At 41.4% G+C, this 121,576-nt stretch overlaps 4 protein-coding genes across 18 annotated transcripts; 3 read left to right on the forward strand and 1 right to left on the reverse strand.

Annotated features, from left to right (window-relative positions):
- The first annotated feature begins 28,991 nt into the window (after window positions 1-28,991).
- Window positions 28,992-67,609, forward strand: ACSL1 (acyl-CoA synthetase long chain family member 1). Its single transcript, XM_030493134.1, has 21 exons — window positions 28,992-29,123; window positions 38,578-38,805; window positions 43,861-43,975; window positions 44,398-44,462; window positions 45,750-45,851; window positions 48,843-48,942; window positions 49,104-49,282; window positions 52,011-52,043; window positions 52,196-52,247; window positions 53,022-53,095; window positions 54,082-54,159; window positions 56,445-56,579; window positions 58,215-58,349; window positions 59,102-59,197; window positions 60,190-60,262; window positions 60,952-61,040; window positions 64,319-64,435; window positions 64,791-64,934; window positions 65,505-65,606; window positions 65,683-65,754; window positions 65,963-67,609. The coding sequence occupies exons 2-21, from the start codon at window positions 38,611-38,613 to the stop codon at window positions 66,101-66,103; spliced, it is 2,097 nt and encodes a 698-aa protein (XP_030348994.1). The 5' UTR covers window positions 28,992-29,123; window positions 38,578-38,610; the 3' UTR covers window positions 66,104-67,609.
- Window positions 67,610-68,226: 617 nt separating this feature from the next.
- Window positions 68,227-80,399, forward strand: CENPU (centromere protein U). Of its 7 annotated transcripts, none has more exons than XM_030493140.1 (12): window positions 68,227-68,354; window positions 68,721-68,859; window positions 69,819-69,933; window positions 71,260-71,365; window positions 72,209-72,299; window positions 73,385-73,457; window positions 74,484-74,601; window positions 74,992-75,070; window positions 75,978-76,025; window positions 77,843-77,904; window positions 79,155-79,311; window positions 79,943-80,399. In XM_030493140.1, the coding sequence occupies exons 2-12, from the start codon at window positions 68,809-68,811 to the stop codon at window positions 80,078-80,080; spliced, it is 1,038 nt and encodes a 345-aa protein (XP_030349000.1). In that variant the 5' UTR covers window positions 68,227-68,354; window positions 68,721-68,808; the 3' UTR covers window positions 80,081-80,399. The 7 variants fall into 7 exon arrangements, 6 of the variants coding, with proteins under 6 accessions (XP_030349000.1, XP_030349004.1, XP_030348999.1 ...); XM_030493144.1 differs by having other exon boundaries at window positions 73,412-73,457; XM_030493139.1 differs by having other exon boundaries at window positions 68,241-68,553.
- PRIMPOL (primase and DNA directed polymerase) lies at window positions 80,277-96,833 on the reverse strand. Of its 4 annotated transcripts, none has more exons than XM_030493135.1 (13): window positions 96,749-96,833; window positions 92,744-92,928; window positions 91,602-91,693; window positions 90,496-90,637; window positions 88,858-89,005; window positions 87,140-87,433; window positions 85,341-85,503; window positions 84,086-84,183; window positions 83,596-83,682; window positions 83,401-83,509; window positions 82,223-82,305; window positions 82,094-82,140; window positions 80,277-81,072 (listed from the first exon to the last, which is right to left on the reverse strand). In XM_030493135.1, the coding sequence occupies exons 2-13, from the start codon at window positions 92,921-92,923 to the stop codon at window positions 80,785-80,787; spliced, it is 1,731 nt and encodes a 576-aa protein (XP_030348995.1). In that variant the 5' UTR covers window positions 92,924-92,928; window positions 96,749-96,833; the 3' UTR covers window positions 80,277-80,784. The 4 variants fall into 4 exon arrangements, with proteins under 4 accessions (XP_030348995.1, XP_030348996.1, XP_030348998.1 ...); XM_030493136.1 differs by lacking the exon at window positions 96,749-96,833 and adding an exon at window positions 94,086-94,103; XM_030493138.1 differs by lacking the exon at window positions 82,094-82,140.
- On the forward strand, window positions 96,812-109,148 carry CASP3 (caspase 3). 6 transcript variants are annotated; one of them, XM_030493147.1, is made up of 8 exons: window positions 96,821-96,898; window positions 99,887-100,021; window positions 101,080-101,175; window positions 103,398-103,522; window positions 104,002-104,130; window positions 106,106-106,281; window positions 106,754-106,871; window positions 107,729-109,148. In XM_030493147.1, exons 3-8 carry the CDS (start codon window positions 101,099-101,101, stop codon window positions 107,953-107,955), a joined length of 852 nt encoding a protein of 283 aa, XP_030349007.1. In that variant the 5' UTR covers window positions 96,821-96,898; window positions 99,887-100,021; window positions 101,080-101,098; the 3' UTR covers window positions 107,956-109,148. The 6 variants fall into 6 exon arrangements, with proteins under 6 accessions (XP_030349011.1, XP_030349007.1, XP_030349010.1 ...); XM_030493146.1 differs by having other exon boundaries at window positions 96,878-96,940; XM_030493149.1 differs by lacking the exon at window positions 96,821-96,898 and adding an exon at window positions 97,667-98,119 and having other exon boundaries at window positions 99,894-100,021.
- Window positions 109,149-121,576: the final 12,428 nt, after the last annotated feature.

The raw sequence follows: 121,576 nt of genomic DNA on the forward strand, positions 1-121,576 counted from the left end.
CCTTCCCCTTCTCTTTCCCAACCTCTCTTGAGATGAAATCTGATTTAATAAGATGGTGTCTGCTAATACATAACAGCTCATAACAGCTGAATTCCTTTGTGTGAATACTCTGCTATTGGTTTATGATGTGATGCCAGCCTAAGTATTCTTAAACACTTCTAGAAATAGCCACACAGATTTACAGATTTATCAAATGAAACTGATTTGGAAGCTATTTTAGTCTAATCATTTTGATTTCTTTGTGCAGACAAACTTTCAGTTTTCATGCAGCGACACGTCTGTTTGCACACACTATGTCAAAATGCTTTGAGAGTGGTAGGTACAAACACATGTAAGCATAAAACTAATGTCACATTCAATCAACCACAAAGCCAATAAATAAATCAGGAAAGGTGATCCCTTTTGAAGACCAGAGTAAATACATGGTGTTTCTGTGCACTCTGATAACAGTTTATTGGAGCACTTAGGTAGTACCAGCACAGTGGTCTTCAAAGGAGAACTTGTTTTGTTACTCAGTTTTGGAGAAGCGGAAAACTGAGTGTCTTGGTCAGGAGTCCTGAGATAACCCTAGGTCTCATGGTCATATCCAAATTTCTGTCACTTTATAGTATGCTAAACTAGTTGGTAGTATCTAAATCTGGCATTAGATGCAAGCAAAGTTAGCAGTTGCCCAAGGGTAGACAGACATGGGCAAAAAGAATGGAAAAAGAATGTCCTGAAGAAGGAGTTGTCGGGGGACACAACACACCAAGTTCTTTTCCCTTGTCTTTTCTCTCCAGGTCAGCAGCACCATATATGTATACTTTGCAGGTGATGAGAAGGAGAACAAGAATAGGCTGTATACTGTGGGCATTTATGCATGCAAAGAGCTGAACTAGACCTCTAACTGTTCCTGGAATCAGGAAGCTCACTTAGCTTTATTACTGTGAGCCTCTCTGAGGCAGCAGTGTCTGTCAGAGCCCTTCTGGCCCTGCTGTTCAGTTGAATTTTGACCCCTCCAAAGGGAAGAGCGAAACATGCCATTGTGCTTCATCCTCAGAGCAAGCACAGTTCAGCTTTGCCTAGACTGCTGAGAAATGCTGAGCACCCAGGACTAAACCATGTGTGATTGGTATAACAGGGTTGCCAGAGCAAAGTCAAATCTCTGCCTATACGTAAGAAGAGAAACTGTTGGACTTGCAACACTGGACTGCAGCACTGTACTTAGGGGTAATAGTTAGACTACAGACTTAAGCAGGCAGAAAATCTATGACTCAGGCAACCTTGGTTAGTGGAGCTCAGAGGACTTAAATTATCCGTTGAAGCATTGCCTTTGGGAACATTTGTAATGGCTTATTCTGCACATTTCAAAAGACAGGCAAAGCACTTAAATGGAGTATTTGTTTTCTGAGGATATTCAGGATCAAAAAGAAGTCATAAAGCAATAAAATAACTTAATAAACAAAGTATTCCTAGCAGGTATGCAACATAATATAGAAGCATATCACCCTATGTAACATAAAAGTTGTCAATAACTGGTCATCCTCAGAAGTTCGCAAAAGAAGGAATCCCTCTCAACACAAATATTTTCAGGACAATGTAAACAGGTTTCAGGACTGCAGCAGGTCAATTTTCCTTACTACTCTGAGAATGTTATAACAACATGCCCAAGATGCAAAAGTTCATGGCCTTGGAAGTGGTCCATGCCTCATTTTACCTACCATTAGTTGATCAGTGCCACCTATTGATAAATCTCTGCCACCCTAAAGCAGAGTGGTTCAGGAGAGCCAGGTATGCCATGCTAGCTGAGCTCTACTAAAGTACAAAGTGGTGTGGCCACCCCACCCTTTTTACACACTGTCCTGGGGCTGATGGCAGAAAGATTTGACGAGCTGGATGAAGTATAGTATAGGATGTGTATGCATAAAATCCATGGATTCTGATGATTCTGTAGCAAGAGAGAGTGGCTTATAGATTAAATATATAGCCAAATGAGAAGTGTGCTGGAGGGTTCCACCAAGAAGTCTTCTCAAAGCCTGTTAGATGTTCTCGATGAGATCACGGCTTGCTGTAGGTGAGAGTTCCCTGCCCAGGCAGCAGGGGAGGGAGTGCTGAGTGTCTTCGGGTCATAGAGGTGTAGCTTGCTCGTTGTTCAACATAAGCCTCTTCTGGAGCTACAGGAGCTGTCTTGTCCTTTCTGCAGACTCTCTTCCTCCTGATGGCTGAAAGGGCAATGTGAGATCAAGCACCTCACGGCTGTGAGTCAAGCTAGATAGACTGTGCCTCCCATAGCTTGACAAGGAGATGCTCGGTGGCTGTGAATTAACTACATGTGGGGTCGTAATGAATTCTCTTCAGTTCTCAAAGCCATGAGGGGCTGTGTGACTGCTTCAGTATTTCTGTAGTAGCTGCAAGCTGGGTAAAACTGTGATTATGAAATTGCCTATAGGTTGCTAAGTGTAGACATAGCACAGACAAAAGGCTTCAAAGCAATGCCTAAATGTCTCTCAGACATGCTTAACCTTGAGTGAATAAAACCCCTGCCACATTCCTTGCCATATGTGTGTATGACAATTTTCATGCTCTCCCAAGCTTGGAACAAAAATAACTTGGAGACAAATGGTCTCTATGTGATAATTTGAAATTATTTTCTCTACACCTGTTGGTCTAAAAGCTGTATTTCAATAATATAAATTATATCAAGTAATCTATTAATGAAGTGAATTTTCTAGAACAAGTGGCTATTCCAACACTTGTGGGGAGGTGGGGAAGGAGTGGCTTACTTGGAATTTAAAGTTAAAATCCAGTTTAAGTTGGTGGTTCTATAGGAGGGAGAAAGGAAGAAAGGGCAAGACTAGGTGTGAGACAGGCTTGCTCACATTTGGATCACAAATCAGACAGCAGTTTTGGAGTCCTGGTGGCAGTGCCCTGTGTCGGTGATCATGGCTTTCCATGGTGATATTGGGAAGGCATGCACACCGGTTCAGCACAGCTCAGGCACACTAATGCCACTGTGCCAGTAATAGCAGCGCACAGATCAGCTAAGGACATGCAGCTGCGTTTCCATTCAACGCACTAGAGCAGCTGACACAGAGTTCACGGCATCCGGGCCCTCTGATGCCAGTGTGAAAGAGGAGAGGACAGTACCTGAGCTAGCCCAAAGCCTGCCACTGCAGTGTTAGCTTGTCACAGCTTCGTACAGATATTTGACTTAGCAAACCTTAGGCTGCCACCATCTGATGCAAGGTAATTTTTGATTCAATAGCAGGAGTTGTGAAACTAGATTTATTGTTGGGAAACCACAACAATATCCATATCATCTAATATCTAGGGTGGTGACAAGCTGGTGTTATGAAAACCTTTTGAACACTTTGTATGGAAACAAAGATGGGATCAGTGCAGAGCAAGTGTTCACTGAACTGCTGGGGCAGCTTCTCCACTGCATCTAGTCCTTGCTGAGCACAAAGGGTGGATGCCCAGCTACGTGCAGGCCTGGGTAGGGATGGAGGGCACTCCTTGGGTGTCTCAAGTGAAGCAAAGCTGGCCAAACACTGCTTCAGGGAGCGTTTCACAGCTGTGCAGGCTCTGCTTTTCAATTGCCTGTGATTTCCAGGATTAGACCCTGGACTGTGTTCTTGCTGACTTCAGTGTGAGAGCATGACTGCAATAATTCACCAGCAGCAGTAGCCTGGAGAGTTCCCTGTATTACAGTCACAAGAGGAGTACAGTCATATACGTCATCCGCATTTTAAATATGTATCTGTGCTGTACCGACTGTAGAGAAACCGAGGTGTCAGATAAGAGTATGCGATGATTGAAATGCAACTGCAGATCAAGGTTGCAGTGCAGGCAGACAGACAAAAAGCAGGTAGAGCCTTTTGTAACACCTGAACTTACTTTGTCTTTAGGAGCCAGCAGTTTTGAATTACATCTAATACCGGCAAATCACTTACTTTAAATGACAGTCATCTCTATGGCCTGTATTATGTGAATGAAGCATAGCTCACTCAAATGGCAAATCAGCAGTGTGATTTTGAATTAAATACTGAGCAATTTTATGGAAAATAAAGTCCAAGAGCATGTAAGAGGCACAGAGCATGTATGGTGTGTGGGGTGTGCTTGTATGCATGGGCATGCCTGTGCTGGGGATGGAGAGGGGAGCAAGGAGCAGGGAGGGGCAGGCTTGATTGGATGTGAATAATGGGCTTGATTTCCAAGCTTTTCATCACGAAGCCTCTTCCAGACTGAAAACTTTCCCGTTCTTCCTGTCTAAAAGCAGATTTCATGGCAAAACAATTCCAAGACTTTGGCTGTCATCCAAACATACTTGGAGCTGTAGTATTTTAGCTGATCAGCAGACTCCTTTAATTTTTCTGTCATGCAGCCAAGATCTTGCTGTAGAAAGATAATCCCCAGTTCAGCTTTACCATCTGAAATTACTTCTCCTTAGGAAAGAGTGCTGTAGGAAAAATAGTGTTTGGCCTTACTGAATCTGTGATTTCTGTAGACTGCTAACTGATATTAAAGAAACATCAGTGTGATTTATATATATATATCACATATATGTAATATATGTCTCAGTGTGATTTATATATATATATCAGCTATATATATACGTCTCTTCCATAACAGGAGTTTAACAGACTGATAATAAGTTTTGCGTAAAAGTAGCAGGTGGCTGATATTTACATGAATTTCTGTAGGCAGCAGACAGGGAGATTCTTCTTTATAAAGAGTCAAATAACTTTTAAAAACTCTTATTTATTAAACTGGATATTATTATGCACTTTTATTGTAATCAATAATAACGTGGGCTTGTGGGAAGAAAAGTCATGTGATGGCAGGCCATGTGAAATGAAGCTGCAAACTGTACTGCTGCTACTTCACTTTTTGGTCTAGTCTGCATGTGTCTTGAATAATTTTCTATTTAAGGGCAGGATCCAGAAACCCTGATTCATAAAAGTAACCTGATTGCAGGCAACAGGATTGCTTCCTGTAAACTGTGTTGTCTGCAACGGCAGGATGTTCATACCCTGAAATTACAGCAGTTAAGTTGAATGGTAATGCATTAGAAAGTACGTTTTGTATTTATTCTGCTCTGTTTAATTTCTTTTTGGATTAATTGAGCTCAGCTTTCTTGTTCTTCATCACTAAAAGCTGGGGAGGAGGCTGTGGTGAGCACAGCCTTGCAGGGCTGAGTAGTGGGGGCTGCATCTATACATTGTACGAACTTAGACCAGAAGAGTTGGTTCTGCTGCTACACTCTGATGGTGCTGGGCAGATGCTCCATGCTTGCAGTGAAAACAGAAGATTTCCAATCTTTTTCTTTTCTTTTTTTGGATGTGTGGTGGCAGGAGGGGAGCTCATGTCACTAAAATGAACAATAGTATAAAAAGATTTTAAGTCACTTTATGCATTACTGTTTCTGGATGTGGATTCTACCCCCTCCTCTAACTACGCTGCTCAGAATTACAGTTAGGTTTTTGTGTCTGTTTTGCTCACTGATTATTCTGCAAGGCCTTGGGCTTTGATTGTCAATGCATGTTGTTTCCAGAAAGAAATAATAATTGAACAATTGCAGTGGTCTGGATTACAGGCATCTACATTAGCTTGTGTTGACAACTACTTTATTATGTAAGTTCCTATATAGTGTCTGTCCATTTCAAGGGCTGGCTGTGGGGACACTGCTTTGCTTTCAATGGGGTGGCATTATATTCTGCAAAGCAGTGAAGTTGAAATGCGTCCGTCTCCAAAATTCCTTTGGGCTATCCGTTTTAGTATGCTTGCAGTAATGTCTCCTGATCAATTGTACTAAAATGGCCTTATCAATGACATTCAGGAGATACAGCTTATTATTCTTCCTTTTTATTTTCTTTTCCCATCTGGCCACAACGGTGTCATATTCAAAACAGGATTGCTGGCTTTCCAGTGACAACAAGCTTCCCACTGTGCACGCTTAACTGGGTGAAGTTTCTGTGCTCACTTTTAACCAGCGTTGTTACTTTGCAGATTCGTGTAAACAGCGAATGTCAAGTATATGAGGAAATGCCAGCAGCTGCACTGTGGTAACTCAGAGGGGTTTTTACCATCTCCTGAAGGATACAGATTTTCAATTCATGATCTTCTCTTTATTCATTAGGTAGTTTGAGTGTTTTTAGAAAAATAGTATTTCTGTTCACACTGAACATGACTGCTATTCTGCTTGTGAGAAAACCAGCTCAGGAAGCAGTGCTGTGTGTATAAACTGAGTTTACATTTACTTACTTTTACTTCACATCCTGTGAGGCTGCATTTGGCTTCCTTCCCACTTTCCTGCCTACCCTCCCCCCATATTTGCCAGGTAAATCTCAAATCTGACATGTTTTTCCCAGAATGCTGTTGCTCCTGTGATAATCTCTGATGTTCTTCCTGTGTGCAGCCTAATAACGCCTCAATCCTGTTCCAGCAGTGGGACAACTGTCAAGGGAGTGCCACCTAAAAGTCTGGAGAACCTCTTATCATGGAAGTGATGCCCAAGTTTTTATCCAAACCTTGCATCTAGGAGTCCTTTTACTACTGTTTTCACCTGGGCTTTATATGGTCTTTACTACATCTTCTTGCAGCACCGTTATTTTTAGTGGGTCATTAAAGGAAAGTGATACTGCTTATTTAACGCTGCCTCCTTCTGTAATTTACTCTTCCTGAAATTCCAGAAGGCCTTCATGCTGACGAGGAGGTTTGTCTATAGTGGATCACTGTAGGATGGAGGCTTTGCCCTGGAAAGAGACTAATTTGAACAAGTTTCCGATATATCTCAGAGTGTTTAAATGAGCTTAAATTCACTTTAAAGAATAAAAATAAAAAATTCAGCATCAGTGACACCCCCACCCCAAATTTAACAGAAAAAATGATTTATGAAAGGACAAAAAATAAATGTCACCACTGGAACTCCAGATTTCTATTCATCAGTTTGAGGGGAGAGTAATTGCTGGAGCTCAGTGCCGTTATCCTGGGGTTTTGTGGTCACAAGGGGGAATCTGAGTCTGAACTCCAAAATTCGCATCTCACCACTCAATTATTGTTAACTCCAGAGAGTTGTGCTGTATTTATGCCAGTGTGTCTGACAGATCCCAACACCAGTTCTTATTTTTACAACTTGAAGGCGGCCCTAGTCTCTTCCTCTGCAGCATGCAAACAGAAAGCAGAAAAGAGAGTCGCTCTCCTCCTCAGATAAACTCTGACCCAATTCAGGCTAATCCTGGGAAGGTTAAGCGCCATCGAAAGCTACTGGGGAGCTTTGAGAGGAAGAGGACACAGAAGAGCTTTGTGTAACAGTCCAACGTAAGTGAAAGCTTAGTCATGTATTAGCTCAGCATTGATGACATGAGCCACTCTACATCCAGCCTTAGCTTCATTCTTTCAGATATTTTATTGTTACGGAGGTTTTGGGGTTTTTTTTGATGCAGAAAGATAAAAGATGAAAAATCAACTTCAACACATATTTCTGCTTAAAGTAATAAAAAATCCCCAGAGCATAAAATCCTGTCCCACCAGCAGCTTTTGCCTGAGCATGGATGTTGTAGACTTTTTTCTTGACAGAAGGGAGAATCTTTTTTGCTTCCTTTTGTGAAAATTGCTGTACAGAGGTGAATGAGCACGTTTTGTGCTCTGGCTGCAATTATACTGTGGGAATCCTGAAAGGTTATGGAGGGCACAAAGGTCTGATATCATTTCAAAGTATCATTTCAGAAATAAGAGACCTCAATGCTGATGTATTAGTAGGGAAAGCCCAAGGGTTAAGTTCATGACTTTGACATGTGTTTGAACATGAGACTTGCTGGCTTTGATGCTGAGTTGACAGTGTGATTCTAGTGATTCAAGGGGTGTGCCTACATCATTTCTAAGAATGTCTGCAAGAAAAGAAATTCAGGAGTTTGGCAAGCTGTGGGCAACAAAAGAGTTAAAAAAATAGTCAGTGCTCTGGTTGCAAAAGGAAGACTAGTTTTTATTGACCTCTATTGCAAGAATCTTAGATATCAAATACATTTTATACAATGAAAAAAATTAAAGCTAACAGTCACAAAGTAAACTAGAGTACTGACATTATTCTGCTTTGAAGATTGTTTTATAACTTTTATTGGTTTTTAAGAAAAATGCTTGATATTGGGAAATGTGTAAAAGAAATATGTACTGAGCATGGGTGGGTGGGTGGCGGTTGTGTTGTTTTTTTCTTTTTGGGTTTTTTTTTGTAGCTAGTACTCAAGGAGTTACTTTAGCACTAAAGGGAATTACAAAAATACCAGCTGCACCAGTCCCTCCTGAGTGAAGCAGCACAGCCAAGTCTGGGGAAGGAGGGTCTTGCCAGGGCACTTACTAACCACCATGGACATGGCAAGATTCCTTATTTTTCTGGGTGAAACAAACCATGCCAGCTCTTTCAAGTGTCATTGTGTTGACACCAGGGACCCTTGCCAAACTGTGTTGATATGGGATTTTATCTTTTGCCACCTTTCCCTGAATTCCATCAGGGGAGTTTTGCAACATAGACCTGATCTGTTTAAAATAGAAGTAAATATCCTTCTTTTTCAGGCTTACTCTCTAATGTTTAGGCATTAGAGTAACAGAGAACAAATACATACTTTTATCTTGCTACTTTTCGTTGGAGTTTTAGTAGTAGGCATGTAGGCAGAAACATTCTGGGGTTTTGCTCTTATTCTTGTTGCTCATTTTGCTGTGTGGGCAAATCAGTGCACTTCTCTTTGCCCTTCTTTCTCAATCTGTGAAATGGAGATAACACAGCTCTGAGATTTGGGATGGCTGGGCAGTGCCATTGCAGGCTAAATCCCAGGGCAGTTTCAGAAACCTAAAGGAATCAGCATCACTGTGGCTTAGTTGGGAACAGTCCTAGTTTGGTCTGGGTATGTGTCAGCAGAAAAATTGAGCTCAGGAGGGTATGTCTGAAACTGCGACTTTTCTACTGGTTTATAATGCCGTGAAATACATGCGAGGAAATATATGCATTGTTAAAGGAGATGTGTTTTTGGTGTAATCAGAGATGTGTCTTGTGGCTGGCTCTGTGGTAGCTGTAGATCTGGAAGGAAATTAGGAAATGTGGTTGTGAAAGAAAAGATGTTGACCAGAGCACTAGGGGACAAGTACTCTCTTTTCCATAGGAAAACAGGAATTGACTGCTTTCTGTAATGATTGGAAATAAGATATATTCAACTTCAAAGGGAGTTCTTGAAAGGCTGGCTCAGTTATGCCAATCTCCCCTCAGTCACACTCCAGCTTACCCTCTGGGGAGTCCTGTAAAGTTGTCCATGGTTTGTTTATAGCCCCACCACCTCCTGACTAAGACTTCAGAGGAGATGCTGGAAAGATAGCTGTACCTGCAGGCAGCACCTGCACTGTGGGAAATTGTCTTTCTGTCAGAGTGGAGGCTTTTAAGCTTCCATACTATTGCTCTCATTCCTCTCTGCTTTGAGGGGAACAGAGGGTATCTGAACAACTCTTTGGGTTTATATGTGAATTGTATTGTTTTTCAAGAAAATGGCAGCAAAAAGAGATCAGACAAAATCTCTGCAGAAGAGTTTTAACACACTTGTAACGCTTACGTCTAATCTGAAATGTTACCTGAAAAGTAAAATCTCAGAGAGCATTTATCGGAGTGATAGGAGACTGGTTTCCTCACAAGTACTTGTTTTTAGCTCTCCGTTCCCCGTGCAAGCCCTGCGAAGACTCCGTGCCAGAGCTTTGGCTGCATACCTGATGGTCAGTGTAGCTGGTATACTCTCAGTTTCTTACTGAATGGTGCTTGGGGTAGGAAGTGGTTATCAGAGAATCGATGCATACAAGGAATGAAATTATATCTGAAAATTGTCTCTTTTTTTAAGAGTTTTAAGAGTAAGTTTTTTTAAGTTTTTTAAGAGTAAGTTTTAAGCCATTCTGATTTGCAGGCTCCCATTGACCACAGTTGGCTGGCTGCACAGCCCCCAGGAAGTTTCTTAATATACCAGAAACTTGTGCTGACACAGAAGGGGTCAGGGCTTCCTCTTCTCTCTTACTGCATGACATGCGTAAGAGGCTGATGATCCATTGCACCATGCAATGGAAGCAGATGGCTTCTCCTGTTAGCTGCTGCCTCAAAGTTGTCTCCAGAAGTTAGTCCCAGAGTTACTACCTGGTTGCACCTCTCTGCAGATGAGAACTTGCCTTGATGCAGGGCAGTGTGGGCTAGAGCCTGTCTTTGTCTCTCTCAAAAGGGAGGAGGGGAGGTGTAACCTCAGTGCTGACGCAGAAGGGGTCAGGGCTTCCTCTTCTCTCTTACTGCATGACATGCGTAAGAGGCTGATGATCCATTGCACCATGCAATGGAAGCAGATGGCTTCTCCTGTTAGCTGCTGCCTCAAAGTTGTCTCCAGAAGTTAGTCCCAGAGTTACTACGTGGTTGCACCTCTCTGCAGATGAGAACTTGCCTTGATGCAGGGCAGTGTGGGCTAGAGCCTGTCTTTGTCTCTCTCAAAAGGGAGGAGGGGAGGTGTAACCTCATGGAATGTAAGCCCTAGCACAAAGGAGAACTGGGCTGAGGGAGCACGCTGCAAGGAGCATCACACCAGTGCTCCCACTGTGGCTTCTCCCCATGATGTCCTCAGGGCTCTGATTGCAATGTGCTTGGTCCCTGAAAAGTGGAGGCCAGAGCTGCTGCTGCTGAAGTGCATCACATTGATGCCACCCCCGCTCCCACAAGTTTGTTGGTCAGATTCTGATCTGAAGTGGGAGTGGAATTAGGTTTCTTTTTCTTGAGTGTTTACTCTCCCTGCTCTATGTGCAGACTGCTGCTTAGGGCAGGGGAAAAAAGGGTGATGGCAAGTTTGTGGGTTGTCTTCTTGAAGCTGGGGTGTGTAAACCGTGCTGATACTATGCTTGGGAGAAGGGCTGGGCATGGGAAGAGAGGTTAGGGTATGTGCTGAGGTTAGACGACTGGAGTTTTAGAGGGAGACCAGGCAGGAAAACTATTGCCAGGAGAGAGAAATGGGAATAAAGGTCAAGGAAGAGGGAATCCTTGCCCAGAGAGGGAGACCGGAACAGGGGGCCCTTGGTGTAGAAATTAAATTTGTGATCACTGATCCAACATGGCACGTGGGAGTAAGGGAGCAAAAAACTCTGTGCTGACAGAGAGCCTGCTTGGAAAGATGCCTGCAGGCTCAACAGCCAGGTGGTTTGTGCTCACAGGCATGGTGGGGCTGGGGGAAAAGCAGCTATCTGCTGCTGTCTGACCATTGGCCAAACTACATACTTCAAACAAATAGCAACTTAGGTTAGTGACCAAGTTTTATAGCCTAGATTTGTGCAAGAGTCAGGTACTACCCCATCACCAAATTCTTGATTTCTGCATAGGGTGTTATTTTTGTTCCTGTTTCAGAACTGTGATCAATACTTTAAGATACAGAGTCTGTGCACTTGTTTTTTAGGTGTGTCCAAACTTTTCTGGCCTAAGTGCAGTGCATAGGTGTCTTTTGCTTCTCGCTCTGTTTGTCCTTTCCTGATAGCATTGAAAGCTTTCACCCTTCCTCCTGCACTTATGTAAATTAGCCGAGTTTATCTGAGTGCTTGAAGCCTAGTCATGGCACTTTGAACTCTGGATTGCTGTAGCATAACTTAACCTAGTCAGACCCCAGACCCTGGCCTTGCACTACAGCAGCTCTTTGAAGTAAAAGGAGCTCCTCTTTAAAGGCAGCTGCAGTATTAGAATATCTTTGTACCGGAGAGGGCAGCTCAGGACTCCTTGTTTCTTTGACATGTCCTTGAACAAACATGCCAGTGCGTGGATAAACCTGAACAAATACTAATTTTCTTGGACTTTCACAGGGAGCACGGGTGAATGCATGGCTCAAGCCCTTGCTATGTCAGACTACTCCAGCATGAGGTGCTTTCCAGCAGCATTGCTGGAAAGTGGAAAGCTATGAGTGATGGTGAATGCAGAACTCAGCTGCTCTAAGGAGGTGTCAGCTCTATAAACAAGCCTTTCAGTGCTTCAGCCAGGAATGGGAGGGAATAGGCCACCTGCAGACAATTTAACCCTAAGCACTTCTCCTCTTCCCAGTTCATTAAAATACAACATAATTGAACTGACCCTAGAGTAGACTTTTTACCCAGAAGAGAGGGCAGGTGCCAGGGGTTCAGTGGACTTTTACCACTATTGTTGAATTTATGCAGAAGATGGTCTGGTTTTGATGGCTGTGATCAGTAGTGCAGAAACGTCAGAGAGGGCTGTCTTTGGCTGTGGTGGGTTTAGAGTTGGGGGCTAGATCTCTGATGTAGTCCTTATCACTATGTGCACATGTGTTAAGGAGAAAGGAAGCAAAAGGTATGTAATTACCAGAGTTACAGTTAAAGATGGAAAATAATTTCCAACCCATCATGTCTAAGCTTTGCAGGTTTCCAACTATGCTGTCTGTAGACATCACAACTATGTGGTGTGAATGTGAGTGGGTAACCATACAAATGAAGCATTGGCAATCCACACTGAATAAGCTGATAAAGCTAATCCAGGGGAGTTGGAGCTTCTTGAATACCTTCTTTCAGCATATCACTATAGCTACCATTTTGTTTGGGTAGTCACGGAGTTTTTACTCCTAGCTGGGCTAGTCAGGAGGTAAGAGACAGGCAACTGCATAGAGCCATGGTAGGTCAGAGTTGTGGTTGCTACCTATGAAGACTAAGGGCTTCCCTGGAGATGTCGTTACAACTATCTTCACTGTTCTGCTCACCTCTCCTGTTGTGCTTTGACTAATTGTGTGTGACGGACCATGTCAGAGCTCTTACAACACTGTTCCCTGGCTCTGTGGATATTCCCTCTTGGGTTTCATGGTTTTGCAGTGCTGTCTCCCCAAGGGATACTGATCAAGTGGCCTGCCACTATTGAAATTAGCTGAAAATTGGCCTTGCTTTTTATCTTGCCCATCTCACCCAAGCCCCAAGTGCTTTTCTTCCTGTGTGCCTGAGATTTTTGTTTTGTTTAAAGTGATAAAGCCTTCATAATAAAATCCAGGCTTGCATTTTAACCTGGTAGGGCCTACCATAGAAAGGAGGTCCTAAGTAACTGTTAAGATCATTGATAGCTTGCTTAAAACTGTCAGTATAGCCCTTCCTATCAGTCAGAAGGTACCTTAGGCCATCTGATTCAGGTCCAGCCTAAGCACTCTATTACTCACTCCTGTCTCACTGAGGGTTTATTACTGACACTTGTAAAGTGCTTTGATGGTAAACGATGTAGATGTTTGAGATACAGATCTCAATATTATAGTCAGAATTCATCACCTATATGTAGATGCTTTGTATTAGTTATTTCCTGATGAAAATGGAAGTGCATTTCCTGGAAAATGGCAGCATAACTAGTAGGGGAGTAGAAAGGAGTAAGGAAGCTTGCCAAGAAGCAACTTGTGGTGAGTCCAGGGGTTGTTGAGCCTCACGGTGTATAATGGAAGCTGATGCTGGTTTTGCATGTCCAACTGAACATGACCTTCCACAAACAGATGTGAAGAACGTAAGGTAGCAAAATATAAATATTCAGATAGGCTAATATTATAGCATTTCCATCAAAATAACACTCAGATGCTTGTTCTTTTGACAGGTGATGTGTGCAAGCAGCATGGCATGCTTATGCATATATGAGGTTTCAAAACTTAAGTTGCTCTGTAAGCGAAGCTAGGTAGGGGATTAGGGAAGAGTGGCCTGTTATGGCAAAGGATCAGTGTGATTTCATATGTCTTTGGAGGCCTGGGGATGATTGAGCTTCACGCCAGTCTCAAATCATTATGTAGAAGAGAGGATTGCTGGAAAGAACAATTATTGATCCTAATTTCTTCCAGAAATTAGAGGTTAAAGGAGAAGTTTTGCCTGTCTTTACGCGAATGAAGCTTGCAAGCTTTTTGAGAAGAAAACTGCATGGTTTCTTGAAGGAATTGGGGAGGAGTCAAATGCACTGACCTACAATATTTGGCATTTGGCTAGCCCTGAAGGCACTGCAGCATGTGGGATGCTGCAGAGGGCAGACAGTGTTATTCACATCTGTTTGTGGAAGGCCATGTTCGGTTGCATATGCAAAACCAGCATCAGCTTCCATTATATGCTGTGAGGCTCGACAATCCTCACATGGTGCAGCAAAATAAAGAAAACATAGATATAAACTGAGTAAAAAAAACACCCAAATGAGTAAGTGCTACAGAGACATCTGCACTAGTGCTCTCAGTGGTACAAGACAATTAGATAACTGGCAAGATTAGCCTAGAGCTGACACTCCACTTAAATGGACAAATGAATCTAGATGGCTTTGAATAGCTGATTATAGATCAAGCATGACCTGAGAAACACAACGAGCACAGCTCCCTCTCTGCAGTCACTAGGACACTCAGCCTTTGGTGGCCATTTATCAACTTGTCACAGCAGAACACGGCACAGCGCAGCTCTTCAGACAGTCCCTGTACCCCAGACTGTGCTTCAGCTTTATTTCCCTGCAATACAGCAGATCCAAGACTCCTCATAGCAGGCTGCGCAGAACGCAGCATGGATTACCTGCAAGGGAACAGCTGCAAATAAGCAATGACCAAAGACTTGCCTTCACTTTGAGTTCCAATCCAGTGCCACTGTGCAACTGTGGAGGGCTGTTCATGATCATTTGTCTGTGCCGGAGAGAAAAGCAGAGGTGTCTCCAACTCCAGATCTTTTTATTCTGTCTAGGATTTGGATTACCCAGCAGTTCATGTGTCAACTCAACCTTGTTACCTACAGGGTAACTAAGATTCTCTACAGGGAGCCTCAGATAAATGTTTTAAAAACTGGATCTTTCAACTTGGTCCACAATTTACCAATGTGATATGCAACCTGTGTAAGACTGATCATTTCTAATGCTATAGAATAAAAGTTGATGCCAAGACTGGCCTGCTGTCCTGGTGTGGCAGATGTGGAATAAATGTGCTGGGGTAGCAGTGTAGCAGAGGAAAGGGCTCCTCCTGGAAAATGCTATTGTGGTGTGACAACAGCATCCACACTGTCAATGCACTGGAACAAAAAACAAGTTAGGAAGTAATGATTAAGGTATTACAAGAAATTTTCATCAAGTAATGTGTTTACCCTGACTATATCTTCTTCCTGTCCACAATTCAGAAATTTTGCTGTTGCTATTGACTTTACCTGGAAAACACTCTGAATATTATCAGGGCAAGCAGCCTGTTGAAATTTAGGATGGATATACCATTAGATGCCTGGTGCTTTAGTTATGATGTTAAAATACTGATAAGGTGTGTAGTCACTACATCCTATACTTATTTACAAGCCCATTCAGTCAGGGTAAGATACCGACTGCATGCTTCTCAGTTGTGCAGAGATCTTTTGACTAAGCATTTCTCCATAATCCTTATGAATTTAATTTGCACTATGTACTTTCAGGTGCTGTACATATAAATGAGAATATTCCCTATTTTGTCAGTCACATGACATATCTGGATATTGGTTGAGCACTTTCCATTCAATCCAAGTATTCTTGTTGCTTGTGAAATTTGTAGCAAGTCTAATATTATTAAATACATGTAGTTTTCTGGATAAGTCTACTTAAAATGGATGCACACAAACTGTGGATGAATTAAATCAGATAAAGGAAACTGAAAGTCTACAAGATAGCATCATGTTGAAAATGAATGTTTCATAACCACCCTGAAATATAGCATATGAGGTCTAGACTTATTTCTAATACTTGGAAACAGGAAAGAGAATTACTAATGCTGACTAACCTATCCCAAACAAGTGTTTTTTTATAACCTGAAGGACTGAAATAAAATCCATTGCTTTGCTTGCTTTGGAAAAGAATCAGTTTTTCTGCATGGAAGGAAGCAAGGCAAAAATGTGGCTCCTGGGGAAGAAAGGGGAATTTAACAGGGCTGCAAATCCCCCGTGGTTCTCCCTACTGAGCACATCTTCTCGCTCTTGGCTTTCTTCCCACTTTGCAACTAAAAAAGGATCCTAATACAAGGTTTTATTAAAAAAACCCCACACTTTCCCCTGAGAAGCTGGAACACTTCTGTGCCAGAGAGTTGCTGAAAAAAGGAGCAAGTGAACATTTTACAGAGCAAGGGTGTCTGAGAAGGAACAAACTCTTTCTGGGTTTTGTTGTTTGGGGTTTTATTTTAATTTATTAAGGAATTAGGTCTGGATTTGGAGTTGCTGGTTGAAAGAGGAAACATTAAGCAAATTGGAGCTGACCTTTTTATCAGACCTGACCATATGAAAAGCCAGGGGAATCTTGTCCTGAATTTCAGTGGAAGTAGGGCTGAGTCAGACTAACCTGAGAGCCCCTCAGCACCTAAAGTTAACTTGTTTCTGTTGGACTGGGATTCATTTGTAAGAATTTCAATGCACAAAAATAATTATACAAATCTTAAAATTGGACTGTTATCTGAAAGATACAAGTAGCTTCCTATGAGTTTGAAACAGTATTTTTGACCTTTCACTTTGAATTTGTTTCATGTTTTTAGTTCTTAATGATAATTAAGATAATTACTTTTACAGCTGTGGTCTCAAATGAGTAAAAACCAAGACTCTCCCTCCAAAAACTACCTGCTTCCCAATATTTAGACTGCTCTTTCTCTAACCAGAGGTGCTCTGCAAGTCCAGTTTGGTGAGGAGGCCCTTTTGTGTTTGCATGTCCTGCAGAAAAGTTCCTTCTTGGCAGGAGGGTGCTGCTGCTCTGCCAATGCATTACATGCTCTATCAGTGTAAAAGCTCAGTAATGGTTCTTTCTTGAGAATTATTTTTGATATCATGATGAGTTTGGATACTTGAAGTTTTCAAATTGTCAGAGACACTTTGGTCAGACCCATTTGTTTTCATACTGTAAAACTCTGTGGGAATCATTTATGGATGCTGAAGGGAATTTTTTACTTGCTGGAGAACTTTCATTTTAATACATGCTCATTCTTAAGTTCTATGTGCATTTAAAATCTGATTGTACCAAGGGTAGATACAAGTGTGGAAAACCAGTGCTATCCTCCTGTAGATAAAAACTCACTAAACAGCAATAGATCTTATAGACAGTACACTGCACCTGCTGTGAATTATTAATATCCTAATCTAGATTCTGTTGAAGCTAAAGGAAAGTTTTTCTTCAACTCCTAAAGAAGTTGAAGGAGGCTATTAGCTGTCCTCAGTGTTCACATGTGGCCTGTGTGCATATGTAATCACACTAAAGGACTGCTAAAAATTGAGTGCTGGCTTATTAGTTACTGTAGTGATAAGGAGACTATGGCTGTATATGCCCTGTTTGGGTCGGTTGAAAAAGGTTGAAGAGGATGTCTGCATTCCCCCTCCCCCTGCTTTGTATTTCCATTCCACAGTTCTTATCAAATTAACCCATCAGAAATGTCCTCGTGGTTCGCACCCTATGCTACAGTAGGCGATAACAAATTTCAGGAAACACCTGTTGCCATGCTTTAGAGTTGGGTAGATTTTCCTGAAGTTTAGGATGATGTAGTTTTTACTTTGTGTCCTGAATGACTGCATGATGCTCCTGAATGCTGATGCATTCTAGGTAAGCTCAGACCTCCTTCTCATGAGAGGGAAATCTTCTGCACAGTGCAAAGCCATGCCCTCCACCACTTTCTGGGGATGTGATAAAGGTTTTTTCATCCCTGTGAAAGCAAGATCTCTGATAACTCAGCCTAGTTTGTAATTGGCTGCTCCAGGGTTTATAGCCTGGGCTTTTAAAAGGGTTTTTTTTCCGTGCTTTGTGGGGTAGATAACGGTTGAGAGGAAGTTGCATTTGACAAGCCTTTGAAGGCAAAAAGAGAATATTGAGTGTACTGAACGAAAATGAATGAACTCATAGTTTTACAAAGCTGCAGCACTTACCACCGACAGTTCAAGATGAGCCCGTGCTTAGTAAGAAGGATGTGCTACAGGATGCACCTGGTGGAACGCTGCTTTCTTTCCAAAAAGGGTACAGGACATGGGGGTCATACATGCTCATCCCCAGGGTGCCCTGCAGCCCCAGCTGAGGAGATCATGGCCCAGCTGAAGGCAGAGCGGAGCACTGCCGTTACAGAGGATAAAGCTATTTCCAATGAGGGGAAAAATATTATCCCATTTTCTGGAAAGGTTGCCAGGTTTTGGATTATTTTTTTCCCCTTTATTTTTTGTTAACAGCTAAGTTTCAATTTCTAAATTTTCTAATTTGTTCCCAGCTAATCTATAAATTGTTACCTAAAGATTACCTGTGCTTCATATTGCCTGTTAAGGTGTGTTAGTCGAAGAGAGCAGAGGGAAGTTTGCATTTGCACTCTTATCATATGAAAGGGCTTACACAAGCTGCACATTTGTAACTTTTTAATACCAAACTCTGAAGGGAATGTCATGGTTTAAGCCCAGCTGGCAACTAAGTACCACACAGCTGAACTTTTTACCACATTTGAGATTTGCTAAGCAATTGTGAAGCTTTTTGTTTCGCTCTTAAGACACCATGGGTTTAGTGAAAAGAGCAGCACCTGCATTTAACCTTCTAGGTGGGCAGTTAATAACCTAAGCACAAAAACAAGTAAGCAAAACCTTATTTCTCTGGGTTTATTAGTCAATTTTCAGTTTCTCATTAATTCAGTCAAGCCAAACTGCTATCTATCTGTTGCATTCCTCGATGATTTGTGCCAAATCGTAAGTTTCAACCCTTGGTAATTTCAGCTAGAAGTCTATTTTAATCTTGCTTTAAAAAAACAAAATGGACTCAGTGTTCCACACGAATCCCCCTGGGTCCTCATTCTTCATGGTCATCTCAGAAAAAACCTGCCCTAAATGTGTGGGGTCTTGAAGCTTTGTCAGCAAGTCCTTGTATAATGCAGACTACACGTGTAACTACAGCAGTACCTGCCGCCACACAGGTGAGATGGGAAAGCGAGCGCAGTCTCTGCTCCCTGGCTCAAGGACTCCTTCCTGACCTTTGGGTGAGCATTGCCACATGTTGCCCTTTTCACACAGAAGCAGCCCCTCCAGGAGAAGCCAGCACAGCCCAGGAGGGCAGGGAAGCACCTGCCAGAGCAGTCTGCTGTAGAGTACACAATATCCGTGTGACCAGCACCAGAGCCCTGGGCTTCACACGTTGTCACCGACGCTAAGAGCCCCTGTCTGCTGGCCTTGCGAGGGTCTGCATCATGACCAGACAGCCCAGGCAGTGCTGTCTGCTATTGCAGGGAGGGTGGGTTAAAACCGCTCTTTCAAATTGATCGGTTGTATGATTTCTCTTTAAATGTCTTTGTAATATTGATTAACTTCAAAATACAAATAATGAATGGGGGAGTCAAATAGGAAAAGAGACTGTAAAATATTTATATATCTTGAAGTAAAATAATTCCTTTTAGTTTAGCTAGTCTAAACTGAAATTTGGCCAAAATCAGGACATCAAGTTAAATAGTTTTTATTTAACATTAAACTTGAAGTTTAAGTCTAAACTTAAGAACACTGCTGTTTTTACCAGTTGTATCGATCTATTGATTTCTTAGCTTCTAACTCTGCTTCTCTCGACAGTGAGGAAGAATATACATATGCTGCTGTCATGGTTTAACCCCAGCTAGCAACTAAGTACCAGACATCTGCTCACTCCCTCCCTGCCAGTGAGATGGGGAGGAGAATCAAAAAAAAGTTAAAACCCATGGGTTGAGAGGAGAACAGTTTAATAATTTAAATAAAGTTAATAATAGTAATGCTAATGAAAATGGAGAAGGAGAAAACAAGAAGAGAGAGAGGAATAAAATCCAAGACAGACAAGTGATGCACAATACAATTGCCCACCACCTGCTGACCAATAACCAGCCCGACCCAAGCAGCAATCTGGGCCTTCTGGGTGACTCCCCCCAGTTTATATACTGGTCATGACGTGCTGTGGTATGGAATACCCCTTTGGCTAGTTTGGGTCAGGTGTCCTGTCTCTCCTTCCTCCCGGCTTCCTGTGCCCCTGCTCACTGGCAGAGCATGAGAGACTGAAAAGTCCTTGATTGGGTAAGTGCTACTTAGCAACAACTAAAACATCGGTGTGTTATCAGTGTTGTTCTTAGACTAAAGCTGAAACACAGCACTGCACCAGCTACTAGGAAGAAAATCAACTCCATCCCAGCTGAAACCAGGACAGCTGCCATGCTTTTTGCCCTGTGGAAAAAAAAGTCATTATGTAAATAGTGACCCAACCTCCAGGGTGTTTTGCCTGTATATCAAAATTCAGGCTGCTCACTTGTTTTTGAAGGTGCTATGGTTTTGTTTAGAACAGGTCCTAGCCACTGAGAAGCAATGATTGTACCGGGTTGTTTGGTGGCATCCGGGACTCACTAGCCCATTCTGGAGGCTCTAGTTCTGTTGATATCCTTAGTTGATATCTTGAGTTTGAAAGAGGCAAGGTCCATCATCCTTACTGATGTTTATAACAAAATCAGGTATCGTAAAGGCAATGAAAAACATACTATGGTGAGAACCTGGTTAGGATTTCGAGGTGCTCATGTGTCGCTCACATGTTGCTCACGTTAGAACTGGCCGGTGTTTGTCTGCCTGGTCTGCTGGCAGGCTGTGCAGTACCTGCAGCCAGGGAAACCTGTCTCTGTAACATCCTGTAAGCGCCATCATACTTCGTGTACTTTATAGATTTCAAATTTGTGGTAGCGATTAAGAGACTCAGATCTCTTAACCTGGTAGAGATTGAAGCCTCAGAAATACGTAAGAGATGTAGTCATAAAGTTTGTATCACACAGAGGTTAAACAACGTTGGAATAGGTTCTGCCAGTGTTCCACTGTTTCATAGAAGAAAATATAAGGAAGGAACTTAATGCAGTTATTTTTGAGATAGAGAGAATTAGAGGGTTTTGTGTCTAGTAAAAGTTTGTTGCTGATAGATATTTCTAGACAGAGATTTTGGAAAATCAGTTTTCTGAAGTACCAATATGTTGGTGTCCATGAATGTTACATAAAAATAAAGCTAGGCACTTCAAATAATAATTATTAAGCAGTTTGTCACATGAGGTAGTACTCAAATATTCCTCCAGGCCCATCTCTATATTAGAAATTGGAATTTCATTACCAGGATGCATAGTAAAAGATATCCTTCCAAAGATAAATGCCTACCCATCACTTTAAACAGCTGACTTTAAACTAGGCGACTCTAAACTAGCTGATTCTAGGAGGTTTGCATCTTAAAATATAAGAAAAGAAAGTAGAGAATACACTTGAACCATTAAAATATCCCTAGGCATGTTCATGAGCCCCTTTTCAAAGTGTCGTCTTTCCACTGAGTCACTCCTCAATAGTGACCACTGATGTGCCACTTCCTGTCCTTTGTAGGGCAGGAGAAAAGAAGCAACCTCAAGCAACGTCCGCATGTGCCTCTGGGCAAGAGCTTGAACACCGGCTAGGGAAGGGCAGTGTAAGGACAAATGCACTCCTGTATGGGGGAGAGGCTCCTGCATCCTGTGCCATGGATCCCCCTGCTCCAGCTGGGCTGCAGTGCTGTGTGAGGCAATGCAGGGCGGCACTGATGGCAGGCCACGGCTTGAGGCAGGGAAGATTGGGGGTATAATAAATAAGGTCTCCACGGTGGGCAGTAGGGGTGGTAGGTGTCATGAGTATGGCAGTGGGACAGGCTAGACAAGCACCAGGTCAGAAGCAATGGCTTGACCAGCTTGTGCTGTTCAGGAATGGGATAGGGAAACTGCATGTCCAAGAACTACTCATTGTCCCAACTCTAAAGCTTACTTGGGTCCGTGCACGATGGCAGAGCACATGCCGGCCGGTGCTCACAGGCAGGGAAACAGTGCCAATACCTTGTAGCTATTTTGTGTAGACAACTGGATATATGCTCAACATGTACTTTGATCAGTGGTAGTTCCTGATGACACAGACATGGGCAAACGATGCTTATTTTCCACTTATTAACACTGTTTTACCAAGGAGAGGCATATTAAGCCTGTTTTTCACGTTTATTTCCTATAAATGCAAGTTTGCATAGGAAGGTTTGTTATTCACAAGCCAAACCTATTTGTTTCCTTTGCAGCAACAACTCGGTGAATCACTGCCATCCATGGCAGTGCGGAGGTTGGAATTGTTTCCACCCGTTTCCAGAGACAATACAGATGATTTATGATGAAGGGCCTTGACAAGTCGTTCTTTTAATCCCTGGATTGGCTTTTATCCCAAATGAAGATGTAGTTTTCTGACGTACCTTGTTGTGGAATACCTTAATGGGGTGTATGCTGGCCATGCTGATCTTATCCACATCCTACAAGCCTTTTATTAAAAATATTCCCAGGGCTCGTCTTCCCAATAACGTTAACCTGTGTGTTGGCTCTATCTAGCTCTCGCCCTGTCTAAATACAGCCTTGCACCAAAGCGTGGAGGAGTGTGCAACCTCCATTTTGTAGCCAAGAAGGAGCATTAACTAAAGCCTGAGCTACTCCTAGCTCAGCTGCCAGCCTGAGCTTCCTGCACTTAGTCCCTCTTTCCCACAGGAGCCAAGCACTGGAGTAGGGCTTGCCATTCATGGGAATCATAAGGTTTTTCCACAAGACTCTGCTTCAGCATCTTTTAGTGCTTGGTGATTTACATTGATGGACCCTGTGGATTTTCTCCCTCTGTTGAAGCTAGGTATATGATAACCTCCAAGGCCTGCTCACCCATCATCTTGAACTGGCATCTGCAGGCTCAACATTGTTTGGCATGTGACGGGCTCGAGCAGAAGAGATGTGAGGCCACCCTTTCAAAAGCAGAGCTCTGTTTACACACATGGTTTAAGCGTTGCGACATAGGTGTTATACGAAAATGCAAATGACAGATTTGATGTACCTGTTCCAGTATGCAGACATGTTTCATAAGAAATAAGGTTTGTTGAGGCTTTTTTGAACTAGGCACTAATTTAAAATCAGGGCATCAAAATCACTATGTACAACCTCTTTGCCTTTTGGAAAGGCCTTGGTTCTCAGTAATTCTTTCTGTGTTCCCTTTCTGATCCCTGTAGGCACTAACACTGAGTTGGAGGAGCCCAAACAAATCCTTGCAGTGGTGGAGCATGATTTTTAGCTGTCAGGTTTGGGGAGGTGAGTAGGCTTAACTTGAGATATCCTTTAGAAGCAGATGTTCCTTGCCATGGCATCTGGCCTGCTCCAGGGGCTGAACTTGTGCTTGTGCACCAGTACTTCCTAGAAATACTTGCAAGTTGTGGGTATGTGAAGATGTGAATTTGGAGGTCATTGCTGGTGAGGGGCATTCAATATAATACAGTCTGGCACTACTCAGCACTCTGCTGTTCAGTTTTGTGTTAAAGGTGTGCTGGTGAACTGTAAACTCTACCAAATACAACAACTTACTCCCTTTGTCAGCCAGAAAAGACCGTATTCCAGCAGAATGTTCCAGCAGAAGAGATGGTATTTTATTTTTTCGACACAGATACTTTGTTTTTTAGTTGGAGTTTAAACATAATAAATATTTAACTTCTGAGCTTTCTTGCTCTAATGATTTCTGTGTAATATTTTACTTAATATTCAGTTAAGCAGATGGAACATTGTTGTCGGTTCATGTGTTTCTGTAGTATAGCTTTAGATATTGCAGCTTCTATCTCAAGTAGATGTTAGAAGTAAAGCATGTAAACTTTATCTTTTCTGTGTAATGCCTTTGACCCTCAAAAAGATAAACATACAGAGGAACAGTGATTGGGGAAAATATTTTACAAGAGGAAAAGTGAAGTTGGCTTGTTTGTATTCCTCTGGCAGAAACAACCAGCAGAATATCCTTCTTACGTCTGTGGTTTTACTGAAATAACTCTCAAATTTGAAATGCTTTATGTTGATTGTTTGGATGAAGCAAGTAGTAAACTTGCTAGTAAACTTGTATAGCTTGGAGGAGAGAGTGGGGGAAACGCAGCCTGTGAACCAAAGTTCAGAGAAAGAAAAATGACTGGAAGGAAAAGAACTGGCTTAAGCACAATTTAATCTGTTGCCATTTTATGCTGGCTTTTCCCGTTCCATGTCATTACACAGGTACCTTGCCATTTGAGGAAATAACACTTTTGTTAGCCTGACACAAGCAAGCTGAATCAGTTACAGCCAGGTTGTTTTCATTTCACTAGACAGAATACTATTTCCATAGAACTTCTCTCCTTCCTATCTTCTGGGGTTCAAACTGACACCCCAGTGCTGTGGGAAGAGCAGTTCCTATGTGCTGAGTGTGAACTAAACAGGGACTTGTCAGTTCATACAGCTGCTGGCCATCAGAAGATCCCAAACAATAAACTGCATATTTACCCTTAAGGGGGTAGGAGCAGGAGAAGGAGAAATATTTGATAAACAGACAGCAACAGAAAGTGGAAGGAATAGCAGGAATAGCTGAAAAATCCTTCCTGTATTTAAAAAAACCCCACAAAATCTTCAAAACCCAATGAAGTCATTACATGTTTAAAAACATGTAGTTGCTTTTCAAGTTGGCTTTGTTTCTATTTTGAAACAAAAAATATTTTGTTTCTATTTCTTCTGAAAAATACCTCTATGTATTTGTGTATCGATGTGTGTATATATATGTACCATGTCTCTTTTCCGGTATGCAATAGAAGTTTTGCAATTTTTTCTTTTCTGTGTTTTTAAACAGAGGATTTTGTAAACATTTTATTTTGCTGGTTAGGTATCTCGATGTTCAGAAGGCCTGTATTTCATGGAACTTACTACATTCATGACTTCCTTATTTCTGTCTTTCTAAGCTGGAGAACTATTTAAGGTAACATCATGAGTGTGAACAAGCCATGGTTTAGGCTGGCTCTGCGCAGACCTTTTTTCAGAGCCCTGCCAGCACAGCTCATTCATGACATCAGTATGAGTTTGCGTTATTCGTGTGTAGGGAAGACAGATGACTGTGGTCTTCAGGAATCTCTCCAAATATATTTTTCTCTCTGACTTAGGACAGAGTTTCTTGCTTCTGCTCAGCTCTTAGTTTTGGGATATTTTTTGTTGTGCCCAATATGATGTGCTGTTTCTTAAGTAAAAATATACCTGTATAATAACATAGTCCTAGAAAAAAATGGCATAGAAATAATCAGATTCAGGTGTCCTCAACAATGAGTTCATCTGTTGCAAGCCTATGATATCTTATTCTAGTCTTTTCTTCACACAGTACCTTTTTGTTCCAGCTCTAGCAGTCATATAAGCTCAAAGTAACTTAAGTCCTCATGTCACCACTGTCTTTCAATGTGTGGTAGGAATATGTGTTCTCACAGCCCAGAAAGTCAACTGTATCCTGGGCTGCATCAAAAGAAGCGTGACAAGGGGTAATGGTTTTAAACTAAAAGATGGAGATTTAGACTAGATAGAAGGAAGCAAGTTTTTACAATGAGGGTGGTGAAACACTGGAACAAGTTGCCAGGAGAGGTGGTAGATTCCCCATCCCTGGAAACATTCAAGGCCAGGCTGGATGGGGCTCTGAGCAACTTAATCTACTTGAAGATGTCCCTGCCCATGGCAGGGAGGTGGACTAGATGACCTTTAAAGGTACCTTCCAACCCAAACTGATTTATGATTCTATGGATACCCCAGGTGACACGCAGCCAGACACATGCCATATATATTTATGTGAAAGTGGGGCACACTAGTGTTGCTGCCAGGGCCCTGAGGACACCTGTAGACCTTAATGGCCCTGAGCAACTAGGACCCCCACCCATGCCCCTGCCCAGTGGTCCAGGAGATCCACTTAAACTCAAGCCTGTGCTATGCCATACCCAGCCCTGTCCCCTGCTTTCCCAGATTCCTGTTTTGTTTTTCCCGGATGGACCCTGGAAGGACAATTCAGGTAGCTTATTTCCAGCCCTGTCTCCTGGATGGGCCCTAGACATGTGTCCCAGCCTTGTCTCCAGTCCTGGTGCTGGCTCCTGCTGTTCCCCACTGGGTCTCCACATGGACCCCAGCCCTGACTTGTCACCTCAACTTGCCTAGGGCTGGGCTCCGTCTTACTGCTCCCTAGCATTTCCTATCAGGACTTACATTCAATTTGTTGAGTGTATGAAACAGTTACAAATGCAAAATGAGCATTATTTCATTTCCCACTAGGAAGAGGGTTGACACTACATCAGTAACTATGCCTGCTCCATGCACCCAGTAGCTCATGTTTTTTAATTGCAATGTATGCTAGACATTTTGAAGTGCTTATTTACATAACATTTCTTTGTTTTTCTTCTCTTGAGATTCCACACAAGTGTTAGCAGATGCAGATACAGTATGGTAGAAGGCTGGGCAGTCTGCTTTTTATAAAAATGATATACTTGGGATAACCCAATTCAGTAGAGTGATGTGCATGCCCTGTAAATCAAAATAAAAAGAACACAGCTAAGAGACATTTTTTTTCTGGCAGATGCTTAATTTACTTTGTCAATGACAGCAAATACAGGTATATAAGAATAGTTCTTTGATATCAATAATATTAGGAAAAGCAAATACTAAGGCTGAAAAGTCTATAATATCCATACATTGCTGGAACGGAAGACCTCTCTTTTGGGTAATCTATTTAGAGGATAATTGCCCTGTTAAGATAATGGTCCTGGAGAGAAGAGGGGTCCAAGAAAGCTGTTTGATTTTTAAGGATCATCTTCTCCAAGCTCAGTAGTGGTCCACCCTCATGTGCAGACAGTCAAGCAAAGATGATCCTTCCCCTCTCCTCAGCAATGGGAAGGCCACACCTGGAATGCTATGTCCAGTCTGGGCTCCCCCATACAAGAGGGACATGGACATACTGTAGAGAGCATGGACATACTGAAGGGCCATGAATAAGGTTAAGGGACTGTGGGACCGAAGCTTTTGTCATACAAGGCAAGGCTTAGCAAGCTGGGATTGTTCAGCCTCAAGAAAGGAAAGCTTTGGGGCAGGGCGGGTCTCATTGGTGTGTATAAGCACCTATTTTGAGGAGGAAAGATGACGGAAGCAGACCCTTACCAATGATGCCCAGGACAAAGAGGCAAGGAGCATAGACTGGAATACAGGGAATTCTTTTTAAACAAGAAAGCAAGAATCTCCTTTTGGATCCCTTTATTTACTGACTTGGTTTATCTGAGAGCAGATTTCCCTGATGAAATGGGTTTAGAGCCTGTGTGCCCTGTCCACAGATAGAGTTGATGACATCTCATATATAATTAATGTGTATGTAGTTGATAAAGGGTCCTAGCCCCCACTGATCCACAGGAGCCCCAGCTTCCTTAGCTCCCTGTGTAAGACAGTCCAATACTGACATTGTAGATTTTGTTTAAGTACCAATCCTACTTCCGTGTTGCCTACGTATGTTTTTCTACATCGTTTGGTTGAGAACAGGTCCCTCTCTTTTCTGATCAGCTGGGAAAAAAGCCAATTTCAGAGAGTAATGTAGTCTGTGGATGTACAATCTTGTGAGTGTTAAGTAGGAGTAGAGAGGTGATCCCTGGCATTAGTGAGATGCCTATTTAAATATTGCATCACTGGAACTTTCGCAATCTTGTTTTGATGACAGGATTCATGAAAAAGTAAGTACAAAAGAGAGACTTTTTAGAAACCCTCTTTCCAGTGAGAAAAGAGAAAATCAGTTCACCGAAGTTTCTCTGGAAAAAGGCTAAAACATGTGGTCTATGTCCTTTAGAAACCTAGATATGGAGAAAGACATGATAATGAAGGATTAATTAGCATAGTAGATAAAATCATAATAGATTTTGCTATTTGGCAGATGGAACCTAGGTGCATTTGGCACAAAACATGAAGTCACCAGTGCCTGAGACAGTGTATTTCTACATCACTTGATTCCTTCATCCAAAACCCTGGACACAGTGCAAAAGCCACTTGGCAGAGTCTGGCTGTGTCTACGTGAGCACAAAGTGTGGTGCAATAGGAACAAACCAGCAGAGGCCAACCATGGCAGAGCAGCTGAAGTCCACGCTCACAGTGCTCTGGGGCTTTACCCAGGCAGGCTCTAGAGGTGCCATGGACTCCATGTCCATCAGCAGCTGCAGTCAGTCAGATGCACTCCTGGATTCTCCACTTCCACTTCCTTTCCCGAGAAAGGATTTTATTTTTCATTTCAGAGCCACTCCACAGTGAGAATCCAAGTTCAGTTAAGTGCGGGCTACCAGCAGCTTCACAAGTGCTCGTTTCCTTTGTGCTATAAAGTGAATATAGGCTTGTTCATCTATTAAAAACTCTATTTTGCAGGACGTCCTATGCCTGGTATACTCCAGTATAAACTGAAGCTTCAGGGAATGGTGGTTCCCTTTATGTAAAATAGAAGTACGTCCAATAATTTACAAAGTATTTTATTTTTTTAGATATATATATATGAATGTGTATGGCCTTATCCTCCCCACACGCTTAAATACATCCAAATAATACCCACGAAACACAAGAAAACTGTGGCAATGCAGAGCCTGCAACACAGTGGGACTTTGAGATGCAGTTGATGATTTTACAGGTCGAACGGACTGCAGAAGCACTCAGCCAAATTAAAGCCAGTTACCCATCAGAGGCGGCTGACGAAGCCTCGACTGCCTCCGCTTTACCGGGGAGCACCTCAGACCCACAGCCCCCTCATGAACGAGGTGAACAGATGACTCCCTGGATTGCGACAAGGTCACTGTCCCCTTCCAACGCTTTCGCACTGAAACACGGGCCCTTGTAGCCTAGCTATACGGGATGCAGATGTCTTTTGCGAAGCCGTAAGAACAACATCCCCGCCAGCTGTCAGCTCGATCTGTAAGGTGCGCAGCGGCGCACCTAGCAGCACCCACGCTCTCCTCACTCCCCTCTGCTTCCCCCAGCCTTTGTGCCCGCACGTACGTTATTTCCACTGCCCTCCCCGCGGTTCCGCACGAGTTACCGCTGCACCGGCAGGCCGACACGCCTCAGCGGTGTCCCGCGGCGCGGTGCCGGCCCCGGCCCCCCCGCAGGCCAGCGGCCGGTCCTGCGGGGACGGGAAAGAGGCGGGGCGAGGGGCGGGGGGCGCGGCGGCGGGGCAGGCCCGGGCCCTAACGCCCGCCGGGCGGCGCGAGCGGAGGAGGCGGGCTCGGCACACGCACACGCCGCTCCCGCCGTGCTCGGCTTAAATAGGGCGGCGCCGGGGGAGCCGCGTACAGCCGTGGTCGTTGTAGCTGCCGCCGCCGGGAGGTGAGCGGGTCTCCGGGGTGCCGCTGCCGGTGCCCGGGAGTGGGGGGCGAGGATGAGGCCGCGGGCCCGGCCGCGCTGAGGGGCCGGCGCAGGGCCGGAGGCTGTCAGGGACGCGCCGGCCGCAACCTGCCCGGCCGCCGCCGCTGAGGTGGGCTAGCTGCGCCGGGCCCTGCCGCAGCCACCGCCGCTCCCCGGCCCTTCACCGCGGGGCTGCGGCGGCCTGCGCGGGTGCTGTCACCTGCGGGGCCGGGCGAGGGGCGGCGGGTGCCGACGGGGCAGTCCCGGCGCCGATCCCCTCAGGCTGACTCGGGGGGGTTTTCCCTTCCGCCCCGCGGCGGGGTCAGCGTCCCGCGGAGCCGGCTTGTCTTCCCCTTGCACAAAGGCTCCAGGAGAGCGCAGGCGGCTGCCCCCGGCCTCCCCCCGCGCTGCGGCAGCTCCGGCTGGCAGGGCATTGTTCGGAGCCAGCGCTGCCCTCCCCACGGCACGGGCTCGGGCCGCAGGGTGGTCTCCCCGGCCGGGCCCCGCTCCCGGAGCAGCAGCGCCCTGCGCTGCCCGTCGCCCAGCCCCGCAGCAGCGAGCGGGCTGGGGGGCGCCGTGCTGCCCGCCAGCCGCAGTGGGGTGTGTGTACTTGCTGGACCTTGCCTTCAACTAGGTCGTTGTTACGAACATGAGTGCAGTGTGTGCTTGAAGCAGCTTTTGGGGGGGGAGGTGGGTTTTTCTGGGGTTGGTTTTTTTTTTTTTTTTTTCCTGTTTGAGCAGCTGAGAGCGCGTATGGAAATGTAGTGTGAGTCACACTGGCCTAAAATGGAAGGTTCGGTGAGTTTGACTTTGCAGGCCTCCTCTGCTGTTAGGTAGGACTTGCAGTGCTACAGTGCAGGGATTTAGCCTGGTTGTATGGTGCTTTTGTTCTAGGGTGCATACATTTCTCTTTCCTGTTGAACAGGAATTGCAACACTTAAAGCCTTCTGAATTTCTAAAGGGCATGTCTGTGAGTTGTTTGGGGTATTATAGACATCCTCTTGGACCAAGTAATCCATTTAAGCATATGCCTTGCTTGGGTTAGTGTCTGCAATATGATGGACATGTCCTGTTACAGGAGAGAGTGACATCTGAAGAAACTGCTATCAAAACCCCACGGTTCTATGTCCGTGCCTGGACCACAGAGCTATTCCATGTGGTGTTAACAAATTTTTTTTTTTTTCATCCACGTTGCTTTACAGGGGGCCATGCAGTCTCCTCAGCCTGTTTAGGAGTATTCATATTTGCAGCTCTGCTTTGGAATGTGCTCTCAAACTCAGAAGCTGAGATTTCTCAGCTTGAGATCAGGATCAGATTTCTTGGATCAAGAAATTCTGAGTGTAAGAAGGCATTAAGTTTACTCAAAAATACCTGTCTCTTCTTCTTGCAACAATAGCAGTTTTAGTAATGCAAAAACTGAAATGCAAAATTCCTCATGAAACCATGCTGTGACTGCCTGATTCTTTAAAATCCGAGGATATCTAAGTTGCTTTTGTTGGAATAAATCTGAGGATGGCTGATGAGGAAAACCGAAAGCTTGCAGTTGCAAGTAGCTGTTGTGTAGTGTACTCAAGGTCTTGAGCCAATAGTTTTAGCCTAGTCTGAGGACTGCATGATTATAATGAATTTAATAGGGAGCTTCTAAATTTGGTGGATGCTGTTTTACAGCTACAAATTGGCCAACATGAGGTTTAAGGTAAGTCCTTTAGAAGCAAATCCCCAAGTAGCCTTTTGCTTCAAGGGCAAGTACAAGGTTGGTATCAGTGGAAAAGCAAAGCCAGTAGTTCAAAATGAAAGGAAAGACAACTTTGAAATAGTTATCTGGGAAAGTGACTCTCTCGTTTCTTGAATAAAGTCTCTGTAGCTGATTTTCCTGCCTCATTGCTCCACTAAAAATGAATACCCCATGGGATTTTCTGGAGGAGATAGAGGTGAGTTACACCTTCTCTGTCCTCAGTGTATCCATCTCCAGTGTGGAAGAGTCAAATGATTTCCCCTCTCTCTCTTTCCCTCCAAGAAAACTATGCGACTGTTGTGAGCAATAGCAGATGGGAGTTGTTTTTCTAAATCTTGGTAATACAGTTAAATGAAATGGGTAGACTCAAAAAGGCTAATGGCAAGATTTGTCAAATGTGCAGCAGAGAGGGAGAGAGATATTCTGGCCCCAGGGAATATGTTGCCTGATAAATTGGGCTTCTGGTAGTCGGATGAATAGACTGCATGCCATATCCTACTTCCCTGCTGTGCTAAGTTACAAGTTCGGATATGTTAAATCTTGTAATACATTAAATGTAACCAGTGGTAACTCTCCAGAAATCCTCACAAATAGGAGGGGAGATGGTTTGTTCATTGCATGCAGGCTTGCAACGCGTGTGGCTGAGGGGAGCACTGCTGTACAGCATTGACCTTTACAGGCAGTAGGCTGAACCTTGGCTGCAGATGGGGGGCTTGCATTTCTGCAAATCCTGTCTGACTCCTGGAACAAGGACACTTGATAACACAAGGCTTCTGCTCTCTCTTGCTGCCTTTCACGTTGAGAGCTATTAATTTACAGAGAGTAAAATATGATAGTAAAATACTCCCTTGGGGTTAGGATTTGAATTTTAGTAGTACTGGAAGTTTGCCCAAAACCAACTGAAAAGAGCATGCATGGTTTTATAGAGTTAGAGGAAAACTGAGTTTTGTTTTTGTAGTTGGACTGTTTAAGGTTTAGAGCAGAAGTGCATGATGTCCCGTTTTCAGAAAAGGACTTTTGTCTTTTTGTATGAATTATTGTTCTTAAACCCAAAACTCTTTAAGCTTTTTAGTTTGATACTGCATGTGCCTTGTTTTGAAAACTTGGCCTCTGCGGTTGGGCTGCATTAATACCTGGTGAGGATGGATTGATTTCCTAGGAAATCTAGAAGAAAATGCTTACTATCACTGACTCAGGAAATACAGGGATACCTTAATACCTGAGGTCAAGAGGTTGCTGGGTTTGTCACACTTGTTCTTGTGATGCTGGTGTTAGGAGGTCACTTGGTGAACCAGTTGCTTCTTGTAAGTACTTGCCGATCAGTCCAGTCTCAGTGTTAAGGGTTATCCTTTTTTAAAATGTCCTTCTGAATTTTAACACTATCAGGTGTGATGCAATGTGGCTTACTGGGCCTGACCCAGGTTGCCTTCTGCTGGACTTGAGGTGACAGAACTGTGAGTAAGAAACTCATTCTTGCAGAGTCTCAGCTGAGTACTTGGAGCATGTGTTAACTTGATGTAGCATACTGGGCTATCTGAAAAGTAGCCTTTTCCTAGGAGGGGTAGAATGAGTAAGTTTGCAGGGTCTATTCCAGCTGTTAATGCCACAAGAAAGCTGCTGGTTTGTAGTAATTTGCTTCTATAGGGTGATTTTCATCTAAACTGTACTTGGATTGAGGTTAAATTACAGTAATGCCATGATGTACTTGCAAATCGGAGTCGTGGGGATGGAATTCTAGTGGAAAGTAATTTTGGCTGCAAGATAGGTGTTTGTAAGCATCTTCTGTGGTGTCCGAAGGTGAGAAGCCAGTAAGACTGACATGTCAATGTGTATATAGGTATGGATCAAAGGAAACTTAAATCGGTCATTGTCTCAAAGGTTTTAGTGGAAAGTATTGGTTTTCCTTAATTTACAGGGTTACCAAGTGCTGTTGGACAACTGTAGTTGCACAAAAGGCATTGAGCAGGTTTTTGTCATGTGGTTCAGCTCCTGAACTTGAATAAACTCCAGTGACCTTACTGGTGCGCGGTCACATTACTTGTTGGACATCATTAAGAGGCAAGGATCCAGGTGTTGTTCCGTTTGACTGCAAGAGGATTGCAGCCAAATGTCTGAAGACAGGGCTGTGACTTTTTTTTTTGTAGTTGGGCACAGAGCCTTGACACATCAGTATTGTATATAGTGCTGCAGCAAGGCTCTTACCTTCAGTTGCAGCTTATGAAGTAAATCGTCATGGCCCAGCTTGTAGGCTGCTTCCCTCTAGTCCTGCCTTGTACCAAGTGCAGGAACAAAAACTGAACCAGCAGAGGCAATCTGAACCACTATGTGATGCCCTGTGGTTACTCAGAGCCGGACTGGGGAGCCTAAGGGGGGTTGGAGGTGGGGAGGGTGGTGAATATTAAGGACCTGCTTGTTCCTCTCTGTGCATGGGATACATTCCTCACTAACAGCTTTTTAGCTCCTCCCTCTTTAGTGTTGCTGGAAAGTGGATTTGTCAGTTACTGTTTTTAAAAGGAGGGTTTATGTCTCCAAAGCCTGGCTGGGTGATCTAGGTGATTCTGGGTAAGATATTTAGGTATTTTAATTGGGGGTGGGGGGGTGGAGAAGCAGCGGGGAGTTGGAAGGTGGGTGGAGGAGGATCGTGATGGTGACAGCAGAAGAGTAGTGGATTAGACAGTTCAATATTAGTAGGTTTGTTCAGGAAAGTCCTTTGTGGCTAAGGAGAGACTGTCACATTACAAATGACATGACAGGCTACACCACAGGAGACATCTTGCTGTTGCATTAATGTTATATAAGCTTTAAACTGAGGATTCTCCTTGAGATCTCAATTACGTATGCTCCTTTGCTGTAGCTTGAGGGTAGTTTTGGTTTCCCTCTTTCCCTCCTGTGGTTACAGTTTGGTTCTGTTACAGGCGGTTGCAAGACCTCATTCAAGTTACTGCCTTGACTGCAGGACGGGGGGAAATCCTGGGAGGACTTGCATGTGGTGTTTGGAGTTGCGTGTTTAAGGGGTAGTATTACAACAATCCATCTCTTTCCTGAGCTGTGCTGTCTTGTTTTCTTCTGGGAGCTAATGGTTACTTAGTCATCTAGACAAGAGTTGGTCTAGCTGAAAACTAGCATCAGAACTCACCCAGGAAAATGGTGTTTGACAGACCACCTCCTCAGTGTGAGTGCACAACCAGATGAGTGCCTGGCAGCACAAAGAGGATTGTGGGAACATGTATCTGGGACAGGCTGGGCTGATTTGAATTTAAGCAGATTATAGAGGTACTCTGAGATTAGGATTATGTATTTTATTTGGACAAAAGGATTTCTCTTGTTAATAGCTGAAGCTATTTGTTTCTACCCTCTTTTATGCTCAATAAAGGAGCTAGAATATGATTCCATACTTCCTCTTTCAAAGGATGAGTGGAGAAAGACTTAAGTAAAACAGATCCGTGGGAGCTCTGCAGCATAACCTGTAACAGTAAGAAAACAACAATCTGCAATGGCAAGTAGCTGTCAGGATAGCTCAAAGGTATATGGGTCAACTTGTTTTGTAGCTGTCTCCTGCCTTCAAGAGGCTGTGGAAATAACACAGCCAAATCTTTTACTTCATGTGGTGGACCTGCCTTTATAACAGATCACTGTCATGCTGGTGTGCTGTTCATCTAAATATCAGGATTGAGAGGAAGAAAAGCCATTGGTTCTTGGGGTTGTTTTTCTTTGCAATACAGAGGGTGACGACTGCTCTCCCGTTCTCTTCTGTTGCACTCGAACGATGTCTGGCTATGGGTAGACAATAGGCAGGCTGCTGCCTGCTGTAAATAGCCCATTGTATGCTGAGAGTAGGAGCAGCAAAGAACGGCGGAGTCCTGCCAACTTGGGTCACTGCCTTGAGATACTGGCAGTGCTGTAAGGAATGAGTCTTGGGTGCTGTGGGGGGTGTGTGTATGTGTGTGAGCAAAGAGCTGGCTTTGCGTGAGATGTACAGAGCTCCTTAACCAAACTGATGTGATGAGTTCAGATGGATGCTTTCATGGGCTGGATTTCAGGAACTGTTTCTGTGGTGGTGGCCAGGACAGGTAGCTATCTCTGAAGCAGTTTTCCCCTGTTATGAAACCCACTTTCTCACACCTGTCTTTTTCTGTATTTTTTCTGAACTAGAAGGCAAAGCAAGGTCTACTGGTTGCACTGAGGAAAAAAATGCTTTTGACCTCAAACATTGTCCCTTCTGCTCAAAGTTTTTTGCTATGTGTATCAACCTAAGTATCACAGGCTGGTACTGCTCTTACTGGGGATCTTCTTCGTTGGGTTCTACAGCTGTGACTTCCAACCACTTGCTATGCCCTTTTTTGCACTGGGGCTGAGTTTGAGTGTCTGATCCTTGTGGTCCAGATCCCATCTGGATGAGAAGCAATTGCAGGACCTGGGTTCGTGAAGAGACCATGGCTCTTCTGCTTGCCCTGAGTGAGCAGGCTTTGCTGGGCTTTTCCTTGGGGAAAAGAACTGAAAGCCAGATCCTTGCTTCACTGGGAAGATCTTTGTATTTCAATCTAAAGGGTCTAAACTGCTCTTCTTGGTGTCGGTAAAGATCCTGGATGTCTGATGCAATTAGAGTATGAGCCAAGTAACCACTGAGATGGATCAAAGAAGACTGGGAGGCATCAAAGCCCCCTTTCTTGATGGGGCACATTTGGATCCATATGTTAAGAGCGCAGATAAATTCACCCTGTTGCATCTGCCTTTGTCTTAAGTAAAGAAAACAAGAGTTGATATGACTTAGCAGATAGTGCTAAAGCTAGGAATTGCTTAGTCTTGCAGAAAACTGTCCTAATCTAGTTTTTTTGTGCTGATGAGGCAGAAAGTGTAATAAAAAGTCATCCCTCAATATAAACCTAAGCAGTAAAATGTATCATTACATAACTGATAACTTGCGGTGTACCTGCTCAAGAAAGGTTTGTGATACAGGCTGCTCTACAAACAAGTGGTCAAGGAAATGAAAAGTAGTGGTGTGCAGCTGAAACTGTAGCAGTGCCTTGACTACAATGGGACTGTTCTGTGAATGAAATGGTCATGTTTATTTCAGTTCTTGTTAGCTGCGATGGCACCACAGCCTTTTGAAAGAGTAACATTGCATTCCTAAATCAATAGTCTGTGTGCAGGACATGTCATGACCAACGCAGAGAGGAAAGCAAGTATCTGGTTTTTTAAAAGTCAAAGGTGCTTATTGTGGGGCTTGAGGAGGATTGCTCTTAACCCTTACATACGTTTATAGAATCATAGAATCATAGAATCGTAAGGGTTGGAAAGGACCTTAAGATCATCTAGTTCCAACCCCCCTGCCATGGGCAGGGACACCTTGCTCTAAACCACGTGGCTCAAGGCTCTGTCCAACCTGGCCTTGAACACCGCTGGGGATGGAGCATCCACAACCTCCCTGGGCAACCCATTCCAGTGCTTCACCACCCTCACTGTAAAGAACTTCTTCCTTATATCTAGTCTAAACTTCCCTTGTTTAAGTTTGAACCCATTACCCCTTGTCCTACCACTACAGTCCCTAAGGAAGAGTCCCTCCCCAGCATCCTTGTAGAAGCCCCCTTTTTTTCCTAGTTTCATAACATGGTGTCTATGATGTACACAGAATTAACCTATAAGCCAAGACTTCCTTGTTTTAATTACTCTTTATTCTTACTGTTCATCTGTGTATATTAAAACTTAAGAGGTAGTTTTCATACCTGCAATGCTAATAAGTGTGATTTGATGTATAAGAAGCAACAGCATGGTAATAATAAAGTCAGTAACTGATTTATTTTTTTTATGCTGGGGAAGACAAGGGTGTTCCTAGTTAATATAGTCAGTTCTTCTCTACCTTCCATTACTACAACCTGATGTGTTGTGGATTTTGAGTATAGTCTGCTGCGTATCACAGTGTAAATAACCAAAGGGCACTTCTGTAGTAGCTGTGCACTACATATCTAGGTGATACAGCCCCGCACCCTAAAGCTATGCCGTAAAAGAAAAGTGAGGAGGGAGAGAGAGGGCAGTGCCTGCAGGCTGGGAAGCCTCCAATGGGCCTGGGACCCTTCCAGAGGTGGAACTTGATTCCATCCTGACGCTGCCCCCATCCATGACCTTACTTCAGCCTGTCCTTCTGCTAACGTTGTGAAACCATGGGCCCTTTGAACTAACTTTATGGCCCTTTTTTTTTTTTTTTTTTTTTTTTTTTTTTGCTGTCTCTAGCAAATCCTTGTCCAAATACTGGTTAGACTTTTTGTGAACTAGACAACTCTTCTGTTGACTGGCTGAATAACTGATTGCAGCAGTAAAGATTGTAAACTAGAGATTTTCCTGTAGCAATCTGAAATCTTAACCTGGTATGGTTGGCTTTAAAACTATTAAGCACAGAAGTCTGCCTGTTTGGATTGCAGCGTCTCCTACGCTGCCATCCTGCAGCAGTGTATTGTTATATGGTATGTTCTAGCTATTTAAACACTTATTTTGATGTTCTGTAGGACCTTTGTTTAATTTTATCGTCCGTAGGAAATGGCTGGACCTAAATCAGCTAAGCAACTACCTCTTGCTCTTCAATCAAGCAGGAAAGCGTTGCTCCCCCCACCCCACCGTGACAGCAGCCTTTGCCAGCCTTCCCTGCGTGGCCGGAGGCTGGGCTGGTGACAGGGGCTGTGAGCAGTGCTGCCAGCCGGGAGGGCAGGCGGGCGCCCTTCGGCAGGCGGTGGGTGCCTGCGTGCGGGTTGCCATTGGTCCCGAGCAGGCTGGCTGCCTGCTGCTTACCTCTCACCTACTGGGCAGTAGATGGTGGGTTTGACATGTGATGATCGTCCCGGGAGACCTTGGCTGTAGAGGAGTGCACCAGCTGAGCTGACGGCAATCCTCTTCTGTTTTTTTTCCTCCTCTGTGGCTGGTTCTTGCTCTGGAATATCCATGTCAGAAAGCACTGGCAGGGAGCAGTCTCTGTCAGCTCTGCCGTCTATGTGAACATGACAAATCAGATGTGCTTCCTGTGCTTGATTATATTGCGGTGTGCTGCTGCCTTGGGCCTCCTTAGATGCTGCTTTAGCATGCCTCATGACCAAAGATAATTTGCTGGCATGGTGCTGGGAGAAATAGGAAGCTTGCTAGCACAGAGGAGCTATGGGAGGATGTTGGCTTTGAAAGCAGCTTTCTGTGCATGACTGAAGGGAGAGTAAAAAGTTTATTTTACTGGATTTAAGAGATGAAAAATCCTGCTCCTGCTATGCTACTATGGGATTAGGATGCTCTCTGTTATGTTAATGCAGGCAAGTTAACATTTTACAGCCCTGCCCTCCCTCTCCCAGACTTCCCTGTTTGACACTGTTTAAGCAGTCTCCTAGTACAGCTATTCTACAAATAACTAGTTTGCATTTGTGAAATGCTGTCCTTTAACAAAACAATTGCCTTTTTCTATTTTGAAATGCAGTGTGTCTGTTAAAAGCAGTATTAAACCCCTGAAGAAATTGCCTCCTGTCAGCCCCACCTGTTTTTCTGGAATATGAACCACTAATTGCTTGCTTATTTAATTGCAGTTCAGCAATCTAAAGATATTGCCTGCCGAGTGGCAGATAATTTTGATAGTGGGAAGCCAGTAGGACAAAGCATACATCACTCTCCCACAACAACAGTGAACTGAAAGGGGATTTCAAATCTTTGTGTAACTTTCTTTCATATCACCAGATTCCAGCATTGGGACAACTGCACTGAACTGCAATGCAAGCACATGAGTTGTTTAGACACCTACGAATGCCAGAACTTGGGGACGTCAGGCAGTATGTGCGCACCCTTCCGACAAACACACTTATGGGCTTCGGTGCTTTCGCAGCTCTCACGACCTACTGGTATGCAACAAGACCGAAAGCACTAAAACCACCATGTGATTTAGCAATGCAATCTGTGGAAGTGGAGGTAAGTGTCACTTGGTGGATGCTGTTGTTCACTGAATTTTGAAGCCTAAAGGCAGCACTGGGAGAGACCAAAGACTGATTTATAGATTAATGTTTCTAAACTTGTAGTGTGTGGGGAATATATTTCAGGGCATGTTTGGTTTTGGGGTTTGTTATTTGAAATATGGCTTGAACTCAGTTTTTTGGCTTTCTGAATTTGAAAACTAGTTTGAGGGTTGAGGTTGTAGTAGTAACTAGCATGGGAGAAAACGATTTTGTGCTGTGAAAACAGAGCTGCTGATCTGACTGGTTGCAGGAAACTCATGCATGTTAAAATCAGTACAGTGTAGTTTTCAACTTCTGGGCATGTGTTTAGGTGATGACCTATTAAATTAGGTCTTGGGGTCAGAGTATATTGATTAGGCTAATACTTTTCTGTTATATTTAGATTATAATAGCTGTCAGATGAGACTTTATATTGGGTTACAAGTATGAAGAGGGTACTAATTGTCCTCAAATGATCTGTGGAAGCGTATTAGTCCTGCAAATTGATCCCAGCTATAGAGTAAGTTGAAATTAAAGCAACCATCTGCTAAGTTCTGGATGTGCTAGCTTAGCTGTTGTCTCATGCTTTTTAGAGGCAGACAGAGTTGCTGTTAGGTGGTGAGGTTTTTTAATAGTGAAGCAAAATGTGGGAACAGTCTGACTAGGAGGAACTGCTGCTTAGAAGCAAGTACAGACAACTGATTACATCGATGGGGTTCCCTGAGCAGCAGTCATATCAATTCCCCTATTAACTATAGAGTCAAGATTTTGCCACTTATTCTTTCAAGAGTGCGTCTGTATTTCTTCAGGTTAGGCAATGCCTTTCTTCCTTTTGAAGGAAGGAGACAGCTTTGAAAGGTTGTGATCTTCAAGGGAGGTGATTTACAAAATGTAGGATTGTAAGGCTGACTATTTCTTGCATTACTCTTGATAGTCAAAAGCTACCATCATAGATTTTCTTAATACTTGCAACTGAACTCTCCCTTTATAGCACACTCTTCTGTGTGGATAGAGTGCACCTGGTTGTCCTCTATAGAATGCAATTAACATGACTTTGTCCTTAAGAGTAGATGTGACCACAGACTCATGTAAACAAATATGGCAAAGCAGTTTGGAATTTAGAGTAGGTAAACTTTAATCAACTTCAGCAAAGCGAACTCCTCAAAATCAGGCACTTTCTTTGCAATGTTTCATGATATTGAGGTTGAAGAATGAAGCATTAGTTGGCCCCTCCATTCAAAATTTTAGTTAGTACCATTTATTTCCTATTCTTCCCTGTATGGCATGCAGTAAGCTTACTATAACATATCATGCTACTATAGCAAGTAATGATCTGATATTAGAAGTACACAAAGGGGAAAGTAAAACATGATCTGGTAGTGTGATAATTGCCCAAAATGCCTCTTTTCAAGGAACATGTGTATAGTAAGGATTCAGAAGTTAGCTCTTGCTTCTCTTGGTGAGCTTTCCCAATCCTGGCAGCAGCCACTTAGTGGGTGGAATAGTCTTGTGGAGCTGCATGTGTTGGTAGTTGGAATAAACTAGCATTGAGAGTTTTTTCCAGCTGTGGAGGACCTCACTAGTCAGTGTGGCCTTCAGCAGACTTGGGGGTTGTATATTGCATTGGAAGATGGTAAAACTGTGGCTCTTAACTGGCCATAAACCTAATGACAGATGCTTATTTGCTTGAGAATCTTGGCAGCCTTCTCAGTTCAGTGCCTTTACCTCTTCAGCACTGCTGGATTCTGTAATTGAAATCATTGTTTGGTAGTATAAGACTTCACTGAACTGCTTAACACATCATTGATCCATATTGTACTAATTACCATCAGCTCTCTGATCAGAGCAAGATAGGTGTAACAGCATTATTTTTCATTTTCTCTTCAGAAAATACATTTTAATAGGAAGACTGAACAGTAGTGAAACTTAAGTGAGAACCAGTTGAGTGTGTTAGCATGTCTTGGTGATAAAGAGCTACACTTTGAGAACATGTTGAAATGAGCAAGATCTATCCAGTTTTGTCTATTGACAGTTCCGATACAGCCTTTAATGTTGTAAATTGTACCGAACTAATCAAATGAAAATGTATGTTTTGAAGAAAGATTCAAGTGTCTGTTAGAATTAGTACTGCTATAACAGTAACAAGGATGTAGCATAGTGCTTGGTATTCAGTTTCTCATTACATTTTGCTTAGAATTTCACTTTGCTTACTCCATTCTCTTATACATGTGTTAAGACGGATTCTCTTCCATTGAAGAAAAAAACCAAATACTGCTCTCAAATTCTGTCTTAATGTTGTTTTTTCTGGCTAAGCAATACAATATTAAAATGTCTAAGGAGTAAGCAATGTGGTCCAAAAAAAAGATATGGCAGGAGGCAATTCCTTTTCTCTACTGTTTTAATATCTAATCTACCTGTTCATTAATGGTAACAATTTTGAACTATAAACAGGGTTATGCGTAATACTTACTTGTGATGTATTTCCTTGGCCCAGCAAAGTTTAAATGAAATCGGTGGCTGGAGTAGGGTTTCTAAGTGTTCTGATAATAGATCTTAATAACTTTCTGTGGGAGGAAAATGATCCTATTCACTGCTGTTCCAGGTCAGTTCCCACCTCTGGAAAGTTTAGATTTAGTAGGCTGGCACCCGGTGACCCATTTTAACCATCACTGAATGAGCATGAGGATTACGCACTTAGTTGAATATTGATACAAAGAGTTACTGAAAGATCAGCTCTTCTAGAGTAGATGCCACAATTAATGGAGTACAGTCTTTAAGGTGTCCATGCTACGGCTACATTTCATTGAAGGAAACCCCCTTGTCTTCAACCTCATCTCTCTTCAGTGGAACTTCAGAGGTATAGGTGAAAATCTTTCAGGATCCACTTGAATCCCTTCCCTGTAGGAAGGGAGACAAGATTAATGACGAGTTATTCTAAATAAAGTCTGACTAGTGCAAGACTGCATTGCTGAGGCTTATGCTATACTCGGTCATGCACTATATTAAGAATTTCAGTGCTACAGTAATGGTAGAAATAGGGCATTAGTCCTGCTTTTGCAAGCTTGTGCACCCTTAATGTCTGTAGTTGTAGGCATATCTGCTTGTGGATTGCTTTTTCCTCTGGTGGCTGGTAGCTGAGTAACTTTGGCTGTTAATTTGAGTGCATGTGTATGGCTGTCAAATCATAGATATTGCTTTAAACACCCAAGTACTTCTATTTGGCTCAATTTCAGCTAACGCCTGTAGAAGGAAGGAATGTAAACAAACACTAGTATGTCAGTATTTTCTAGTATTAAGAGTTTGCATTTGTGACTCTGGCTTTTTTTTTTCTTCCTTTAAGACATTCAGAAATGAGGAGAAGTATTCAACTCATGGAAACTTTTAAACCTAATTATGTTCTCCTGATACATTACCAGAATCTAGCTTTCCTTGTCTTTCGGGAATCACTTGATTAGACATGTGCTTGTCTCCATGCGAAGTGATCGACTTTAGCTGTTGCATGCTTCTCTGGGCATTGGCATGCTTAAAACTATAATGGCTGTCTTGGAAACTCTAGTTTATATTTCTTGCTGCTCAGAATATGCATGTTGGTGACCTAAGCACCACTTGCTAGTATACTTTCTCTCTCAGGAAAATGAAAATTCGGTCTCTTGCCTCTCAGGCATGGTGGAGCCAACAGTATGTTTTGACATAACTGCTAATCCTAAGCAGCCTGTGTCAACAAGAAGCAAACCCTTGGCTTGAACAAAGGAGTGGCAAGCACTGCATTACGCATAGTGTTTTGCGAAAACAAGTTAGACTTGTTTTAGTGTTGGGTTTTTTTTTTTCTCTGTGCCTTTAATGTACTAGCTCCTTTCTGTGGACATGGGCAATATGACGTCTTCTGCAGATGAACCTGTGTTTATCTAGTTTATACATGAACAGATGCACTCTGGTTTTCTAGGGTACTTTGAAAACAGGAAAATAAACTAATGGCCAGGAAAAGCCTATTGCATGTGAACAGGTTTTTGAGGTTGTAGATGATGAACAACTCAGGCACAGATTTACTTAGTTCATGATTTGACTTTTGTAAAAGAGCCAGGAGTTGACAACAACCACTGATAGAGAATCTTATGCAATGTTAACCCAAGACCCTCTGTTTAATCAGCTAGGTTGTTCCTGCTAAGAACTCTTTTGTAGGTATCTGTCATCATAGCAGGACTAATAAATGTGGCCCAACAGTACTTGCATAACTGCAATTTGTGAAACATGATTGGTATAAAATGAGATGATTTAATCAGTCACTCTAAAAAAGGCTTGCTAAACCTATGAACTGCTCTGTTCTTGTATTGACTTCCAATTGTAGCCTGTGTGAAATGCTCGCCTGCTGAAAGATGGTGATTTTAATCCTCAAGATGGTATTGTTTTGACTGCCTCTAACAAGATCAGGAGGAAGCCTTTTTTGCAAGATGGAACTTTAAATTGGATTAAAGGACTTAATTTTTATCTGGTATAGAGTATTTTTCACTTATGAGAACACTTGTTCAGGGTGTTGTTGTCCACCCTTAAAACCATTTAGGCTTTGAAACCACAGTTTGAAGTGTGATTATGTTTTGTAATCTTAATCAGAAAAGTAGATTAGGATCTCGGCATTAATACTGTATCTAGAGAGCTGAGGCTGGAGTGATTTAGAAAGCTTGATGGAATTAATCATGAGAGATGCTGCAATAATAAAGCGTTCCTTAAGAAAAGCCCTGTAAGGACGGTCAAAAGGCATTCTGTCACTCATTTGTTCTGTGCTGTTATAGGTAGCTGAGGAGTAAGATTTTGCCTGACAGGTTTTTAGTAATGCAGGGAACAGTCTGACTCTAAACAAAGTCCTGGGAAACCCTGCCAATCTCTCCACTGGCGGTGAAAAGAACTGAAGTTCTCTGAAGCAGAATTTGCCAAGGCTCATAACAGTTTAATGGATGAGGTGTTTTTATTCCTTCAGGAAATTCCTGTTCATTCATAACAAACAAGTGTGTCTAACCTTCCTAATTGGTTTCCTTAGGGTGGTGAACATGCTCGAAGGTCCTCTCTTCTTAGCAGCAATGAACTGTTAGTTTACTACTATGATGATGTGAGAACAGTTTATGATATCTTCCAAAGGGGTGTGCAAGTATCAAGTAAGTCTAAAGCTAAAGATACTTTTTTCAACAATATGTCAAGAACTAAAGGTCTGGGCTCATTCAAAATGCAGTTGGGGATAGGGGATGTCTATCGAGCAATATGATAAATGTATTGGACGTGAGCTTTTTTGAAGGCAAATATAACTGACTTCTTATGAAGCAGAGATGCATGAATAAAGTCAGTGCTTTGTTCCTTTAGCCTAAACTAACCTTGTTGCCACTATGTCCCTCCCCAGCTTCCCTCCTTGACACCCCCCCCCACCATCCCACTCCCCCCCAGAAAAGAACCAACCAACTGGGTTTGTCTTTGAAGGTGTCTGCAAAGAATCTAGAGGCTTAACACCAAGCGTGTAGTTAGTGTGGTGTCAGGACAGAGGAGTTGGGTTAAATTTTGAGTAACTTCTGATTATCTTTTTTAGATAACGGTCCATGTCTAGGTGTTAGAAAACCAAATCAGCCATATGAGTGGATCTCCTATAAAGAGGTAAGCAGTATCTCTAATCCAGTGCTAGACCTGCTTTTGCTTGCTAAGACCATTGATACAACATCCAGTAATGTGATATAACAAATCTTAATTATTTATAGATGTTTTAAAGTTGTAGCAGAATATTACATAAAGGTTCTAGTTTCAACTACAGTATCTTGAATAGCCTCAGGTATATGCAAGGGAGAGAAGAGTAGAGTATCTCCTGCACTTACTTGGTTTTCTTAACATTTTTATTTTTTCTTTTTCAGAATTTTTTTTTTATTACATTGGCAGATTTTAGCATCTCATTGCTGAATTGTTTAGAACTTGGACACTGCCTTTAAAAGGCTGCAGCTTTGAAGTAGTATTCTGGGACTCAGACTGCTACTACTTTAGGTGTTTGCTTCTGAAATGTTCATTTTACACTAGGCAAGGTCCTATCTACAGATGTTACTTGTGCTTCTTGACAACTTGTCTCCATAGTGCTGAATGATGTTTGTATAGGGTGCTAAAAAATACACTTCTAACTAGTAGCATGCTCCTTAATGATAGCTAAAAATATCTTTATGCAAATCTTTGTTCCCAGTTGTGCACTTTTAGGTTGTTCCTGATTTAATCTGTTATTCAAATTTGCATAAACCTTGCCTATTACATACTGTTGGGGTCATTAAACACCTTTTGTATGTAGCAGACCTCACTTTTTCCGAGGTGATTTTGCTGGGCACTTGCTAGGTGCAACCTCTCTGTATTTGCTGTTTGAGTCATGTAACTAACATGGATTCAGGTCATATGCTATGTGGAAAGAATTTAGAAAACTGCTTTCCCAGGTTTCCTTTATAGGCCTAGCTGTGTTTTGCCTCCTTGTTACCTTCCCTTTTTGAATGGGAAAATGCTATTCCCATCGCACTGAATGAAGCAGAAGGATGGCATATGTAGTGCTTTTGAGCAGAAATCCTGAATCATTCCAGGGTCACTTCTCTGGTTCAATACAGATACAACAAAACAGCCTTTTCTGTGTATGTGAGCCTGACATTTAAACCTACACTTAATACTTACAAGTCCAACTGGATTGAGTGCCTTTTCTGCTGCATATTGAGTGCAAGTGTCGTATCTACAGTCAGTGCAATGTAATGACACTGCGATGTTTTGGTTATCAAAATCACAGAGGACATCCAAAATAGCCTAGAAAACTTATATCTGCTTCATACCAGTTACTGGCCACCTTTTTGTAAGACCTAAGATAATGTCAGGGGGTATAAACTGATGAGCTTGCTCTCAATTTTTTGTTCTCTTTTGCCTCTGCAGGTTTTAGACAGAGCTGAGTGTGTGGGCTCTGCATTACTCCACCGAGGCCTCAAGCCATCTCATGTTCAATACATAGGAATCTTTTCACAAAACAGACCTGAGGTAATTTGACAGTGTGTGTATTGGTAGTGTAGCTGTTACTGAAGTGTGCCACTCCTCTATCTGTTGCTTTTTGGCAGTGTGCTGAGCTTCCCTACTAGGAGTCCACGTGGTGCTGGACAAGGCTATAAAGGCCGACACTGTAGAACCGCACACAAGCCATAGACTTGATATCTTTAGCTAACAAAACCAGATAACTGACACAACTATTACAGTCCTGGTGTTTTGCTCCCAGAGCTGAATGCAGAAGGCTGGATAGCAGGAAGAGAATCAGGGAATACAGAAGAACTGAACTAACTCTCCTCTTCCTAGTTTATAGAGGAGACCTGTTTAGTGGGAAGCTCATGTGGTACTTAGAGAATGTAATCACCATTTGCTTTCTCTTAAAAAGTGACACTGGAGTGCAAGGTAATTGAAAGTGGTTGGAAGTAACAAGGTTGTGTTAAAACCTTTCAAATCACTTAGTGATTAAATATTTGGACAAATAGGAGATGGTCAGAAACCGTGGGCACAAAGATTCTGGGAGGGAGAACTGCTGAGGAAGGCAAAAATTGGAAATTAATTGCAGTTTAATAAAGGGGCAGAAAGACTAAAGAGACATAATCAAAGAAGATCACCTGATAAAGCAAAATGATGTTACAAACCTGGGACAACTTTGGGGGATTTAGATTGATTAGCTGGTGTCTGTCCATTTTAACCCAGAAGTGGTTCTACATTACTGTTTCTAAAAATATTATGGAATATTCACTAAATATTCTCTAGAGATGTTTATTAAACACAGGGTAGAGGAACTCAGTCCTATTAATTTATGTGCTTAGTAGCTTGAGCTGGTGCTTGCTGCATTAAGCTAATTCAAACCTGTATTAAGAGAGGGGACTGGTTCTTAAGTTTTGTGAAAACTATGCTGTCACTCTTGATTAAATGCTCCCAGCTGTATGCCATTATACAGAGCCATCTACAGTGTTGACAGGGTTAGGAGTTGTATCAGTGTCTTGGTCGTGCTGGACAGCAGCTTGCTGTTGCATCTCTTCTGATTTCAAGTTTGTCACTGAGCCTTCCCTGCTGTCATTAAAATGCAGGTTATGTGATAAGTGACCTTGACCCCCTTCCTCCTTTTCCAGCCTACAACACAAAACCCCCTAACTCTAGCCTTGTATGGATGAAGTAAACACAGTTTCAGTACTCTTAAATCTGCAGCTGTTTGCTGCTTGGATTTTCCTTCTGGAATTCTGGTTCTAACAGCTACAGTTTTATTTCTGTAATAAAGCTGCTAAATGACATGGTGTGACAGACTCTTCAGTCTCCTGTGTTTATAGCATTATGAGCTGGAAGTGAAAAAGGGAGCTATAGGAGTGTTGTACTGGTTTGAACTGTTTCTCTATAGATATCTGGGTGCAAAGTCTTTGGCTGCTGGGCCAGTGGATTTTCTGAAGGAGAGTGCAGTAGTGTGGCCTGCCCTTGGATCACACAGACAAAATATGCTTGAGTTGCATTGCTCCAGCAGGCTTTGAGTTGGGTCAGGAATGAGCTGGAAAGCCTTGTTTAAACCAGTGATTTTAAATCTGGGATTTTCCCTGCTGAAAACCACTGGATGGGTGTTGTGACATCCCCAATATAATTGCTAATCCAGACAGGAGATTATGTGAGACTTTTTTGTGTGAAGTGATTCACATTTGTCAGTTCCTGGAACAACTGCTGGGGAAATCCCCTAATGGGAAAAATCCTAGTATGTTACTTGCTTATATGTTCACTAAAAAAACAAACTTGGATTTATAAATAAAAATGTCACTTTCTCTGAGTAACTGGAGAACAGATGATCCATTCTGCAAGTAAGGAAGTTGTGTTTTGGACTGAGGGAACATGACAGGGAAATAATACAAGTGTCCCTTAATAGAATGTTACAGCAGTGTCAGAAAACAAAATGAAACTTCCAGACTGTTGTCTGTATTGAATACTAGATGTTTGCTTGGGCTTTGATAGAGACCTCAAATGTTAAGGTTTGATATTTGTATTGAAATACTCTTAACTTTAGAAGGAAAAATGGAAGAAAAATGTCTTGGTAGTCCAGAAAATGAAGATGCTGGTTGTTGTATTGAGAATGATGGTGTATAAAAGTTGTTGAAGGCTGCTACAAGAAGCTTTTATCACTGCGCAGCTTCTGAAGTCTAACAAAGTAGACTCCCACCCTACTAAGATACCTACTAAACTTCAGGCTGCTGAACAGCAATACAGCTGTCCCCTTGTTACATGTACAGGTGGGGTATTCAGTGGACCCTTTTATGGCTAGTATAGATGTGCCTGCTTAGACTTACCAGTATGTCTAATGTTTACATGGAAGTCTAGTTACTTGTTAGCTGGCCTTGAACTAGTCTTATAAGAAGTCTTTTTGGACAAGAGGTGTACAACTTGCCTATTGCACAAATGTTTTCAGAAAAATTCCCCACATTTAAGGCAGTCTCAATCAGTAGAGAATTTACTTCAGAAAACTTGCCCCTAATAAACAGTTTGTAAAACTGACATTTAGCAATTTTGTTAACATAGCCTCTGTATTAGATATTACATGGAATAACCAGCTGAGTGATGTTTAAACTTGTCATCCTAGGGGGGTGAGCTACTGTCAGAAATAATTGCATGACTATCTTGCTTTGACAGTACTTTAGGTGAAATCAGCCTTGTTGTAAAGCATTGTCAGCTTGCAACACACAATAAGGCTGCAATATCCATTATGTTTATTGAGCACTGCACTTGTTAGCAGGCAAATCTCTTGGGGCAGAGTTGAATTTTATTGAATTGGATTCTTTCCCGTAGCTCATTTTTAATTCCACAGATAAAAAAATTTAGTAGATCTTCAAAGTAAACAAATTATACAAACTGCTGCTTGTCCAGATGAGCTCTGTCCTGCTGGCTTTCTTGATAGAATCCAAATGAGTCTTTCTTGGAGGTCTGTTATGATAAGCAAACACATAATGACTTGCATCTCTTCTTTTTGTGCAGTGGGTTATCATTGAACAGGGATGCTATGCATTCTCCATGGTGGTGGTGCCACTCTATGATACACTGGGAACTGAAGCTATAACATACATTGTGAACAAAGGTAGGACATTTTTAGTACTTCAGCAACTGAATGTTTCATTGCAGAACTGACTGAGGGCAGAACTGTAGCCTTCTTCAGAGAAGTCTTCCATTACGTGTTCTGAAGTATGTATGGATCTAGTCTAAACTCGTCATACTGATAATGTCATTCTCTTTCATCAGCTGACTTGTCATTAGTTTTCTGTGACAAACCTGACAAGGCCAAACTTCTGCTAACCAGTGTGGAAAAGGGGGAAGCTCCAATACTCAACACTATTGTTATTATGGAGTCTTTTGGCATGGATCTTGTGGAGCGTGGCAAAAAGTGTGGGGTGGAAGTCTTCAGTATGAGAGAAATAGAGGTAAGCATGCTTAACCTACTTTACTGCTTTCCTCCCTTTTACTTGTGGAAGAAGACTGTCTGAACAGATTTTTAAGACTGTGAATGGAATATAGTGGATTAGTTTCAACTATCTCTTAGATTGAAGTTTAGACAAAAACATAAGAAAGCAGCTTGCTAATAGTATTTCACAATGCTCAAAATGTAGAAGTGTATATGCCAAGATGGCAGAATGAAAGCTTGTTTACGTCGTCCAGACTGAACATTTGATCTGAGTGTTAAGGCTTGCCCATGATACATGATAATTATGTACTGTGACGAATACTTCAGAATACTATTTCAAAAAAGAGGCTGTGTAGGTTTTGGTCTTGCGAAAAATGATAGTTTCCCCTGTACAGTGATTCTCCAAAATGTCTTCTAGAGGAGGAGGAAAATGGCAGTAAACTGTTCCAGGGTAAGCTTATGGTAATGTAGGGGTATGACTGCCAGGTTTGGGAAGTAGAAACCATTTTGCTTAGCCACCTAATGTTTAAGTCTTGGTTTTGCTTGTAGCTGTGTTGTCTGCATAGACATCTTATGCAAGTTTATTTCATAACTTCACTCATTATTTGGAGAACTCTGTCCCAGGATCAAATTGCATAAAGTACATCTTTACTGTAAGATTGTGAAACAGGGTTTAACCTAGTTCTAGCTAGGAGTTCTGTTGAAGGCTTGGTTCACTAGGACTTGAGTATCTCCAACTAAGTGTGCTTGTCTTGTGCAGGTGTCAGTAACGGGTGTGAAATACCTCATTTCACTGAGCTTGTTTTCACAGCAAGTCTTAACTGCTTTGTTAACAGGGCCACCTTCTGGTAAAGATGATAAATGCTAGCATGTATTTAGAAGATCTGTGTCATAGCTATCTAGCCCCAGCAAAACTGCCAGGCTGAAATGGGGCTAAAAACATTATGTGAAGTGACTTATATAGCTCACTGGCAAAAGGGTTGGGTTAAGCTTGGAAAAAGACGGGCCCAACTGCAAGTTGGTATACTAAAATTGGCTTCTTTACTTAATTTAACCCAATTTTTTTGCAAAGGAAGGTGCTTTTCACTGGATCTTCCAACTACAGAAAAACAAAACTGGGGATGAATGTTACCTTGAAGTTAGTTTAGATGCTTAAGTAGTGACTACCAGTAGTACTTCATAGCTCTTACTTAAGAAAAATGCTTGATGTTTGGATTAATGCAATAATAGGTGCTCCAAGAGCCTCTTGTCTAAAGTTAGGCAAACTTAAATGTTTCTAATAGCGTTCCCGTGAGCAGGAGTAAGTTTTCTCGTGCTTTTTTCTCTCTAAAGGGGTAGAGGCTTTTAGTGTCTCCCAAAAGACAACTATGAACTGTTTAAGAGCTTAAATTAGAAGAGAATGACTATTTCTAGGTTCAAGTACTTGTTTTCTGGATTTCTGGGTTGAGCTTATTGCTCAGCTGTGCTTTATAGCTTATGTTCCTCTGATCACATCTCCCAGATGCCATAAGCTTGAATTCTGATGCCTAATATCTGTATGTATGCTGTGGTTACTTATAGCTGAGTAGCTGTGAATAAATGGCTCCTCAATACGAAAAGAACTTGGAGTTCTGATCTAGGAGATCAAAGGAAGTGTGTGGAGATTTTAGCTGTATATTCAGTAAATACCAGTTCTTACTCAAAACAGGCTGTAGGGAAGTATTGAGACTCTGGTGGTACTTGAAATGCAGGTGCTGTTTTGAGCATTGTCATAGTAGCAATTTTTTGCATAAAGGTACTGTTTCAAAAGGGTAAATTTACAGGTATGGGAATGTTAAGCTGTTTCCAGACATTCTTTATTTCTTAAGATTACCCAAGTAGGTATATCATACTAAAAGAAATCTAGGGCTAGTAAAGGAATGCATAGTGCTATTGTTGTGTACTTGGAATGTAAAAGCAATGGTGAAGTTGACGTGTCTGCCCTCAAAGGGTGCTTCCAAAGCTATACTTAAAAAAGGTCCATTTTAATTTGTGTAAGTCCTTAAAGTAGTATTGTTTCTATTCTTAAATAGGCATGACAGTAATAATTCTTGACTTGAAATTTTAAAGCTCTCAGATACTGGAATATCAGCATTCACATCTTCCCTCTTAATCCTTTTATCATTGATGATAAAAGGATCTTTATGGTATCAATTCCCTTCTGCCTAAAGAGCTCTGACATTACTAAATCAGACCTGAAGAATCATAAGGAGGGAGAGGGAAGGTGATGATCTGGGGGAGAGAATCTTGTGCTCTCCACTCTAAGTATAAAAGGAGTACAAACCACCTGTGGCCCTCATGGAGAAACCCAGTCTTCCTTCTCACAAGCAGTGATGTTGGTCTGAGGTACTTACTGAAATGAATCTTGCTTTATCTGTTCAACAGTTGTCATTGCACATATCTTCTGCATGAGGTATAGGATTGATTGCCTGTTGTGGCTTGTCTCAACACTGCTTAACCTTGAGCTTCTGTAGTGAGTGACTTCTGGTTTACTAGCTGGAAAAAACCCCATGAATTTGATTAGTTATCACTTTTGTATTTGTAGGACATGGTAGTTATTCTATGTATCTTTAAAATGTCCTTCAAAGCCTTTTTGTAAGTTAAAGTGCCTTAATAGACAGTCTAGGTAGTGGAATATTATTGTTTGGTAATGTTAGTCTAGTAAATTTTAAAGCAAAAGTTACATGCTCCTGTCTAAAGTATGTCTTCCCTTTCTCTCCTTTCTGTAGGAGCTGGGAAGAGCACACAGGCAAAAACCTATGGTAAGTATGAAGTTAGTGCAAGTGACAATCTGAAAGCCGGACAGCTAGCAAATCTCCCGTAGCTTAAAAGTAACACTAGTATTTCAGAGTTTTGTCCAGGAAAATCTTTTCTTGCCATCTTAACCATACTAATACTTTCTTAACTCTCATAGCCTCCAAAGCCAGAAGATCTAGCAGTCATCTGTTTCACCAGTGGAACGACAGGTACACCTCATTACATTATGCAGAATTTATTATCCTGTATATGCAAAATTAATTCAGAAGCCCTCCTACTTTTTTTTCAAGACTCTCCCCTGCTGCTGCGTCTTTTTGGCAAGTAGTAGCTGGGGAAGTTTTATGGTAAGGCTCCCTTTGATTTTTCCCGTTGATCAATACAGAGTTTTGCAATATTGGGGATGGAGGTGTTATTTTTGGGCTTGGAAATAAGTATTGAACCTGTATTTCCATTATAAGAGCTCTCCTTCATACTTCAGTTCTTCTGTAATCATTTTTGTACTGTATTAGCAGATTTGTTCCTTAGCTCTAAGCAACGTTGCTGTAAGGCCAAACCAGGAAGACTGTCTAAATGTCTGTTCTGGCTGAAACAATGTCACACACTTGACATTTGTGAATTAATACCCAACACTGGCAGGGAGCACAAGTGAAGACAAGCTACACTTTTACAGCAGATGGGAGAATAGAAATTGGTCTGGGTTTGATAGCTGTGTCTTCACAGCAGTGTTGAATTTTGTATGAGAGAAGCACAACAGTTTAAGGATTTGCTTTCCTTATGAAATTTGAGGAGTTCAGTGCAAACTTAACTGTTACCAGCTATTCTTGAAAGTTAGCAAGTTCTCTGCCTTTGTTAAATTGATATACAAAGAAAGATCTTCGTATCAAAGGACTGATTTATTCACACACTCTTAATTTTAACCTCTGCTTGATAACCTAATGGATCTAAAAATTTGACTGTTGCATCCTGATGTGCTTCTTCCTTAGGAAATCCCAAAGGAGCTATGATCACTCATCAAAACATAGTCAGCAATACTTCAGCTTTTGTGAAAACTACAGAGGTAAACTGCAAAGGTTAACATTGTGGATTTGCAGGGGAGGGAGGAATCTCATGAGTAAAACCAACATTGGAATCTCATTAACTTTGGTCTTTTTAGTAAAATTCAAGTGAAAATGTATCTTGACAGCACTCTGCCCATGCTAGGTCAGAAGTTTAATGTTTACTGGTTTCTTCTGTCAGCATCAAGAAGTTGACAGATTTACAATTTGCTCTGATCCAAGCAAAATCTTACAAAGATCCTGATGCGGATCTACATTGCATTCTGCCATGGACTTACACTGTTTGTAAATAGTGAAAGCTCTGTATCAGAGGGTTTGTGTAGGGGCTAGCCTTTTCCACTAAGAATGGGAGAAGCTATAATGTATTTTAACCGTCTGAGCAAGCAGCATTACTATTTTTACTTGATACAGTGTTAACTTCTAGTTCACAGTAAACTACTAAAGTTCATCTGCAGGGTAGCTAAGAAGATGGTTCTAACACATACAGATGTAATTAAAAATACAATTGCACTTATTTTGAATACAATACATACGGAATTGTCTTTAAGCAACTGGTGTCACGATTAGGTCATGTAAGGTACTTTTGATATCAACCCTATGGTAAATTGGGTTAGCAAACTTTCTGACCTAAGATATCAGTGTGTATTCTTTTTCTACTTTAACCTTTCTGTCCCCATCTCCCCCCACAATGTATATAACTTCCTGTGGTTTCTGTCAGAATTTGTTTCTATTTATAATAATATGAATAACTTGTAATAATCTGATTACTGTATTCAACTCTAAAAGATTACTGTTTCTGCAATGTGTGTTTACTCATGCTACAAGTCATTGCTGTAGTATTTTTGATGAAAGAAAGACAATGCAGCTTCATTACAAACAAAACTTGAAGCCAGGGCTGTCCTTTAGACACTAGATTTCATTGTTGTGTTTAACTTGAGCAAAATAGAGAATCAACATGAATGAAATTTCATTTTACTAACACTTTCAGAAAACATTTTTACCTTCCCCTGATGATGTTCTGATATCATTCCTGCCCTTGGCTCACATGTTTGAGAGAATCGTTGAGGTAAGCATTCGTTTGTCATACTGAAGTATTGAAAAGCTTACTTTACATACAGAATGCATGTCTCTTGAATCCCAGTGTTACACACTATTCCTTTTTGACTATGAAACCTTGAGATAATGAACCTTTCCTGAACTGGAAAGCAATATCATAAACAATATCCAGTAAGTACCAGACAATTAGTTTTCATGCTGAAACATAAACATTAACCTTAGAGCTAGGGTTGATACACTGGTTTACTAGAACATGAGACAATATCAAAAAATTCCCTCTAATATAATCAGTGCATTATTAAAAATCCATGCATTTTAGTCTACAGACACTACAAATTTATTTATAATGTGGCATCCTGCTTGCTTATGCAGAACTAATTTTATGTTGGTTAGACTTAACCATTGCTTCCAAGAAACTTCAATAAAGAGGAAGGGATTTTGTTTCAGTCGAGTTCTCTTCTAGGAAATGAAAATTACTTTTAATGCTATTTAATGACAGACTTTGAAATTCTCTTGGATAGCTTGTTTTACCATATAGCAAAACCTGGGGCTTCATTTCTGAGGATGAGGGAGCTCAGGTTGTCTTAACACTGGCAGTCTTAAGGATCTCTGAGCCCACAGTTAGGTGGCATGCATTAGTGAAAGGATGCAATTTCCTTGAACTTCTTATATACAGTAGAGGCACAGGTATTTAATTACTGTACAGGCTGAAGTTGAATTAACACCTCTCCCTTAGGTGAGACTGCAAATATGTATGTTGAATGTAGTTATTTCACAATTTATGTAGCAAAATAAACAGTCTCTGTGCAAGTGTGGAAAAGGCACATGGACCCAGAAATCATCCTGTGATTTCAGTTAAGAAACCTGAGCTTTCTACCAAGTGTGTACTTATGCACATGTGAAAGTGTGTGTGTGTAAGTCATGAAGATTGGGAATAGTGTTACTGAGGAGTACAGGTGCCCTTAGGCTTTCAGCCTCTTTTTCTGCTGGTAACCTGGATACCAATTATGCTTCAGTGTCTTACTGATGCCTTGCACCAGAAGATACAAGCTGTAGGTAACAGCTCTGGTCTTGATCATACAGTAGAAATAGGATGGGAACCTGTGTTCTGAAGGATAAAATGAGAAGAAAGTGTTTGGATCTTGGTATTCCTCTGCTGTTTGAGGTCTTCACAACGTAGGTGATTGCTTGCATATTTACATAAGGAGATCAAGCAAGAACACTTTTGGTAGGAAGGAGGAAAGATTTGTTACTGTTTGGGGTAGGTATGAACACAGGCTCTCTGAGAAGCAATCTTTAGAGTGATACCTCAGTCATAAAGCTGATGTTAGCAGATTTTTGGCTTCCTTAGAAAGTTAGAGGGTCAGCAAACTTGACAGGACAAATGCAGTTGCTGCTCAGTCCCTCTGAACTGATGCATTTGCTGCTTTTTAGCAGATGGTGGCAAAGTGCTGGTGAAGGGGGAAAATTGACACTTTAGTATGTCTTGTGCGGAAAAGATGAGAATGGATGTCAGGGAATGAAGGAAGCATAAGAAATAAAACCAAGTAGGTATAGATAAGCACAAGAGGAATAGAGGTTTTGTTAAAAAGAAAAAATGAAATCCAAACAAAATAGGAGAAAAAGGGGGTGTATAAGTGTGGGGGGTGGAGCTTCTAGACTTGTAACAGAGAATACAGAATAAAATAGGATGCCTTTCTCGGGGTAGGTCTGAAGTAATGCAGAAATAAGCAGTGGCTCTGCTAGAATCTTCTAAATAGCATCTTGATCACCTAACAACAAATTCTCTGCTCACATCAGTTCCATGAAACAGGAAGAAAAACCAGAGTGCAAGAGAATGGAAATCAAGTAGCTTAAGGCAAAAATCCCTAATGGATTAGTAAATAGTGTGTGCTGACTTCAAATGCAGAAATGCAGAGTTTCTTAGTATATAGCAGGGAACAAATGGAGGTCTAATATTTCTACATAAGCTTGTTAAATATTTAAAAAAGTTCTGCTTTTTGATCTTTTGCTACCTCTGAGTCACTGGCATTGCCTTATTTGGCCAACTGCCCTTTTTACATAGAGGACTTTGTGCTGCATCTTATTCTGTCAAAGTCTTTAGCCTGTGTACACCAGGCATATCTTGGTCTTTCTAGTCCCATGCTATAATCTGAGAATGCTGCAGAACTAGTCCAGAAGCTGAGAGGACTTAAGGTGGATCCCATGCAGTCTGCTCTCCATAGGTGTGTTATGCATATACAGCTAGAACACATTATACATCCTGTGTTTTCAGTGTTTACTTTTTTCTAACAGTGTGTGGTTCTGTGCCATGGAGCTCGGATAGGATTCTTTCAAGGGGATATCAGACTACTTATGGATGACCTAAAAACACTACAGCCAACTGTATTTCCTGTAGTACCAAGGCTGTTGAACAGAATGTTTGATAAGGTAAGTCTACAGGCATGAGTCTAGACCTGTGCAAGGCTTTAAGAGACTTCATGAAGTCTGTGCTGCCAGGGTAGGCGTAACTGTTGTGCTCTGGAATGTTAAATCTGTATGCTAACCAATCTGTACATCTCTTTCTAAAAGAGGGCTGAAAGTACAAGGAGTAGTACCTGGTGTATGAAAATATTTCTATGCAGTAAATACTAGTGTTGAAGAGTCCAACTAGGGGACTTGGTTCCCTCTGGCTTGATTAATGATGTACTGTTTTGCTCTGAGCAAGTTATTTAAGTCCAGTCTACTACATGAACATGAGGCTTAGCACCTGCATGCCACGCTTTTAGCATCTGACTCATGGAGTGGAATTTGCGCACCAAGGTCAGGTGTTTGCCTCTTTGCATAGACGCATGCAAGTTTCCTACACAGCAGCCACTGTGTTCTAGCAGGGAGAGCTATAAACCAGCCAGTCGGCAGTGCTGGGGAAGAGGGTGTGTCAGCAGCCCCAATCTCTCCTGTGCTTGCTGCTTGGCTGCTTAGGGTCACCTGAGGTGGGAATTCAGCAGCAGATTCTTTTTCTGGACTGAAGATTTTAAAATCACCTGTTTGCATATGGATGACTGACTCTTCTTAGGATACAGTCAGAGCAGTTGAAGGATGTAACAAGAAGTCCAGTGACTACTAAAGAAATTGCAGAGCTTGTCTATGCTGTCTTAGCCAGGAAAGTGTTCTAATCATGAGACTAGAGGAACATCAAGTAATACAAGGTTATGTTTGGCCACAGGAACAAATAGCGCAACTTTGATCCATTTGGAGGGGAGGAAATCCTGAGACCAGCCTGTAGTGCTTAAAATATAGCCACTCATTCTGCTCACACGTTCTTGTACTGGAATTTTAGAAGCAGAGCCAAAGCTTGGGGCACTCTTCTCCTTTCACGATGTCCTCTTGCTTGTTAACTCTGGTGGCCTGAGGCTTTCACACTTCTATGGCACTGGTTCAACCACACCCAGTCTTGCAGTAACACAGCATGTGAAGTCAACAAGTGGGAAATTGGCATGGTGAGGGCGCCATAATGCTGAAGAGCTTCTGGGTCTTTCTTCTTCCAAGTGAATATCCTAATCTGTGGTCTGTTTAAGGCTGCTCTTTGACTTCCTGAGAGTACATAGCAAGCGCCTTTGAAAAGTGATCTAGAAAGTGAGTTTATATATGCAAGACAGACCTCCTTCTGGTATTTCTGAAGAGACCTGCATCTCCTCAGAAACCCTTGTTACTTTAAGTATTATGGTGGTGTGCTTTTCAGAATATGCTGAGGATTACAATCAATTTGAATTCTAATCATTGTGGAATAGAAAAGGAAAACATTTGTTTCATTCATTTAAATGAAGAAACTATATACTGAAACAGCATTGCACATTTTGCTGGGATGAAAGAATTGGTTCAGTGCTAACTGGTGAGCATCTCTGAGCTAAGGTAGAGGCCAAGATCAAGATCCACAAGTATTTCTTACTAGAATTAAGATACCTCCCAATAAAGGTTGTTTAATTTACTTGGTTTTCACTGTTGAGAATCTCTAAGCATGCTTCTGTAAGAAAAAGGGAATGGTATTTTGTGAGGCTTCTAACCACAGATCATCTTTCTTAATAGATTTTTGGACAGGCAGATACTACAATAAAGAGGTGGATGCTGGATTTTGCTTCCAAGAGGAAAGAAGCAGAACTCAAAAGTGGTATAGTTAGAAATAACAGTTTCTGGGACAAAGTCATCTTCCGCAAAATACAGGTATGCTTGAAAGCCTCTGAATTTAAGTTTGTAGCTGTTGAGTTTCATATGAATAGTTACAATCTGGTATGACTTTTATCACTAACTGGCTACTCCAAATAAAAATCAAAGCTGTCTTTTTTATTTTTATTTTATTTCCAACTTTGCTTTTTCAACCCCCTTAGTTCTAATAATATCAGCTAACTGTATTAGGTGGGTTACTCTAAAACAGTCTGGTGCTTCTCTCTCTTACCACTTTGAAAGCAATCACTGTCCTTCTGAAGGAGGAATGCTAAATGTGACAGGGCCACCTGTAGCCCCTACTGCCTCCTCACTGTTGGTTACTAGTAAGTTACACCTGCTATTATATCTGGCACTCACTTGCTATGGCCTTAACTTTGGTTGTACAACATGCCCTGTCGCTGCTTTTTATAGCATTCAGGATGTATAGAAGCTGATACAAGGTAGTTAAAAATAAAGCTGTTGCTGTAAGGCCACAACTTAAGCTCTTCAGGCTGTTGACAGTCTGCATTGCAGTGACACCACAAGCATAGTCTTTGTAGATGCTGTATGTTTGAGATACTGTTTCCTTAAGCCATTTATGCAATTAAAAACACTGCAAGAAAGACACCTTGCAATAGGAGACTAAACTTTAATCTCTTAATACTTGTGGGTGGCACTGTAGGTGAATAGCGGCTGAGGATGGGAAGGAAAAACACTCTGGAAATCTCTAAAATGCTTTTGGTGTCCACAGTATCTTGTATCTGTTGTAGGCAAGTTTGGGAGGAAAAGTAAGGCTGATGATTACAGGAGCAGCACCTGTATCTGCAAGTGTACTGACCTTCCTGAGAACAGCTCTTGGCTGTCAGGTGAGTTTCCTGGCCTTAATCCTAAACCATAAATATTTTAATACCCAATTCCAGCTATGATGTTAGAGCATTTCAAGTAGTCTGATTATATGGATAACTCCTACTGGCATTCTTCTTAGAGACTACAGAAGTGTGTACTCCTTTCCAGAGTTTCTCTGTCCCCTGAGATTTATGTGTTCATCCCAAAGTCATTATTATAGCTGAAGTAACCAGCTGAACTGTATTAAGGGAAAGATCTGAGTGGGTGGGGGCACTCCTATAAGCAATAATAAATGTTCCTGGATTAAATTCCTGGGGCTTGCCTCACTTACAGAAGTATTCATAACTACTGTAGAGAATCAAATCAATATGGTGATACTGTAGTGTTCTTGCTTTGAAGATGAGACTGGGGAGAATCAGATTGCACACATTGCATTTATCTTCAGAGTCTCTTCAAAGTATATGCTTTTTGAGGCAAAATCTGCATAACAGTGGCACAGGATGGAACAAATGTGTTGAAATAAATTTAAAGGATTGAAAGTGCTCTAAAATGTGAGGCTTCTGTGACTTCTTGAAGTTAATCAGTAGTGTGCAGGTGTAGCAATGCATTCTGCACAGAAAAGGGAAGCCTGTCTTCTGTTTAATTGCAGAGCTGTGATGGGCACAGGGATTCTGTTCCTGGCTGTCTTGGACAAACCTGTTAAATGATGTGAATAAAGTCATTGCTAGTACCATTATTCTTTGGTTTTTTCTCTTTCTCCCTCTGTTTTGTGTTTTCATCTCTACAGATGTCATATATCATGAAACTTTGAGTAACTATTGGAACTGAATGTGGAGTATTAGCACTTAAAATTGTGTATTGTGATAAAACTCTAATATAGTGATTTCTTTCTAGAAAATGCTGGGGGTTTTGCTGAACTCTAACAGCTAGAAAATGAAGCAAAGTATTAATTTCACTTTAATAAACTGCATATTGAAAAATAAGGATCTTAATCTTTTGGTTCATGTCCTAGTTCTATGAAGGTTATGGACAGACTGAATGCACAGCTGGATGCTCACTGTCACTGCCTGGTGACTGGACAGCAGGTATGGTGTTCAACAGTCTGCCAGTCTGTTAAATTTCAGGATGCTATTAAAGGTCCCTGATGGCATTAGTCTTCAGCATAAAGCTCTTGTAAAACAGAAGATGCTGCTTTTCTTCAAGTGAAGTAAAAAAGTTTTGATGGGATCCCTTGAAGTTTCTACCCTTAAATGGCTAGGAATGTTCAGTAATCCAAACTTTTAATAGGCTTTGTCCTTGTAAGTTGAAGTGGATTTAGGAGATGGGAGGTCATAGTATCAACCCTTGTCATTTTTATAGAACAGGAATCTGCTGTGTATAAACACATTGCTGGAAATTTAAATTGCATTTTTGGTGTTGGAACAAACAGTGAGCATTTGTCAGCTGTTACATCTCTAGCTCCCTAACTGAAATAAGATTGATAATTGAAGCTATGGTGGGACTTCTGCTACTTAAATGTGTCCATAAAGTGAAGATCCTGATTATAAGAAAAAAATCCTGAGTACATGGTGCAACTTTTAACATTCTAGGGATATCTGAGAATTTAATGTTTCAGTCCCAGCAAAACTAAGCTATTACTGTCCCGGTATTGGTGTAGTGCATTATCAGAAATCAGTTTTCCATCTTTTTTACTTTAGCATGTAACAAGGTTATTGTTTTAAGAACCTGACATAAAAAGCAGTGCAGGCTGTTGAAGTGTTACTTTGTCTAATAGGGCATGTTGGAGCACCCATGCCATGCAGTATCATCAAGCTTGTTGATGTACAAGAAATGAACTACTTGGCTGCCAAAGGAGAGGGTGAGGTAAGTAATTTCAAAAGGTCAATGTGAGCCTCTTAGGAAATCTTGGAAAATGTTTTTTCTTCATGAAATAACTCGCTGAGTTTAGTGCAAGTGCTAAACAAGGCCTGCTACCTAAAATCATGGAATACCTAAAAAAAAATGCCTGCATGCGATGTCAGCTAATAATTCACAGAAGCAAAATAGGAAATGGTGTATTGGGAGAAAAAGCTGCTTACTGTGGGATAACAGATTACTATGTATTTATGATTGTATGGCTAACATGCCATCTACCAGCTGTGGGATAGCTGAGAAGCTACCTGTCTCATAGTGCATTTACCCTCCAGTAAAATGCTAGCAGAAGGGTTCCTCCCCCTTTCTCTCCCTCTGCCACTGTCAAGTGCTAGGGAACATGCTGATGCGTGTAGCTTGTTACCCCGCTTGTGATGTGAGATGAGGTAATCTAAAGTGGCTGGAACACCATTAGGAGAAGTGGAGCCAAAATGTCATGAAGGCTGCTAATGATTTGTGACAACTGCCTGCGCATTCTTTTCTTCTGCAGCCTGCACAAATTTAGCATGTATGTCTTCAAATTGCACTTTGAAGACTCAGCTTTTGTGTGTAATGCTATATGCTGTCTCTTTCAATATTTTTTCCCAAGTAAAAAATATACAGCTTGAACTTCGTGTATATACTTTGAACAGATGTCCATGCAGTAATGTATTTTCCCCAAGCCCTGAAAGCGAATTAACTGTGGTGTCTTTTATATGCTTTTGAGAGGCCTTGGGGGCAGTTGAGGAGTGAGAAAGGAATAAATAAAAAGTAGCTTAAGCAAGTAGCTAATTTGTGACTGCGAACAATCTATAATCGTAATTTGCTCTGGTTGTAATTTGTATGAGACTAGAGGCAAGTCATTAGGCTTTAATTCCCAGAAATACTCAAGGGTTTAGTTGGGCTTGGTGGTGGGAAAATGTGGGCAAGTGGACAGCAATGTCAGGATTCTTTCCTGTACTGCATATGACCCTATGTTTGCTATTCCATGATTCTATGTTTAGTCCTTTTTTTTTTGCTTCACTTTAAATATGCTTCTAAAGCTTGGTCTGCTTGAGGAATGTAAATTCTTACAATGTGAAACAGTTAAGTCTTTTTTTAAAAAGACCCAAAACCTTCCAAAATGTTTTGTTTGCACTTACCTTGCAAGTTTGCTGTTTCCAAAGGAATTACTTTGGACTTTGGAATAAATATGGTAGCACCTTAATATATCAGGTACCATCTTAGTCTTTCAGTCTTAACTTCCTCAGTGTGAGCTATTCTGAATTTAACAAACTCAGTCTAACTTGTTTCGCAGAACTGAAGCCCACAGCTATAGAATTGGCTCCCATTATCTTTTGCCTAAAGTAGATCTTCCTCCTCACTGTCTCGCTGTCTGTCTGCTCTTCAGCTGGATTAAGCACTCCTAGTTTTCCTTTCTGAGAGTAAGCTTTCAGTATTCTCCATTCTGTCAGCCTTGCTTTTTGCTTTTGCCACTTATTCATGTTCAAGAAGGATAAATTTGTGAATAGAATCATAAATCCTCACATGCAGATGAGGTCTTAGTGCCAGTTAGCAGCATACAGATAATGGTTTGCTGTCTCAACTGGGAAAAGCTGTCACCTAATGCCATCCTGTGATTGTAGGAGCCATGAAAAAATGAAACATTTGATCAGTCAGCCATTTACTTGACTGGGACGTAGAGATCTCCTCTACACATATGCTTCCAGATAAGCTCTGTTTTATAGCAGAAATGACTTGGTTCTTAAAACATGATCTTGGTTTGGTCACAAGTTTGGTACTGTCTCTACAAGGTCATCAGAACCCTCACATACTCAGATTGCCCTCCTATTGACATCTCTGTTCATTGTATTGTAGTTCACCAGTGTGCCTATATTTTCGGTGCTTACCTCCGCATAAAATACTTTGGGGATTTTCTTGGGAGTCTTTGGACTATATTTCTTTTATGAACTACGTAATTTTTCCTTCTGGTCTGAGAACTGATATTAGTGCCTCAAGATTCTTTAGCCAGTTCCTTGCCCACTTCAAAATTGTACTAATCCCCTAGACTAATAGTTGTCCTATAACTTATCCACCCCTATTGATATTATCCAGTTAAGTTTAACTTAAAACTGGATTTCTCTATCCCCTTCTTCTAGATTTGTTCTTGAGTCCTGATATTATTGCTCACACCAGACCCTTCTTGCTGTCTTCCATCATGCCAAGCTGGTGTGATGGTTTGAATCCTTTGCTGCTTCTGAGGACTCCTGTAGAGCTTTCAGGGACTTTGGACTCTCAATTCCCAAACAGTTGTGTACAGTGGGCATCTTTAAGTTTTGCTTCAGCCTTGTTTATCTCTCTGTCCTCATTTCTAAGGAGTTATTTTTAATGTTTATAGTCCTGCAGATCTTTAAATCTGTCCTGTGTCCTACTCTCTCCACCAGAGAAAGCTTGCACAACCTTGGCTGTTACATTGAGAAGAAAATACTTAAATCTGGGGTCATCTCTGGATACTTCAGGCTCTACTCCATGTTCCTGACTAGTTGCTTTACTTCTATGTTCTCTTACTGACAAACGCTTGCTCTACTCATGGTTTTAATTTAGCTTGTAAGGTCTAACCTGATTCCCTGGCAGCCTCTTCACTTATAAACCTTTAATCTTGTTGGTTTCTTTTCATACCTTGTAAGCATACTTTTTGATCCTAATAATGCCCATGCCTCCAGGGAAGCTGTTCTTGGTTTTCTACTTGGTATACAAATCCAGGCAAACTTCAATTTAAAGAAACTGCAGGTTCCCATTATATAGGAGTCTTGCGTGCTCTAAGGTATTAACTGTGTTACTTCTGAACAACAAACATGTAATTTGCTTGATATGCATTTTTTTTCATCGCTAGTTTTAACACAATGCCCCTGCTGCTTACCAAAGCTGAAACAAGCATGCTGTCAGGCTGAGGGGTAATATTTCTGGATTCAGCAGAATTTCTTCAGATAAATAAAAATTTCCTCTGATAAATTCAGATTATACAAACAGCAGGTAGGAACACTGCTGCTAGACTGAAAGAGAACAGATGCTTCTAATAGCTTATTATACTTCATACCAATGGAAAACGTTAGGTCTCCAAAAACCATGAGCAGGAATTTCTGTACCAATGCATAAACTTCATCTTGTCTTTTTAGCAGGGGTTATTTAGAACCACTGGAGAAAGCATTCATTGAAGCTGTGTTTGCTAATCTCCCTTCATAGTACATACACTAATAAATGGCTGTTTTTAGGTGTGTGTAAAAGGGCCAAATGTATTTCGTGGCTATTTGAAAGATCCAGAAAAAACAGCAGAAGCTCTGGACAAAGATGGCTGGCTTCATACAGGAGATATCGGGAAATGGCTACCAGTAAGTTAACTTATAGAGCTAAAATGTACTTCTATAGTTATCAGCAGTAACTTGACAAAACAGAAAATATTTGGTATTGAACACAATGAATTACGTGAAAGACAAGTTATTTTAGGAGGAGGATAATTACTGTTCTAGACAAATTTGTGTGCCGAGGGCTGAAAAGGTATTAGCAGTGCCAGTCCTGAGGCTTTCCCTAGTTTAGGTTAGCTGATATAGACTCTGTTTACTTCTAACATCAGCTTGACAGTGCTCTGGCAGTATTTTGCTGTACTAGTGTGGCATGCTTAAGCTGTGTAGATTGGTGTTTTCACTTGAAGTGCCTCCTCTGAGTGGAAGTTATTTCTGTCAACAGAATGGTACATTGAAGATCATTGACCGGAAAAAACACATATTTAAACTAGCCCAGGGAGAGTACATAGCACCAGAGAAAATAGAAAATGTGTATCTGAGATGTGAAGCACTTGCTCAGGTGTTCGTCCATGGAGAGAGCTTGCAGGTAAGTATTCTTTAGGGAACTTCAAAAATAAATGCAAGAAGAGACTGCAGAAGAGTCTTTTCCTCTCTCCCCCACCCCAAACTTTGGGACTGAAACCTTAAGGTTTTTTTAACATTACACATTTTGGTTCTTTTGACACATTTTTGTACTTTGGGCTCCAGCAGTCATATAGCATGTTTCTGGATTTAGTTTCAGACAGGTAGTGAAGCTGGATTAATTTGAGTATTAATAACTCATGGAAGTTGCTAACAATGTGCAGGGGAAGGAGAAAAAAACAAAACCCCACAACACAAAAGGGGTGGAAAAACCCCACCACCACCAACAAAAAAACCCACCTATATCCAAGATGTCCAGGCTTTTACAAGTATAAACTGAAGTGTGGCTCTTAACAAGAGTAATTCTCAAATACAAATTCTGAACTGCACTCCCACATTAAAGTTGCAGGAAGCTGCTGACTTTACAGCAGGGTCAGAAATGCTGTCTAAAACCTAACACTAACTAGTGTGAAATGTGTAGGAACTAAAGTGTCGACTTAAAAAGGAGAAATGCTTGACAAAAATTCTTTTTTAGGCCTTCTTAGTAGCCATTGTGGTACCTGATCCTGAGACTTTGCGCAACTGGGCCAAGAAAAAGGGATTTGAAGGCTCATATGAAGAGCTATGCAAAAACAAGGTGAGTCATATCTAACTACAGTTAGCTGTTCTGCACCACCTTTTTCAAGCTATACAATGTATTCTTGTATCCACAGGAGCTTAAAAACTATGTTTTGGAAGACATGGTGAGGATTGGGAAAGAATCTGGTTTGAAGTCATTTGAACAGGTAAGATGCTTGTGAGCATGATTCTATGAATTAAACACCGAATTCTTTAAACTTGTCAACACCAATATAATCCGGTTCTCCAGAAACTGCTTTTAATTTGCATCTGGAAAAAATCTAAAGTGATAGGCTTTATGATGTCTGGGTAATTGTTTAATAGCCTTGTCTATTCAAAGGATTGCAGCTTGGCTAGTAACTGTTTACTTTCCAGGTCAAAGACATTGCCATGCACAATGAAATGTTTACTATTGAAAACGGCCTGCTGACACCAACACTGAAGGCAAAGAGACCAGAACTGCGAAAATATTTCCAGTCACAGATAGATGAACTCTATGCCAATGCCAAAATGTAACTGACAATGGAATGAGGGAAGTGGCACATGTCTGATGTCTACTGTTGGCCTTCGTATCTGTAATTTGACTACAGCAAACATAGGGAAGGAAACTGTGCAATCATTAACTTGTACAAAAATGGGTACTTGCCATAGGAACACTGAAGAAATGGAACACTGCCTTACTGTCAAGTTGTGTTGCATACTGTTTTTATGGTGACCTACAATTTCCAAAAAGAGCCTTAACTATAAATGGTAACTATATCTAAGTTATTTAAGACTTCCTTGGCCAAAAATGGGACTCTCCTTCACCAAGGAGCTAAGGTTTTCTTATTGCCAGCATGTTTGCTGTCTGCAGTGTATTTTGCAGTTGTCAATTCCACAAAGGATTTGGCAGGTTTGAAAATGCCTCTAAGTATCTTGCGTCCTCAGAAGGATTACTTAATCTGTTCAAAAAGAAAAAGACAAAACCCCCAACCACTAAAACCCCAAACCTTTACAGCTATATAACTGGTATCATATCTTGCATTAGTCCTAATGTTAACTGGGGCAAAATAGCTGAGGGGTTTTTTTCTTCCCTTCTGTATCTGCAGCCAGTTCTGAGATCTACTTTTATAAGGTAGAAGTCAGAACTCCACACAAAGGAGGCTGATGAATACAAGTTCCTCAGAGTAAGCCTGCATATGGTGGTTCTGCACTGAAAGTGTGGATGCAGTTAATTCAGCAAGTGTAGCCTTTGCTGCATGAATGCAATTCCAGAGTGGTGCCAGCCTGGTAAATGAACAGATCCTAACTCTGGCAAGAACACTGGAGACCTAAAAACAAAACCATTCAGGAGGCTGGCTATGCTAACAGTCAGGTAAACTGCACCTGTACTAGCCACTCATTTCCCTGTAATGAGCGTGTATTTAAAATGCATTTTAAAAATGTGCCAGGTCCTCTGTAAGCAGAAGAGCTTCTTGACATAACCTCTGTTTTCTGTGCTTTATGTATGAGCCACTGAGTATTCTTCACTGAATAGCAAAATAAATCGGGTAGAATGTTTTTGCCTGATGCTTTGCAGCAATTGGAAGTATTTATGTATGCCAACAGAACTGTGTGTTGGCACAGGGTAGGTATTTGTTCAGGGATAAAAACCTAATTCCCAGATAAATTACAAAATAACTAGTTAAATTTGAGAAATCAGCAGAAATAAGCCTTATTACAGCAGAAGTCTTTTACTATCCTTAACAGAGTTGGTTTTGCATTAGCATTCATTGCTGTTTTCAAAAACATGGATATATGTAAAATACAAGCACAACAAGGTTTGCACTAAGATTTGTGTGTGATTGTAATGCACTACTCTGTAGCATAATTTCATACATGTGTGCAATTAAGGTACACAAATCAAAGTCAACTGTTAGAGCAGTAGTTTGTTACATTGGAATTCAAATGTTTGCTTAGTGTTGGCTATTTCTATGTTTTATAAAACCAAAACAATTTTCAAAACCAATGAAGGAAACCAAAATAAATATTTCTGCATTTCAACTTGGTGAAGTATTTGTTTATCAAGGGAAGATGCTGCTGACTAACAAGCCCAGGTGTCATTTGGTAACTGACAAGCTGTAAAACTCCACTGCTACAAATGTACTAAATAGAGGACAATGCTGGGTGTTGACACTTTACTTCTGGAAGGTAACTTTCTGCTTTGGTCTGATACTTGTGTAGGCTTTTGGCCAACGTTATAAGCAAGGGATGCTGTTGATTTGTTGGCCAGGTTGTACAATGCCACATACACACAGAAAATGGGGTTTGGGTGGTTTTAGTCATGTTACCTGGTTACAGGGCTAGGTGAATCCATCTGAACACTGACGCCCCCTTGTGCCGCTGGGCAGCAGCCAACTTGGATGGAGAAAAAAATAAAATCTTGGTATTTGGAATGGGGAAACGCTACAAGAAGTACCTGTCAGTGCACAGGTACCTCGGTAATCCGTTCTGCAGTGAGCCGTGACCACTGCAGCTAGGCCAAGGCGTTACCAGCCGGACGAGCTTGCTCTGATTCCTCCTGGCAGCTCGCCCCGCGTTCCGGCGGCATCCGCCCTCCTCACCCCGCTACTTCCACCTCCCCCCTTCCCCGCCCGCTCTCAGCGCGGCCCCGCTGCAGCGTCCCGCCCACCCCGGGGCGGAGCGGCCGGTCCCCTTCCGGTGCTGCCGCCGCTCGTCGCACCGCCCCTTCCCGCCAGCGGCGCGCTCGGTTCGAATCGCGGCGGGAAGGCGGCGGCGCCCGAGGCGGGTGGGTCCCTTGAGGGGGTCGGGCCGAGGCGCGCCCCTGTCCGCGGAGCCCCGCGCCGGGCGGTGGCGGTTGGGCGGGGCCGCCGCCCGCCATTGCGGCTCCTGAGGCGGCAGGCCCGGCCGGGCGGGCTCTGGGCGCCGGCGCCGCGGCCTGGTGTTCTCTGCGTGAGAGGATCGGCCCCAGGGAAGCAGAAGCGAAGGTGTAAACAGCGTTATGCGCTGTCCTGTTTGTCTATTTAATGAACACGTCTTGGTCACTTAGGCGTGCTACACCAGGCGTCGGGCTGGCCTGAGGAAGGGAGCTGTGTTTCTGAAGTGAGTTACGCGTAATGCGCTGAGTTAACAGAGATTTCCCGTTCTGTCCCAGGTATTGAGACAGAGCAGATTTGTACTGGGGACAGTTTTTCGGTAGCTCTCCTCAGTTGGGTATTTAGCAGCGTCTACTGAATAGTGAAATGTCCTCAAGGAAGAAAACGAAGAGAAATAATTCCAGCAATAAGTTAAAGGTAAGTTTTCCTAGCGTGAGCAGAATTAAGACAGCAAATGTTTTAATTTACTGTGCTCTTACAGCAGCATCTCTGGAGGTGGATGCACACGTGTTGATACAGGGCTCTGCATGGATGCTGGGAGCTGTGCACTGTAGTCTCTGCTTGTGCAGGTTTGGATGTGAGGGGGTTTCTTTTCCCTTTCTTTTTTTCCTTTAGGACTAGTACATCATCAGGCAAAATGAGCCATTAACTTTTAAACGGGCAAAAGTTTGAAAACAGTCTTGTAAAATTAAAGAGAACAGCTTATAGAGGAAGTAGTTGATACGTCTGTGTTTGGTGCCGTAACCAAACTTGTGAGGCACTGCTATGTGCTGGTAAAACCAAAAGCTCAGGAAGTCAGTGTTTTCTGGTTATGATTCCCCATCCTTGCATACACCAATTAGTGATGAAATTCACACGCAAATACTTCATAAACTAGTGCCGTTCTCCTCTACCTTCTGCTTTACAGAACTGTGTAATCCCTGATTTATAAATTCCACTTTCTATAGGAAGTTACACTACTGCTTTTCAATTTTTGAAAGTGAAAATAATTAAATTGGGAATTTATGTAATACAGAGATGAAAAAAGAAATATTTTAATGCCTGAAAAGAAAAAAGGCTGCAGGTCATAGAAACTAGATATTAGACTGTTGTAAGATTTCTAAGCTTATACACTTAGCTTTATAAAATAAAGTGCACACTACAGTATAGTATCAAATAGTAGAATATACCAGTTTTATAGCATCACAAGAGGGAGAAAACCCTATAGCCTGAGGAAGAAACACATACTTCAAATACTTTGTATCATGGCTCAATAGTCAATATGGTCCCAGTTAAATGTATTTCTAATCAAACATTCTTGAAATGAATTGTTATATTTAATCTGGTTTACACTCAAAAAGCTGGATGAACTAACTGTTAATTTCCTACCCACCCAGGAACACAAAACCAGCTCCCATCCTCGGAAATTACCTTCACTGGAGGAACCAGATGTCTCGATGATACAAAAGGTATCACAAGCAAATCAACTTGAGGAGCTTGACAATTCATTTGGTCAGTATTAACTTGAATGTCATTTAATTTACAGTTTTCATGAACAAACCATATGGACAAAATATTTTAATGCTTATATAGGTAAAGGTATTGTTACTTTTGCCAGAGCAAGTTGTGAGCAGGAGAGGCAGAGGGGGTTTTGAGAGTGGTGTTCTTTTCTGTCATTTAGGAAGTAACAACATGTGTAAGTACAAGTCAATGGAAGAATACTCTCTTCAAGTTTAATAATGTGAATATTAGAATTTCACACAATGTAACATCACAATTGTTTAAGAATTTACATTTAAAAATGAAAGATCTGTGTCTTAAGTTATTCACCCCTGTGTGAAGTCCTCAGTTATTAAATAGAGATAGCTCTTATATGGTAAGGCCAGTAATAAAAATATTTGGAAGACTGTCTAGTTAGAAGTTGTAGAGAAAATGCTGAGAGCTTTCTCAGCTGTAATAGTTGTTACTTTAAGAAAATTATGGAAATATGCATGTAGGTACTAGAAACAGAGCTGAAAATGGGCTACAAAAACCAATATAGCAAAAGGGTCACCATAAAGAAAGGGCTGGAAAATTAAATGCTCTTCTTTTTCTCACTACTGTGGCATGTATTAGAACTATGAAAAGAATGCCCACTAACACTAATAGAATCATAGAATGGTTTGAGTTGGAAGAGACCTTAAAGATCATCTAGTTCCAATGCCCCTGCCATGGGTAGGGGCACCTTCCAGTAGAACAGGTTGCTCAGTCTAAGCTAACACTAAATTTCAAGGCAATGCGCTTGAAAAAAGAAATCTATGCCATAGAAAGCATAATAAAAACTTAAAGTGTTTGAACTTGAAGAACATTAGAACTTAAAGAGGTTCTGATGTATTTTGGTATCTACCTCCAAGAATCCTACGCTTAAAAACATTCTGTAGCAGCTGTAACTGCTGCCTTACGATATCCAATAAAGCAGCTAAAAAGATCCGTATTAAAAACAAAAGGTAAAATTTAGAAAGTGGTTGTTTAAATGTGTAGAAGATTGATGTGTGCCATAGCAAAGATAGACTTTAAGTAAACTGTGCAAAATACTTTGCTTGCTATATGCCGTACATACCTGCTGAGCTTTCCTCCACCTTTGGTTTCGGTTTGTAAAGAAATAGCAGGTGGGTCAGTATAGAAACTGTGAAGCTTTTCACAATTTATATATTTTTCCTAATCCTCAATACTTTTAACAAAAGTTCCTTTTACAATCAAACCACAAATATTCTAACTAAATGCTTGATGGCATGTCCATGCTCTTTGCCTGGACAGATGGGAACGGTTGTCAAACAGTTCATTTTCTATTCTTTATAGATCACCCTTTGCACAGTACTGCGGTGGATGCTTATGGAGAGGAACATTCACAAAGCGAGTCACTTGACCAGGTTTCAGAACCACGAAGGAAAGATACAGAAAGAAGGTCTGGTGAAAATAATAATTGCCAGTATTTAATTTAATGTTTAGATTTTTAAATTAAATGGGAGAAATGTTCTGTTTGTCAGGTGCTTTAACTTCAGATTTCCCAGATGAGAAACAAAACAGTAACTAATGTTGAGGAATGTAGAAAAGAAACGAGAGAATAAGCTAGAGTCTGCCTTCTGTAAGCAGTACATTGATCTATGTACTTTCTGTATTTGTTTTTTAAGGATTTTCAAATACCTCTGTGAGGTATTGATTAGTTCTCTAAATGCTGGCATCTAAAGTTAAAAAGTAGAAAAAATGAAAAATAAGTAGAAGCCAGTTAAATTTTATGCAACAAAGGAAATTATTTTTAAAATCTTTTAATGCAAATTTTAGTGTGTTTCTCACTTGTTAAATCAACTTCAGTTTAAATCTGAAATAGTTCTGATTTGAATAAAATAGCAAGACAGTAATAGTGCTTGTATGGCAGGGGGGATGTGTATTTTTATTACCAACCCTGTCCCCAACAAGAAACCCTTCTCCATTCCTGCTAAAATATCCTCAGTAGTAATTTTGCCTCTGTTTTGAAGTTCCTGCTTAATACAACACGGTTATCCCAGTGGTCAGTTAGCAGTGGGTTTCTAAGTTGTCACGAGGGTTGCTGCTGAGGGATAAAGATTCTGCTCCCCATATAAGCCATTTGCAACTTCTTGTGTAGTCTGTTTAGGAAACACGAACTAAGTGACATAGCACTATAAAATATTCCCCAGAACAGAAGGTTTTGTTGTGTACGTACGTACGTTGAAGATTGTTCTTTCTCAGTGTGTAGTAGGTTTACGGGTGGATGTTTTTCTTTTCCTAGTAAAAAAAACCCTCGCTCAAAAACGTCTGATGGTGATGTTCGGAAATTCAGCACAGCTGATTCTGAGGATGAATCCCTTAAGGAGGATGTGGTACAGAAAAAGTTGCATGAGTATCACCAGTCAATTTAATTTTAGCTTCCTTCATGCCATGCCTGCATCAGAGGGCCGGGGGAAGAGGAAGACCTTTCATTCATTTCTTAGTACTGCCTTAGTACTCAGTGATACCTGAAATAATTATTCCTCAAAGTATTCCTGTGGGATTACCAAGTGAAATGCTTAAAGCTACAGTCATCACATCAACAGGGAATGTAATAGCCTGGTGTTCCTGCATCCAGTAGCCTGTTCTCTTGCTCATTTGGGACTATGTTCTTTCAAATACCTTCTTCATATCTGGAATATATATTATTAAGGAATGGCATGCTAAATAAAATATAAATCCTTTGTACTTGTTCAGTGTTGAAGTAAAACAGATTTATGAGAGAATTGAATATTGATAAAATTAAGTTTGGATATATATTAGAATGAAACAAAACCCACTCAGTTTTTAATTGTGTTTTTCCACACTCAGACCACTGTTCATCTAAAATGCTTTTAGCCCACTTAGCTTCCAGGCATATAGAGGAAGTTAACTGTCTGCAGGCTTGAGAAAGCAGGCCTATGACAAAAGAAGCTATGCAGTAGTTTGCTTAAAAGTTCTTTATGTATTGAAATTTCTGGGAATTGTTGAAAAGTGTGTTCTAAAATTCAGTACAGGGTGTTAGTCTTTCATCAGTAAACTGACCTATGTAGGACTCTGTAGAAGTGCTGTTGGTGTCACAAAATAGTCAAAGTAGAGAAAGGATCTGGACAGAATGTGAGTGAAAAGGAAAGTGAGCAGGTGCTGTTGATCAGAGAACTGTTAATACTGGGTGATGACTGTGCTGAACCGAGGGTCCCTGTGCTCCTTACGATGTTTCTAGTCCTGCTGCAGGGGTAGTGGCTGACATGTCAGCTGGCCAACGTGGTTAGGCAGCTGCTGTCCCTCAGCACTGGTCACTGTGCTGTGATTGTGGTGAAATAGGCCTAGGTAAATGTTACTGACCTTTCCTGCCTTCCGCCTAACTGCCATCTCTCAGAATCTTAAATGAGTAAACCTAAGGGTTTTTTTGGAAGTTAATCTGCTTTTTCTGTCACAGAAGTCTCTGAATACTACTCAATTGCAGGCAAAAAAGAAGCGGCCTTCAGAAGAGAACACATCAGATCCTTCTGGTAAATTAATCTTCAAAACTTCTGAATAGCTTTTCCTCATTCAAGATGAATGCTTCTCCATAACACAATGGTTTTTGTTTCTGACATGTAGCAACATACTGCTTCTAGAAATGGGAGAGTTTAGTTTCAGTTTTAGTACAGACACTCATTAGCAATGGTTAAACTGAGGGTCTGGTGTGTGTGCCACACAGATTCCCATGGTTTGCATCCCTGGACTTGCCTGGACTTACTCTCCTGAAGGGTAAAGCATAGGTGTGCATCATCACTCACATGCAGCTTGGTTCCCTTTGAAGGGAAGTCTGGCCCATGGATGTGGAGCTGTAAGACACATCAGTACATCCCTTAGTCTGGAAGCCTGGAGCACCCGCTGTGGGGCAGAACCTGGAGTCCCCTGACTTTGTGTGTTGGCACAGCTGTTGGTATAAAGACCTTTGAGGTAGGGAACATCAAGACAGTGGAACTTTTCATTAGAAACTTTCACAGGTGTCATTGTGCTTCCTTTGTACAGTACCCTGTCACATTCAAGTACTAGATTTACATTTGGGAGTGTGTGAAGAAACATAGTTTAACTTTTTGTGGAGTTAGTTAATAACACTATTGCAAAGGTTAAAAACCCCTAATTGTATATAGGGGTTTTTTTGAAGCATACATGGTATTAGTACAAAATATATACAAATATAACAACTCTTGATTCTTTTGAGTAATGCAGGTTTTTCAAACTCAGGCTGTTAGCTTTTACAGCACAAACAGCTATATCTACCCTGTGTAGTTTATCAGTTGGTTTAATAACATGCTCCTGGACTTGCTTGAAATGATGAAGTTTTTTATGATTGATCATCCAAATCTGAAGTATTCCCAGATAAATGTATCGTAGTTGTTCAGCCAAAGACAGATATATTGCTCCTATCATATTAAAATATTCATGACTTTTAGACCTTTTTTTTAATAGTGAGCACAGTCACTCTTCCATTATATTATAATGTGTTCCTGAATCGTGCAATGTTTGTCTTTATTCTGTTGTTTCAGTGGGTAGTCCATGTTCTGTAAAGGTTTCGTGTCCCAAAGAGATAAAGAGGTCTCCTGGAGATATTACAGAACTGGATGTTGTTCTGGCTGAATTTGAGAAGATAACAGCAAATTGCAGGTAAATATTCTGCTTTCCTATGGCTGAATACTCAAAGTTTTAAAAACAACTTACCTGCGTTTTGCTAGTGGGCTGTCCTTCAGGGGATGCACTATTGCATAGTTAGATGCTGATGGTATTTTAATGATTATTAGGTTTCTGTGATACACATATTTTTTTGTATGTGATCTTGAGGTGGTCTCTAGGGATTCGGTATTTTTCCAAACTTAAGAACAACACATCTCAGCTGACGTTTTTCAATGTAGAAAATTAAGCTATTGCTCGTACGTGAAAGATGTACAGTTGCCTGTGCTACTAGCTGCTTAACACTGGGTTTTATTCATTACTCCAAGGATGAGATTTCTCCTTTACTAAACCAAATGGGTTGTGTTTTGTCTCTGACTTCTCCAGACAAAGCACAGAATCAAACATTTGCAGAAAAGCTATCAACAGCTTCTGTGCTGCCTTCAAGGACCAAATCACTGATCTTGTAAGTACATCATAAATCAATTTTGTGGTAGTGATTATGGAGCTGTATATTACATCAGAGTCAAAATGCCTATGGTTTTATATTGTCCTTTACATATTTATATTATGATACTTTAAATGTTCCAATCTCCTGTCAGGATAAATACTGTGAAAACAGTTTGTTGTGTGCAGGTTATAATTTTCTGCCTCTGTGCTGGCTTCTGTGAGAATTGCCTTTAGACACAGTACTGCTCTTACTGGCTCAATAGAATGGTTTGGGCTGGAAGGGACCTTAAAGCTCATGTAGTTCCAACCCCCCTGCCATGGGCAGGGACACCTTCCACTAGACCAGGTTGCTCCAAGCCCCATCCAATCTGGCCTGTAAGTACATTGCAAAGTTGTCAGCTTTTGAGAATAGGGAAGCATCTAATAATCCTGTTTGTCATGTCTAAAGCATTATGTACTGTAAAAAGCTTATTATCTTGGAAGACTTAAGATTTCTTCTCACTAATAACCATAAATAAATAAACTCAGAACTTTGTAGGAGTTGCAAGAAGTATAATGGATAAGTACTAAAACTACCAAGTGATTTATTAGAATGAGCAAGTTCTAAAACTACTAGATTTATACATTATATATAAAGTTATAGAAAAATAAAGCTAGGTAGTTCTCCACTAATTGGTACAAGGAGTATTACTTGCACCGACTGGTGCAAGATGACTTATTTTGTGCAACAGTCTTCCTCTAGCATGAGGAGAGGAAAGAATTAATACACAACTGACACTTGTAATCTTCCTTTGAAACAGTGTTGGGGTTTTTTAATCACCTTTTTATGTCATTCCAAAGTAGTTCTTGCAACTGTGTTTTTAGGAGGATAAAGATGAAATCAAGATCCATAGTCAATCTGTAATTTTTCTTTTCCTCTGTAGATAGTGGCAGTCCAGGAATTACAGAATATGAAGAAAAAAAATGCCAAGGTAAATACATATCTATCACTAGATTGTACAGCATACAGAGGTGGGCACTGAAATTTCAAGAAGTTGACTAGAAGGAATAAAATTCACCAAACTGTACTGTACTACAGAATCAATTGCACAAGTAGAAGATATGGAACCTATCCTGGTTTCAGCTGGGATGGAGTTGGTTTTCTTCCTAGTAGCTGGTGCAGTGCTGTGTTTCAGCTTTAGTCTAGGAACAACACTGATAACACACCGATGTTTTAGCTGTTGCTAAGTAGCGCTTACCCGATCAAGGACTTTTCAGTCTCTCATGCTCTGCCAGTGAGCAGGGGCACAGGAAGCCGGGAGGAAGCAGAGACAGGACACCTGACCAAAGGGATATTCCATACCACAGCACGTCATGCCCAGTGTATAAACTGGGGGGAGTTCCCCAGAAGGCCCAGATCACTGCACAGGTCAGGCTGGGTATCGGTCGGCGGGTGGTGAGCAATTGTATTGTGCATCACTTGGGAGTTATTTTGGGAGGGCAGGGTTTATTCCTTCTTCCCTCTTTTTATTTTCTATTATATTGATAATTAATACCAAATTATTAAACTGTCCTTATCTCAACCCATAGGTTTTTACCTTTTTTCTGATTCTCCTTCCCATCCCACTGGGGTGAGGTGTGGAGTGAGCAAGTGGTTCAGGTGTGGTACTTAGCTGCCATTGGGCTTAAACCATGACAGAGCCACCAGAGGCTTTTTGAAAAAGACCTGAGTAAATACAATGGATTGGAAACTCCATACGTATACTGCTAAACTGGTGTAAAAAAGAGGAGTGCACATTAGAATGTGTAGGTGTCTATGATTGTGAATGATTCTTTTTCATGAATAACTCATGAAATTGATGGTGGTGAGGCGTTACGAAATGAAAGGCTGGTGAGGCCTCTGGACAGCCAATTAAATATTGAGAGCTAATCATCAAGAAATACAGATGTTCAGAGGAAGGCAGTTCCTCTGTTCATTCAGAGTGAGTAGGAACTGACGGAACATGTAACGGGAACGTCGACATGACGAGGGGAACTAGTGTAAGAGCAGAGAAATGTTGCAGTGGTTTCATCAGGAGAGAGGTGAATGTCCTGCCACAGCAGGTTGGGCACTGTCTGTTGGAGGCTTTCTGCCCAGATTAACATCTTCTGCTAGCTTTTCAATGACAAAGTAGTTTTTAACAAGCAAAGTCAACAAAAAGCTTATTGTGGGAGGTAGCAATTAATGTGCTAAAGCCTAGTTAGTTTGAGGTGATACGGTAAGCTACTCGGCATGTAAAATGAAAATCTGAATACACTTCTGGCATTCACAGCCACTCAGAGTTAACCTCATTTTGCCTCTTGTATATCTGTTTAAAATCAGATTTGTAGTTCCTAAATTTACATTTGTTTTGGTTTAGGCTGGATGTTGTATTAATGAAAGCTTAATTATGCTTAGTTCCTTAGTTATGGCAATCATACTGAACATACATTCATATTAGTCTGAATTTTTAAGACAGAAACAAAACCTTGCTAAAGTTGGTCATGCTTGGGTTCAAAATGTCACAAAATCCTTTTGTATGCTTGTAAATCCAGTGTTCCTTAAGAGAAATTTTGGGTGCAGATGAGAGTTTGACATTTTAAAGAGCTTGAAAGTGTCTAAAATACAAATGTAAAGTTTGGCAGTTTGTAAGGTCTGGTATCTGGGAATCCTCCACACCCAGAAAATCAGAAGCATAAAACCTCAAAGAAAAAAAGCCAATGAAATTGGAGTTATTTGCCATTGAAGTTACACCACCAGTTCAGAGATTTCTCTCACTGTGTGTTTCAGGTATTAACAGACATCAAAAAGAAAAGGCAGCGACTGTTGCAACTCAGAGAAGAACAATTTGAGTATGTTTCTAATGAGGCACGGGAATAGCCTGACGCACTTAAGAAGTCTGGTATTTTGTAACCTAGAGGTGAAAAGTAATGGGTTTTTTGTTCTTTCATTTTATTTTGATGAAACTCTACTCTTCTATTGCTTTGTTTTTGCAAAAGCTAAGGATAGCCTGATATAACTCAGGATAGTCATTCTTACAAGTTTTCTTAGCTAACTGGTTACTGGGATGGTATTTCAGACCCTATGTTCATAAGAAAAACACAAACATTACAATGTTGAATCCTAAATTTACAGAAGTAAGAGAGAGAGAGCTCTTTTTTGATTTTGAGCTGGGAGAATGTGTTTCACCTCTGCAATTTGGCAGGGATGCCTCTGGGTACATGGTTTGCTTCCATCTCATGTGGCCACACAATTCCCCTTCTCTAACTTGGCATTAATCTTAAGTATCATCCAGATGTGCAACATGGAAGTTAAGCTCTTTGGAAGAACCACTGGACTGCCACATAACCCGTTTATTACTTGCGACAAGGTTAATACCGAAGCTGCGTGTAACACACACACTGGAAGTTAACTCTGTGGGGAACCACAGCCTTGGATCCACAAAGGCAGATTAAAACCCTTCTCTATGGCCATGAGAGTCTTTGTTTTCTTTGGAGTACTATGGACAAGCTTCACTCAAGGAACTCGCTAAAGGCATCCGTCAGGGTTTGATCCCCCTCACAGACTGACAGTGTCTTCGCGTCTTTTATTTGTTGTGTTTTCATCTTTTGATCATCCTAAAGCTTTTTTTGCTGCAACACCATTAAATGAAAATGGCTGTTGGCGTTCAGTTTGTGGAGGGCAGTTTTAATGGATTGAGCCTACCCCTTTACTTAGGCAGAGGTGGGTGTATTTGGTGGCTCCTGAGTATGCTTCAGCATAAGCACCCAACAAACACCTCAGCCTGCAAGCAGGTGTGTGGGGAACACCAGCTGCTTAAGAAACTTCACTTGAAAAGAACCTCGGGTGCTTCAAAGAGAGCGGCTATGCTGTTGGACTCAAAAGAGAGATGTGGGAAAAAGTTCTGTGTTTTGTGTGGATTTGGACTCATGCTCCCATTTAGAGACTATGCTGGTTGTTCTAATTAAACAGTATGTTACACTAACCTATGTTTTATATTTTGACCAACCTTTCCCTGAAGTCTTCTTCAGAGGAAATATGTTCATAGTAACTCATGAAATAAATATGCAGATGTCGTCATCAAAGCCTTGATCTTTTTCAGAGCTGAGCCACAACTGATACGCCTACAAAGAGAATACACTGAGGTACAGGAAAGGCAATCTGCCTTGAGGCAAGCAACTGAATTACTTACTGATTTAAAGGAGCTACAGCAAGACTGTTTGGATTATAGAGAAGAAAACCCAAAAGAAAAAGTGGTTGTAAGTACATATTTTGTGTGTCTTCCTGAACTGTTCTGGATCCGCCCTCCTGCCCTTTTTTCTTTCCTAGACTGATGGCATTTCTATTAAATTTAACTTACATTAAATAGCAATATTTTGTTAATTGTCTTTGTGGGAGCAACTTGAGGATCACTGCTGCAACTGTACTGTGGTATCTCACTCCTTTTTTTTTGGCCCTCCCTGTTTTAGAAACTAAAGTATTTCAGAAAGGATTCTGCTACCTTGTTGTCTTTGTCCGGGAATTCAAAGGACACAGAAGCATAGCAGCTGTCCTCAGGTCTTAACAATTTTTATAGAAATCAAAGAATGATTGGCGGTGAGAAACAAGTAATCAGTTCTTCTGTTGTTACTGATCAAAGGTGGAGAATGCTCTGGTACTTACGTGTGTGTTCTGTAAAGTGCCTAATTATAAGGACAGCACTTGTATTTCATGACTAGAGTAACTACTCATGTAGTCTTAGCACTCCTTCCCCTGTCACCATGGCTCATGACCTGGTGTGGTGTTTTCTGTTGGCAGTGCTACCTGCCTGTATGTGTAAGGAATCCTCCCATTTCAGAAGCCTCTCTGAGTTAAAAAGGTTGCCTTGTGATTTTATTTCCTTATCAACAGTATGGAACTTCCAGCCTCCCTGCTCTTCTGGTGGAGTCGCGGAGAATTCTAGGAGCAGAAAGACACTTTCAGAATATTAATATGAAACTGGAGGAGGCTCTGGCTGCACAAAGAGGGAAGTTACCAGAGAAACATTAAGTGTTTTTTAATAGACTTTTTGACACTTGTTAGAAACAATTATTAGAATGGTCAGTGCTTAAAGCTTGTTTAATCGTTGCTGCCGTGTTTAAAAGAAGTCAGTGACTTAACCAGAGGTTTTATCTTTCTATTGTTAAATAGTCTGTGTGAGAACGTACTCAGAATGGCAATGAAATTAATGAAACCGGTATTCCAGTTATAGTAGTAAAATGCTTCTGTGCTCTGTGAACAACGTTGGTTTTTAATCTTGGGCTATTAAAGTCATGTGATCTTGATTAAAAGCAATATATATATATTAAAGAGAATACATAGATACAAATTCAATAAAAATATTTGTGTACTTGAAATAAATAATTTCCGTTTCTGGAAGTGAAGAAATCTGTCTGCCCTGGTTTGTCAGTAAAACTTGGACATACAACTAACAAAATAGAAACCACACAGCAGAGTGTTAAAAGTGCTAAACTTAGAGCAGCATTCATCCCAAGTTTTCAGTCCAGTACTCTTCAGCCCCCATATAGTCTTCCATGATCTCCTCATGCCTGTTGAAGACCATCCAGTTGTGAGGACACTTGGTTGTTGGCAATTACTCAGTTCTTTGTCTTATAGCTCTACAAGAGCGCTTCTGATCTACATCACAGTACCTTTCACTGAAGGCATGCAACAGGCAAACTTCCCTGCTAGCACTCTGCTAGCCAAGTAGGTGGTTAGCTGCTTGCTTTATTGCAGGTGTCCTGTTTCCTTAAAGCTTCCAAAAGAATTTCATCAGGAATTTCTTCCATGGAATAATTCAGACTGTCATTTGCAGCTTCAGCTAGTTCCACATCTTCAGTAGCTTCTAGGAAACAGGCATCATCGCTTGCATTGTCCCACTCACTGTCTGACAACAGGAAGCCTTGAGACAAGCTTTTTTCTAGAGATACTGAGCTTTTTGACAAGTCTAACACATTGGAATGGGGCTTTACTTCTGTGGTCCTGCTTTCACACTCTTCTTCCTTTTAGAAACAAGAATATTATTCCATATGAAAATAGTCTTCATACCTTTAACTGCTCTGACCTGAAAGTTTGAAACTCATACTGACACATCTAATGGATACTACAGAAAGCTGGCCAACAAGACAGATGTTCCAGCACATTCATTTATAGTCACATTAACCTGTGGAATCCTATTTTAATAGGAATAGAAGTACGCTGGTTATCTAGCAAACTACAAGTAGTCTGATGAATACAACTTTTAAAATAATACAAGGTTAAAGCTAATTTTGGTGTCTGTTTAAAGATTCTGTTGGGATCTGAAATTACACTTTTTGTGAAATAACACAGCTATTGATGATCTGCTTCAGTAGAGCTTAATGTGGCATTCTGCAGTATGAAATTTTAAAGTAAATGTAAAAGTTGCAGAGATGATGACTCTTAGTGCTTACTCAGTGGAAAACTTACTATGTTTAGGGCTTAGAATCCAGGTGCAGTATTAGGTTGGTTTAAATATTCTACCCTTGTGGGTAAACATAACTGCTTTAATACACTAAAATGGAGTTCAATGGACTTCAAATTTGAGGGTCACTGACTTAAATTTGACTCTGCTTCACGTGGTCCAGGAGCACTTCTATTTTAGCTGTCCCAGCATGAAGCCAAACATGCACAGCAGAGCTTAGTGTGGGCAGTTTCTCTGTTCTCCACCTGCAGGTCTCTTGTGGTTTATGCACTGGGAACTGCTGCTCAGACCAAAAGAAGAAAGTCTATTCCCAGGGGAAGGTAGGCTATTGCAGTAACTCAATATATAAAGCTATTGCAGCTTTATCTGTGCTGACAGGTTTTGTGCTGGATCTCCTGCTGGAGAACTTAAAAATGGATATATGGCGCTACCCCACCAGCACAGCTGCTCTGGGGAGCTATTCTGTGCCAGTGTAACTACTCTAAGAAGCTCAACAGGCTCTGCTAGCAGGGATTTCCAGTGACCTCCAGAGACAGCTTTACTCACAAGAACTTCAGCATATTGGTAGGACAAAAACATACCTCTTTGAAAAGAAATGGGAGACAGATCCTAGGTGGTAATGGAAAACCTAAATCAAATATATGGCAAATATGTGAGTTAGATTCCAAAAAGCATTAACTATAATTGTTCTGAAATCACAGAATACATACTTTGTGATTTGAAGTTTTGTTCCCTGCAGACTGGATCGTGACACTTCTGATACCAGACTTCCTTCTTTAGATCTACCAGAATCCTAAAAGTGAAGCAATTTACAGTACATAAATAAAGTGAATGCAGGGAGAAGGAAACTGACACTAAATGAACAGGTTTCGTTTGTCCCCATCTATGGATATTGCTTTCCTTCTCTGACATGCTTATTGCATACTTGTTTTGCACAGGCCCTTATTTTTTAGAATAAACTTCAGGTTTCTTAAGTTAAAAATATATTTCTCTTAAGAGTAGCAGTGAAATTTATCCAACTTCATTACATAAAGCTTGGAAGAAAAAGTCATTAAAGTAAGATTAGTATATGGGACCTAAGCGTAAGGTAAGGCTTTGTTGCTGCTGATTTCATTACAAAAGCCAGATAAAAGCACTATTTCCTGTCAACTGATTAGACAACCCGGCTTTTTCAGCTGTGCTTTAGAAGCACCAAGTTCATCTAGCATAGTGGCTGTGGAGGGGTTTTTTATACCCTTGTTTCTCCAGAACACATTCCTTATCTTCCAGTTATTTTAAATGTTATGTAAAATTATTTTTACGTTAAAATATTTCTACTAATGATGTAATGCAATTCTAATGTCACCTGAAAACCTGACTTTGCAACACTTCTTTTGCTAAAGCTGTAAGAAGGCTGAGTCCTTGTAGAGTGACCAGCAAACCTCATTTTGACTGAAGCGGGGGCAAGATGTACCCTTGTCCTTTTAATAACATAAGAATGTAATTTAAGATGCACTGTAAATGAATCTTAAAGTGTTCTGTTTTCTTTATCTTATTTCTGATTGTTCAGCTAAGCAGCATCAAAGCACAGTACCACTTAGTAGCTTTAACATACTCTGCCTTGTATGTTAGCATCTTCAGGCTCATATTTTAAATAGCATGAAGACTACTTCATAGAAATATTAGAAACACAAGTTCAGTTACCACAAAGTACATCGGGGCAGGGGAGGGGGTGAAGTTTGGGTGTTTTGTTTGGTTGGTTTTTAAAAGCATAGTATCCCCACAGAGCAAGAGAGCAGAAATCGTAACAGCTGCCAATTCTGTCCATAATAGTTTTTCAGCATTATTATCGAATAACAGTTGAGCAGGACAATAAAGCTGTTTTACAGAAAACAGTTACAGAACATACATTATGTTGTTACTTTTGTGAGCTCTTCCAATATTTTCACACCACCGGTAACCAGAAATATCATACACAAGTATTTCATCTGGAGAGAAATAATTCCATCGCCGTATTCCTGGGGGAAAGAAAAAAAAAAGGGAATTAATTCTTTAAAAATACTGCTGCAGAACACTCAGTTGTAAATAGCTAAGTGGTTTTTACCTCCTTGTACCCCATCTTTATTAACCAAAGAACGAACAAAACAATCAATTTCTGGATATGGTGAATCCTGATAACCATTCATGGAATCTGTTAACACAAAGGCCACATATAAACATGGTTACTGGTTTTGCCATTGCCATATGCAACTGTAACACTGCCACACATTGTATAGACCATAGACAGAAAATGTACATGAATCACACCAAATCCTTAAATAAACCTAGGGATAAATTCACTGTTATTTTCCTGTAGATCTTTAAACTGCTACTGCCACCCCCAAGGAGCAGGGGGAAAGGGGACAAAGCATGACCGCCATGCGAGCTCACTGAGGAGAGGTTCAGTGGCTGGCATTGACGTGCTGCACAGCATCCTTCAGCACAGCTATACGCTGCCTCCTGCAGAAAGCTTGCTGAAGAAAAGCCCTCCTCGAGGTTATCAGGTGTGTTGGTCACAGTACATCCAGTGAAAGAGTAGAAGAGGCTTGAAGTACCTCTACTGCTTCTGGTAGTTTGACTGTTCAAAAACGCAGACACGTTCCCGTTCTCCTCTGAAAAGCCAGATGGCAGAACTTTCGTGTCATCCCTCACTCTGAAGAAAAGAGAATACAAAGGAAAATCTGTGATTCTTACAGCACAATATGGTATGGTGTAACATACTGTAACGTACCATAGGATGCCATGACATAACGTAGTCCATGGCTACCGGCTCTAGGCATCCCTGCAGGAGCAGGTGGCTGGACCAACTGACGTCCAGAGGTCCCTGCCAGCCTCAGCCAGCCCGTGAGGCTGTCTGTAACCTTTCCCTATCCCTGGGGCACTTCTTTTATTTAAAGACTGCTGGTCCACCCTCATGCAGCAGTATTTGCTCTAGATAGATATAATATTTATATCCACACTTTGAAAGGTCTCAGTTGTTTTTTACTCTTTACAATGAACTACTTTTCCTTGTCATATTCCTAGCTGGAAGCCAGATGATCAGAGAAGACTAAATTCAACACAGCAGAAGTTCTCATGCATATTTATGACAGACTCAGCTGATGCCTCTGATCTGAACACATGACACCATTTATGCTACAGGGCTACGGGCAGCAGTTCAGGATAGCAAAGATTTCAGGATATAAAAACTTAAGTCACAAAAAATATATGTTTTTAATAAAAGTATAATACACAATACCATACAGCTGGATGTACTGCTTTAACCGTCTGCTTTCTGCTGCAGTAATGACTAGGATCATCTTAAGGTACCATCAGTGCAGGTAAGACGTATCAGAGGTTTAGCTTAGATACAGAAAACTTGATTATTGTATGCACCAGTATCCAGCCTAAGGAGGTATCGGTACCAAAAAGGCAATCTGGTATGGAAATAAACACGTACAAAAATCCTTTTTATTTTTTTAATCATACTTCACAAACTATTTACTCTTCATATTTAATTGACTAGAAATTGACTTTTTCCTTTCAGAACTATACAGAATCCGACCAAAGTTAACAGTAGTTACATTTCAGCATAAGTGTATAGAGAGATGAGGCACAACTCAGAAGCCAAACCACACGTTCTGTGGTGTTCTTCAAACATTTGAAGAGTCTCAGGAACAAGGAATTCTACTGGAAACTTCTAAATTACCCTGTAACAATGTCCATGGAATAATTGCCCATGGATAGAAATTATTCACAACTGCTGCAGGAGAAAAATCACTAAAATATGTGTTTAAAAATACTTAAATTCCACCAGAATGAAACAATTACCTAACATTGCAGACCAAAGAGGAAAGAAAATACGCCTCTTCCATAGTGACATTCTGTTCACACTCAGGGACAAATTTATTATCCTCTGCTATCTTCAGAATCACATTTTTTCCTGCTTTTGACGATTTATACATCCGGAAATTTCTATTCTTCGTGTAAACTCCTACAGGAAAACAAATATTTCTTAACATAACAATGCTGGCTAGGGTTTAAGATGCTGAGCACTTGTAAATGAAATCCTCTCCCTGAGACTCCGCTAAGGGTCTAAGGAATGGACAAAAACTATTACTAACTTTGGCTCACATCCCATAGAAGAAATGCAACAAAGAAAGATCATGCACACAGGTACACCTTTATGTTACAGAAGAATTAAGACAAACACTCAAGACCTCTAAGTAGGCATTTTAATCATTCTGACATTCTCACTGCTAAAAGCTTCCCTTCAGTATAAGAAATTAGTGCTTTCATGCTTTGTGAAATACAACCGAGCATAAAAAGCTGCACAATTATTTTAACCAGAAGGGACTTAATATTCATCAAACTTTCTGTTTTCTGTGGACCAGACACCACTTGTCTGAAGCATGTATCAGGAAAATCTGATTCCAATCTCAAACAACAAAAAAATGAACAGCTATCTTAACCATTGCCTGATCTGTCTATGAATTTATTGAGGTGGGTGCTTCCTTTGTAGGTTGCATTTAATTTTCATGAAGATGAAAGAGCTTAAAGAATTCATACAACAAGAATGTCACATAGCTTTCTATCACTGCAGCTATTTTGATTTTCGCTTTCCAGTTTTGAGGTAAGGTGTAACAAATGCTGAGGATGGTTAATCAGGGGAGACTAACACCAAATTCTTAAGAGATGATGCAGTAAACAATTTGGTTTTCTTTAATTTCTGTTCACTAATATGCTTGAAGGAATCCTGAACAGTAGGTACGAAGTAATCCTTCTGACTCAGTAATGGAGAAGCCTGCTATAGGGCCAACTTTGGGATTATGTTTCAACAAATCAGACATACTGAAGAGGCCAGCAATAAAAGTGATCCTGAATTCCATGAGAAGAATTTGAGAGAAAGGGGGTTGGTTCTCCAGAGAAATCTGAGAAAAAATGCAAGATGAAGTCCTCAAGTACATAACACACTGCTGTGCAAATGCGTGCTAAGCTGTTTCCATTTCATTAAGCCAAGGCAAAAGGCAGAGACACCAGATATGGGGATGGAAAAGGGTGCAACATTAGTTTGACTATGGGCGTTGTGCTCCTGGAGATTTTTAACATTTTAATACCATGAACAGGTGAAGCCCAGCAGGGCCATGAAGTGCCCAACCCAAAATTTCTATTATTCCGTCTTTAAAATCTGCCATTCCAAAGAGGGGAGGAAGGCTCAATGCATACACGAAGAATAATACAGAAGGCCGCACCTTCCATAATGAAGCAGCTTCTAATTCAACTGAAATAACAAAAATGCAATATATATGCTATCCTCTTCTAACCCAACTAAGAGCACTAAGTCCCTAGGACCAAGATTAGAGTCTTGTGTGGCAAAAGTTTCTTCAAACTTCAGAAAAAGAATTAAATATAATAATAGAAGTGCCATGGACCAGAATTTAAGAGTCCTTTAAAGTACAGCATTTATGATCACAGTTTCAGCATATATTATATTTGCTTTAAATTCTGACTGTAGGGACAACGATATAAACACTGCTGTTCTTACTGTCTGTAATCAAAGATTAAGGAACATCCATTTTTGCAACCTCTCTAACATCCCGAAGAGGTTTAAAATCACTTCTTACACTTACCTAGATCCACAAAAAGTTGCTTGTTGCCACCTTTATCATTTACTATTAGAAAAGAAAATTCCAAATTTTCTCCCTGGCGTGATGTTTCCATATCCTTTGTTTTGTGAGCAATGGCTGGCCAGTCTTTGGAGACATCTCCAACAGCTGTGAGGTTTGTAAGAGAACCATCTGATCCAACTCCTTCTGCAGAACACTTGAAAACATGTCCTGCTCCTTCTTCTGGAATCACAGCAGCAGTGTTGTTACTCTCTATTAACCTTATGGCAGGCTGCAGAATCCTCCTCACAAAGTTACCTTAAAAACGAACAAACAGGAAAACCTCAACGCATTTAACAGTCAAGAAAGAACAGTTCCTGTGCAAACATTCTTCAAAACAGCCAAGATGGAAGTGGTTGGAGTTTGGGGTTTCTTTTCCCACCTTCTGGATTTAAAAGAAAAAATGAAATCTTTTGACCAGCCCAGAGCACAAAATGGTTCTGGTTAGTGACTGAGAAACCCATGCTTGGCAACGACTCTACTCAACTTTTTTAAGCATAAGAAAATAAACACTTGTGTGTATATGAATTGTATCATACAGCCACAACCTTCCCCTTTACTACTGAGAATGGAGAGAACTGAGAAGCGAGGTGGCTTGGCACTTTTGACACTTGACAGCATTTTGTATTTTTGTATGTAAATTCATTGATCTCCACAGCATTCCTGTGGCCTACATGATCTCTTGTACTTTCTCACATGAGCTATGAACTCAGTCCCTGTATTTTAACTCTAACTAGTAACTAATTCCAAATATTATATACTAAATGGTTTTAATCATATTTAATTTTAAGCCCATGCACTTTGTGCATGTCTCCTGACATTAAATGCTTATGAAACAATATAATCCAAGACGTGATAGTCCATATCCTAGTTTATCCCACATAAATACAACTGATCTTAAATATTTATTAGATAGAACACAATGATTAATTTTAAAAAAAGACAACACTTCAATGTGTCTAAAAAATATATTACCCCTTTTAAGCTTAATATTAGGCAAAATCTTTCTGACACTTCAAAGAATATATATATTTTCCTATAGATTCTGGGAAATCACTTTCTGAAGTTATCTGCCTTTTTAGTTTTTTACTACAGCAAAGGCAAAGGCAGAACATGAATACACAATCTCTGTATTTTAAGACTGACAGTAAACTTGACAAATTCACGTCACAGTGGAGACACATAACACTTAACTAATGGGCCAGAATGAACAGTTCAAGCATCTACTGAAAGTACAGACTAATACAATTTACTTAACAAGATCATGGGTTAAAATTGCTGTCATACCAAACTATTCATTATCCATGTATTACTTTAGAGTTTTATAGTGGCAGAGGAGTTAAAGACCATACTTTTGAACTAAAAATTGCAGTAATCCCATTTAATCTTTGGGGTTTGTAGCTGTTACCACGGTGCCGCATAAGAAATAACTGCTCTGTGTCAACTTGGGGCTCGCAGCCAATATTATAAGCAACCACAAATGCTAGTTATAGAAAAAGTAAGTAGAAGATGAGTTGAGAAATAACGAGGCTTAATGAAATAGAAATCATTAGTAACTTCTGCTGGGAATAGGTATTTGTTTCCACATATAAGTCCATTAAATATTCAAATGTGAGAAGGCTCTGTACAAAGTCAAAACCTCACTTTTTATTTCTAGGTGTAAGAGAAAAGAACGCACTTACCAACATGAATATTATCCTTAAATACAGCCTTTTGGGGTAGAAATATTAAGTGTCGACTAAATTTTTCATCAGTACTGGAATCTAAATTCAAGACATCTTTGGCTGAACAATTTACATCATAAAGTTCTTTTAAGTTTTGGCTGACAAGCTGAAATTATAAACATTAATCATGCTATTTTCTCTAGCGTTTTTAACAGTAGCATCTATAAAACCTAACACAAATGCAGACTCTACATCTTTTTTTTCCACATTTTTTTTCTCATTTTGAGCATACAATTAATTTGAACTAACTCATAACTGATAGAAAATTGTAACCAAATTTGACATAGATTGTATTTGCTGAAACAAACAAGTCACTGAATATACTAACGGTGATAAGCTGAGCAGATTTTCAGTTTTTCGGGTCAAAGTTTAATTTAGTGGCTTTATCTTCTGGGTTTTTTTTTTTCCCCTGCAAAGCACTTCACACCCACAATGACAATGTTTGCAATCCAGGCTTACCTAAATTGGAAGACAGACACTATCATGATCTAAAGGGCTGGTATGCTAATTCACTGGTATGACTTAGCTAACTCATTGCTATGACTCAGTGAGCACTAACTAAGCAGAAAACTTCAAGATGTCTGGCTCTACAGTAGCTCTAAAAACCTACAAGCTAAGCTTGCGATTAGTGATGTTTAGGACTGGGACTCAGAACCCAGGAGTCTGGAAGCCTAGGGTTTTACCATCTCAGATTCCCCACCCAGCAAATCCAAAGTTCTCTTCTTAACCCGAGGAATCTCCAGATTTCTGCATTGCTCTGCAATGGAGTAAACCCCTCAAGATTCTGTATCAATGAAGGGGTCTTTACAAAGGAAGGACCTCAACCATCTTTTTCTTTCTCTCCTTTCTAGCTAGGGACATGCAAGCATCAGAAGTCTCACAAATAACTTAAAGAGATTTTACTGGAACAGATGTTCTTCTAAAAACCTGCTTTATTTTCTAATATCTGTCATTGAATTTGCAGTGGATCCCATTTTCCAACCAAATTTGCAATAAAATGGAAATTTGCACTATTAAATAAAATGGATAATTAACAAAGATATTCAACTTCAGGCACCAAATTGGTAAGTGCAGCCACATGATGTTCTCTACATAGTCATTTAACTCAACTATAATGAATGGCCATCTGAAGACACCTAAAATCAGGAGGGATTTATTTAAGCCTTGATATATGACTGCACCAGCTGGCAAAAGAAATTAACTGAGGAGTATATGAATGGAACTTTTATCGATGCTACCCTGAAAAATACTGAAACATTCCTTCAGTTTTACAGCTTTGAAGTGGCAGAGCACATAAAACAATCTGCAAGAGCAAACTTTTATTAGTAAACCTGTACAGTGTTGTACAGCATTGTACAGTGAATTCCATTGTACAGCATTCCAACAACCATCATTCTCTATTTTTCACTTTCACTTAAAGAGAGTCTTTCCTTTCACTAAAACAGTACTTTTTACTTAATTAAAAATAACCACTAGGCCTACAATACTTTTTCATTTTACTCCAGAATAATGAAGATAAAGTGGTGAATACTTTGGTTCGAATTAAATCAGGAATGAATTCATAATAATCTACAACATGACTTTGCTCCAGTTTACCTCAATTAACTTTGCAACCATACTCTTGCCATCTGCATCAGGATTTGCTGGTTTGTAGAACTCCAAATCAAAATAAAGTTTGCAAGCATCTTTTTCAGGAATTACTTCATAGCAATGCATAAGACTTGTTTTATAACCTTTGCTAAGGAAAAACAAAACCAAATCACAACCTCTCAAGATAAACATTACACATACTTATCAGTTGCAAACAAGGATCCCACAACATTCAATCAATCACTCATACCAAGAAAAAAGGTAGCAACCCTATAATCCTTTGAAAAAAAAAAAGTAACTAACTTCAGCACCAAATATCAACAAAGACATGTGTCTGGCCTAGAATTTAGGTTTGTATTCTCCTCCCCATGCCCTCCAAGTCTTACAATATATACTGTCCACAGAAATGCTGTTGAGACCTTAAGGAATGACAGAAAAACCCCCTTAAAACTCAAAAGTAAAGAACTTAATAAGTTATCACTGAGATTATACAGACTTTTTTCCAACTACATTAAAAATTAATCTCATTTTCAATTTGAGAAAAAAAAACAAGCTTACTTTTCATACAAAAATTGACTCTTAGATTTCTTTTACCTCATAACCAAATCTTTTATTGCAAAACAAATAAAAGGGAAAAAAAGTTTAGTGCATGATCAAGTTGCCAATACTTGAAACTACAGAACACAAACACAAACCCATAAATCGCTAACTACCATTTATATTAATGCCCATTTAAATTGAAATATCACTAATCATAGAAATATGTTTGTGTCACATGTTGGCATGATTCTCTGAGGAAACCTGGCAGCAAAAGCAAATCTACTGCTATAAGATTTAAGTTCATTAGACACAGTCCTTAATTCACAGGGAATAACTGCAGTCTGCAACTCAAAAGAAAGTTGAAACTCAGTATAGAATAGATTGGTTTGTCCCTATGAAGATTTTCGCCATGGCCAAGATGAAACCTCAGCTACCTATTACAGCTCCATGCTAGTCAGAGCAGCAGATGGCTACAGAGAATAGCTATCCAGTAAGAACTATTACTGGATAATAGTATAACCACTACACTGCTATCTTACAGTAACATCTAGGATACTTTTTCAAATACTCACGTGTAATAAAACCAGAGCTCTTTATATGATGTCACAAGGTAAAACCTCTGTCCACTTTGTGTATTCTTTTCCAAGGCAAATACATGAACATCCTTTTAAAGTAAAAATATTGAAGGGTTTTTTATTCAAAGAACCAGTTAAAGTTTTCAGAACTTCCTATTTGACATTACTTTGTTTGGTCAAAGGTTAGCAGATACTAGGAAACTGTAAGTAGATTATTTATTCTTTTTCAAGCCAAGTAATGTCTGGTTTTAATTAAGAACATCGTTCTGATTTCAGTTACATAAGTAAAAATGTGAAGCTTTTCTTTCCTCTTCATTAATGTAAACTGTTTTCTCTGTAAAATCTTCTTTCTTTCTAATCAGTGGCAAGTGCATCTAACAGGAGAAAGAAAAATGTCCTGAAAGGAACAGCCTCATGGTCATGATGGCAGCATATGGATTTATAGCAAATATTCTTTAGATTCTATATTATTTAAATCCAAAAATGGAAATCTGAAAACACAAAAAAACTACTGCCAAGCCAGTGAGAGTGCCTTTTGGAAAACAGACTGTCAGGATTACTTAAACACCTAAAAAAGTGTGAAGAAAACCCCAGTATTTTCTTTAAAAAGCAGCAATTAATGTGAAAAGTATTAAACTGAAAACAGAAGATATGTTTTGCTTAACATTCATTTGGCTCATTACTTCTTATCAGTGAACTTGCTACTCTGACGCCACTGTAGAGTTGTACAGTTTTTTCTGCCTCTGCTTCCTGATTCTCTCTTTTTCTTCCTCGTTTTTTTCCTCCTCTTTCTTCCTACTCAACTTTCCCTACCTTCCCATTCTCCTGCCAACCCTGACAGCTTGTTCATCTTCAGAAGGAACAAATCTATCACTACAATGTTACCAAAAAGCGCTGTTACTGCTAGAGGTTAACATCACATACCAATTGTATGTTAGTACTTCTCAGAGCTACCTCCAGTGTATCATGATCTCTTATAAAGACAAAAAAACTACTTGCTGTTTCAGGATTGGGAAAAAGGGGGGGGGAAAAAGAGATCTTGCAATCTGATAAGACTTTATTGCCAACCAAGCTTTTAAGTGAAGCTCAACCTAGAAAGTACCTAAAGAATAGAGACATTCACCAAACAAATAATATACCTCTTTGCAGGTTTTTACATAATTGAAAGCTTCAGCCTGTCGACAAAATATTTTCCAAACAGGGGATGGCAAAAAGGGTTTGGACAGTGTTGGTTTATAAACTGGAGGAAGAGGGTTTCTTTCATAGTAAGATGCTAGTTCTTCTATTTTCTTCAGTCTTTCTTCCCAGCTCCTCTTCATTTGTCCTGAAGCAATAACAAATAGTAAAATAACTATCAATTTTTGTTTGTGACTCCATTTTAATATATCCTGTACTTATCACTGCTTTGAATTCCAGTTTTGTTGAACGTAATTTATTTACTGAGAGTAGCCAGTATTCTAAATCAACACCTAACCTTGCTATGATGTTCATTTTCACATTAAATCTTTCCACACAGTTTTAGAAGTAACAGATCTCCATATTAGTACTATCGAAGATAAACAACAGAGTAGACGTTAATAAGGCGAGGTGTAGGAAGTTTCTTTTTTGTTTACAGAATGGTATTATATTCCTTCTCAAAAAAATACATGAACTGTGTTAACCAGCCACACAGCATTAGTAAGGAGTGAAAAAATACTATTATTTCTGATTTATGGTTGGAGAGACAAATGAGATAGGTAATTAATTTGTATAAGTAGCACAGTACTTGATGTCCTGAGAAAAATTAAGGTATCAGTAACGCTAGCTCTGAACTCTGTATCGCAAAGAAATGAAATCCAAAACGAGGGCTCCATTCTCCGCTGCCAACCTTTGCTACTCATCAGTAACACTGTTTAAAATCTCATGTACTTTCTTGCAAATTTAAGGTAGCAATCTTATCTCTTTTCAAGAAATAGCACCTGATGCAGTAGTGCTTGCTATCTTGCAAACTTTCAACTTCTAGTTACACAAGTAATCCAAATGTTACGAAGTAACATAGGAAAGCATAAACACAACATTAACAAGTTTAATTAACTCTAATTTTTTTCTGGAAAATTCATTGCTCCTCTGAACACTTGCAAATCGGTAAAGAGCACTGCTAAGAAACTGTGAAACAGAGAAACAGGGGCAAGAAGCAACCAAGATGAAGGGGCACCTTTTGGTTTTGCCCTGCAGTAACTACTCAGTTCTTGTAACAACCTCACAGTTGCAATGAAAGATAAAAATGAGACAAAAATGACACTGACCCTGCCCAAAAGTGTTCAAACCTTTAACAAACTGCATCCACAAGGTGAGTGTAAGTATTTAAATATTCTTGTGGGCTGTGAAGCTCCAATTTTACATCTAAGCTTGCCTGTCTTTTGACAGTTTAGTGGCTATCTCAAGTCTGAATAATAAAATGGTTTTTCTCCAACAGGGATCAAACATATTCTCTCTACAGACCTTGTCAGTCTCCTGATCCATGAATTTCCTCCACTTCCTTTTCAGGCAATTAGTTTCTTCCTTGGGAATTAAAAATGCAATTATAGACAGCGATCAGCAATTCTCAGAACTGCTAGCAGAACCCTCAGTTTCATATTGATGCTGTTGGCCCTGTGGTAAATTAAGTGGGTGCAAATGACTTTCCCACAAGATGGCCCTTAAAAAGAAGCGAAACAAAGGAGAATTTCCATAATTCTCTATTCATTTTAAACTTCCTAGTTAGATCAGGACATATTTTTGCAGAAACACAGCTGAGCGGATATCTGAACCTGGGACAAGGCTGGTGACCCTTACTTTAAACTGAGATCTATCACTTCTTGCAGTCCAAACACTCTTAGACTATGAGCAGCCCAATATATCTTTTCAACGTAACTTCAGCTATACCTAACACAACACATGTATTTAGAGCATGTACAATTTACCCCTACAGACCACGTGTAACACAGCGTAAGCAGCCTTCTGAGTTTACTGGCAAATTCCCACTTCATCCTCCTCTCTTCTGTCCCACCAGAAGTAAGGGAGTACTTACTTTTACTTTACTCTCCAGAAATAAATGTCCTCCCTGACACATTTGGACTTCAGTGTTCCTGACTCAGCAGGATATTCGCATAAAGTGCCTAGGAAAATGTGACTCCTGGGAGATGACTTAAAGAACCTGCTATTTCGTTTTCCTTTTTTGAGGGAAGAAGTGATGATGCCAGCAGACATCTTCTGTTTTTATACCTTGGATGGCTGGGGGATTTTTTGGTTGTTTGGGTTTTTATTTTTAGACAAATGAACTTGCCATTTCAGAAGTGGTGATCTGCTCCCTCATGCTATGGGGGAAAAGACAAATGCATCATTTCATCGTATGTGTCCCTGCACTGTAGTACGAAAAACAATACCACAGAAAACACACACACACCAAAAAACCCAAACAACCCATGCTAAAAAATCTATAATGATTGTGACACACTATCCACAGCTGCTGAGAAATGAAGCTTAGACATGCAAATCAACTGCTACTCAAAATAACATGATTACATTGGTTTTCTGGCCAGTGTGTATGATGCAACATCAGCTACTGATTTCAGCCTTAGAATAATATGTTAAATAACTCTCCCTGGTGCTAAATTCCTTAATGTTAGTAAAAATTAGCTTAGTTATACTTATGATGAGCTAAACTGTGGCATACTGAAATTTTCTACTCATCTTCCCTCAACAATAACAAGGAGCATCAAATTTTCATCTTGAGCTCCTAACAGGAGAAGTAGCTTCTACAATTCAGATTTGAGGAATTTTGTGCAAAATGCAGGATATTACACCTGGTGATGAGACCTCAAAAAGTAGGCTAGTGCCTGCTGGGAGAAGCTGGAAAACTTAAGTTTCTAATGTTAAACTTACTCTGACTCCTGGTCAATGTACTAACTAACTGACCTGAAAGCTGATGATGAAGCTGAAACCTCAGCTTCAGAGAGCTGTTGCGTAAGGTTGAAAGGCAGGGCAGTGGGACACCAGCAGGCAGGTATATTCAGATGATATATGTCAATCGGTTGTACGATTTCCAAGCTTCCACCACGCGGTGGTGGGAGAAAAACCCCACCCTAAGTGGAAGGTCTTGCTCTAATAGAGTCCAGTACATCCATGCTTCCCCAGCTCACTGAAATCTGAAAGATAGCCTCTCACTTGGTAATCATCCCCATGAACTACTCAAGATGGCGATTATCTTTATAAACCACCATTCTGTCAGGAAAGTAGATGTTTTTCGGCACCTAGAGGAACTACAACAATAGACCAAAAGCAACAGGGTTCGGGTTACATGAAGTCAAACGTTACAGCATTAAGCGCAGCTCAGCATCTGCACCCATGGGGGCCTCGCATGGGCACTCCTGTGTGCGTGGCGCAGGGAGAGTCCGGGTGTGATGGCAGCTGAAGGGCATGGCTGTTTATGACAGAATCATCACAGAATCATAGAACAGTTTGGGCTGGAAGAGGCCTTAAAGATCATGTAGTTCCAGCCGGACACCTCACACTAGACCATGTCGCCCAAGGCTCTGTCCAACCTGGCCTTGAACACTGCCAGGGATGGAGCATTTGCCACTTGCCACGTCTTTGAGCAACTGTTCCAGAGCCTCACCACCCTCACAGTAAAAAACTTCTTCCTTATATCTAACCTGAACTCCCCTTGTTTAAGTTTGAACCCATTACCCCTTGTCCTATCGCTAATCCTGACGAAGCGTCTCCAGCATCCTTATAGGCCCCCATCAGACACTGGCAGGCTGCTGAGGTCTCCACGCAGCCTTCTCTTCTCCAGGCTACTAATCTACCCTTTTTCAGCCGAACGCCATTCCCCTTCTTCTATCTCTACGTGCCCTTTCCCGCTATGTCTCCCCCGTATGACGGGCACACCGCGGGGCTCGGCCCGGTGCTGGGCCGGCGGGAGGCAAGGCCCGGCGGGCCGCGGGCAGAGAGCAGGCGGAAGGCCGCGCGCCTCCTCAGCCATGGCGCTCGACCCCAGCCGCATGCCGCCTGCCCTCCGCAGGGCCGGAGCCACCCCGCGCGGCGGGGAGCAGCCCCGGGGGGAGCAGGGGGCTGCGGGGGAAAGGGGAGCTGGAGGAAGGCAGCCCCTGCAGACACCAACTCACCGACACAGCCCGCACGCACCCGCCGCCGCCCGAACGACACAACGTGCCTCTAGGGCAGGACCCGCCCTGCGCGGGGAGGAGCCACACGGGCTGCGGGGCCACCGCGCACGGCGGCTGTTCTCCCGCCCAGCCGCGCCCCGGGGGAGGCAGGTGGGAGCGCCGCGCCGGTGGAGCGGGCAGGCGGCAGCGCCGGTGGGTGGCGGCGGGGGTGCCGGGCGCGGTGGCTGGGCCGAACAAAGCTGCGGTGGGTGGCGGGGTAAGGCTGGCGCCCGAGGGGGGTGAGTCCGCGACTCTCCGGCTCCGCGGGACCTCGCTCTGGGGAGGCTACCCGCGCCTCTCCTGCAGGGAGCAGGCGGAGGAGAGCCGGAGCCTTTCCACGCCCGGGCCGGAGGACAGCAGTGGCTCGCCCCAGGCGGGGCGGGCCTGGCTGGGAGCGCTGCCTGCCCGCTCCTCGGCTGCCCGCAGGCTCCCGCCGCGGGCGGTCCGGCGGTCGGGTGGCTGTTGCGGGCGGATGTCGCTCCTCCGCCCGGGGCAGCGCCTTGCCTGCCGGCTGCGGCGGGGGGCACCGGCCGCGGCGCCGCGTCAGCGCCCGCCGGCTCCTGCGCCCTGCCTCCGGGGCCGGGGACTCAGCTGCTGCTTTTCCAGAAGCTTAAGGCGGTCAGTTTGCTCATTGAAGCCTGTTTTTGTGGAGAAGCTGCCTGAACAAAGGGGACAGGGGTAGGGAGAGGAGCTTTAATTTTAAACTGGTTTCCGGTGGCCTTGCGTTAGACTGTTAGCTAACTGGAAACACAGGGTCAAAACCTGCGTTTGGATCTACCAAAGTAAAGCTTTGGAGACAAGGGGGTTAAACCGCATCTAGACAACAGCTCTGTCTGACAAAGAGTGAGTGTGCGGCAGCCGGGAGGCGTCACCAAGGGTGAGGGTCACAGGGGCCGTGGAGAAGGCCCTGTCCGAGGTCTCTTGTGTCCTGTCCCCTGCTGGGTTGAAGGATAGCTCTAGTCTTTTACCTTTCAGCTCACACTTCTCTCCTTTAATTATCTACTTCTCATCATTTGATAGGTTTGAAAATAACACACCGTGTCTTTAGCACTAAAGAGCCTGACAAGGCTGTATCTCTTGTGGTGGTGGTGTGGTTAATAGGTATAGGTGAATCAACAAGCAAGGGACCCATCTACTCTCAGGGTGATTTAAGGTCTTGCTGATTTTGCAAGTGCTGACTAAAAGCCTGTTTGATTTTGGAAGATTGGAGTGCTGGCCCGGTGTCAGTGCTTCCCAACAACCACATCCAGACCAAAAGTAATGTGAAGTCATATTGTCATGCTTCATCTGTGATAGCAGTATTTAACAGGGGGATAATGCCACACAGAAAATGTAATGGTGTGTTTCAAATGTTTTTAGTTGTTTGGGGTTTTTTTTATGCAGTCAGCTTCCATGTTTCCCTTCCATTATTAATTAGATAATTATTTGTTATCATTATACATTTTAGAATGGAAAATTCTTAATCTGCCTGTCTGCATTAGCATCATAATGTGCCATGTATATATTTATGTACATAAAGTACCTTCATTGAATGCTTGGCATTTTCTCTTGCAGTCATGTGAGGTGGAAAACTGCCCATTTATAATCTTTAAGGACATGATTACAATACTGGTTTCTGTTTTGGACATGTATTTTAATACTACTGCAATCGTTGCTTTGTAGCAGCTGGCATATACTGAACATGTGTTGTCTTGACTCCTGTGGTTTGCATATTTAAAGATACAGTTGGTAGCTAGAGGCAATTCAGTTATTTGCTTCCTTCCCTGTCTGAGAAGCTTTGGTATTATTTTTATCACTATATCATTAATTTCTCTTGTTGGTTCATAATTCAAATAAGTGTTGCCTTAGAAAGAAACCTGGTGGTTCTTAATGGCAGTGGTGGTACATGATGATGTTAATTTATTTTCATTAGGTCCAGGTGAATAAGTAAATCCAGGCTGGAATGGAATAAGCATTTTCTTATTTACCTAAGCTTTAAGAGAAAATAGTATCACGGAGCAGAATAACAATTTAAAATTAAATTTTTAGTTGCTTTGTCCTGATTCCCCTTCCCCCCTGCCCCCCTGCCATCCCTAACGGCATGACATCATCCTCTATAGGGAAATGTGTATTCTGCTTGACAGAACATGACATCACTGCATTACATAAACCAAGATGAGACAATCCTTAGCAGTCTGTTAGAGTCAGCACCGTCCTCCAGAGAGCATTGGTGTTACCCTGGCTAGTGCTTTAGAGCAGAAAACAGAACTGCTGGTTAAAACGTACATTCGAGTGCCTAGCAACAAAATGGATATCTCTTTGTGGATGTCTTTTGTTCTTTAAAGAAGTGCAGGTGACTTGGTGCTCAGAAATTGATGAATATTAAAGGTGAGTTACAGATTCTATGCTGAAGATAAAGCACGCGTATTTTAAATACCTAATGTATTCTACCCAGTTTTTGTTCACTATCTCTAGCTTCTTTAGAGACTCTTAGACAAGCTGTGTTTTACGTTTTTCAGAAACAAAGTACTGTAGTTCGTTGTAATTGTGGGGTTTGCTAGCTACTTCACATTTCATTGTTTCTTTGGGATTGGATCAAGGTCAGCAGTTCTAGAGGTTTAAGTTTTAAGATTGCAAAAGGTTTGAGGAGATAAGTCTTAATTTAAGGTCACTTAATGCTGAAGATCTTTCTTAATGTTTGCAGCATGCAACTTTTGTGTTACAGAAACATTCAAGTCCCAGTCTGTTAGGTTTCCATTTCGCCTACTTAAGCCTGCTGCTGTTGGCCAGTGTTATTCCCACCAGCTTACTAAAACAAGTCCCTAATGAAATGCAACAGTTTGGTTGTATCTTCAACTCATGTGAACCAAAGGCATCCTAATGATCCACTTATCCTCCCTAAGTTATTCCAAGGTCTTACCTACTGGACAGAGTTGTTAACTTTCCCTATACTTCAGCTCAGTCTTTCTCTAAGTAGTCATTGGTAGCCCAGTTGGCAAGTGGCTGCATAGTACTTTGTTGGTGGCGGGGGTTAAAAGCCATGAAAAATATAAAGCAATAAGCTATTCTAGAAATTTTATTTCTAAAATATCAAGCTTATTTGATACTTTTGACATTTAGTTTTCAGGGAATTTCGTGTGCTGCTAATTTATGTGGTAACAATTCTCAAGTCTGGAATAATTTTGTAAGCAAGAAGATTTCTTAATTACATCAGTGCTTCGAGAGACAAGGACACAATATTCAGAGTAACTAGATGTAAGTAAATGTCTCTTAAGAAACAAGTAAAGAAAGATGGATATACATACCATTAATATATCTGCTAAGTAAATATCTTTTAAATTATTGCACTGTAATACCTTGCTTGTTTCTTGAGGTCTGACCACTTATTTCACTTCCAAGCATTTACTACTTTATCCTCTCTGACTATTTAACTTTATGATGCTTAATCCTTTTATGAATCCTGAGTTAAAGGTCACTTGTGGTAATGTGTTCCATTGGTGCACACAGAATAATTGAAAGGGAGGTTTATTGCATTTAAGTTGATTTCTGGCTTGGTATCAATGATCATTTCTTGTCCTGTGTTCTGTTTAATAGTAAATAGCAGCCTACAGCACAGAGTTCATTTCATCAACTATTTAAAGTTATATTATTGTGGGTTTATGTTATTTATGCTGCAATCGCCTTCACATACACCAATTAGGATTAGATGCAGTGATGTTTCAGTTGAAACTGAACGCAGAGAAATTATTTATTTCTCAGAATACTATGACCCAAAATCTAATCTTCTATGTTAGTCTTTGTACACTTCCAATAAATTGCGTTGATTGGCTTTGGATCTCAATTTCTGTCTTACTGATGTGGAACAATCCATATGCGACATAACAGTCACAATACTAAAATATTACTACTGCATGTAGGGACATTACAATATTTTAAAGATTTTTTTTCAGTTTGTCTCGTATCCTGCTTTTTTTCAGGCATTTTCAATGATTTGGTCACAGGGATCTGCAGACTATTTTTCCCAGACTTCTTGTAGAACGCGGTAATCTAGAAGAATATTTCATGTACTTCTTTCAAATATAAGATATGTAGGGATTACTCAGAAATGCTGGGTTTTTTTGCCTGCCATTACTAATACTCCTAGGCTAAAATTATTCTGTGTGAATATCCCCTTTTAACATTCATGTGTTCTCCAATTCTAAAAAATTGCTGTCTGATTTTGTAAAGGTTTAAGGAAGCCTAACAAAAATCTGAAGGTAGCATTTCATATGAATATTAACTATCATATATTTCTATTTTCTTATGTTTTCAAGCTGATAATTGAGAGCTATAATGGCAGACACAGGAGATGGACCACATTCAGGAGAAGATCAGGCAGATGCAAAATCTATTCCTAGAGGTTCCAAAGGGTGAGTGAGCTACTTTTCGTTTAAGTCTTCAATTTAAGTCTTGAGGAATCATGTGCTGTAACAGAAGGCGAGAGCCATAGAAGAAATAATGCTGAAAGGAAAAATTTCAATTATGGTAAATTATAATAATCATAAACAACTATTAGAGGAGTTGTGCTGCTTTTGAAAATATACAGTCTCTGACAGACCAGGCCATGTGTACATGGAAGGAACTGAAAAGCAAAACATTTGCAGTTAGACTTAGCTTAGTATTATCAAGTGGTTAGCTGTTCTTAAAAAGAGACTTCTCTACCTCACCCTGGACTAAGTATTCACCCTTTTCCTTGAACTGCTTCTAGAGCTTACCCAAACCAGTGGCAGACAGTTCAGCTGCTTGAGCTGACCTGCTGGAGGGTTTTATATGCAGAAGCACAAGTACAAGGGGAACTTACAGGGGTGGAAGGAAGGAAAAGCAGGCCTGTTCTTCTTGGTTGTTATGCTCGTATAGCACTATCATCAGATTACACTCTGGGAACTTACTGTTTCAATGAAAATTAGATTTAAGAGCATTACAGACTTTTTATTTGTAGAATACCCATGTGGTTAAATGAGAAAATCCATACTGACCTCAGCATATATGGACTGAGTAAAATTGACAGTCATTGCAGAGTCATGAGTGGTGGTATAATCAGTGTGCTCATTAAGGCAGAATTACAGCTGCATATAGAGTCTTAGTCTTTCTAGGTTTTGAATGTTTACTTGTGAAAATTCAATGGTAAAATGATTAATACAACTACGGATGACTCTTCACTTCTCCCCTTCTCCCCACCTCCCATTATTTGTGTATGTGCGCATTTCCCTGAACTTGAAACAATAGGTTTATTTGGGAACATAACTATACAAAGCAGTTTTATTTATTTTAACCTCTTGGCAAGTACAGTCTTCACTAGTCTTAAATCAGATCTACCAACTTATTTCACAGACATGACTCAGAATCATAGAATCACAGAATGGGTTGGGTTGGAAGAGATCTTAAAGATCATCTAGTTCAAATCCCCCTGCCACAAGCAGGGACACTTTCCACTAGACCACATTGCTCAAAGCCCCATCCAACTTGGCCTTGAATACTGCCAGGGATGGGGCAGCCACAGCTTCTCTGGGCAACCTGTTCCAGTGTCTTGCCACCCTCATAGTAAAGAATTTCTTCCTTATATCTAGAACCATAGAATCACAGAATGGTTTGGGTTGGAAAGGACCTTAAGATCATCTAGTTCCAGCCCCCCTGCCATGGGCAGGGATGCCTCACACTAAACCATTTCACTCAAGACTCCATCCAGCCTGGCCTTGAACACTGCCAGGGATGGAGCATTTACCACTTCCTCGGGCAACCTGTTCCAGTCCCTCACCACCCTCACAGAAAAGAACTTCTTCCTTATATCTAATCGAAGGCTACCCTCTTATCTTAAACCCATTCCCCCTTGTCTTATCCCTACATGTCCTTTTTAAAAGTCCCTCTCAAGCCTTCTTGTAGTCCCCCTGTAGATAGTGGAAGGCTGCTCTAAGGTCTCCCCAGAGCCTCTCTTCTGTAGACTGAACAAGCACAACTCTCTCAGCCAGTCCTCATAGGAGAGGTGTTCCAGCCCACTGAGCATCTTCATGGCCTTCCCCTGGACCTGCATGAGCAGATCCTTGTCTTTCTTATGCTGAGTGCCCCAGAGCTGGATGCAGTGCTCCAGGTAGGGTCTCACAAGAGTGGAGCAGAGGGAGAGAATCGCCTCCTTCAACCTGCTGGTCATGCTTATTTTGATGTAGTCCAGGATGCCATTGGCTTTCTGGGTTTTCTGGGCTTTCTAGTGCATGTTTCCAGCTCATGTTCAGTTTTTCATCTACTAATACCTCCAAGTCCTTCCTCAGGGCTGCTCTGAATCCACTTATCGCTGAGCCTGTATCCACATCTGGGATTGCTCCAGTGCAGGTGCAGGACCTTACACTTTGCCTTGTTGAACTTCGCGAGGTTGGCACAGGCCCATCTCTCTAGCGTGTCAAGGTTCCTCTGGGTTCCTTTCCCTGTAGCGTAACCACACCACTCAGCTTGGTGTGGTTGGCAAACTTGCTGAGGGAACTTCCAGGGAACAAGTAGCAAATCTTACCAGTTTCATTGGTTTTGGTTATTGGTTATTATTTTGAAAGTAGAGAATAAAGATCAGAAATGAACACCTAAAGTTTGTCTGATTTCTATACAGAAAAAACCTGTCTGCTAGCAAGTCTATGGACTCTGGAATTGTGCCGGACCACAGTTACAGAATGGATTATCCAGAGATGGGGGAATGTGTAATAATAAACAATAAGAACTTCCACAGACAGACTGGTACTACTTTCAAATTTTGAAGTTTTTTTCCTTAATTTAGATCAATTAGTGGCATGTATTATTCTTCAAAATTAAATATGCAGACCAATTTGGATTGCAGCCTCAAATTGTTGTGTGAATGGGTGTGATTCATTCATTCAAAGATGCATAGAGGGAACACGTTAGAGTATAGCAGAAATGGGGGGAAAAATTGATAGGCAATACAAGTCTATCTTACCTTTTAGTCATGACTTCTGTTTTGTAAATAAATCCTTTTATACCTTTATTAGGAGACATAAAAAAATAAGGAGTAGATAAATCTACAAGGGAGGGAGGGAGATGGTGTGCATGTATAGCAGTGCAGTATGTTTTGTTAAGAGTGGATCTGGAATAATGGAATAATATTCCAGACTGCTACAGGTAGAAGTGAGAAGAATTTGGCTCAATCAGACCATGCCATCTATATCATATAAAAAATAAGGCATTCTTTTTGCGTATAGGGATGGTAGCCCGTTTGGGTACAGATGCGGATGCTGCAAGTGTCAGAGAAGTTTTTATGAAGTTGGGATATAAAATAAAGATCAACAATGATCTTTCACGTGAGGACATTTTTAAACTATTGAAACGTGGTAAGTAGTAATATGTTCAGTGTGTGTATTAAATCAGCCACTGTTTCTAAATACATCTCTAGCCCTCACATCTCTTCTTCCATGGTTCTTTTAGATAATACTTCACACCTACTGATGGTTTATTGCTAAGGATGGCATGTACATCACAGTTTCTATGTTTGTTCATCTTTGCTGTCTCTTCATCTTTTGTGTCATGACTGTTGTCTCCGTGTCCCTTCTCATCTTCTAAAGAAGGCTGGAAAAAAGGCTGAAACTTAAACGCAGACTGATTTATATTCTGACCCTGGGATCACTGAAGCTCTGTGAGTTCGAAAGAAACCTGCTTAACTGGGTAGAGGGATTCTGTGCTATATGCTCAGTGGTGTGGCCCAAGATGTGTTCTCATCTAGGGGCTTCTGATGGAGGGACCAGAACTGCAAGTGTGTGGACTGAATTACTCTTTTAGAGAAACAATTTGTGTTTTGTTTGACTTGTGAAACAAAACATCCTTCTGTCAACTGAGAGCTTTATACTACTGTTAGTGTTAGTCCTGCTTTGTTTGGACTTGGCTACATCTAGGCTAGTAAATTAAACAGTGCCTGGAGATATCTGTAGCCCTGGAACACAGTGTATTCTAGGTAACTGTTGGAAGGTTCTCTGGCATGACTGTGGCTGGTGCCTACCAGCACTCTCCCAGACTGTTCCAGGTCACAGTTCAACAGTAAAAGTGTTCCAGGGATTATTCCCAACATTCACATAGCCTACAGCAATCATGTTTGGGTTTGGCTTTTTTTGTTGTTGTTAATGTGTTTGCTAACATAGATGTCAGTTCTTTTGTGCCAGTTAATGTTTATGTCAGAGAATGCTCCCAGGCATGGTTAATTTATTAGTATAGTTGTAGCTGGTCTTGACAGTAGTTGACAGTAGCTGAAAGTGACAAGGCCTCTGTCTTACCTTGGTAAAAGGCCTCCAAATAGCGAGTGTAAACTACAGACTGCAGCCTAACTAGAGATTCCCAAAACCAGCCTTTCCTGACTCTTGTAGATGCAGTGCTTGCCCGTTGACCGTAGAAATGCCCCAGCATGCATTGCTTGAGAAAAAGCTAAATAGTTCATTTTTTTTCCAGAACAGAAATTCAGTGTTTTGGCAAGCTCTAAACAGAAGCTTTTGGGACTGTGACTCTTTCCATCTACAAACTCTTTCATCTTCTTGAGTTTTCCACTCAGAATTCCTCTCGGATCCTTTATGTTAAATCGTGTTTGTATGTTTTCATATATTTAAAAGAATCATCTTGTTCCTCAAGTACAATCCCCACAGTGCCAGGCAACAGAAGACATCAGAGGGTATCTGTTCTATGCTCTTTGTATACCACAAGATGGGGAAAAAAAAAATTACCAACACTTCAGATCAGTCTTAAATGTCTTTAAGTACAAAAATCAGAGGCTTGAAAAATCTTTCTAGACCTTGCTGCGGGGCCAAAGTGAAAGAGTGAAGGGTAATACTAGTTACCTAGGTCTCTGCAGCAGCAACAACTTTCATACTACTTTCAGTATCCATGTAATCCAAGTAGTCAAAGCATCTCTGATTGGAAAGAGAGATAAGACTTCCCCATCCTTTCCCGAAACTCAGAACTTGCTATCAGTCCGATCCCAGGTCATGAAACTGACCATTACTGCATGAGTGAGGTGTACCGCTCAGACTTCGATACACTGTGGGAACACCCTCTGTCTCCTCATGGTGTTCCTGAGGCTGTGTCTTAGAATGGGTAGGGTTGGTCTTTAATTTGAGGTTTTATCTGTCCAGCCTCCTGAAGTAAAGTAGGCTGGCTGCTGGCTGTGCTGGTGCCACAATAGTTCAAGTAGTGAAAACTGGTTGGAGGTTTGTAAACATGGGAGTTAGTTCTTAAAGACTTCTGTCGCGCAGGAAGCATCACGTGTTCAAAGCTTCTAGGGAATGCAAGGGCTTAAGACAATTATGTTTTCTTTTTTCCTTCAAGTTTCTGAAGAAGACCACAGCAAGCGAAGCAGTTTTATTTGCGTGTTGCTAAGCCATGGTGATGAAGGAGTCATCTATGGTACAGATGGCCCTCTTGAACTGAAAGCACTAACAAGCCTTTTCAGAGGTGACAGGTGCAGAAGTTTAGCAGGAAAACCCAAGCTCTTTTTCATTCAGGTGATGTACAGTTGAACAGTCATCAAAATGGCTGGATGCTTTAAGAAAAATACTGTTTCCGTTAATTATTACTGCAGATAAGTTAATTATTTCTAAAATTGATTTCAATGGAATTACTTTCAGAATAAGATTCTATTCAGGTCTAAAAGTGGCACAATCTGCCCTATTAGTAGGCAGTACTTGTCATAGCTGAGATTGCATTTTCTTAGTTCTACGCATTAAGTAGAATCTTCGTAAACACTAGCGAATCTTGTAGTGAGTTTCTGAATACACTATAGAATTAATACCTATCTTAAGCAAACTGTGTCGTTGATGTAAATAAATGCTAGTTACTTGTCTTTTGAGTCTAATGTAAATATGGCATACAAATTCTTGTTATTTTTGTTTTAATTGGGATATTATTATCCCTAAAATGGCTGCCTTTATTTCTTTGGTTTTTATTTTATTTCCCATTCTTCTTTCCACCAAATAGGCTTGTAGAGGGACAGAACTAGATTCTGGTATTGAGACAGACAGTGGATCAGAAGAAACAATGTGTCAAAAAATACCTGTAGAAGCAGATTTCCTGTATGCATATTCCACAGCTCCAGGTGAGAGACTTGCAAAGAAATTTTTGTTCCTCAAATGGTACCTATGTATTAGTCTGTATTGATGTTGTACATCCAGTCAAGTGGGTAATTACTTCACTTGTTCTCTTTCATGTATTTTTTTTTTTTCCCTCAACTGGTTTTTTTCTCCCCGATCTGATCTCTTTTTGAGGTAGTTGCTATTCTCAGTTCCTACAAAACAAACAAAGCAACCTTGAATGTTGCATCTTTCTCACTATGTCCATCTGCTATAAGTTCAGTTAACCTGAGTTGTGAAAGTAAGTTACAGCAGGAAGTAAAAGGTGTATTAATTCTGAGAGAACAAAACAATCGAGTCTGTAGATGCATATAGAGAAGCAGGTGATAAAACACCTACTGCCTGTCAACTCTTATTTTCATTGCAACTGTAAGCAAAATCAGTAGCAGCAGAGCCAGTAGTATGGCCCTTATGTTACCAGTTAGCAGAAATAGGTTTTAGTCTTTAATTCATGCATGTAGTCCTGAAGGAAGTGACCCTGAAATCCATTTCCCGTCTTGGTTCCATCTGTCCGGTCACCTCTCCTTCATGCACGTGTACTCTATGAAAAAGTAGTAAGTGATTCATAGCTAAGACTCTTGCAGCAGAAGATAGTTTTCCTGCTTTTTGATTTTCTTAGATTAGAAAAGATGAGAGGATTAGAAAAATCTTTTGAGTTGGAATTTAGGGAGCTTATAAAATCTAAGTTTTGGTTACTGGTTTTGAGTTTTTATTTTAAAACATGGATTGCTATTGGAAACAATGCTTTGTTTCCCTAATCGCTATCCTGTCCTGTATCAGAGGCTGCTATATCTGATCGGTTTGACATGTCTCTCTTCCACAGGCTATTACTCCTGGAGGAACACAGCTCAAGGCTCCTGGTTTATTCAGTCACTCTGTAAAATACTGAGCGAACATGCAGGGAAACTTGAACTCATGCAGATTTTAACTCGTGTAAATCGCAGAGTAGCAGAGTATGAGTCCTGCTCAGTTCAGCAGGATTTTAATGCAAAGAAACAGATTCCATGCATTGTCTCTATGCTCACCAAAGAATTTTACTTCTTTTCCTGAAAAAAATTCACCTTGCAATTTTTCAGGTCATGTTTTTATCTGTAATTTATATGCAATGTTAGTATGGAATACCACTCTTAAATCTGAATTACTGTTGACTACTGTGTGTGGCATAATGAACTGTATCAAAGTTAAGTATGTCCATTATTAGAAGTAAAACAAAGTATGGCTGTGTTAGAAATGCAAACTTGAGTAGCTGAAGCACAGGCAAATTTGGAAGTAGTGCTCTGAGTATCTCAAAAAATTAGGAAGAGGACCCTGAAGAAAGATCACCTATCAGATCTATTTGGTGCTACATTTTGCTTTGCTGAAGGGGCAGAGAAAAGAAACAGTTCTTGAATATAGTTTGGTTTCATATCTTTGCCAAAAGGAACAAGATTCAGAATGTGATATGTTTACTAATGATGGTAATATGATAGTAGTGTCTTTATACATTTCTTCTTAACTCAAGTTCTTAAAGTTTAGGTTATAAACTAACCTAAACTGGTTTTATAACTTAGGGCATAAACTGTGGAAAGCAGCAGCTTCATTTTTTACATACAATCAGGAAGCCTGTTTAGAATACAGTGATTTTTTTTCCTGATCATTTTGTATCTTTTTGTATGGATTATTAGGTGAAGCAATTATACCAACACGGTAGCTGTTTCAAAATAAGTTTTGTATTCTGACCTTCAAGCTGAGTGACTAAGGGACCAGTCTTCCAAAATTTCCTTTTCTGCAGCTTCCTAAGGGGGGAGCTGTTGGGGCATGTTTTGGGCTGTAAGTGTCAGTGCAACAGGAAGCCTGCATTCTGAACAGGCTGCATTGCTCTTTCTGGTCATAAATAAGAGTGGGTTTGCTTTGTGCTATGTGCCTACCACATTTAACCTGTGTGGAAACCTAGATTTGTGGAACTGGAGAGATTTCACTTAATTCTAATATCAAATTGAGTAAATTACAAGACAAATATTAAATTTATATATCTTGACTCTGAATTTTGTGGAACTGGCTTTTACAAAATTGTAAAACATTTTTATTGATTTTTTGGCTTGTCTCGGTCTTTAAGACTAGAGGAAGACAATGGTAAATGGCTCTATGGTGCTTGCAAAACAAGACTTAAAACTCTAGCATAAACAATGTTAGCAAATTTGTGTTCAATTCCAGAGGCATTTGGGGTTTTTTTACTTAAATTAAATACTGTTTCCTAAATTGTATCATGCTTTTCTATGTGTATTGTTTGTTTAGGATCTGATGACTTTTGCAGATGAATTTTAACTTTAATTATGTTCCTTTTTCTCAAAATACAACTTTCCCTTTTCTTCCCCATCTATCTGACCACCTGAAGTTGAAAAGAAGCTACTCTAAAGCATTGTATACTCTATAGCAGGTAATAAGAGTCGTGCTTGAGACATGGGAAATGCAGGTTCAAAAGTTATGCAAAGGAGGCAATTTTAAACAACGTTGATGAGTTCTCTGCTGACTGCCTGCTGAATAGGAGGAATCTTGACTCTCTTGTAGAAGTGTTTCGTGAGAAAAGGTTAGTCTATTTTAACTAACTGAAACTTCAGTTGCAAGCAGATTCATTACCCACGCTTCTGTTGAAAAACTAAATAGGGCCCTGTTAAACATACCTAAAAATAACATTTACAAAAACCCGTATATAGGTTTCTTCATGTAGGTTGTGAATTACAGCAAGCAGCTGCAGTTATATGTTGTAAATGACTATCAGGACTTCAGTTAATCTATGTCAAAGTAATTGGGAATAGGCATGTTCCCTGAATTCTTACTTATTTTGCCATGAAAAAGTCCTGTCACGGAGTTGGCTCTTCCCTCAAATTTAATCCTTCTTGATCCTTCTTGGTCCTTTAAAGGTTAAATGATTCTACAGCTTTTCTAATAGTATTTAAAATGCAGGAAACCAAAATCAAAGCTAAGCTACAAGTAACCAGTCATTCAGGGGGACGTAGAGGTAGGGCTTAGGGAAAGAGGTAGTATGCCCGACAGTCCCTTCCTCTCAGGACAAGAGCTGCGTTTTACTCCAGGCCAGTAAATTCCTTCACAGTGTCAGGAGGGCTGGTTCTGGGTATTTCTAGCTGAGGGCTGGTGTTCCAGCCAGTGCAACCCATGGGTAGAGGCAGAGCCTGCTGAAGAAGGGAGACGGGGAGGCAACAGTGTCCTTGTATGCTCATTCAGTTTGACTTGAGCTGGCGAGCTAAGTTCATGGTAGTTGGGAAAATGTGATCTAGTCACAAAGTTGAATGTGGAGAAGAGGCAGGGGGGTGGGAGATTGTAATAAATTAAACGTTTTAGAAAGACATAAGGAAAATAGGATGATTCAAATGGTTGTCTGTAGAGTGATGCCTAGTGTGTGAGCACCATGCAGAAATGGATGAAGGCTGCGGTATAGAGGGAGGCACAACTGCCAGTTAATCATTGCAGTAGGTTTTGGCTGAATAAATCACAGAAAATCGGAACATTAAGGTGGAGGGGTGGAAGCAAAGTGAAAGGAGGGATTGATTGTACAATGTAATGAGAAAGAGAAGGCTGCCTTTGAGAGAAGCTAAAGGAGAAAGGAACAGGTGACTCATGCTGAAAAACCTGGCAGAAAGCACGTGTCAGAGGGGAGCACGATGGGGCTGTTGATGCTGCGTTGTTTGTGTGAGCACTCTGAGAGTCTGTGTTTTAAGTAGGTGTGATTACACACGTGGTCACGTGTATGTGTATATACATGCTATATACGTGCTCTCTGTGTGTGCCTACTGGGAACACATCAGCCTTGCTTCTGGTTTGACCTGGGGATGTGGAGCTGCAGCAGCCTTACCTCTATGGCTTTAGACGTTTTTTTCCTAACATATCTTCTGGGGAAAAAAAACAAAACCAAACAGACATGCAAAAAAAAAAAAACCAAAACAAACCAACCAAAACCTAAAAAACCCCCAACACACCAACCCAAAACAAACAAACAAAAAAAAACCCAAACCTGGAGAAGAGAAGGCTCTGAGGAGACCTTAGAGCAGCTTCCGGTCCCTAAAGGGGGCCTATAAGAAATCTGAAGAGGGGCTTTTTGCAAGGGCATGTAGTGACAGGACAAAGGGGAATGGCTTTAAACTGGAAGAGGAGAGATTTAGATTAGATATTAGGAAGAAATTATTTGCTGTGAGGGTGGTGAGGTGCTGGCACAGGTTGCCCAGAGAAGCTGTGGCTGCTCTATCCCTGGAAGTGTTCAAGGCCAGGTTGGTGGGACAGCTTCCACTAGACCAGGAGCAACCTCATGGCAACAGGGGTAGGGGGATTGGAACTAGATGATGTTTAAGGTCCCTTCCAACCCAAACTAGTCTATGATTCTATGAAATAAGTATGTTAAATATGGAGACCTTCACAGAGACCAAGGATGAAAGGCTGGGTAAAAGCACTTGCATGAAAGTGTTACACAGTTGAATATACTAACTGATGATATTAGTTGAATATACTAACTGATGGGAGCAGTTCATCGCTTCCGTGGGGAAGGCTTTCACACCAAGCGTCGCTGCAGTTTCCAAGCTGAGCTGGGAAGCACACATCTGTGTTTTCACGTATATGTACACGGCTAACTGGACCATCAGTTAAATCATGTCCAAAAGGCTTTTAAAAAGCCTGACTTTAGTATTTTGCTGATTCAAAAAGCCACGAGACCCACAGACCTTTCCTAAATCAATGACGAATTAACAAAGATGCCATATGAGACACTTAATGATTTTTAGTGTTTGCTCTTCTAGCAAAACTGTTTTAAAAAATCTAGTTTGCTTTTTTTTTAAACGCATTTGATGCTAAGCAATGGAAGGATGAAGAAAATAAAGACCAAGGCTGAAAGTGGGGAGGCAATTCATGCTGCCTGGTTTACACCAGGTCAAATGATCCTTTCTGGCTAAGCAAATCGTTATGCTGAATGCAGTCGGTTCACCCCCTTCCCATAGTGGCCTCTGAGAGTACATGTATCAAATCTGGTCTTGTTAAAAGAAGAAAAAGGCATGTCAAACACTGATGCTGGTAAGTCCCATGGAAACCATCTGCCCTTGAGAACAGAACCCACACTTCTGGGGCTCTGCTGTCCTGGCTGAAACCAGGGCACACCATAACAGAAAAAAACCCATGCAAATTACTCAAAATGTAGTTTTTGTGGTGTTCAGACTGGAGAGGAGAAGGCTCTGGGGGGACCTTGTTGTGGCCTTCCAACACCTCAAGGGGGCCTATGAGAAAGATGGGGAGAGACTTTTTAGCAGGGCCTGTTATGATAGGACAAGGGGTAATGGTTTTAAACTGAAATAGGGTAAATTCAGACTAGATACAAGGAAGAATTTTTTTACCATGAGGGTGGTGAAACACTGTAACAGGTTGCCCAGAGGGGTGGAGCCCCATCTCTGAGAACATTCAAGGTCAGGTTGGAAGAGGCTCTGAGCAACCTGATGTAATTGAAGACATCCCTGCTCATTGCAGGGGGTTGAAACTAGAGGAGCTTTAAAGGTCTCTTCCAACCCAAACCATTCTATGATGTGTAAATTAGTTATTAGGTCCTTCTATATATATAATGCATTCCTCTTGGAAGTATATATGGTTTCTCCTTCATTTTAAACTGGGTTACTATGCATTTACATGCAATTTATATTCTTAACTACAATCTCACATTTATTTGTTTTCTGCTGAAGCCTGGTAGTATGCATATGAAATCACTCTTAGAGATATTAGCAGTAGGAATAATAATGGCTAAATTATAACAGTAATGGGAAAATACATTTCTATAAGGAATGCTACTCATTACCAGGGAGAAATACCTTTCAGCTGTGTATTTCCTCCTGCTACTGACTGCAGGCAGCAGGACAGTCACAGTAGCATTTCTCTGTTTTCTTGAGATAGGAGGGCCAGAGATAAACTACTGCTTCATCACCACAGGGTGTCACTGCAGACAGCACAATAATCGCCCAAGCTCACATTAATGAACCATTTAAAAGCAAAACCAGAAGCCTCCTGAATGAAGGAACCCTGTCACAGCAATCAGTGGTTGGCTGCTGTCTGTCAGCTTGAGTGTTTATTACGTCCTGGGTCTTGCATCCTGAAGTACATGAGAACATCATATTGCTGCCTCCCTGTCTTTCTCGTTGCATATCAGAGTAAACCAGAATCAGCTCGTTTTGAGGCAAAAAGTTTGTCTCTGCTGTCCTAGACCTACCTAGAGAACACTTCCAACCATGCAGCATTTTCCCCTGCAGATCCCTGTCATACCACTGATAGTCCTGTGGTGTTTAGTGAAAAAAAAACCCCTACAGCACCCTCGGAAAACTTCTGCCATACCTGTGGCAACTGTCTTTAAGCAGAAGGATGGAGCAATAGCTTGCTTTGCCTGCACTGTGAAAGGAGATTACTGGAAGCAGAAGAACTTGACTCTTGGTTTTTATTTTTGTATCTTAAAAATCAAATTCTGAAGTTGGGATTTTCCTGGATAATCACAAAAAAAAAAAAAAAAAGGGAAAAAAAAGACTTTTCCAACCAAATGAAACATGTTTTATTCTTGCTAGAGACCAAGTTCCGTCATGAAAAGGGTCACAAAATTAAAGTGCCTCAAAAGCAAACAAGGTGCACAGCTGTTGTTTTCCAGAGTGTTTTTGTTTAGTGTTTGCAGGCAAGATTTGGCATCGGATTCAGTAGCTCACTGCTGCTGACCCTGATGGTGCTCTGCCTCTTCCTGCTGTGCACAAGACCGAAATGTTTCTGCCCAGCTGAACATGGTGAGCTTCATAGGGACTTACCTAGTGAAATTCAATAGCATGGGGTGTGTAGAAGACCAACCTAGATGGTTTAATAGGTCCTCCTGGCTTCAAATTGTATACAGAAAGGGGCCACACAAAGTTGTCTCACTACCTCTATAGGAGGACCAGATAACACATTTTCCTGCGTATGCATAAAGCTATAGTAATATTATCTGGGGGATTTGAGAGTATCTGATGAAAAGATGTATCTACAGATGAAGAGCACTTCTATGGATGAAGAGTGGGACCTTAGTGCTCCATGACCATTAAGAAAATGCTGGTTCTATTTATTTAACCACAAGACATTTAAAGAGAGCAGTGGAAACAACCAGCACTGTGCAATTTACACTCTTCTGTACAAAACCATGATTAATGCTAAACACTAACTTAAAGGGGGATTTAAATTTGTAGGCTCCTTCTTAAGAGAAACAAGCATTTCCTCTTTCACTCTCTGTCTACTTCTGGTACTAAACTAGAACATTTTGGGTTCCCTTTCATCCCATTCAGCTAAAAGCAGCTTCCTCAAACACAGAGCCCCCACCTCTCTGCATGATGCAATGCAAAGGGCCGGCTAAAGGCAGATGTAACCTTCTCTGGATAGAGCGGTTCTCCTGCAGAGCCCCTTCACCCTTCTTTGCCTCCTTATCCCCAGCTGGTTCTCTCTGCTCCGCTCTCCCACCTCACCTTGACTGAGGCTGAGAGCTTTCTGGGTGAGGGCTGACCTTCAGGGCATGGGGATGCTGCTGCAGGAGGTCCTGAGCCCAGATGTGCACTCAGGGAACATGGCTTCCTCACCTGATGTCTGATCCCATTGTCCAGACTGCTGGTAAGACAGGTGACCCCACGTGTGTGGCATTCTCCATTGAGCCTGCCTATTATTAAGACCTCAGGAAGGCAATAAATAACCCTAAGTGAGCTGTGGTCTCTCTGCCCTTCAGGCTTGACATTTAAAGCAGACACAGGTTCACCCAAGAGTCCATAATTCTTGGTTAACCTTTTCTTGCCTGGGATAGGGTCTATATAAGATTACAAGATTACATTTATTATGATAAAAATGTCTCCTGAGATCTGTGGAAGATGGGAAAAAGCATCAGAAGCAGGAACCAGCTTTACCAAGCCTCCAGAGGCACACCAGGAGCTGGTACCACCTCTTGCATTACACTTAGTAGTTGCTGCTTGTACTGAGAAAAAGCACCTAGGGGTGAAATGAGAACCAGACTCTTCCCTGTATGTGATGCCTGCAATCCTCCCCGGGGCCGTATGTGGTGCATAAGCCTCACTGGCCGGCAGGCTGCTGTAGCGGGGCATGCTGGTCCTTCTGTAGCTCTAGGGGCCGGTACTGCACAGGGCTTAGTGGTCTGCAGGACTCCGGGTTTCTGTAGGCAAGCCCAAAGGGTGGCACTGTGTTCCCTTTGTGAGTGAGTGAGTGAGTGAGTGAGTGATGGAAAAAGGAGTGGGGTTTGGTCGTGCTGAAACCAGTTAAAAATGACAAGTGGTTTAGCTGCCCAGAGTGACGTGGGTCTGTGATGACGGTAGGGCAACAGCCACCTACTGCTGAAACCCCCAGCAGCGGGGAGGGACAGGAGCCCTTTGAGCATCACCTATGCCTCTAGTCCCAAGCTGGGTGCTGTGAGGGCTGTATGGCCTGGGGCCAGATGCAGGCTGTGTGAGCTGCGGAGACCCTGCTGTGGTCTATGGTATGCAGACTTGACCTGCTGGGGCTTTTTTTGATCAGCTTTTCCCAAAGACACCTCTGTGGGAGGCAGTGGGGAGGGCAGGGGAAGTGGGAGGGGCAGCAGCTAGGTGGGAGACCCAGGAGGGATCTGGCACCTTTGATTGCAGCTTTTCAATACTGCCCGGCAGCTCTGGAAACCTCTGGAGCAGAAGAGGCTTTGCAGCAGTGTATCAGCTACTCTCTTTTAATTTGGAAGTTGACCTTAGGAATGTAATCAGAGAGCTGATTATAAATAGTTTGTGCAGTTGTTGATGAGATTAAAATGTGCTGTGGCAGGAGGTTCAAAGCAGAGGGTTACTCCAGTGTGTGCCTGGGATGCTGCACCCTCGGTCATCTATGGCTTCATGGCAGGCCTGAAAAGGGGAAGTGGCTCAAAAAATGGTCTCAGGGAGGGGGGAAAGAGGAAGCAGCCTGGCTTACAAAACTGGGGTGAGGGACAAGGGGAAACAGGACAGGGAGCAGAGAAATTAAGGAGGAGGGAGGACAGTCGCAATGAGGGATCAGAGTCCAGACACAGGGTGGACTTACCTTAGAGCTGAAACACAAAAATACCCTGCAGGGAGAAAGGTTAAACGAGCAAAGCCCCAAAACCGGAGGAATGCCCTGAATGGCAGAACTAAAACTGCCAGCTGAACCATCAGTGCTAATTTGTGTTCGGATGGCAGCGTGGGATGGAGCTTGGGAGAAAGAGAGGGAAAAGGAGGTGGGGAAAGAAGTGCAAGAGGCGGGTGACCCAGGTGATCAGGGCACCGGCTCTAGCCAAGAGCTGTGGCAGCACCATGAGATGGGCACAAAATGTCCCCGGGAATGCCCATGGTTGTATCCTGTGGTACAGTGGTTGTATCAGCCACAAGTTTGGGCAGGAGCTGCTGCCTGACCTGCGCTGCCCCAGTGAGTGGAGGAAAGTCACTGCCTCCTGGAAAGCCCCAAGCTTTACAACCTCAAAGTCTTCACAAGTGAAGGACAAGGAAGGAAACTGCAAGCAGGTCGAGTGGGGCAGGAAAAGGAGGCAAGGAGACAGTGCTGGGCAGTGTAAAAGGCAGCGGTATCAACCTGCCGTGGGGCTTTCTGCAGTTGCTGTGAAGAGTTTTAAGAATAAACTGGAGACGTGTCAGGAGCTGAGCAGGATGCTGCTTTAGAGCATCATCCAAAAGAGAAGGACGGCAGCTGGGAAGAAAGCAGAGGAATGCTTATTGGACAGCAAGGCAAGGATGGCTTTGATGGGCAATGGAGACCAGGAAAGGCCTTGAAAGCAAAGATAAGCAAGCTGTGTCAGAAAGCCGTATTTGGAAGAGAATGGTGAAGCAGCAGGAGATGCAAGAGGAATGGGGCGATGACCAGTGGAGGGCTGGGAAAGCCACCAGTACAGCCACCTCCAGAGAGCTGCTGCCCATGGGGAAAACCACCTGTGCAAGGCCCAGAAGAGTATTGGTGGTGGCCAAAACATGGAGCTCTTGAGCAAGAGCTGTAGCTGTATATCCATGTACCCAGCCCTGGAAAGGCCAGGCCATGGGATACTTTGCAGGCAGATGTGTAGGTAAGGTGAGCTCTGACGGGTTCCCTCGCGGGCTGCTCCCTCGGTTGCAGAGGTACTGAGGTCCACCCATGCTGGTTCCCTGTCAGCTCATGGTACAGGCAGATCGACAGACAGATATTACTCGGGACAGACGGACCTGGAAGCTGCAGGTTTCTCTCTGTCCTGCCTCTGAGGACCACCTGGATTTTGGTTTGACAGGAGAAGAGTGTTACAGCAGGGAGTGGATCCATCAGTCAGCAGCACAGAGAGGGGAGTCAGATTTGTGTCTGTGGATGAAGAAATCCCTGAGAAGTGTGTCAGGACAAGAGGAGGAGATCAGTGTGAAGCACCCCTCATTCACTGCTGAAAGCTGGAGGATTTGGAGAAAAACTGCTCATCTGTGTAATTCATAGATGGGAGAATTTTGATGAGAGAAGCATCGAAAACAATGTTCTGAAGGATTAAAAGGAGTGTTCTCGGAGATGCTACAAAGCACATTATTTTCTTCCCCTTACTTCAAAACAAAATAGTAATTATCAGCCTTGTCCTGGTGACTGAAACGTATAGAGCAACTGAAGAATGTCTTACTACTGATACTTGAATTCATGCACAATGTGACAGCAGCAACTTTCACAGATGCCAAGCTCTATAAATCCATTTAAATCAATACAATGTTCCCATTGATCCAGTCTTCCCAAGTTCTGGCTGGTGCTGTGCCCCTATGGCTGGACTTCAGCATCTCCTGGTGAGAATTTTTAGGACTCAGCATTACCAGGTTGTAAAAGCAATCCATAACCTGGAAGAACTATATTTTTCCTTCCCAAGGTCTGAGCAGAGTGAAAAAATGAATGCTCTTTACTGACATAGAGCAAAGCAATAAAGCTAGTAAAAATAATGCTTCTATGAAAGGTGAAACGTCAGTCATCGAATTTCCTGTGGCTTTATGCTTCCTGTTTATGTTCCTTTTATGCCACGTGTACAAAGGGTGAGCTCTCTTCAGGGCTTTCTGGGTGCTTTGTACAGTCCTGCCCCCCAGCACCACGGCTCCTCTGCACCTCTCCTCCAGGCAGTGCACTGTGGAGCCAGGTGAGGGCCAGGGAGAAGGGGCACTGACAAAACGTGGCCTCTTTTCTTTGGGAAAGCTGGCTGAAAAACAGTATAAAAGCAAAATCAAAACCTTCACCAGAACAAACGACTCCTGTGCACGTTACTTCACTGGGGAAAGGGTGACAGTGACACCTGCCATAGGTGATTTGTTCTTGCACTGATTATCAAGTGAGGCTCCAGCGTCCCAGAGATTGATGCAGTATTGGAACCTGCGTACAGTGGAGCAGAGAGAAAGCAGTGCAAAGAGAGCAGACCTGCTAGGATTCATTTGTTTTATTACCAGAGGTGGTTTAAGAAGAAAACCCACCCTACATTTCACAGGATTGATAACAACCCCAGTAAACCAACCACCTTTCTTTTGCTATCTAGCATTTACGTTACAAGCACGAAGCATTGCAGAGCTTCATGGAGAGCCAATTCACTCAGTGGCTTTACTCTGGTTTTAAAAAGCCACATTGCTTATTATCAGACGTGCAGCTGAATCATGATAATAGGGGAATAAAACCATGGTAGTATCAAGCTTAAGCTGAGAAACAAGATTGCAGCACGGCCGTACACGCAGATGCTGGCACTGAGTGAGAAGGCAGTTCTGTGCAAGGGCCCTGCAAAAGATCCAAGCAAAATGTCACAAACCTCTGGAACACAAAGATATGAGTTGAAAAAGTGTGAAAACACGAAGGCAAGCCTCCTCTCTCTGAGGCTTCTTGTTTTGACTGAGTCCTGATCTCTCCATAACTGCAAGAGATAAGGTGCCTGCAGTAGAGTTCACCATTTACCTCCTTTCTAAAACAGAGGATTGTTTGTTTTGCCATCTTGCAAAATGTTGCAAAATACCCTGAGCACTGATTGCACGCGTAAGTCAACAGCACTGCAGGTGCCGCCCATTTCCAGGCTGCCTTTACTCTGCGTCTTGGAGGCATCCAGGAGACAGTAGCACGACCACAGCAAAACTCGTGCAACTCAACCCACTGCGATCCCGCGAGGATTTTGGTTGGGAAATGGGAAAACTGAAACTCGGATCTAGTGAGATTAAAGTGAGATCCTGATGGGGCAAAAACCATCAAGGAGAATTTAGCCCTGGATTTTCAGCATTGTTTTAAGGCACAGGCAGCCCTGCCAGCCTCACCTGCATTGTGATGGGTAGCGAGGAGAGGTCTTACCTGCGTGTCCCAGCTTAGCTGGAGTACCTGGCAGTGCATTGGGGCTTGCAGCATTCTGGGGGTTTAATTTCCAGCCAGGATTAGCTGGTTTTGGCCTGCCAAAATTGTGAGAGCCATATTGGGGCAGGGCTGCACCTCTGCCATTCCCGGTTTACCATAAACATGGAGTAACAGAGGCAGCCTGTGGGCAGAAGAAGCCCTGTGATGATGGACACCCCATGAGCCCTCCAAGCCCCATGGCTTTTGTCCTTAAGGCATTTCCTTAGGTTAGCAAAATAACCATCAGCTTTGTGTGCAACAGCATCTGAATTCTGGTAGGAGGTGGGAGATGAGATGAGGAGCAACCTCGCAGGGCCAGGCTTCTAGAGAGAGGCCATGTCTTTCACCAGCACCACTAATAAAGCAGGAAAAAGGGGCATTTTGAGCAACCTGTCTTCTTTTGCCTTTCTCAATGTCCTCAGCTCATCAGAAATACCGCAAACCAGAGCCTGTGACTTAAAGATAAAAAAACCAATAGTGCATCTAGATCTTCTTTTTTTGATTGATATTCTAGTTTAGATGCACTGTCAGGTCAAGGGACAGAAGAGGAACAGTGAAGTCAAAGTGCTTGGCATGAGCGCTCAGATGGGACAACAGGCCAAGTAATGAAGCTCTTCTCAGTGCTACCTTCAGTGTCTGTTCCCTTTTGCACATGAAACCGCGTAATGCAGCTTTTAGCTTTGGCCATGGGGGAGAAGCCATTCAGCAGGACAGGTTGTGACTTCTTACTTGGAGAAGTGAGAGAGATGTTGCTGATGAGAGGGACAGGGGCTAAAAATCGCACTACTCTAGACAACGGGCCATCACCAGCACCTGCAGACAAGCAAATATTAGCAGGTGAGCTGAAATGTTCTCAAGGAACAAGATTCCCCTAGTTGGGAAAAGAGGGGAGATAATGTGATGCAAACTTTAAATACACAGTCAGAAGAAAGAGGGAAGCCTGCGCAAACACCACCAGCAGAGCTGCCAGCAGCTTTTGTGTATATGTTCTGTGCAACTGTTCCACAAACTATTTACAACTGGTTTATGTGCATTAAGCGTTGGCTTGCCAAACAATGAAACATTACCTTTTTTTGAAGCTGACTGGGAACTATTAACACCTGCTTATCAGGCTTTTACGTATCTAGCCCAAGGTGTAATTTTATAAGGCTTTCCCACGCAGAGAACTCTTGACTTTTCAGCCAGATCCACTCCACAAGTGAAATGGTGGTGCGGGAGGAAAAGAAATGCAGTGAAATTACATATAATTGCTTTGTCTCCACCTCTATTATACAGTGAGCAGGTGAGTCAGCATTCCCATAGAACTGCTTTACTGGGAAAGGAGGAGCTCTGCCTCGGCCTGGCAGCTGTCAGCCCTTGCCTGTGTTCTTGGTATCTGCATACTCAAACTTCCCTGCAGGGCTGCTTGCTGCTTATCAGCGCCATTACGTGCATACCTGTGGAGTACTCCTTTCTGCTTTCATTAGAAGGAGGATTTGCCATCCCACATGTAATTATTTAAAGCAAGGTGCAAACAGGCAAATAGTAACCACAGGCATCTAAGTTGTGTTTTTCAAAACAGTCCCACTAATTTAATGTAGGACTGAAGTCCAGTTGGGTTCATGGGTCCAGGTGTCAAGTCATGTCTTACAGAGCTAAGGAAGCAAGCCTTATCCCAGCTTTAAATCACCTAAATAGCTGCTTCTGGTTGTTGTTTATTTCCTTGAGATACAGAAAAACACAAGCACAAATAAACTGAGCTACTGGAGAACCGCTGTAAGGAGCACTATTATTTCTTCTAGCATTGCATAAAAGCAGGGTTCCTGAGAAATGCAGACGTGTTTGTGCCAGACACTGTGTAAGACTGAGTAAGACGAGACAGCTGTTATCTCCGGGAGCTTATCGTCCACACAGACGTAAAAGACACAGTCTGAGAGAATAAGAGCAATGGGGAAACCTCATGGAAGGCAAGGAAGGTTGCAAAGGTAACTTGGCATTTCCTGGGCCTGAGCTGCACTGACTCCACTAGCCTACATTCAGAGACTGTCCCTCTGAAGATCAAAGTTGGTTAATTTCCTGGTTATTTTTTAATTTGGGCATTTTAGCTCGGCTCTGCACGGCAATGGTTTTTTATCTGTCTGCCTCTCTCTGATCTGCGCTTGGGAAGTCAGCGGGTAGAGTGCATCGCGAGCCTTGCTTCTGCACTGCATGGCACTAATTAAAGAAGTCATTCAAAATAAAGCTCCTACTCATATTCTCTATTAATAGCCAACAGCTTTCCTCCCTCCCCTCCTACACCTCTTTCTTTTAAAGTGATAAATCAATC

Source organism: Strigops habroptila, chromosome 7, assembly GCF_004027225.2.
Source record: "Strigops habroptila isolate Jane chromosome 7, bStrHab1.2.pri, whole genome shotgun sequence".
Classification (NCBI taxonomy): Eukaryota; Metazoa; Chordata; class Aves; order Psittaciformes; family Psittacidae; genus Strigops; species Strigops habroptila.

What these genes read in the sequence shown, in the direction of transcription:
- ACSL1 (XM_030493134.1), top strand. Translation starts at nt 38,611, where the DNA reads ATGCAAGCACATGAGTTGTTTAGACACCTACGAATGCCAGAACTTGGG. An exon ending in TTTCACAAAACAGACCTGAG is followed by an intron (nt 45,852 to 48,842) that starts GTAATTTGACAG and finishes CTTTTTGTGCAG; the next exon opens with TGGGTTATCATTGAACAGGG. An exon ending in TGAACAGAATGTTTGATAAG is followed by an intron (nt 56,580 to 58,214) that starts GTAAGTCTACAG and finishes CTTTCTTAATAG; the next exon opens with ATTTTTGGACAGGCAGATAC.
- CENPU (XM_030493140.1), top strand. Translation starts at nt 68,809, where the DNA reads ATGTCCTCAAGGAAGAAAACGAAGAGAAATAATTCCAGCAATAAGTTA. An exon ending in AAGATAACAGCAAATTGCAG is followed by an intron (nt 74,602 to 74,991) that starts GTAAATATTCTG and finishes TGACTTCTCCAG; the next exon opens with ACAAAGCACAGAATCAAACA. An exon ending in TGAAGAAAAAAAATGCCAAG is followed by an intron (nt 76,026 to 77,842) that starts GTAAATACATAT and finishes TGTGTGTTTCAG; the next exon opens with GTATTAACAGACATCAAAAA.
- PRIMPOL (XM_030493135.1), bottom strand. Translation starts at nt 92,923, where the DNA reads ATGAAGAGGAGCTGGGAAGAAAGACTGAAGAAAATAGAAGAACTAGCA. An exon ending in GAGCTCTGGTTTTATTACAC is followed by an intron (nt 90,638 to 91,601) that starts GTGAGTATTTGA and finishes GTTTTTCCTTAG; the next exon opens with CAAAGGTTATAAAACAAGTC. An exon ending in TAAGGATAATATTCATGTTG is followed by an intron (nt 87,434 to 88,857) that starts GTAAGTGCGTTC and finishes TTCGTTTTTAAG; the next exon opens with GTAACTTTGTGAGGAGGATT.
- CASP3 (XM_030493151.1), top strand. Translation starts at nt 101,099, where the DNA reads ATGGCAGACACAGGAGATGGACCACATTCAGGAGAAGATCAGGCAGAT. An exon ending in ATTCCTAGAGGTTCCAAAGG is followed by an intron (nt 101,176 to 103,397) that starts GTGAGTGAGCTA and finishes ATTTCTATACAG; the next exon opens with AAAAAACCTGTCTGCTAGCA. An exon ending in TGCATATTCCACAGCTCCAG is followed by an intron (nt 106,872 to 107,728) that starts GTGAGAGACTTG and finishes TCTCTTCCACAG; the next exon opens with GCTATTACTCCTGGAGGAAC.